The 144,179-nt window shown below is 42.7% G+C and overlaps 1 protein-coding gene and 1 pseudogene across 1 annotated transcript; one reads left to right on the top strand and one right to left on the bottom strand.

Moving 5' to 3' along the window:
• Positions 1–18,582: 18,582 nt before the first annotated feature.
• ERCC6 (ERCC excision repair 6, chromatin remodeling factor) lies at positions 18,583–97,069 on the bottom strand. The gene is made up of 21 exons (XM_016200860.2): positions 97,054–97,069; positions 95,660–96,089; positions 93,704–93,824; positions 91,312–91,426; positions 86,355–87,072; positions 67,933–68,061; positions 63,050–63,208; positions 55,193–55,328; positions 41,807–41,977; positions 41,156–41,332; positions 38,423–38,539; positions 34,794–34,889; positions 31,997–32,212; positions 31,159–31,269; positions 30,252–30,371; positions 29,442–29,536; positions 28,008–28,153; positions 27,227–27,922; positions 25,669–25,873; positions 25,004–25,079; positions 18,583–23,955 (listed from the first exon to the last, which is right to left on the bottom strand). Exons 2-21 carry the CDS (start codon positions 96,073–96,075, stop codon positions 23,539–23,541), a joined length of 4,437 nt encoding a protein of 1,478 aa, XP_016056346.2. The 5' UTR covers positions 96,076–96,089; positions 97,054–97,069; the 3' UTR covers positions 18,583–23,538.
• Positions 80,297–81,981, top strand: LOC148091494 (microtubule-associated protein RP/EB family member 1 pseudogene; annotated as a pseudogene).
• Positions 97,070–144,179: the final 47,110 nt, after the last annotated feature.

Raw genomic sequence — 144,179 nt, forward strand, 5'->3', positions numbered from 1 at the left:
ACCTAGGTTGCTTCCATATCTTGGTTATTGTAAGTAATGCTGCAGTGAACACAGGAGTGCATATATCTTTTCAAATTAGTTTTTGTTTTCTTCAGATAAGCACCCGTAAGTGGAATTGCTGGGTCTTTGTTTGTCCCTTGTTATAGTCTTTGTTTTAAAATCTATTTTATCTGATATAATTATTGCTATCTCAGATTTTTATTTGTTTCCATTTTCATGAAATATCTTTTTCCATCCTTTTACTTTCAGTCTGTATGTGTCTTTCGATCTGAAGTGAGTCTCATGTAGGCAGCATATGTAAGGGTCTTCTTTTTTTATCCATTCAGTAACACTGTACTTTTTAAATAGTCCATTTACATTTAAAATAATTATTAATAGGTATATACTTATTGCAATTTTAATTGTTTTCATGCTAGATTTATAAGTGATTGGTCTACTACCTTTACTATATGTTTGCCTTTATAGTATAGTGAGATTTTTTTCTTTCATGTATTTTCTTATTTCTGGTGTGGGCCTTTTCTTTTCCACTTAAAGAATTATCTGTAACATTTCTTGTAATGCTGGTTTAGTGGTGAGGCACTCCTTTAACTTTTGCTTGTCTGGGAATATCTTGGTGTCTCTTTAAATTCTGCATGATAACCTTGCTGGGTAGAGTATTATTGGTTTTAAGTTTTTCCCTTTCATCATGTTGAATATATCATGCCACTCCCTTCCAGCCTGCAAAGTTTCTGTTGAAAAGTCAGCTGACGGTCTTATAGGCATTCCCTTGTATGTAACTAGTTGTTTTATTCTTGCTGCTTTTAAGATTCTCTCTTTATCTTTAACTTTTAACAACTTAATTATAATGTATCTTGGTGTGAGTCTCTTTGGAGTCATCTTGTTTGGGATTCTCTGTGCTTCCTGTACTTGGATGTCTGTTTCCTTTGCCAGGTAAGCAGTTTTCAGCCATTATAGCCTCAGATAGGTTTTCTGTTCCTTTCTCTCTCTCTTTTCCTTCTGACACTCCTATGATTCAAATGTTAGTATGCTTGATGTTGTCCCAGAGGTCCCTTATGCTATCCTTATTCTTTTTAATTCTTTTTCCTTTTTAATCTTCTAGTTGGGTGATTTCCACTATCCTATCTCCCTGATTGCTGATCCACTCTTCTGCATCACCTGACCTGCTGTCAATTCCCTCCAGTGTATTTTTTGTTTCAGTTGTTATATTATTCAGTCCAGATATGTTCTTTTTTTTATAATTTTTACCTTTGTTGAAGTTCTCACTCAGTTTATCTCCTTGTCTGCAAAGTTTGACGAGTGTCTTTATGACTATTATTCTGAACTCTTTATCTAGTAGACAGCTTACTTCCATTTCATTTAGTTCTTTTTCTGGGGTTCTTTTTTGTTTGTTTGGAACATATTTTTTTTCTCTCCTCATTTTGCCTGTTTATTTTTATGTATTAGGTAGCTCGGCCATGTCTTCTGGTCTTGAAAAAGTGGTTTTACTTAGAGGTGTCCTGTGGAGAGTGGTGAAATCCCCCTTTGTCACCAGAGCCGTGTGCTTCAGAGGTATTCCCTGAGTGGACAAGTGTGACATCCTGTTGTGGTTGAACCACAGCTTCTATTGACACACTGGCAGGTGAGACTGGTCCCTGGCCCAGCTGGCTATGAGACCTGGCTGGTTAAGGGCATGCTGGTGTGAAGGGCAGAATTTCAGTGTGTCTGGCTGTGAAGCCCAGCCTTGACTGTTGCAGACACAGTGCTGTATGCTGGTGCTAACTGAGGCCGCCCGTCAGGTGTGGCAGGGCAGGAACCACTTTGGAAGAGTACCATCCTGGATGGGTCTGCAAGGATATGCCAGAGGGGGGTAAACAGTATTGATGGAGAGTGTTAGAAATGGCATCTGCCAGTGTCATACTGGCTGGGTGGAAAGAGAATAAAGAAGAGGCGGGGGGGGGAATGGCTCCCATCAGCACTTCTGATTCTGGAGAAAGTTCCAACAGATCCCTGTCCCTCCAGCACACACCCTAAAACGTATCAATGTATTACCTTCGCATATGACCCAGGTGCTTTTCAAAAAGCTGCCTCTGCATTGGGCCTTGAAAAAAGCATGACCTTGGTTTTCTACAGCCCTTCGGCTCTCCCAGATGTAAACCCTGCTAGTTTCCAGATGTTATGGGGGCTCCTCTTCCTGGTGCAGGTCCCCAAGCTGGGGTTCAGACCCCTCACTCTTGAGAGGTGGACCTTCCTGGTTGTGATATTCCTCCCACTCATGAGTAACCACAGAGGAAGTAGGGTAGGTCCTGCTTAGACTTAATCTATGCCTCCTCTTACCCATTTCAATGTGGCTTTTTCTTTATATCTATAGTAGAAAATCTGTCCTGCTAGCCTTCAGGTCATTCTCAGAGATAGCTGCTCTATATGTAGTTGTAGTTCTAGTGTCAATGAGAGGTGAACCCAGGATCTTCCTACTCCAGCATTTGAACCTGAAGCCTGGAGACTTGCTCCTGAATGTCAATTTAGCTTGTCCATGAAATGTCATTCCTTGTGGTTGGTGGATAGATTTTTTATAGTGGTGGGTTTATGGTTGATTTTCCTTTTATCATGCTTTTCAGAAAAGATGTCTAAAGAAAAAAATCAATCAATCAATGGATTAAATGTTAAAATGTTTTTTAAATAGCACATAAGACAACAAGATAAAAATCATCCATAATCTCACAACCTAAAGATAATCGTTATTAACATTTTATCATATAGCTTACCTATAGTTACATTAATTTATAGTATGCCACCACCTGGTTTCGTACTTTTTTATTCAGTTAACAATATATTGTCAGTATTTTTTCATTATCATTAGATGTTCTTCCATAGTAGTCTGAGAGGTCTTATACATTGTTAGGATGTGTGTCCAGTTGCTGTGATGGGTATCCATAACAGAGGCTTAACCAAGACAGTTTACAGGGGTCTCTTTAATGTGTTTTCTCCACCATCCCTCCTGTGTGGTCCTTATCAACATGGCCCAAGACAACTACTCACCATATGCACTGCAGCTACCAAGAAGGGTAGACAAGGAGGGGGGTTGGTGGCATCCTGCCTCAGAGGGCACAGCCCTTCCAGGATCTGGAAGTTGCATGTGTTACCTCTGTTCTCATCCTCTTGGCCAGAACTGTGGTCACACCCAGCCATTAGGGAAGCTTAGAAACAGATTAAAAGAGAATGAATCTTGAAGGACAGCTCTCGGTATCTGCCACATAGAGAATAGGAACCGTCAGTATCTGAACTGTTGTGGAGCATTTGTACTCCCATTATTGTTTTCTTAAGATAAATTTTTAGTAGACAAACTATTTGATCAAAGAATAAGCATACTTAAGATTCCTGAGAGTTGTTTGCACTTTTTCCTATTTCTGTGAAAGCCCATACCTACTTAAATATTTTTCTTTTTGGTTTCCCATTCTCCTTGAGGACCCTACAGATCTCTGTCCTACAGATCTCTGTCCTTTAACAAGGGTAGCAGCACTGGGTAGTAGACATCAATGAGCATAACTCCAAATTGAAAACCAGGTCCATATGCAAAGTCCACAGGCCTGAGTCAGTCCCCTCTATTTGGGGGTGGCAAATTGCAACCAGAGTCACAGAGATGGTCTGGGACGTCAGGTACCTTTGGTGAGGACCCACACACAGGTCAGGGGATGGAGGTCTGGATGGAAGCCCCAGTCCTCAGACAGATCCTTGGGTAAAGAGGTTGAATGAGGGCAAAAGTTACCATCAAGAAACTCAAGCCCAGCTGGGCGTGGCTCAGTGGCTGAGCATCAACCTAGGATCCAGGAGATTGGGGTTCAATTCCTGCTCAGGGCACATGCCCAGGTTGCGGGCTAGGCAGCCGATCAATGACTGTCTCATCTTTGATGTTTCTATTTCTCTCTCTCCCCTCCTTTCCTCTCTCTGAAATCAATAAAGATATGTTTAAAAAAGAAAAGAAAGAAAAGAGAGGGGAGGGGAGGGGAGGGGAGGGGAGGGGAGGGGAGGGGAGGGGAGGGGAGGGGAGGGGAGGGGAGGGGAGGGGAGGGGAGGGGAGGGGAGGGGAGGGGAGGGGAGGGGAGGAAAAAGAAAAAGAAAAAGAAAAAGAAAAAGAAAAAAAGAAAAAGAAAAAGAAAAAGAAAAAGAAAAGAAACCCAAGGCATAAGGACAGTGGGGTGAGTGCTGAATGCTGTGGAGGCAGGTCCTGGAACAAGCATGAAGTCAAAGTTTTCTTTTCCAGGGTGAGGGAGGGAGACATTCATGCACAAGGTCAATTAGGAGGGGCATCAAGACGCCAGACCACTGGCTGATTTCTCCCCAAGGCAGGGTTATTAGCAGTGGTCCTCAGGAACCCAGTTAGCTCCTCTGGGGAGGTTTTAGGGGAGGCTGCCACCAGCAGATAGAGCTCTCTGTTTACACCTCTACAGAGTGGCCATACTTCCTGGGTCACAGGTCAGTTCTGTAAACTCCATGAAAACGTAAATTCAGAATAGCAACTGGTACCTCAAATGGAGAATGGGGGGAAGGTGGAAGGGAAAACCTTAGGCAACCGCATCTCAGGAAGCAGGGAAGGGAGGGAGGAGGGATCTCTGAATTCCCAATTCTCCCAGCCCAATTTCCCCAAATTGGGCTGAGAAAAAGGTACCAACCCACTGAGCAAGTTCTGAAATGGCTGTGGCTGTCTTGAAGTCGCAGGGAGCCACCCAACCCAGAACTGCTCCCTCATCGATTTAAGCCAGAGCCAACAACTGCCACCTGGTGGCACCAACTGCAAAGGGAGTAGCTCCTTCCTTCTTCTGTAGGAAATATTGTAGATACCGCTTCATTGTTTGGGGGTTGCCAGCTCCCACCAAGGCCCTTGCAGAGTGAGGGTTCAGAATGGCTGCTGGTTACAGGATGGATGGATTCCTCCTGCAGGAGCTGTGTACCCCTTTTCTTTCAAGTGGGCACTGAGATGAAGCTGGAGATGTGCCCTGGGGCCCACAAACAGCACCAAACTCAGCATGGGCCTTCCTGAGTGCCTCTGCCTCTGGCTCCATCTGGGCTCACAGCCTGGGAGAGGATCTTATATTTTATACACATTTGTGAGGACTAGGTCTACCTTCCACGCCTGGGGCAAAAAGCAAGGGGTCAAGGCAGGGTGTCCCAACGCTGCCCTAACACTGCGTCTCACCTGGGCAATCAGAGAGGCCCTCCTGTATCTGGCCTTATCCAGCCTTGCCCTTGCTCTCTGTCTGGGCAGGCTTTGAGGCTCTGGCCCTCATTTCATATTTTCTCAGCTCAGTGTCATCTCTTTAAGAGCCTTCCAAGGCCACTACAACCCATTTCTCCGACTCCCCTGACTTTCTGCCCTTCTCTGGCTTTAACGTCTTTTCTGGCCATCAACACGCCACATGTCATATTGGCAGGTGCTCAGAGTCTCTCCCTGCAAGCATGCAAGCTCAGTGGTGCTTCCCAGGGTCTAAAACAGCACCTGGCACACAGCATTTTGCAGACTGAACACCTCAGCTGTTCTCTGGCTGGACCAGCTTTCAGCAGCCTCTGGTCCCCTCTGTGCTCTCCCCAGCCAGGACTCCACACCACCAAGAAAGTTCATTACCCCTGAGAAATGCACCTTCTTGCTACAAAGGCAACTTCTCCTTAATCATCCTGCTAATTGTCTGTCCTATAGCCCTGCTCTGCACCACCACCATTGCAAACCGCATTTCCTTACAAAGTCCAGGATAAACAAATCCAGTAGATTTTGTTTTAATTGTCACTGTTTAAAGGGCCATAATGAACGTAGGGTGAGCACACAAAGGAGATGATTTCAACCCCACTCTGGTGGAGGGCTGGCTGGTGAGTGAGACCCTCACTGTTCACGTCTCACTTGCTATGATGCCTGCTGCCTCCCTGTGCCTGCAAATCCATCACTTTATCTCTCTTTGCCTTTGGCTCCAGGCCTGCCACCCAGGTAGGATGTCTGCCCTCATGAGAGGCATCAGGAACCCAGGGACAGGGGACAGTGTAAGTTCCCATGGGTCAGGTACCTGGGTTTGTTCCCCCATGCTCAGGTGACTTTTTAAATAATTTCTGACAGTCTGACAAGCCCCACACACAAAATGGCATCTTACTTTATCTTTTCTTTTTTTTCCTTTTTTTATGGGTTGAACAGTTAACCATATACATATTGCCTATTTCTTTGGGGTTGGGGGCATCTTTTTATCCCATGCCCGCTTTCCTGTCGGGCAGTGTGCAATTACTGTTGGAGGATTTGTAAGAGCTCTGTATGCAATGAGGTTTCACTGTTCTCTTTGCCATCTGTGCTGCAAATGCCTTTCTTGGTTTATCATGTGGCAGAGGCTGGACAATCACAGGACAATCTCATTGCTCTGTGCTTTCACCTTGGTGACGGCAGGAGTTGTTTCCCCACATCCCCCGTGACAAGGCAGGGAAGCAGCACCTTTATTCCTCACTTGGAAGCTGGTTCTCTGGCTCTCTAAGGAGGAACCCTTTTCTCCAGTCCCTGGGAGGGCCCTGATCTCCCCTGGGTTACCCCATCACCCCTCCACCTTGCACTCCTGCACCCTGCTTTTCTAGCCTTAGGAAGTGGAAACACTTTCAATTTTAGCCTTGCATTTAGGATCGTGGCTCCTTTGAATCCGTTTCTGCCTAGGAGGGAGCAAGAGGAAGGAAAAACAGCTGAGACACAAGTGTGAGAATGAAGGGGAAAGGAAACGTCCAGAAAACCACACAGATGAGCCCGGAGAGCACCCTCCCTGAGGGCTTGTCTTCCCTCGCGCATATTCACAGAAAGACTTCACACCTTGGTGGCCAGTCTACAAATGGAGAGAGTGGGGGCTCTCTTCCAGATCCAGATCCCTCAGTGGGGTATTTGATAGTGGGATTTGGGGACGCCATGCTGCATACAAGGTGGGGGGACCTTGGAAATAGGCAAGGCCTCAGGTGGTTCTGCAGAGCCATATTCTGCCCCTCACAAGCTTCCCCTGCCCCTCAGAGCTGGGGTGCTGGGAGGAAGGGGCAGGTCCCTGGCACGACTTTCTGGCTCAGCCAGAAGCTGGTCTTGAGCACACAAACTCTTGGAGGGGAACAGAATGTGAATCCTGACAGCTAAGAAGGGCTTCTCCTAGCTAACGGCTCAAGTGGGGAAAAAAAGGCAGAACCTAGCAATCATGTCTACACAGGGGCCTCTCACCCAAACTGCACTCCATCAAGAAGCCTCTGCACCGAACTGCCTGCACTGTTTCTGTCAGCCAGCCAGCCCTTAAAAAGGAGTTTCTGGAATCCTGTTTCAACCAATAGGACTGAGCCTTCCCATCCGGAGCTGTGCAGCTCTGACCAATCAGAACAGCTCTATTCTGACCAATCAGAACAATGCCTTTTGGGCCAATAAAAGTGTGCGGTTCCAAGCCCTCATCTGCATGAGGATCATCCAATCAGGGACCAGGAGCAAGGACCTCTGTCTATATAACCAGCTCCCCCCTGGCTGGCAGAGGCCCTTTCAACCAAAGAGTGAGGGCTGATTCCCAGGGTGGAGCTGAAGTCCCGGAGAGGACGGCGGAGCTCCTAGCTGAAGAGGAGCTTGGCCCTGGGAGCGTCACAGCCCTGCTGTTTTGCAGCAGCCCCCATGTAGCAGTAGCTGTAGGACAATCAAGCTCTTCCTCCACAATGCTGCCTTCACACTGAGCTGCTTGCAAGAGGCAAGTGGGGGGTTTGTCCGTTTCAGCCAGGAAGTTATTTGAAGAAAGGGGGGTCTTGCTTGTGCTTGTATCTCTTCAATCAATAAAGTGTTGCTAGGCCAGAGCGGCCCAGACATGTCCAGGGGTCCTGCTGTCGGGCATGTCCACATGCAGCAGCGGCAGGCTCCACAGGTCTGCTAAGGAATCCACTCCCAGTTCACCCTGCAGACGGCCAGTTCCTGTGCAGCTGGTTTTCACTATAGGATAACACAGCATCTGACTGGACTGCAGGCTCAGGGACTGGTGGTTAGGAGCTGGGGGGCCTGTGGACCAGGGCTTCTCACTGCCAAGCTGCTCTGCAGATCAGGGGTAGGGGGTAAAAGCACAGAGCCAGGGAGGGACTGAGTGGGGCAAGACAAGGCGCTGCCAATTCTTCCTACAACCCCTTCACCTGGGCAACCAAATCACCACACCTTGCCCTGCCTCGATTTCTCCGTTAGCAAACCGGGATTAATATTTCCTTCACAGGACTGCGAGGAGCAATAAATAAAACAGGGCCGTGATCCCACCCAGCCCACCGGCTGGACGAAACCCAGCCCTGCCCACCCCATGGTGCTCCTTCCAGATTTCTGCCTGGACACAATCAGAGGTTGGTGAACCTGGTTGGCCCCAATATTTTAAAACCGGGAGTCTGAGGAGACTGCTTTAGGGGACATACAAGAGCGAGGCCGGGACTCCTGCACTGATTTGCTTTAGAACGTGATCTACAGTCAGGCCTGAGGCACATTCTGTCACGTGTGCAAACAGGTGCATTTTTTAGCTCAACTTTGTCATCTGCAGCAAGGAATGATAACGTCCCCTCCCCAGGCAGTTCTCTGGATCAGCGACCAAACTGCTACCTTCGCGAGCTCCGTGGGAGGCCTGGTGCTGGGCACCTTCTGCCCACGGTCATCCACCCTCAGTGGGAAGCCCCAGAGAGGCGGCGGGCTCTGGGCGCGCCTCCGAGCAGCCACCCAGAGCCAGGCGGACTTGGGAAGCACTAGGCCTGGGCTGGAAATGCAGCCCCTGGCTTGGGAGTCAATGTCGCAAGTCCAGGGGCTCCAAGATTTCACTATGGTGACAGCCCTGTTGCCTTTTGAGAACATGGAACTCAGTCCACCTGCTTCTCCCACGGGGGCTTAGGGGCTGATGGGGGAGAGGGCTGTGGGGCCCCTCCCAAGACTCGGGCTTCTGCCTTAATGGCCTGGGGCTGTCCTCACCTCTAGCAGGTGATGTAACCCCCCTCCACTGCTTAGAGTCCTCTTCCCTGTCATTGCCCTTTACTCTGAGGAACGACCCCCCAGACAGGCACTTCCCTGGGCTCCGGGGACCTGGGCAAATGCCTTGGCATGTGTTGGGGTGTCGGGCTGTCTACCTTGAGTCAGGCTCCCCCAGAACGCAGGGGTGGCTGTAGTTTGTGCAGCCCGTCCATGCCAGGAAATTGCCACCGTGTTTAAACTGCGCTCAGTCCAGAAGAAATGCAGCACCGGGCGGAGCCACCAGCCGCTGCTGGACCTCTCTTGCCCAGACGGGCAGCCCGGCGCTGCAGGTTTCAGATCAGCGCTTGGACGCGTGCAGTTCGTGTGCGTAACCGCGAAGGCTGGAAACCTCAGCGTGCGCTTGCTGGGCCAAAGGCTCTGTTCACCTCCATTTCAGAGGATACAGCAAAATGACCTTTCTCAGAGCCACATCAGTTTACACTTTTCTCATTTTTTATGTTTTGCACGTAACAGTTAACATGCTGGGCCGAGGTGGCTGTGTGGCCGCTGGGTGCCGGTCACCGCTGAGGCTGCAGGGGTTTGCGTGCCCCTGGCCGCCTGACCTCCCCGCAGTCGCCTTCCCTTCTTGGGTCCTCCCTCCTACGGTTTCGGTTTTGGAGGCGGGTTTCCATGTCTTGGACGGGTCCTGGGTTCTAGGTGTTGCAGACACGTCCTCCCAGCCTGTCTCTTACCTTTGCTTATAGCGTCTGCTGTGGCTCAGAGTTTTCAATTTTTGAAGGAATCACACTTATCAGCCTTGCCTTCTGTGTTTCTGTATTTTCTTTTGGGGGAGGAGTTGGTTTTGAAGGTCATTCCCATTCTAAGTGTATACCCAAAGCATTCAATTATTTCTCAAACTGTGTTTATAGGGTTTTTTAGTTCTTTAATTTGAAATGTATTTTTACATGATTATCTAACGACTGTCCACGGCATTTTATTTTTTTATTATTTTAATCCTCACTCGAGCATATTTTTCCATTGCTTTTCAGAGAGTGAAGGGGGAGAGAGATTGAAACACGGATGTGAGAGGGACACATCGATGGGCTGCCTCCCGCACAAGCCCCACGGGGCCAGGGACTGAGCCTGCAGCCCAGGCACGTGCCCTTGGCCATAGAACCTGGGGCCCTTCAGTCACAGCCCAATGCTCTAACCACTGAGCAACCGGCCAGGGCTGCACACCATATTCTAGATGTATATTTAGGTTTCCAGTACCATTTATTAAATAATTCAGCCTTTTCTTTCTGGCCCCATCGATCGTATACTACTTTCCCATGTATATATGGGCTGTTACTGATTCTATTCTGGCTCATTAATATAGTTGTCTTTTTCCTGCACCAATGACATTTATTATCATTATTACTATTATTATAGCTTCGTGCTCTGTTTTTGCGTCTGGTGGGTCTGGTCCACTCTCTCTGGTCTCTCTCTCAAAGTGCTCTTGGCTAACCTCCGGTCCTGCAGGTCTGGCCGCCTTCCCACTGTGACTCAGGCCACCGTCCCTGTGCTGGGGATTCCCCTGCCATCCCTCAGTCTGAGTGGGTCAATGGGTAATTGATAATTTGCATAATTCCACTCAATCCCCAGAAGCCTGAATTTGTGTCTTCACATCCCAAAGCCAGGCAACCCCTCCCAAGTGGGAAAGGAAGCAGAACATCTCTCCTGAAATGAAAATATTGCCAAACCCTTAATACTGAATATTTGTTATTATAGGGTCTGAGAGCAGAGAGGAAAAGGGACTTGCCCAGGTCACCCAGTGAGGGGCTCCTGACACCCACCCAGACCCCTCTGGTCCCCCTTGCTGAGAGGCGCCCCCTCCCCTCTGAGCCAGGCTCCTCCTCATTGCTTTGGAGGACCCGGGCAGAGAGCCCCTCCTCCCGGGCTCTACTCAGCGCTGTTCCTCACACCATCGGCTACTTTTGGGCAGCACTCTTTAGTAAGGAAACTCTCACTGTCCCCTCCCCCAGCCCTAGCAGCTACACAACGGGGCCCCTTCCACTCCTTCAGGCACCATCCAGTCCATTACCAACTATTGTGGTTCTCATCACAGCTCCGACTCTGATGAGGCAAGATCTGAACCTCTCTGTGCTTCAGTTACTCTGCCTGTCAAATGGGATAACAGTCATACCTATCTCATGAGATATTTTTGTTTTTTTAAAAAATATATCTTTATTGATTTCAGAGAGAGGGAGAGAGAAACATCAATGATGAGAAAGTCACCGATCAGCTGCCTCCTGCACGCCCCCCACTGGGGATCGAGCCCACAACCCAGGCATGTGCCCTGACCAGGAATTGAACCGCAATCTCCTGGATCCTAGGCTGACGTTCAACTGCTGAGCCACGCTCGGCCGGGCTCTCATGAGATGTTTTGACTATTAAATAAGCAATCTCTGGAACATGTTGAAGCAGCACCTGCCATGTGCTAAGACGTATATAACTGCCCCGTCACAGCTGACTCTCATCACCCTCCTTGTCATCATTGTCATCCTCAGCATCTCACTGCCTTCCCTTCTCATGAACTTAAATGTGCACTCTGCCCCTGCACAAGGTGGACACTCACCTCTTGTAGCCTCAGCTTCCTCATTTTGATGAGAGAAACTTCATGCCAGCCATAAGGACCAAGGGAGTGAAGGGATGTCAGTGATAAATGGAGATGGATGAATGGAGGTAAGGGGATGGGGGGTGGGGGACGGTGAAGGTGAAGGAATGGATGCCAAGTGGAGAGTGGGAAGCCCTTCCCTACCTCTGGGTAAAGACTTTTCTCATTCCTGTGATTTTCAAAGGATTTTTTGCTCCCAATCCATTTGAAAGAGTAAGAATCTTAGATGGTTCTCAGGGGGCTTGGGCGTGGAGAGGAAAGAGGACATCTCACTGATGGAAGACAAGTTCCAGATCAGCTAATTCCTGGGACTTGGCTCTAGCTCCCACTTTAGTTTCTAGGGACAGATCTGGCCATTTTCCTCCGAGGACAGAGTAGTGGTTCTCAAAGTGAGGTCCTCAGACAGATGCCTCAGTACCACCCAGGATCTTGTCAGAAATGTAGATCGTGGGCCCTAAGCCAGGCCAACTGAGTCAGGAACTGTGGGGGCGGCCGAGCACTCTGATTTAGAGAATCCTCCAGGTAATAGTGACACCTGCTCTAGTTTCAGCCACTGCTCTCTGCCTGGCACACAGATCACCCGGGATCTTGCTAAGATGCAGGTTCTGAGGCCTGAGATCCTGCATGTCTAACAAGCTCAAGGTCATGCCAGTGCTGCTGGCTGGAACCGCCTTATGACCCAGTGATTCCACCTCTGGGAATATATCTGAAGGAACCTCAAACACAGATTTGAAAAAATATATGCACCCCATGTTCACTGCCACATTATTTACAGTAGCCAAGATTTGGAAGCAGCCCAAGTGTACACCAGTATATGAATGGATGTAAAAGCTGTGGTACATTTACACAATGGAATACTGCTCAGCCATTTAAAAAAAAAAAGGAAAATCTTACTCTTTGTGCCAGCATGGATGGACCTGGAGAGCACTATGCTAAGCGAAGTAAGCCTGTCAGAGAAAGGCAAGTAACATATGATTTCACTCATATGTGGAATCTAATGAACAAAATTCAGTAGCAAGCAAAATAGACACAGACCCATAGACAGCAGGCTTACAGCTGTGGGGGTGGGGGGAGGTATTGGGGGACTAGGTGGTTAGGGAGGGATCGAGAAGAAAAAAGAAAAATTCATGGGCACGGACAACAGTGTGGGAATGGCTGGGGGGAAGTGATGGGGGGTGGAGGAGGAGGGCATGGGGGTAAAATAAATTTTTTAAAATAAGGAAAAAGAAATGAGAGAGTCGTACATGAAGACATATTTACAATCACTAGTGAGTAAAAAAATCAAATTAAGATCAGGATGAGATTTTATACTCATTTGAGCCACAGTGGAGTAGATGAAGCAGAGAATCAAATCAGATATTTGGAATATTAGATAGCATAAAACACCCAATAAGAACAGGAAAAAAAAAAAAATCTAACAAAAAGGATAGTTTGAAGAACCTCTGGGACATCAAGCATATTAATATTTGCATCATAGGAATCCCAGAAGTAGGAAAGAGCAAGGTATTGAAAAACCTATTTGAAGTAATAATGATAGAAAACTTTCCTAACCTAGTGAAGGAAATAGACATACAAGCCCAGGAAGCACAGAGTCCCAAACAAGATGAAGCCAAACATGCCCACACCACGACACACCATAATTAAAAGACCAATGGTTAAAGACAGAATCTTAAAAGCAGCAAGAGAAAAGCAGCTAGTTACCTACAAGGGAGCTCCCATAAGACTGTCAGCCAATTTGTCAACAGAAACTTTGCAGGGCAGAAGGGATCAACATGAAATATTCAGGGGTCAAAAGCAAGAACCTACAACCAAGATTGCCCAGCAAAGCTACCATTTAGAATTGAAGGACATATAAAGAGCTTCCCAGACAAGAAAAAGCTAAAGGAGTTTATTAGCACCAAGCCAGTATTACAAGAAATGTTAAAGGGACTTCTTTAAGAAAAGATAAAAAATATGAATTATCAAATGGCAACAACTACGTATCTATCAACAATTACTTTAAAGGTGAATGGATTAAATGCTTCAGTCAAAAGACATGGGGTGACTGAATGGATAAGAAAACAAGATCCTTATTTTACATATGCTGTCTACAGGAGACTTACTTCAGATTGAAGGACACACACAGACAAAGTAAAAGGATGGAAAAAGATATTTCATGAAAATGGAGACAACAACAAAAAAGCTGGGGTACCAATACTTATACCAGACAAAATGGACTTTAAAACAAGGGCTATAACAAGAGACAAAGAACAACCCAGCAATTCCATTTCTGGATATTCCAAGAAACCCAAAACACTAATTTGAAAAGACATATGTTTATTGCAGCATTATTTACAATAGCCAAGCAACCTACGTGTTCATCAATACATGAATGGATAAAGAAGTGATGCATATATATGATTCAGCCATAAAAAAGAATGAAATCTTGCCATCTGCAACAACATGGATGGGCCTAGAGGGTATTGTGCTGAGTGAAATAAGTCAGACAGAGAAAGGCAAAGGCCATAGATGCCACATGTGAAACTAAAAGAAATAAATGAACAAAGCAGAAAAAAACTTGTAGATACAGAGAACATTTTGAGTTTCCAGATGAGTGGTTGGAGGAATGAATGAAAAGGGGGAAGGGATTAATAAGTATAAATTGGCAGTTACAAAATAGCCACAGGTATATAAAGTATAGCATAGAATATATAGTTAATATTCTAATAACTATATATGGTGTTAGATGCGCACTAGATTTATCAGGGTGATCCCTTCATAAGTTATATATAAACGTCTAATCACTATGTTGTACACATGAAACTAATATTGTATGTCAACTGTAATTGAAAAATAAAAATTATTAAAGAGATGATTGTGAAGAATGTTTTTATAGTGAAAAGTATATCTGTGCAATTTAAAAAAAAGATCCACTTTGAGGGAAATCCAATGGACACAACAAAGAACAGCATGAATACCAAGAATGTCACCCGGTGTGGCTCAACAGTTGAGCATCAACCTATGATCCAGATCACAGTTGTATTCCTGGTCACGGCACATGCCTGGTTGCGGGCTCGATCCCCAGGAGGGGGCGTGCAGAAGGCAGCCCATCAATGACTCTCTCATCATTGATATTTCTCTCTCTCCCCCCGTCTCCTTTCCTCTGAAACCAATAAAGACATATATATATATTTTTTTAATGTCACCCAACACAATAATTGGATTGGAGACTCTAAAACACTTGTTTAAAATTTTAGCCATAAAAGAAAAAGGAAAAGTATTGTGAAATAAAATCAGGATGGTTGGGGGGGAGGGGGGTAAGCAGTTTAAAAATAAAGGTTATAGTTATAACACTCAAAATTTGATGGATTGCTTAAACAGATTAGAACAAAAGGGTTCTAGAAGGATGGGAGTAGAGAAAACTAGGAAGAGGCAATATTCAAAGAAATAATTCCTACAGTTTTCCGGAATCATTGGAAGACATGAATCCTTAAATTCAGAAAGCAAAAGGTCCAGGATAAAAATAAATTCACACAAATCAGAGCAAAAATGCACAACGCTAATGACAAGTTGTTATCCACGAAGACACAATTCTGAAAATTTAGACAAAATGAACAATTTTCTAGGGAAATGCTACTTACAAAAATTGACTAAAAGCATTATTGACCACCTGGAAATGTTTTTTTAGTGTACAATTCAGTAACCTTTAGTACACTCACAATGTTGTGTAACCAACAACTAACTCTATTTAGTTTCAAAGCACTTTAGTCACCACAAAGAGAACTGTGTACCTATTAAAGAGTCCCTCTGTATCCACTCCCCAGCTCCCAGCTTCAGGCAACCTACAATCTACTTCCTGTCTCTATGACTTGTGTATTCTGTATATATTGTACAAAATGGAATCACACAATATTTAGTCTGTGTCTGGCTGCTGTCACGCAGATTACTTTTGATGTTTCTCAGTTTTGTAGTGTGCATCAGTACTTAGTACCTTTTCATGGCTGGTAAATATTCCATTGTTTGGATATACTACATTATTTTTACCCACTCATCTGTCAATGGACACTTCAGTTACTCCCAACTTCGGGCTATTGTGAACAGTGCTACTATGAACATGGTTGTATAAATATCTCTTTGACATCTGCTTTCAATTCCTGTGGGTATATACCCAAAAGTGGAATTGCTGAACCATATGGTAATTCTATATTTAAAAATTTAAGGAATTGCCATACTGTTTCCCACAGTGGTGGTACCATTTTACATTCCCACCAACAGTGCATAAAAATTTCAATTTTTTTACATCTTTGCCAACACTTGTCTTCTTTTATGATAGTAGCTATCCTAATGGGTGTGAGGCGATACCTCATTGTAATTTTTATTTGCATTTCCCTAGTAATGTTAAGTATCTTTTCATGTGTTTATTGGCCCTCTGTATATCTTCTTTGGAGAAATGTCCATTCAAGTTCTTTGCCCATTTTTGAAAATTTTTTTAGTTTAAGTAGTTCTGTGTATATTCTGATTAATCCCTTAAAGGATATATAATTTACAAATATTTTCTCCCATTCTGTGGGTTGCCTTTTTACTGTTGGTAGTGAAACAGTAAGCACTTTTTAAATTTTCATGGTAAATTTGTCTATTTTTTCTTTTGTTACCTGTGACATACCTTGGTGCCATATCCAAGAATTCATTGCCAAATCCAGTATCTTGAAACGTTTGTCCTGTTCTAAGAGTTCTATTGTTCTGGGTCATGCTTCTATCCTTTTACATTTACTGAGGTTTGTTTTATGGCCTAGCACATGTTCCACGTGCACTTGAGAATGTATATTGTTGGGTGAGATGTTCTGTAGACTTGTTAGGTTTAGTTGGCTTATAGCGCTGGTCTTGTTTCATTGTTGATCTTCTACCTAGTTGCTCTATCCATTACTGAAGATGGGGTACTGAAGTCTACAACTATTAGTTATTTCTTCCTTCATTTTTGCCAGTTTTTAATTCAAGTGCTTTGGCTCTGTTATTAGGTGCATATGTTTATAATTGTTGTATGTTCTCAATGGGTTGACCCTTTTATGATAAAATGTCCCTCTTTAGTAACAATTTTTTAAATTTTGAAGTTTTTGTCTGGTATTAGCATAGCACTTCAGCTTTCCTATGGTTGCTGTTGGCATGATATATCTTTTTCCATTCTTTTTGTCTTTGAATTTAAATTGTGTCCTGCAGACAAGATTTTTTTTTAATTCAATCTGACAACCTCTGATTTCTGATTGGCTTGTTTAGTTCACTCATTACTGGTATAGCTAGGTTTCCATTTGCCCCTTGTTTCTTGTTCTGTTGTATGTGTGTCTTTTTGCTCCTCATGCCTTCCTTTCCTGTTTTCTTTTGCACTGGTTTCTAATGCAGTATTTTAATTTTATTAATGATTTCTTCACTGTTTTTTGAGTTGTTTTCTTAGTGGTTGCTCTAGGGTTTACCATATAACTCTTCATTTATCAGAATCTATTACAGATTTATACTAGTTTAACTTCTATAATGTAGAGACATTACTACTAAATAGTTCTATTGCCTTTTCCCATTTTCTGCAGCATTGTGATGATACATATTTATTACAAATCCATCATTACATTGTTATAATTATTACTTTACCACCTGGCATTATTCATTAGCCCATGACACCCTTGCTTGCTCCCATCCACCTCCTTTGTGCTGCTACTGGCAAATACGTTACATTCCTGTATATGATAATCTCAGCAATACATTATATACATATTATTTATACAACTGCTTTTTGGGTAAATTTAGAGGAGAAAAACATGCAGTTAGTGCCATTTATAATGATATTTTTACTATAAAATCTATTTTTCTATTGCTCTTTGTTGTTGTGGATTTGCATTACTATCTGAAGTCACTTGCTTTCAGCCTGAAGAACTTCCTTTAGTATTTCTGGTGAGGCAGATCCGCTAGTAACACATTTTCTCAGTTTTTGTTTATCTCAGAAAGTCTTCATTTCACCTTCATTTTTTAATACCTCTGCTGGATACAGGATTCCTGGTTGAGTTTTTTCTTCAAGCACTTTTGAGTGTTATCCTTACCTTCTCGCCTCTATTGTTTCTTCTGAGACTTTAACTGTTAATCTTGAAGTTCCCTTGTAAATGATGCATAATTTTTCATTTTCTACTTTCCAGATTTTCTTTTTGTCCTTGATTCTCAGCATATGTACTATGATGTGTCTGTGGGTCTCCCCGCATTTATCCTGTTTGTAATTCATTAAGTTTCATAGATGTTTTTCAATAAATTTGGGATGTTTTTATCCACTATTTGTCTGAGTACTTTTTCTTCTTTCTCACCCTTCTCCTTCTGGAACTCCCATTATGTGTCCTTTGATGCACTTCATGGTGCATCACATTTCTCTGAGGCTTTGAACATTTTCCTTCATTCTTTTTCTTCTATGTTCTTTGGACAGCATCTCTATCAATCTATCTGCAAGTTGGCTGAATCTCCTGCCATTTCAAATCTACCACTGAGCCTGCCTAGGAAAATTTTAATTTGTTGTTACACTTTTTAACTCCATAAACTTAGCCCCTGAACCTTGAAGCTGGAGAGGATGAGAAATGCTGGCAGCATGCCCTCCCAGAGAGATACTGTTCCCTTAATTGGAAACTGAGGGAGGGAACCCAATTTTCTTAGCTAAACATACCTGGATTACAGCATCTCTCATGACACTGAGGTGGGGAGAAATAAGTTGTGGCTCAAAAGTCATGGACTCTCGTTGTAGGTTTCTTAACTGTTTCTTTGTTTGCAGTGTTCCCTTGGGGCTATTTCTGGAAACATTACATTTTTGGGTGGTGGTGGTGGTGGTTTGTCATCTTAGAATTTTGTCTAGTTATAGTTGCTTTCTAGATAGCAAGTCCATGGGGCCCCTAACACTGCGATTCTGGAAGTGGAAATCTAAGATGTTTTAATGTTGGAAAACTTAACTGTGCACTTTATGACACTAAGAGGGAGATTTGGAGGAGAAAAATTACACAATTAAATAAACAGATGCAGGAAAAGTATTTACTACAACTCAGCACTGGATTCAGGACTGCAAAGGGCATTTCCTTAACCTGACAAAGACCATGTGCTACAAAACAACAGCAACTGTATATTAAACGGTAAAACCTTAGCAGTTTATCTTCAATGTCAGACATAAGACAAGAATGCCAACCACTGTCATTTACATTCATTATCATATTGGAAACATAGAATGTATATATATTGGAATGGAAGAAATGCAAATGTTGTTATTTGCAGCCAACATAACTGTTACATACAGGACAACTGATAGACTATTAGAATTAATAAAAGTTCAGAAAGATTGCTAGATATGACCACTACGTAAAAATCAACAGTAAAATTAGAAAATGAATTTTTAAATGTCACTACTGTAGCAACAAAAACTGTAGGATGATTAGGAATAAATGTAAAATATCAGTGAAAAATACAATGAAATTGTCTTCACAATAAATATGTATTATAAATAGAGTGATATGCCCTATTCATAGATGAGAAACTCATTATTATAATCATCCCCAAGCAATCAAAAACAACAAAATCCAAATATGACAAGGTGATCTCAAAATTTACATGAAACAAAAGTCCAAGAATTACAGCATTTTGGAAAGATGGTGGGAATCATTCTATATATATTGATAGCCAATTATAAAGCTACAGTGATTAAAATGGAGGGTTATTGGCAGTTAGATAAGTGGAGCAATTTAATAGAACAGAGCCCAGCAACATTCCCATAATTACATGGAAATTGAGTATGATGTAGAGGTGGCCTTATGAATGAGGAGGGAAAGGATGAACTATTTTTTTAAAGGTGCCAGGAAAAATAACTATCCTTATGGAGTTCATAAGGGAATATGTCAGAATGTAATCATGAGTTTAGGTTATTAAAGAGGTTGCTAAATAAGTCAACAAAACAAAACATGGAAGGACCAAATTTTACTGTACTTAAATTAAAAATTTCTGTAAAATAAACATAATAAGCAAAGTAGATACACAGATGTTCCAGTTCCTCACATTTTTATGTACAATTGAAAATTCTCACCCCAAACTAAAAATCTACAAAATACCTAGAAATAAGCTTAATATGAAATGTGCAAGATCTTTATGAAAAAAGTTATTAAAAATTTATCCAAGACTATAAAACATTTTAATCTGCCTATCATGATACTGAGAAAAAATATATTAATTATAAAGAAGTCTATTATCCACAATTTTAGTGGAATTTAATAAATTGAATCTAAAAACTCACCCAGAACCGAGTGTACAAGAAGGTAGCAAGGGAGACAGAGGGGAATTGCCCATAGCCAGCAAAACGCATACGGAGTCAAGTAACAGTGAAGAGCAAGGCTGGGAGGACAGACGGCCAGACCCACTGTCCAGAAACAGGCACCTTACCATACAAGAAACTTGGCATTTCAAGTAAGTAAAAGAAAGAACAGACTAGTCAGTAACTGCCTTTTCATTTTTGCTGGGGGTGAGGCGGCTAAACATAAGTAACCAATAGTAAAATTAGGCAAATGTGACATAAACAGGAAACATACAATAGAGGATCTGCAAATGACAACAAACAAACAAACAAAACAAACGAACATAAAATGTTTGGTTTTAAAAGTAATCAGGGAGCCCGGCCAAGCGTGGCTCGGCAGTTGAGCGTCAACCTAGGATCCAGGCAATTGGGGTTCGATTCCCAGTCAGGGCACATGCCCGGGTTGCAGGCTAGGCAGCCAATCAATGACTCTCTCATCATTGATGTTTCTGTCTCTCTCTCTCTCTCCCTCTCCTTTCCTCTCTCTGAAATCAATAAAGATATATTAAAAAATAAAAAATAAAATAAAAATAAATAAAAGTAATCAGGGAAATTCAAATTAAAGCAAGATTATTTTCAACCACAAGATTGGTTAAAAAAAAAAAAAGGAACTACTATCTACTGTTGGCAAGGGTGTTGAGTATGGTCTTCTGAATTGAAGGAAACAGTTTTATGACATCCACTAAAATTAAAAATATACCTGACTTTTAATCCAGCAATTCTATGAAGGTAGAGCTGTAATGACAGGAGTGAAAAGATGTCTTGCATGTTAAAGAAAAAGTTAATTCCCAAATAAGGGTGATATAATCCCATTTATGTCAATCATATAATAAAACAAAACTAGCTGCTGTAATAAAGACAAGCCAAAGGGCAGTGGTTTAAGCAAGTCAGGGATTTATTTCGCTCTTAATAGGTGAAAGGAATTTCTCCAGCCTAGACAGGACTGCTGTCGATACCAGGTCACTGCTTAAGCTCCCACTGGCATCTCAGCCAGCAAGAAAGGGGAATGACAGGAGTGTACACCCAACTCCTTAGTTAAGGGCCTAAGCTGGAAGTTCTACTCACATCTATTGCCTAGTCATGTGGCCACAATTAACTATAAGAGGCTGGAAAACAGCCTTTAGCTGAGCAGCCATGTGTCCAGATACAACTCAGGTACCTTATCCGTAGATGAAGGAGAAAACAGACCTCAGAGCAGCCACCTCTGCCATGTGTAAACAGCTCGGAAGACTACACACCAAATATAGTACTTATCTTGGGAACAGGAGCAAGAGTGGTGGGGAGGCAGTGTATTGCCCAAAATTTTTAAAATAGTAATTAGTATATTTGTATATTAATTTTTTAAATTCACAATTTAAAATCTTTTATTTGTAGCTTGAAACTGATATAACATGTTAAACACATTAAATTACCTATACTGTTCAAAGCTTTTAAAGTTCCAAAAATTAGATTTTAATCTAAATGAGAAAGTTACTCTATATGTTAATGCTATTATACTTAGAGTATCTTTCTCTCAGTCTCTCACCCCGGAACCATAATGGCAATGTTTGTAGACAGTCACACTGAGACACAGGCAGGGCAGTGACCTCCCAAGGTCCCAGCATACTAGTGGCCAAGCCAACTGTGGTGAAGGCCTCCTTGCTTTTACTGCATCATAACTTGACAGGAGTTCCTACTCGTTGAGGTGGCTACAACTTCTCTAACTCAGTACAGTTTAATTTTAGACAATGTCTGTCACCCAAACACTTCCCACTAATTAACTGCATCAGGACTTCAATCTGAGAATGGGACAGAACTCTCTAACAGGCTAATGATTACAAAGATAAAAATAAAACAGGGCTTCTCAGAAACAAAACAGTCATGTCCTGGAATACCTTCTGAGCCAAGTACTCAGTTTAGGATTTACTGACCTGTTTAAAAACCCCTTCTATGGCTTTTAGATAATGATGGCGAGTGAAAAAAATAACTGAATCTTCCTCCTCTAACATATAATGAATCATTCTACAAACAGAAAGAAAATTGAAGAAGCCAGAATCCCCCCAAATCAGCAGAAAATCCTTGTGGTAATCATGACTCTATGACATCACCTGCCAAAGGGGAGGGATTCTTGGTCCAAGCTATTGACAAAATCTGAGTAGAAAAGTAAAACCAAGTCCTCCAACCTAAGATGCATGCTGCCCAGCACAGGCTCTCCCTCACCCCAAGCCCAAACCCCTCTCTCGGGGTGGCAGGGAGAAGCTTACAGAAGATCTGGACACAGCCACTCACTTTCAGCAGGAGTAAAAAATTTAAAAAATTGAATGAGAGGAAGGCAAATATAATACAGAAAAACCAGAGGATAAACAGCAAGCCAGAGAACACAAACCCAAGAAACAAGCACGCTGCACTGTAATAGCTCTAGAACAAAAATTAAGGAATACAATTAATTTAAGAAAAGACTTCAGGACCTGGCCAGTGTGCCCCAGTGGTCCTGGCCCTGGTCGGGGTCCGTGCACGAAGCAACCAATCGATGTTTCTCTCTCCCCCTTTCTCTAAAATAAAAAATAAAATAAAAATAAAAGACTTTAGAGCTGAGATCTTAACAATGAGAAGGAAACAAGAAAAACAAGGCTAAGAAAACAAACAGAGGGTCAAAACACCATCACAGAACTACAGACACATAAATAACAGCCAGAAAGAGAAGCCACTGAGAATCAAACGTCTTAAACAGGAGAGTCATCACGAAGGCAGAGAGAGATGGAAACAGCAGGATAGACAGTAACACACAAGAACAGTGCTGACTATATAGAGCCAACAATGAATGAAATATACAACGTCAAGTTACCTCCCATCACGGAAGCAGAGGGCTGGGAGAGTGGTCCCTACGTGCCAACGGCGGTAGATCTGGTTGAGCTCTGGAGTCACGTTTGTGTGCATGTGTGTGCGTTGGTTGTGTTACTTGTACTTACTTTTGGTTCTGCTTGTTTTTTGTTTTTCTGTTTTTAAGATAACACATTTCATTTTCCTAAAACTGAGAGTCACTGTAGGGACTTTGCTTGGTATAAAACTGAGTACACTACAACTTTCTACAAACACGTCTCATTTATTACCAAGCTATTTCACACTTTACTAATAAAAGTACCTGCCAATTCAACAGCACCTTAAAAGAGAGACTTTAAAGGCGATTAAAATGATTCAAAAGATAAATCTGATTTTCTGGGTGGCAAATGATTAAACATTTTAAAAAGCACCAAAAGTAATGCTTTTACAAGATACTGATGAATTAATTTATTGAATAGGTCTGGCTGAACTTAAGACATGTTTTAGCCCAACAGAAAGCATTCTTGAGATTTCGGGTCCTCAACGAGCAGTAATGTGCTCCTGGACAGCAGCTTTTGGGAAAAGGATCAAATGAGCCCAAGGGCTGTTAAGCCCCTGGTTTTATAACATAATTCACAGTACCAACAAAATTAGCCCAAGTGTTTGTAGAACTTTTAAGTTCCAAAGAATCTCTTCTTTCTTAAAGTTCTAATTATGAGGTAGCTATCATTCAAAGTAAAATCAAATGCAGCCAACCTCTGTTGACAAACATGAGTACTAATCATAATAACTGGAAAATTCCATTGGAAAAAGTCAATTAAAAGTTTAGAAATTAGTTAATCAGCAGTATTCTGGCTTGAGTTTCCAAATTCCTTCACCACCAGAAGTTCTATGAAAAGTACAGAGGTTTCTCAACAGTTCTCGGAAGACACAAGACTGGGAAACTGACAACTTGGACTCAAACTCGCGCAGAATCTCCTGCGTGCTGGCTTGGCCGTCCACGCGGGCCTGGAAGGCGATGAAGTTCCTCATTTCCACCAGGAGGCCATCATGCTCTGCGCTGGGGGGTGGCGCGGAAGCCCCGCCAAGGTGCACGTTTTCACTTTCCAGCCGTTCGGGCAAAATCAGGTGGTTTCTGGCTCTCATTTTAGCCAACAGTGAGGACGAGGCAAGGGCCCCAGATGAGGACTCATCTTCCACCTGCCCACTAAAATGCTCAGAAACGCTATCTTTTCCACTCTTTTTCACGATGCCATCCTGCAGAAGTAAGAGCACTGTACTGACACATTTAACTTCTAATTTACGGTCCCACTAATTTCCCCTAAGGCTCTTCTGAGAAGACATAAAATAACAGGCACGCCGGGGCCAGGGTGGTCAATCTCATGGGGAAAGAATGAGAAACCACCTAGCACAGAGCAAAGGAGAGTCAAGCATCTAAATCCACCCACTATTACAACATTTCCCCAAAAAACAAAAATTGAAAGGACACTATGCACTTGGTAGTCACTCTGAGTGGTGAGAATGCAGGGAGAGCAGAGGGCTGGGGACAGGCTTCCCAAGCAGCTTCTAGGAAGCGGCCTCCAGGAGAAACGAGTCCTGTGGGCACTTCCTGTTCCTCCCAAAGTTGCCTTGATCTAGGCTGGCACTGGGGTAAGGGGCAAGGCTGAGTTGTGCTTCTTCACTTTTAAATCATTTTATTCTTTATTTTATTGCTCACGTGTTGCCTTAAAAACCACAAAGGTTCTCTATTCCTAACTGTGTCTGTATTATCTTAAAATAGGAGTCTGGACCTGGGAGTTTTCCAATTTTATCAGTAACATAGCCCTTACCCATGAAAGACCAGAGAGTGCTCAGTGGAGCACAGCACTCGGGAGTGAGTTACAGGACAGGAAGAGATGGTGCAGAGCTCTGGCAGCTGGTGAATTACAAGCATTCTAGGCAGTTTCTAGACCTTTATTCTAAAGGGCAGTGGTCTTTGGAATTGGTGCTGGACCTCTGAACGGGGCAGGCTGCATGGGCAGTGATTCACATGTCACCTATCTCTGTATTAACTGCCTCCTATATTAACTTTCTAAGGGCAAAATAGAGATTCTGCTCCAGATCTTGGGTTAAAGACTTTTTCTTTGAGAAAGTTAGCTGGCCCTTTTCGATTCAAATGAAAGTGCTTTATAAATCATAGCAGACAGCACAAATAGCAGGTGTCATTATGCCAGAGACTTTTTTCACATCAGAACTGGGTTAAATTTTCATGACAATTCAATCAGGTCCATCTCACACACGGAAAGCAGACAGGCTGTCATATTACCTGGCATTTCTCCTTCGGAGATGTTGAAGGATGCTGCACAGAGAAGCTGGAATTCCTTTTCTGACCAAATCTACTCCTAAATAAGGAAAAGAATAATAGTAGATAAAATGTTGTTTTTGTGACTTAAGAGATAAAAGTAACTTCTCAACAACTAAACTCTTCCTGGAAAGGTTTTTTTCTGCATGATTCTTTCATAACCATGACACCAATTCCTCTATTCTCTCCTGGGAAGTAACTGCTGTGTCTCGAGTAAGAGCCACTCAAGATCCTTGTTCAACACATGATGGAAACTTCCCTCAATCCCAGGTAGGAAAATCCTTCCAAAAGAGTATACTGAACAGCATAGCAACTGCTGATTGTTGAAAATTGGATAAGCATCTTATTAAGGTTTAACCGTGATTCTGCATCTCTTACTATTTTTAACTAAACAGATCAGTTCTCCTTTCCCTGAAAAATGGCTTTGGAAAGCAGGGACGAAAGCAAGGAAGAAGGTAAGATTACAACTGTGTTTCCCCCAAGTCACAAAAGTTGGCTGACCCAATCCCTCCCTGAGAGATTTTCTATTACTGCAGATTATCAGGATAGGTGCCATGGCTGCCCTGACTTCATTCCAAGCCTGGGTGGACTGGCCTTCTCACAAGCACAGCAGGGCAGCAAGTTCTTACTTCATTCCTGCTGGTGCCCCAGAAATCCCCCTGTGGCCGGTCCAGGTGGGAACACCAGACTCTGCCCCCAGACACCGCAGCCGAGAGAGTCGTAGTGCCTTCAGGGCGTCCTGGGCCACTCGGTTGGCCTCTGCCTCCACTAGCACATAATCGGCGCTGGCTCCATCCATGATGGCATCGTGCTTCATGACACTGTGCACACCAACTAGCAAAAACACAGGAAACGTGCTATATCAAGTTGTTACCAATCAGTTTTTCTTCTGTTTAGTCTAGCATGTTGTGGGTTTATTCATTCATAAAAAATGAACATTTTTAGCTGCTATTTACCAAGACCCAGAAACTTACATGCGATGGCTATGTATCTCCATCACACCGTATGAGGTAGAGACTGTTACTACCCGTTTTACAATAACTGAAGCATAACGCTCTGATCGCAACGTCAGCATGACCTCTTCCCACCTATCTAGAAAAATCTGAAAACCTTCTATTCATAAATTCTTCACTGAAGGGAAAAGTATAAACCAGAATTATAGAAATTCTAAAATGTAACCACCATGAAAATACTACATATCAGAAGAATTTAATGAATTTTCCACATATCACTGGAAAACTCATAGCCTTAAGTATTTATATCAATAAAAATAAAAAAATAAAAATTAAGCCAAAAAATTCACCGGAACACAACAAAAACAAAAGCACAAGGAGAAAGCAAGGAAGATAAAAGTAAAAATTAATGAGGCAGAGAATAATCATGGGTCTAATTAATAAATAAAAATCTTGGTTTACTGAAAAACAAAATCACAAAATAGACAACCACTAGCTTAACTTGATCAAGAAAAAGAAGTGGGGGGAAGATACAAAATTAGAAATGACAAGGGGGAAATGATCTAGAAACGGAAGCAAATTCAAAAGAAATATTACAAGAGTATTTTCTATATCTCTATGCAAATAAACTTGAAAACTAGACAAAACAGGTAATTTGCTAGAAAATTACCAAAGACAGTGATGTGCAGAAGTCAGAGTGTTTGCCACACTGCACAGTGACTGCCAGGCCTCAACAGGCCCACACCCCCAGCGACGACTAAGCGTGGACTGCCCGTCCCCCAGGGTCCTGAGCAATTGTTGAGTCTGCTTTCCTAATGGTTCTCCCCTGATGTCAGCCATTCAGCTTTCCTGCTTCCGAAGTGCCTGCCTCTGGACATACCCCTGCCTCTCCCCCCTATGCTGTTACTTTAATCTCCTGTGGTTGAAAAATCAGATAAATATAGCATATAGAGAAATTAATGTTCAGACAGTACAAATCCATTTAAAGCACTGCACCCTTCCCATAAGTGGTTATATCAAGTACTATTGTTTCCAAAGTTTCAAATACTTCTAGGCCTTCAAAAAAGAGAGGTGAATACGATTTTCAAAACTGTCATTAAATTTCAAATCTTAATTTTAGAAGAAAAAATACTCCCAGTGGAGCCCCCTCTGCACTAGCAGTAGGGCTGCTCCTGCTGAAAAGGCCTACGCGTGTTCTGTTCCCAGCACAATGGTAAATTCAGCAAAGGGTTACCTGACTTCTTGAAAAGCTTTTCTAAAACATAGTCATCACTGCTCTGCTGCTTGTTCCCACTCTCGTTTTCACTGTCCTGCTTCTGGTACTTTCTTTTCTTCACAAGGTGTGGAATTCGAGTTCCTTCAAACTTGGCGTCTCTGTGACACTTCGAGCCCTTAGGCTTTCGCTTTGGCCTCAGAAGCTTTTCCGGGGTCTCTTCTTCTGCCACACTGTGTTTGGTTTTTGATTTGTGCTTATAAAAATTATTTTCCATTTGTTCATTTTCCCAGAGGGGTTCCGTTTGAATCTGGCAGCTTTCTCTTTTATCAGAAAGATCTGGCTTTTCAGCGATGTCTTCCTCGCCAGATGTCCTATACGTTTTACTGACTCTTGGAGAAGTTGAACACGCCCCATCTGCACTTTGCACTGAGTCCTCCAGTCCTCCAGGAGGCTCATCTGTCTCCTCTGCAAGTCTGTCACTGTGAGCACTAGATGTCTGAGGGGCCTCTCGCAGAACGTCACCTTGATTAAAAGGTACTGCACTTACTTCAGCCCCTACAGCTGTAGCTGTCTCTTCAAAGGCTGTGCCATCACTGGCAGGTGCTTTAGAATCAGAGAGCTCTTTGCATATTGGAACGTTATGGTCTGTTCCAAAGGCCAGTTGAAGTTTTCTTTTTAAATGGCATTTGGGTGTCTGAACATCTGAGCCAGTTCCTGTAAAAGGAGAAAACACACTAGTGTTACATTTCATAATTCTGATATAATTTATTCCTTCGAGTTAAATGACTTTCTGTAATACCTGCAAAAATAGCACTTGTTTCAGTGCTCTGGGATGCATCAGGACTGGTCAGAGTAAACAGCTCATAAAGGTCATTGGACTTGAAAAACCGCCGCTGCTTCGGGTCTTTTAGCACTCTATTTGTCAGAAATTGCTTGAAGATTTGTCTGAAAGATAAAAATTACACTGGTAGGAAACAATATGTAGCTCTACCTCGGAATTCTAATTATAAAACAATGTAGGAGAGATATGATCATTGCAGCTGTATGGATGTCTAAAATCCCCAAAACTTTTAACCTTGGAAATTACAATTCAAGAAGTTCATAAAACATCAGGTGGTCTCGCATGTTTTACAGAATTTAAGTTAGAAACACTAATTTATTATTATTATTCATACCCAAGGGGTTTCTGTAACTTCCAAGATTCACCGCATTTCAAGAAACACCTTTTCACGCACATCCAAATGATGCACAGCCTGTCTAAGCTGGAAAGAGCCAGCCTCCTGGCTCCTGGACCAGGGCGCCCCTGCCTATGCAGGGCTTCCCATGATGGGGCTCAGCAAACTCTTACCTGGGCTTTGCAAAGATTTCACTGGGAGCTATCTCACCAGCTGCCACCTCCTGAGACCCACTCCATGCTAGAGCCCCATACCAATGTCACTCAAAGCAGCCCTGCCAGCGTAACTGCTTATTCCTCAGGCTAAGGCGTGTATTTCTAAGATCAGGCCTCTCAGGACTCAACTCATCTCCAGCCCTCTCAACCAGGCCCCTTAAGAACATGCACATCCCACGAGTGGCCCAGCACATGGTGGAAAGCAGCAGTCTTCCTATATGAGTTGGCATGTGGCTCAATCAAGTCTTCAGCAGGGGAGAGGGGGAAACTGGCAATATCTCCATCCCATTGTTTGAAGTTAGCCTTGCCCAAATCTCCTCCTCTTTATAGAGAGAAAGAAGGAGAAAAAAAAGAGGCGTCCTGGTCAACCTTTCTCTGTGGGGCATCTGACTCAAGGCCCATAGCACACTCACACCAATGACACCCACACTGATGACGCCCGCGTGCTATTTATAAATACAAATGTTACCATTTCAACTTTGTCACGTCTTAAAATTTTTCTGAAGATGGCACACTGTATAGTAGGTAGGAACATTTCTCTCAAATAACAATATGAAGTTTAAACATAAGTAGTCCTTGGAGTTTAGTAAGGTAGAAAAATGACCATGTTCAAAGACATTTTAAAAAACTTACAATAAGCCATTTAAAAAAAACTAAAGTAAGGCTTACTTTAGTAAGAAAGAAAAAAAACAAAAATTTTTAAAAATTATATTATCCCTCAGGTTACAGCAACTATTGCTCCAAGATGGAAAGACTTTAAAACAGAGCTTTATAAAAGCCCTGCTTGCCCTCGGCGTGTGCTTCTGCCCGCCACAGTCCAGGAGTGGGCACAGCTGCACTGACCGGTGGTAGATCTTCTCCTCAATGGTGCCCGCAGTCAGGAGCCTGTACACCGTCACCTGCTTCCTCTGGCCTATCCTCCAGGCGCGCTCCCGGGCCTGCAGCACAGAGGTAAGATCAACAGGGGCCTCCCAGTAAAGAGCACTGACTAAGGGAAAGAGAGACAGCTGGTTGCTGCCTTCCACTCCCAAAGTGAGAATTTGGGCTAATGAGGCTAAATACACCTAAGGTCTGTTATGGAAGGTCAACAGGCAAGTGAGAGAGAGACCAATCTCTCTACCTGAAACACAACACGTGTCTGTAAGGTCACACATCCTCTTTTCCAGCCCTGGTGATGGATGCCATAAGCAAACTGCTGGAACGCTTTCTGCCCATGGGGCTGGAAGGTGTCCTCCTCATGCTGAAGACCAGGCAGCAGCAAGGGGAAGCCAAAGTGCCCATGAGCACTGAGGACACTGCCAGGTGCTAGCCATTAAAACACAGCTGACCCCGCACAGTCAAATATCCAGTGTAGCTTCTGACTCCCCCAAAACTTAACTACTGATGGCATACTACTGAAGGAGGCCTTATTGATAATATAACTGTTGGTAAGCACATATTTTATATGTTATATGTATTATATACTGTACTCCTACAACAAAGTAAGCTAGAGAAAAGGAAATGTTAGGAAAAAAATAAAAAAGATAAAATACATACATTTACTGTATTTATTAAAAAAAAAACACAGATAAATGGACCAACACAGTTCAAACCTGTGTTATTCAAGGGTCAGCTATCTGTCACCAACCCAACCCTTTATAAAAATAAACAGACCTGTGTGTCGGTGCTCGGGTTCCAGTCGGGATCGTAGATAATGACTCTGTTTGCTCCTGTCAGGTTGACACCCAAGCCACCCACCCGAGTGGTTAGAAGAAACACAAATATGGATGTGTCCTAGAGGTGAGACACACAGCACTTAGTATGCACATTTAAGACCAGAATCTCTGCCCTTCCATACTCTACACATAGAAATATCCCTGATATAAGGAATGGGTTATGTCCTAAACACCTTCAGTCAGTCAAGATGCCATCTCACAACTCCTTTTTTCGAAGAAAAAAAAAAATATATGTATTTTTAGCCCAGCCGGGCATGGCTCAGTGGTTGACCATCGACCTAGGATCCAGGAGATCAAGGTTCAATTCCCAGTCAGGGCACATACCTGGGTTGTGGGCTCAATCCCTAGTCGGGGGCACGCAGGAGGCAGCTAATCAATGACGACACTCTCATCATTGATGTGTCTCTCTCTCTCTCATTGATTTCAGAGAGAGGAAGGGAGAGGGAGAGAGAGACAGAGAGAGAGAGAGATACATCAATGATAAGAGAAAGTCACTGACTGGCTGCCTCCTGCATGCCTGCTATTAGGCTGTGACCGGAATCGAACCATGACCTCCTGGTTCATAGGTTGAGGCTCAACCACTCAACCATGCTGGCTGGGCACAACTATTCTTAATATGAATATTAGTAATATGTAAAAGTTGGGCTTTCAAAAAATATATAAACATATTAATAATTTTAAACACACACCCCAATAATCCAGAAATGCACAGAGTTAAAAGCAAAAAGTCCCCCTCCACCTGCTGCCCAACCCAGATATAAGCACTACTTAGGCAGGTGTGCAAACTTCCTGTCCCTCTGCCTACAGCAGCGTTCTCTGAGGTTCCTGTTGTAGTCACTTGTTACCTCATTGTATCTTGTAATCAGTGGTTGTCTTGAAGCTATGGTTGTGGTACCATCCATTTTGAGATAGGAATACTTCCGGGCTCTAAGGAAAACTTCAAGTATGTCCAACATCTGTTTGGGAGAGGGGGTGAAGGATAAAAGTTTAAAAATCAAATACACATCCCCAGTGAGTGCTTCCACACTTGCGTAAACAGTCACACTTTCCCACTAGTCTTAAATTAAAAGGGTTTCTTGCCCAGGCTGATGTGGGTCAGTGGTTAGAGCACTGGCCTGTGCACCAAAGGGCTGCAGGTTCAATTCCCCATCAAGGGCACATAGCTGGGTTGCAGGTTCAATCCCCAGCCCCAGTTGGGGGTATGTGGGAGGCAACCAATCGATGTGTCTCTCTCACACTGATGTCTCTCTCCCTCTCTCTCTCTCCTCTTCCCTCCCTCCCTTCCACTCTGTCTAAATATCAACAGAAAAAATATCCTCCAGGGTAGGATTAACAACAAAAAACTAAAAGGGTTTCTTGCTTTGAGGTAGGGAAATTGCTATTTTTGTTATATAGTATTTTTGGCATTTCTCTCCTGTTAATTCTTATACATTTTATAAATAGCTGAGCATTTATTTGAGTTCAGGCCCAAATTCACCCAGACCCCAGAATCACATAGTAACTAAGCCTTTTTAAAAAGCCAACTTCTGGGTGCCAAATCTAGAGAAAGAGCTAAGCTCCCAGAGAGATTAACAGTAGACTTGCTTTGGGAATCATTATTTTAGATTATATCCCATATTCTGGATTAATAATTATAAGCCATAAAGAATCACCTTGCCTCGTGTACGAGAGTTGTCTACTCACCTGTCTTGACTGAGAAAACAGCAGCACTCGCTGACCCTGCTTATGCCATATCTTCAACAAGGACTCAACAACGATCATTTTCCCAGAACGCTTCCAGTATCCAAACTGATCCTCCTCTGGTTCATTATCTGAAATACCTTTGAGATTCTTGGGGCCTCCAGAAAAGAGATCAGGGTGGTTGCAAATTTTTCTTAGGGCTATCAGTCCAGAGAAAATCTATGGTATAAAAGAATTATGTGCACTCAAGACCATTTCATGTATACTCATATTCACTCAGGAAGGAAGGGAAGGAGGCTGTTTGGTACGTAACAGATTAAGAAGTAATTCTTCACTAGCTTCTTAGTGTCCTCCCTAATCACAGCATATTAGGAGCTGGAAGAAATCCACCTTCATGCATCTTCTTCTCCTGATAGGGCAAGTTCTCTAGAAAAAAATTCTATTGGACCAAATATATCTATAGGGGTAATCTTCAATTACTAGCTATTTATTTTCCCTCACTAGAAAAAAGGTATGCAGTTCACAGCATTAGAAAAACTTGATATATAAAACTGACTCAACTTTTAAATACAAATAAAAAATGTCATGCCTATCTAAATTGGCAGAAATCAGTCATGTGACTTAGCAAATGCATTTAAATATTACACTCCTAAGTGCCTTATCTAAAGTTCTATAATTTAGTATGAGTCAGAGTTTTACATTAGTATTATATCAGAAATATATTTGCATGGAAAATACATAAAAAGAAAAGATATGAAGGGTAATTCACTCAGCAGGACACTGACCAGGGTAACTGCCTGCCTTCGAAGCCTGGCAGGAAGCATCAGTCACAACTTTCAGAGGGAGAGTGACTCACATCAAGCTCACCAGCATAAAGCTCAACCATGAAAAGATAAATCATAAATTAAGCCAGGTAATCAAAGAGTATGACAGTTCTGACCAGTAAACAACAGTTAAACAAATACACTATAAAAGATCTGGACATGCCCGGCTGGCATGGCTCAGCAGTTGAGCATGTACCTACGATCCAGGTGACTGAGGTTCCATTCCCCGAACATGCCTGATTCAGGCTCGATCTCCAGCAGGGGTGTGCAGGAGGCAGCCGATCAATGACTCTCCCTTACTGGTGTTTCTCTCTCTCTCTCCCTCTCCCTTCCTCTCTCTGAAATCAATAAAGATATATATATATATATATTAAAAAAATATCTGAATAAGTCAGGAACATTGTCAAAATTCGAGTCATCCAAACTCATCTTTCTTCCCCTAGGCCTATGCTGTCCAACACAGCAGTCATAAGCCACATGTGGCCACTAGGTACAGGAAGTGTGGCATCTAAAACTGAGATGAGCCACATATGTAAAATACAGCTGACCCTTGAACAACACAGTTTGAAATGAGAAGGCCTTCTTAGATACAACTTTTTTCAGTAAATACAGTCAGCCCTCCATATCACAGGTTTAGCATCCGTGGATTCAACCAAACACTGATTGAACCAGTATTTTGATCTGAGGCTGGGAATCACACATGGAGAGGGCCAACTGTATGCACTGTTCTACACCATTTTTATTAAGGGATTTGAGCACCTTTGGATTTTGGTATCCGTGGGGGATCCTGGAACCAATCTCCCTCGGATACCAAGGGATGACTACAATTAAGTTTTTGAGGAGTCAAAGTTAAAAGCAGGTTTTTGACTGTGTGGGGTGGGGCTCTAGCACTTCAACCCCTGAGTTGTTTAAGGGTCAACTGTATCCAATTTTGATGACTTAATACAAAAAAAGAGTAAAATATCTCAATAATTACTGATTACATAGTCAAGCATTCTGGGTTTATCAGGTTAAATATGTATATTAAAAGAACTGATTTTGCCATTCTTCTTTATCTTGTTTCATGTGACTACTGGAAAACTTGAGTCACACGTGTGGTTTGCACTGCATCCTGTCCCTAACTGGACAGTGTGGATCTAGACCATCAAAGGCTTCACAACTGGGAAACACATGAAGATAAAGGGAAGTTTAGGACAGAAGAATAAATATGAATAATTTTAAAACCTCCAATAGAAGACAAAATAAGAAATTATGAGAGATGGTCAGAAGGACCGACATGATTTAACCTGGAGGAAAAGCATGCAGATGATACGGAACACAGGTAGCCACGTCCCCTGCATTCGTCTCTTTATCTGCCTCCACAGGCAAGTAGGAAGGCATGTACCTTGGAGCATACCGTGCCACTCAGCTGTACCTCCGATGAGGACAGATAAAGGACTAAGAAAGTGTACATGTCAAATAAATAAAGCACAATTTAAGATCCTGAAACACAAACCCACTGAATGGTTTACATGAAGTTTTAGACTTAAATGCTGATTATAAACCTACTACATACACTTATTGAACAGACATTTACCCACAGATTGCTGAGTCCAGCCAATAACTAAAATGTTATAATAGAAAAAATTATAATGATAATTCCTCCTCCATGAGCATACTAACCCCAGCAGGGTGAGGCTGATCCCCCCATTCTGCATGGGATCCACAGTCCCCGAAGGACTCACCATTACAGACGTGTCATCTAGAGCTGCTCTTCCACTAGACCACTGGTGTTGGGTTCAAGTACAACAGTACTCCACCCAGACAAAAAGGGAGCATGCTGGCTTTTAATCGTGTGCTCTCTTACTTCTGCAAGGGTTCCAAATGAAGTGAAGGCTGGCACTGAAATGTTTTCAAGAGAGTACAGTCCCCCTGACTGGTACTAGTTTCTGTTCTTTCTCTGCTTTAATTTCTCTAGCTTCCATCATTTAACTGACCTGCATCTCTCCATTGAGAATTCTGTAAACTTCTTTGGAATCAATGAAGTTTTGGTAGACTTTCTGTTGCTCATCTGTAAGACGACAAAATAAGACCTAAGGGGGGAAAAACAGAGGAACTATAATTTCAAAATCAACAAAATTTCCTAATCAAAACAGCACAATGTATGCAATTTTTAACAATCTCATGTGTAAAAAAACAAAATGAAGCTACATGTCAGAACTGAACAATGAGTACAGTTCCCTCCTCTCACCAGCCCCCATTTCTGTCATCTATCTACCTCTTGGTCCCCACCCCACTGTCCCCAAAGTCCCTGAAGACTGGCTCCTTGCTCACAGGAAGGTTCAGGACTAGGAGCACAGACCTGTGTCCATCCTAGCCAACAAGTGTCAGACCACTCACCTCCCACACCCTCGCCCACACTCCAAGTCAGCACACCTAGGCTGCGACCTTCACTGTACCTGCACTGCCCCTTCCCTGGAGATCTGTGCAGGTCCCGACGCTCACCAGACTCTCTGGCAGCAGCCCCTACCCCCAGCCCCACTGCAGTAGCTGCTTCATGCCCTCATGTCCTCTGACTCTGCTGCTCCACTCTCTGTCCACCACCGCCACCTCACAGCTTGACTTTATTCCTTGGCTAGTCATATTCCCAAGGAATTTCCCTTCAGCCACCCTCTGCCACCCGCTGCATCTGCCCTGCAAACTTCCAAATGGAGACCACCTGGCCCTCCTGCTCTGCTCCTCTCAGAAAGTGCTGAGCCTGTTGGAGAACGTCACCCTGAGGCCCCAGCCTACAGGGCGACCCCCTATGCACTCTGCCCAACACCTTCCACAACCCAGAATGGCTGGAACAACACTCCTCACTCTCCCCAAGCCACCCACCACCTACGCTGTCTCAACCTCTCCTTAAAAACAGTAAGAAACAAAACAACAACAAGGACTGAGGCTATTAGGCACAAGTCTCTAGCTTTCACTCCTGAAAATGTATCTCCTCCTCCACCTACTTCAGCTTATTTCCCTTTATTCTCAGAGGAAGAGGTTCCCAATGGAGTCAAGAGCGACCCTTCAGCCTCTCTACCATATCTGAAAGCCCTCTCATCTTCCTCAGGACTGAGGTACCCTTAGGCTCTCCAAACACTGAGGGGAAAGCCCCTGGTGGTTTCATGGCCAGTCACCAGCTCCGCTTCCTCACTTTCCAGTCCCTCATGAGCCCAGCACGCTCCGGAGGGCGCCTCCGCTGGTACCACTGAAACGGTCATGGGTGAGGTCACTAATAAGCTCCTAGTTGCCCAGATACACCCATCCCCAGGGTGGACTGATTCCACCTCCCCTGGCCCCCTCTGGCCTTTCTGCATGGCCTCGCGCCTCCTGCACGCTCTCCTCGGTGTTGCTGTCCCTTGGGCTGCCTGTCTCCTGGTTCTATACAGACCCCCTGGGCACGCTCACCCCGTCCTAACTTCAATACCTTCTCTGCTCACAGGTCACCTACACCCCAGCCCAGAACTCTCCTCAGAGTTTAACCCCATTTGCTGCCTACAGGCAAGTAGATATTCCACAAGCACCTCAAATGGAACCTAAATTAAACTCATCAGCAGTCTCCTCTGAGTTTGTCCTTTTAAAGCCTCTGTCCCAGCAGATCCACCCCAGCATCCGAGGGAGAAGGGGAATCAGAGGCCCCTCAGCTTCCTGCTGCTAGCCTCACCTTGCCTCGGTTCAGACCCACATCCCTTCTCCAAAGGACTCTGGGGGACTGGCTAACTCATCCCTTTGCCTCCATTTTCTTTCCTCTTCAATGCTTTCAAAAGCTACCTAAGTAATCTTTCTAAAATATGAACCTGAGTCCCTGGCCAGCGTAGCTCAGCTGTTGAGCACTGATCTAGGATCCAGGAGATGGAGGTTCGATTCCCAGTCAGGGCACATGCAGGGTTGTGGGCTGGGTCCCCGATAGGGGGAGTGCAGGGGGAGGCCTGTCAATGACTCTCATCATTAATGTTTCTCTCTCTCTCTCTCTCCTTCTCCCTCTCTCTGAAATCAATAAATACACATTTTTAAAATAAATGAATAAATAAAATATGAACCTGAGTATTTATAATTCTTAATTTTTTAAACTCACATTTCAGTCCTTTAAAAATGGCAACAGAAGAGCCTCCCCTCTCAATCACCAAGTTAATTCAACAAGTTAGTCACCAGGTAACTAGTGTCCACAGCCACACTGTTTTAGGTGTCATGCGGAACCTAAAGATGGGTAAGACAAACCCCCACCTCGAGGAGTCCAGTCTAGGAGAGGCTCTAGTGGAAAGCCTGTGAGGTCTTCTGTGTGTGTGTCTGTGGAGGTGGGAAAACCTTCAGGAAGAGGGAACCTCAGATGCAAATAGAAGGAAAAGTGGCGCGTCTTTAAAAAAATAGGAAGTAATTTGCCTTGGTAAAAATAAATTGTCGCAAATAAACTAAATAGATCTTCTTCATTGGGAGAGGAATATCAAAAGTATTTTGGTGAGAAGCCTCAGATAAACTAATCCAGCAACACTCTAATACTGAATGGAGTGGGGAGTGCCGACGGCTGGAGACCAGTCAGACCAACTGCGCTGATCTGTGAAGATGTGAGGCAGCATGAGAGAACGAACTACCACGGAGAAATCAACCACCAGAGCAACTGACTGATGTGGAATTGGAGACAGCTCAGAGGGCTGTGGCCTGAGCAACTGGCAGGAATGGGAGACCTATAGGGAAATGCTAACACGGGCTAAACCTGAAGATGAGTTCAGGGTAGGGAGGGAAGAGGCAGCAATGAAAGTAGCCTTGATGACCAATCTCTAAGATCCTTAGAGCTTCAACACTCAAAATTCACATGGCAATTATTTTTAGATGCTAAATAGAAGGTGTGGTCATCTTCTGAGACAACAGAACACTAGGATGAAATTTAAAAGGAAGATCCTTTTAAAGCCTAAGTCAGATGAGGTCACTCCTTGCTCAGTATCTTCCTGTGAATTTCCTCTAGTCTTCACCATGACCACTGGACCTGGTGACCTGGCCACCAATCTGACTTCTTCCTTTGAGCCCCCTCCTTGCCCCTGCCCTCCAGCCACACTGGCCTCCTTGAACGTACCAACACCCCCCCACTTTCCATCTATCTAGAACACTCTTCCTCCAAGATCCCCTGTAACTGCCCCTTCACCATCTTTAGGCCTCTGCTCCAATGACAGTTATCGAAGGTCTTCTCTGGCCATCCCATATAAGAGCCTGCTTTCCCAAATCCTTGCCCTTATCACCCCTTAGACCCCATACCTTGCCTCCTCTTTATCTCCACACTTACTAGCACCTGCCATCTGCTTTATTTATTTACAACTGTCTCTCCTCAAGAATGAATTGAGTTCCGTGAGAACTGCTACCTCCCAGGCAATGGCTGGCACCTAAAAAATTTGTAGCATGAATAAACTGGGGACTTGAGGAAAATAGAGAAGTTTAGAAAGAGTAGCTGTGGGGACTCATGGGTTAATAAGAGAGATCTAACCTCTGGACTAGAGAACAGTCCTGCTGAGGGCAGAGGCCACAGCAGACTCACCTGTCACATACTAGTACCTACAAATGTAGATCAGCCTGCCCCACAGTAACTCCTGGATTTACAGACCTGTTCATTTTTATCTGGTAAGGAGAGGCTCATTTTGACATCTGATTTCATTCTCCGCAGTAGGTATGGATTTATGGCATCTCGTAAGACACACGCACACTTATAAGCAGTTTTAACCTGTAGTAAGACAAAAGCAGAAACAATTACTGTATGTTTAAGGAAGGCATTTGTTCTTACTTCTCAATTCTAATGCTTAAAAAAAGTTTTCAAAAGAATGACCAATGACTATACAAAATTGGTTGGAAAATGGTTTGGAAAAATTAGTATAAGTCCAACATGATGTTCATAATATCAGTAAAAAAAACTTATTAACCAAAATGTACAAAGAGAAGAACAGCTGGTAGCTGTGCACCCTATTCCTCTCCTATGCTTTGCTTTAGCTGTTATTGCAGTTAGACCCCACAACAGAGATTCCTCCAGTTCTCAGCCACCCTCTAGGGAAAAAACTGCTTTCAAGCAAATCTTTTTATAATCTCGTATTCTCCAAAAGCTACAAAGGAACTGCTACTCTGCAAGCTGAAGATCAAAAGGCAACTGTGGGGGAAGCTGCAGCAATGCAAGCACCAGATCATCAGCAGAGATTACTGCCCTTTGGAGACTTGGGAGAGTAAGTTCAAGACAAGCCCTGTGATCCCAGAAATGAAAGGTCACTCTAGTCTGAAAGGGAGCAGATGGCTCTGTAATGGAGCACAGCCACATGAGATGGGTGTTAACTACGTAGAAAACCAAGGGCCACAGCGCAGAAGCCACTCTCTACAACTCGCTTAAAGGCAAATAAAGAATTCAATAAATTATTGAAAGTAAAAAAAAATCTACATGGGTCTTAACTAGTAAGTTTCTGTTAATGGAATAAGAAATATTCCAACCGAAGTTTAAATTTAAGAAAATCAGCTGCAAAATGAATGAGAGGTTGATCATAATAAATACAGAAAAATTCATGTTACAAAATTAACATGGTAAAAAAGAAAACATTCTAAAAGACCCTAAGAACACCTCGAGTATGTATACATGTATGTGCATATATGTGTGTTTATCTTCTATGATATTCTTGCCAAAAACGCATAACCTGAATCCAATCACAAAGAATGGAAGACAAACCCTAAGTGAGGCACATTCTATAAAATAACAGGCCTGTGGTCTTCAAAAATATCAAGGTCATCGAAAGGTATAAGAAAAGTTAGAGAAACTATCCCCGACTAAATGAGACTAAAGAGACACAGATACTACTAAACTGGAAAATGTAAACGACATACTTTAGATAACACAATTCTATCAAAGTTCAATTTCCTCCTGATTCTAATGGTTATGCTGTGGTTCTGTAAGAAAATGTCCTTGTTCTTAAATACACACTGAAGGACCTGGAGGAAAGGGCATCATCTGCAACGTGCTCTCAGATGCTTCAGGAACAGTACCTACATCTCTGTGCATAGAGAGAGTCGGGAGACAGAGGGAAGGGAAGACCAAGCAAATGTGGCAAAACGTTAGCAAGACGCTAACAACTGGTGAATCTGGGTGGAGACTATACAGTCCTTTCTATGATTCTTGCAACTTTTTGTTAAACTTGAAATTATTTCTAAATAAAAAAACACTATAAATGAAGAATAGGGATTCAGCGGAGGAAAAGAGCCCTTACAAAAATTAATTAAAAATCATTCAATCTCAAAATGTAAAAGGTATTAAAATAGTTGTTGACAATCCTCTAATTGTAAAGGTCTAAAATTCTATTTCTAATTAAGCATTTCAAACACAGCAACGGCTCTTTCATGAAAGGCTTTGTGTCGTGGCTGTCATGGCCCAGCGCAGGCCCCAGGGCTGTGCAGAAGCCCTGCCTCACCCAGGATGGAGCCTGCCCTCAGGCCTGCTTCATATCCTGATGTTCCTGCCTCTCACAGCCCCATCCTACCAGTCTCCCAGGCCTAAAATTTCAGGGGTCAGTGGCAGCAAGCTCACCACCACCTATCCCATTTCCTTTATCTTGTCAGCCTCCACATTTCATTTGTTCCGACTAAAAAATTGCCACCAGGGGCCCTGCTCTCCACCTTCTTTCTCAGGACCAACATCCAGGTCCAGTTCCAAGTCCAGGTCCTCATCACCCTCATCCCCAATGATTCCTGCAGGTCCCTCAATGCCAGCCTCCCTTCCGTAATGGCCTGAGTAACCCTCCAAGAACAGTGCTCTTCCAGTCACCTGTTCAGACAACCTCAGTGGTTCGTCCCTGCCTGAGTGCCTCTGCCTGCTTCTCAAGGCTCCCATTTCCAGAATCCACAGCTCTCCTGGTACGTCCCCCACAAGCATCCGGTCCAGTCAAGTGTGTCTCTTCACTGCCCGCGGCCACATAATGTGGCTGTTGCCTTAATCTAATGCCCTAGGTTCTTCTCAGCCTGTTTTTCGAGAATCAGGATAAGGGATACCTGTCTCATTAAATCTTCCCTAAACAATTCTCTCTGGCTTGCCCTTTTCTAAGACTTTATACTACTTTATAAGATGCACTACCCAAATTTGCAGTAAATTATATGCTGTCCAGAACTGATTCACTGTTGTTTCATAATTTCTGACTGCTCTTGAATATTTTACGATTTTTAAAAACTCATCTGGAAAAATATGAGATATCAAACAAACATAATTTTGTGATTTTTATCAGACACCAATTTATAGGCTTGGCCATTTTCCTTATTTCTGAACAACTTGGCTACAAAGTATAATATTAAAATATTGAAATACTGGAAGTGTTACCTGTACTGGGGAGGCATTTGAATATCCCCCCATGGTGATGGGGACCGAGAACTGCTCCATAAACACGGGCAGCGTGCCCAACTTTCCCGGGAAGACAAAGTCAAAGAGTGACCACAGCTCACGGAGGTTATTTTGCATGGGGGATCCAGACAAGATGATGCGATGTGGGGTACGGAACTATTTTGGGAAAGAAAATATTTTCTTATTAAATTCAGCTTTTAACAGATGATCACTAATCCTACACCAAAACACCCCACTCAATCTTCTTATTTAACACATTTACATATCATTTTGGTCACCTCCAAAACATAGAAGGCATTTTATGCAGTTTTAATTCTTCAATTATATTAGGGAAGAATTTTTTTTCTTATTGTCCAAGCTGAATACTATGGATTTTGGTTGGATTTGGTTACATTCTAACAACCAATCCTTACAAGAGACATTACGTAATATGAAGAATTAGAATTTAAAAAAACATGATTAAGAGCAAGAACAAAGAATTTTCTGCATGAAGGCAAAAAGTATACTTCAAATTCCTTATGCAAGGGCACAAGGAAAGATTCAGTAAGTGCATTACTAAAATCAGGGAGTTTATTCTCAGTTAAACACTAAGATCCACCTGAAAATCCCTCTTGTTATAAGAGGTCATACCTGTTTGCAAGCAAGGGTGATGGCAGCATTTGGATTTCGAATTTTGTGTCCTTCATCCAAGATCACGTAGTGCCAGTCATGCCTACTAATATCATCTTGCATCAGTCGAATGTAGGAGTAAGAAGTGATCAAAATTCCATGACAATGAGCAATATCTTGAATTAGTTTCTCCTAAAATGATGATAAAATGGAAAAGCCAGTTTTAAATAAGAAGTTGAATTAAATAAGCATGACTCTTAAAATGACAATCTTCCAATCATGATGCAACCTAAAGCACTTTATAAATATGTATACAAATGTAACACATACAATTGTAACTGTGCGTTATCAGCAATGGAAGGTTACTGCATGTTTCATTCATCTGTAACTAGTAAGCACTAACATATCCACTGGGGGGAGGGGCTCAAAAGAAGCCACAAAAAGTTATATAAACCCTGGCTCAACTTTCATTTTTCCAAAACATCCTTTGTGTCAATCCTTGTTAAACTTAAAACAACAAGGTAGATGAAAAGTGACTTCTTTTAATATGAAAGCAAGAAAATAAAGAGAAAAGCTAAGGAGACAAAAAAAACAAATCCAGGAGCTCTAACAATTTATAACATGAATTCCAGGAGGGTAAAGTAGAAAGGATATAAAAGTAATCTTTTTTTTTTAAATAGTAGAAAAAATTCTGAGGAGAGACTTGTATCTATAAAGCAAAATGTCTGAGAGTGTTAGGTAGAAATGCTGAAAAAAGACACAGACCTAGGCAAATGCCAACTAGATGTCTGAATTCCAAAAATAAAGGAAAATATGAGAAAATACTGTTGCTTCTAGTCAGAGCAGACGAAAAGATTTCCTTCAGAGGAAAGACAACTTGTGTTGAACACCTTTTATGCAACATTAAAAATTTCAGAAAGCAATGGGAAAATCTTTTCCATAATTCTAGGGGAAAGCAGTGACCCTGGAATTCTGCATTGATCCAAAGTAGCAGTCATGCTTGAGAGGAAAAACAAATTCCACCTTCAGATAGGTAAGGGCAGCAAATAAAGCAGCAAGAGGTGGGCTAGGTTTAGTATGCGACAGTCAGCCAGCACAGGGTTGAGGTCACTAACAGAACACAGTGAGCCCAAGACCACAGACCTCCCAGACCGGAAGGCTCTTCACTCTCTCAGAGTACTCAAGGCAACTCTGAGGGAGGACAGAGATCCTATTACTAACCCCATTTCACAGATGAGGAAACTGTGGCTAAGAGACAGTAAGTAATATATCAGGTCACAAAGCTGATAAGTGGTGGAGTCAGGATTTGAATATAGAAAGGCAGCTAAGTCTAAAGCTGGATTAACTAAATATTACGCAGCACTGCATCTTACTTAGAGAATAGGGGAAAATAAAAGTGTACTAAAAATCCCACCCTGTCCAAGAATGGTGCATAGGTGATAGATACAGTTTAATTCTCAATCACAAGAGAAAAAGGTTGAAATATACTTGTAAACCATTTATGCCCACTCAGATTCACAGTTGCTACTCCAGCATAAATACAAAAAAAGAAACAGAGTAGAGAACTAGCAAACCACTATGGGGAAAAAAATGACTAAACATGCCAGGGGTCTCCATATGACAGTGGATTACTAGCAGCTACACTTTGCACTGGGCAAGTACAGCAAAAACCCAGTCTTGTGTTTAAAAGAGAACCAAACTGGACTGGCATTAAAAGCTGAAATTATGGGGATTATCAAAGATATACCAAAGGAATACAAACAAAAACAGGGCAGGATGAGAAATATAGATATCAGAAAAAAGAATTGAACCTAAAAGAGGGGTATTTTATATTTTAAAAGAGACTCATAAAGAAGAGCCATGAACCTTTACCTACCAAAAAAGCACTATAACAAGACATGAAAGCAAAGCCCTTAATGCTACAATGACAAAGTGGCACACCCACAGCCTTCAGGGGACGTGACCACTGCCTCTCAGAGTGTGGTAGATCAAAAGAGAGAAAACATTAAAGAAAACAAAAATTTTAAAATTAACATACAAAGGATCTGAGTGTCATCGTTAGTGAGCTCCTTTTACTAGCTATCAGCAGTGCTTCTCAGCTGTGGGGGGTTCCCACTGAGAGATCTGGTAAGTCTAAACCCCAAGCTGGGCTTCCCAGCCCAGAGCACCAGAACTGAGAAAGGTGCCCACATAACTTCTGGCTGTGAAAAAAGCAGGGTTTCTGTATGCCAGGGAGAGACAGCTGGAAATGTAGGCACCCTCTTAAAGGCCAAAATGCATAAAATTTCATGTGCAACCACTCATCCTGGGCTTCGGGAGAGGGAGGGCAGAGTAGACTAGAGCAGTGTGAGGAGACTCCAGGGTTGGGGGCTCTGGGGATAGAGCCCAAAGGGCAGCCATCTGGATTCCATGCTGAGTCATTCCCATATACGGCAGAGGACATCATTCTCAGGTAGATCTGACGAAGTTTCTGCCTGTGGGGGAAGCAACTGCCCCACCCTGGTGGAAAAACACTCACCCTACCCTGTGGAGTTTACACCCAGCTGTGGTCTACAGCCTGAGGCTCATTAGGACACTGAAAGTAACAATCAGCCTACAGGCAAAGGTGGATCTCTGGATGCTTTGAGTCTTTACCTGATCTGCTTCTGGGCCTAGGGCTTGGAAAAACAGATCATGGTGAGCACCTTGGTCCTTTCCAAATGCACCCAGCCCCAGGAGAGAAAGCCACAAGCTGCGGGTTGCTGATAGCTCCAAACAGGGTACTCAGGGTCAGTCAAAAACAGCATCTGACACTGTCCTGCACCAGAGACTTACCAAAAAGTCTGGAGGCATAGCAGATCTACCTAATACATAGAAACAAACCCAAACAGGGAGCCAAATTGGGGAGACAAAAAAAAAAGAGGCCACAAATGAAAGAACAAGAGAATTCTTCAGAAGAGATAAATAAAATGGACATAAGAAATTTATCAGATACAGAGTTCAGAATAATGATTACAAGGATCTTCAACAGCATGAGAAAAGATATAGAAACTATGAAAAATGACCAGATGGAAATGAAGAATGATACAGAAGAAATAAAGAATACACTGGAAGGGATAAAAAGCAGATTAGAGGAAGCCAAGGATTGGATCAATTAATTAGAAAACAGGGTAGAAAAAAATTACTCAATCAGAGAACCAAAAAGAAAAAACAATTAAAAAACTGGAGGACAATCTAAGGGAGCTATGGGACAAAATTAAACATAAAAATATTCACATCATAGGAATGGCAGAAGGTGAAGAAAGTGAGCAAGGGTTAGAGAACGTGTTTGACAGAAACATGGCAGAAAACTTCCCTAACCTGGTGAAGGAAAAAGTCACACAAGTTCAAGAGGCACAGAGAGTACCAGGCAAGAAGAACCCAAAGAGGCCAATGACCAGGCACATCATAATTAAAATACCAAAAATTCAAGACAAAAAGAGGATCTTAAAGGCAGCAAGAGAAAAGCAATCTGTTACCTACAAAGGAGTTCCCTTAAGGCTGTCAGTTGATTTCTCATCAGACACTCTACAGGCCAAACGGGAACTGCATGAAGTAGTCAAGGTAATGAAAAGCAATGATCTGAAACCAAGACTATCCCATAAGGCTATCATTCAAAATAGATGGTGACATAAGGAGCTTCCCAGAAAAAAAATGGCTATTGGAGTTTAGCACCACTAAACCAGCATTGCAAGAAATGTTACTGTAATAATAAGAATAGAGAGAAACATAGGCATAAAGAATTAAAATGGCAACAAATAAATACCTATCAATAGTAACCTTAAATGTAAATCGATTAAATGCTCCAAACAAAAGATATGAGATAGCTGAATGGATAAGAAAACATGGCCCAAATATATGCTGTCAACAAGAGACCCTCCTCAAAACAAAAGACTCAGTGAGAATGAGAGTGAAGGGCTGGAAAAAATTTTTCCATGCAAATGGAAATGAAAAAAAAAACACCACAAAACAAAACAGGTACCAACACTCGTATCTGAAAAAACAGACTTCAAAATGAAGACCATAACAAGAGGCCAGGACGGTCACTACATAATACTAACGGGATCAATCCAACAAGAGGATATAACTCTGATAAACATATATGCACCCAATATAGGAGCACCTAAATATATTTTAAAAAGCTTCTGGTGGAGAGATTAACAGCAATACAGTCATAGTAGGGGACTTTAACACCCAACTGACTTCACTCATCCGTCTTCCAGACAAAAAATCAAGAAGGAAACAGTGACTCTTAATGGCACACTAGATCAGATGGATTTAACTGACATTTACAGAACATTTCATACCAAAGCTGCAGAATATACCTTCTTCTCAAGTAAACATGGGACATTCTCAAAGACAGACCACATGTTAGGACACAGAACAAGTCTACAAGTTCAAGAAGACTGAAATCATATCAAGCATCTTCTCAGATCACAATGGCATGAAACTAAAAATCAACTATAGTAAAAACACTCAAAAACATTCAAACACATGGAGGTTAAAAAGCATGTTATTAAACAATAAATGGGTTACCAATGAGATGAAGAAAGAAAAAACTTCTTGGAAAAAAATGAAAATGAACAAACAACAACCCAAAGTCTATAGGACACAATGAATGCAGTCCTGAGAGAGAAGTTCATAATACTATAGGCCTGCCTCAAAAAAACAAGAAAATTTTTTAATGAACTATCTAACCTTACAACTAAAGAATTAGAACGAAAACAACAAGAAGAGCCCAGAGTAAGTAGAAGGAAGGAAATAATAAAGATCAGAGAGAAAATAAATGAATAGAAACTAAAAAAAAAAGTACAAAAGATCAGTGAAACCAAGAGCTGGTTCTTTGAAAAGATATACAAGATTGATGAAAATTAAGCTAGACTCATCAAGAAACAAAGAGAGAGGACACAAATAAATAAAATCAGAAACAAAAGTGAAGTAACAACTGACACCACAAAAATATAAAGGATTATAAGAAAATACTATGAACAACTAACTGTATGCCAACCAGCTGGACAATGTGGATGAAATGGACAAATTCCTAGAAAAATACAATCTTCCAAAACTGAATCAGGAAGAATTAGAAAAGCTATACAGGCCAATAACAACTGATGGAATTGAAGCAGTAATAAAAAAACACACCCAGCAAACAAAAGCCCTGGTCTGGACGGCTTCAGGGGGTAGTTTTACGAAACATTCAAAGAAGAACTAACACCTATGTCCTCAAGCTATTCCAAAAAACCCAAGAGGAAGGAACACTTCCAAGCTCTTTTTACGAGGTCAGCATTAGCCTAATTCCAAAACCAGATAAAGACACTACAAAGAAAGAGAATTACAGGCCAATATCCCTGATGAGCACAGGCCAATATCCCTGATGAACATAGATGCTAAAATAATCAACAAAATATTAGCAAATTGGATCCAGCAATATATTAAAAAGATCATACACCATGACCAAGTGGGATTTATTCCAGGTATGTAAGGCTGGTACAACATTCGCAAATCAATAAATGTGATACATCACATAAACTGAAAGACAAAAATCACATGATCATATCAATAGATGCAGAAAAAACACTGGACAAAACCCAACACTCATTTTTGATAAAACCTCTCAGCAAAGTGGGAACAGAGGGAACATACCTTAACATACTAAAGGCCATATATGACAAACCTACAGCCAACATTATACTCAATGGGCAAAAACTAAAACCATTTCCCCTGAGAACAGGAACAAGACAGGGATGTCCACTTTCACCACTCTTATTCAACAAAATACTGGAAATCTTAGCCACGGTGATCAGTAAGAAAACATAAAAGGCATCTAAACTGGAAAGGAGGAAGTAAAACTCTCATTATTTGCAGATGACATGATATTGTACATAGAAAATCCTAAAGACTCCACCAAAAAAACTACTAGATTTAATAAATGAGTTTAGCAAGGTAGCAGGATACAAAATTAACACCCAGAAATGGATGGCATTTTTATAAACCAATAATGTACTCTCAGAAAGAAAAACTAAAAAACAATCCCATTTACCATTGCAACAAAAAATTAAGATACTTAAGAATAAACATAACCAAGGAGGTGTAAGATCTGTACTCAGAAAACTACAAGATGTTGAAAAAAGAGATAGAGGAAGATATAAACAAGTAGAAGAATATAGCATGTTCATGGATTAGAATTAACATCATTGAAATGTCCATACTATCCAAAGCAATCTACAGGTTCAATGCAACACCTATTAAAATACCAATGGTATATTTCATAGATGTAGATCACTGCAAAAATTTATATGGAACCAAAAAATACCCCAAATAGCCGTAGCAATCTTGAGAAAGAAGAAGAAAGTTGGAAGGGTCACAATACCAAATATCAAATTATGCTACAAAGCTACTGTAATCAAAACAGCCTGGTACTGGCACAACACCAGGCATAAAGATCAATGAAACAGAACAGAGAACCCAGAAATCAACTCAAGCCATTATGCTCAATTAATATTTGACAAAGGAGGCAAGAACATACAATGGAGTAAAGACAATCTCTTCAATAAATGGTGTTGTAAATATTGGACGGGTACATGCAAAAAAATGAAACTAGACCACCCACACACACCATACACAAGAATAAACTCAAAATGGATAAACAATTTAAATGTAAGACGTGAAACCATAAAAATCCTAGAAGAAACCATAGGCAGCAAAATCTTAGACATCTCTCAGAGCAATATGTTTGCCCACACATCTCCTAGGACAAGAGAAATAAAGGAGAAAATAAACAAATGGGACTACATCAAAATAAAAAGCTTCTGACAGGAAAAGTAACCATAAACAAAACTGAAAGGGAGCCCATTGTATGGGAGAACATATTTGCCGATGATACATCTGATAAGGGGTTAATATCCAAAATACATGAGGAACTCATACAGCTTAACAAAAGGAAGACGATCCAATTTAAAAATGGGCAAAGGATCTAAATAGGCATTTCTCCAAAGTGGACATACATATGGAAAACAGACATATGAAAAAATGCTCAAAGTCACTAATCACCACAGAGATGCAAGTTAAAATGACTTGAGGTATCACCTCACACCTGTCAGAATGGCTGCCATCAACAAATCAACAATGACACGTGCTGGCAAGGATGTGGAGAAAGGGGAACCCTGGTACACTGCTGGTGGGAATGCAGACTGGTGCAGCCACTATGGTAAACAAAATGGAGTTTCCTCAAAAAACTAAAAATGGAACTGCCATTTGACCCAGTAATGTCACTTCTAGGAATATATCCTAAGAATCCCAAAACACCAATCACAAAGAATATATGCACCCCTATGTTCATAGGAGTGCAATTTACAATAGCTAAGATCTGGAGACAGCCCGAGTGCCCATCAATAGATGAGTGGATAAAACAGCTGTGGGACATGTACACCATGGAATACTATGCAGCTGTAAAGAAGGATTGTGTACCTTTTGAGACAGCATGGAGGGACCGGGAGAGTATTATGCTAAGTGAAATAAGCCAGACAGAAAAAGACAAGTATCACATGATCTCACTCATATGTGGAATTTAAGAACATAATAAACTGATGAACAAAATAGATCCAGAGGCACAGAAGCATGGAACAGACTGAGGGATCTCAGAGGGAAGGTGGGGGTGAGGTAGTGGATGGGAAGAGATTAACCAAAGAACTTATATGCATATATGCAGAAACAAGATTAGAAACTCAGTATAATTTTACATTCTCCTTCCTCTCTCCTCCAACTCTGTTGATATGATCTGGGTATTAATCCATTGTTTTACATTCTATAGTTTTGCATTTAAGAATAAATTTTGAGTTGTATTTGGCTTATTAAAAAAATGATGCACCACTCTACCTCGAGCACCACAGCCCACCAGTCCCAGGACTTCTAGAAGCCGTGATGATTTCAATAGTTCCTCCACATCTAAATTTTCCATGGAGATTCTGGCTGCTAGAAGTCATGAAGCAGGTCAGGCATGAGATACATGATAGCAAGGGGCCAGAATGTTCCAGGCCCCATTTAATCCAGGCACAAAGCTGTGCACATGCACAGAGAGAAAAGGAGATAAAAACAACTGCTTGGGGCTTGAAATACAGCAGAAGTTAAATTACTTCTCATTTATAAAATTTCCACTGGGTCATGGCTGACCCCCACTGCTGGCCACACAGAATTCCCACGCTCACTTCACCGACTCCAAGGGTCGCCACCCAGAAGTCGCTCCCGGACAGCTCTTCACCAAGTTACACAAAAGAGACCCCAGCCTCTTGAATGTGTGCCCCTGGAACCATGTTCAGCTTCTTTTGTATGTTTAAGAGTTCGAGTTTATTTTTTAAATTCTGTAATGTCAGCTATGAATGCATACTGATGAATAAGGAGAAGACACTTTTATAAAGAGAGTAAGAAAAATCTGAAAATGACCCCAATGAAAAGGTAACCTTCACACACTCAATAGCCACTGAGTAAAAATACATCAAAGGCTATTTGTTTTCACCGGACTCAATCACAGAATTCTGTAACTGCTAAGACTGGAGTTTCGATAATGGTGAATTGTTGAATATTATGGACGTCTCTATCCAAATACTTAAGACAAATTATCTCGGGCGGTTTCAAATTAAAAGCTTGTAAAATATGTAACCTCTCTCCTAGTTTTTGCAATTAATAGGGTACGTCTGCAATTAGCCTGACTTACTGAACGCAGTGCTGCTGTCATTAAAAGATGTCTGTGCAAGTGCTGCTGTTATTACGGAGGCTCAGGAGACCAATCGCTCCTAGAGGGCAAACAGTGGACTAGTAGGAAACAAGAGCCATAAATCACACTGTCAGGCAGCGGGAGAGCGGAGTGGAGCACAGGCACATGAAGGCCATTCACGGCAAACACAGCATGGCAGCTTCCCAGGCAGGATTTACTGCACCTGTAATTAATTAAAATTTCCTTCAAGCTAAATCTTTAATAAACAAGGATTTGTGCTGACAATGAAGAAAAAAGGGCTCCAGCAACATAATTTTACAATATACCTCACAGAACAAGCATAACATCTATCATTTCTTGTATCAGGTGAACATACCGTCTCTAAAGTTAATAGAAATTATATCACTTTGCGTAATAATTTGTGTACATGGAATGGGTCTAAAATATTTTGGATGCTTGAGGGACCGTGTGGCCCTTTTCATTTATTATGTTTTTACTCCCTTCCAGCTTTTTAAAAAGCCAAGTGTTTTTACTGTAGTGTTTCAGAAAACAGGACTTTCTAAAAAACACACGATAATGGTTTCATAAGATGCTCATGTTTTTGTGTGGTTTGTTCTTTAATCACACCTTGTATTACCCAAAAAGAAGTTTAACATTCTATTTCACTGTTTCCACTGGGGGGCCAAATGCCAGGACATGAGAAAAGAAGGTCTATTCATGAATGACCATGAACATTTTTTATGTATTTACCTGGAATCAATCAGAAATGCCAGGGCATTTTTCCTTTCTCAGCAACTGAGATAGAAGCCTACAATATTCTTTGTTTTTAATAGTTCCCTGAGTAAATGTAAGCTTTTCATGCATAGCCCGTCTCACAGGAGATCAAACAGGGCTCATAGAGGCTAAGTGACTTGCCCAAGGTCACAAAGTGATAAAATGACAGATTCAAGATTCAAACCCTGGTCTAGTAATTACAAAATCTATGCTTTACACCTTTAAGCCATTGTAATTCTCACTCTTGAGCCTCTAAATGCCATAAATGGATCAAAATGAGATAAAACTCTGAATTATCTAAAATGCCCCACAGAATTACTATTCCCTACACAGGAGAAGGAGGTGGGGGAGACTTAAAGGGACAACAGTTTCAGAAGCAAGAAACTTCCCGTTATAAATCTTGCAACAAACTGAAAAAGAGGTCCTAATAATCGAACAAACTTTACAACAAGTGTTAAAGATGCCGCCACCACAGTGAGTTATGGCAGAAGTATAACAAAACTGTCTTCTTTTATTATCTTTTCATATATTTTCTTTCCCCAACAAAATAGTTAGCTTTTCAAGGTCAGTTAAAAACAACATATCCATTTTGGGGAGCCCTAACAGCATCAAAAACCTGGAATATCATGTTTATAATTATTTAACAAATAAATACTAATTGACAAGTTAAGATTCTCTACGTTAGAAAAAGGAATCACAAACCATGAGAAAGAGAAAATCTTTTGACTCCTATTAAACAAGGTTTCAACTGACTCCTGAAGGAGATTCAAAAGACTAGAAATGTCTTTATCAGGGTGGATCATTTGGTTGAAAATATCAACCATACATTTTTTTGCATGGAAGCTGGGTGTTCATTTGACAATTCTCAATTATGCTGTCAAAGAGAATATTAGCACAGATAACATAAGACAAAACAGTGAGGAGGTGGGAAGCTAACAGGTTGAGGAAGAACGGATGTGCCCCATTTAGAAATTGATCATTTAATATGCTGTCTAAATGCAAACATTTCAAAGTTTTATGTCATACCAGCTAAAACAAGTCATTACGAAAATAGAATCTATTTGAATGATAAACAGAACAACTCTGGCATCATTACTCTTTTAAGTATTTTAGCCCTAGCCAGTTTGGCTCAGTGGTTAGAGTGTCAGTCCATAGACTGAAGGTCCCGAGTTCAATTCCAGCCAAAGGCATGTACCTTGGTTGCAGGCTCAATCCCCAGCCCTGGTTGGGGTATGTGCAGGAGGCAACCAATCAATGTGTCTCTCTCACATGAATGTTTCTCTCTCTCTCTCTCTCTCTCCCCCCCCCGCCCCTTCCACTCTCTCTGAAAGGCAATGAAAAAAATATCCTCTGATGAGGATTTTTTTAAAAAGAAGGAAAAAGGTACTTTAAAGAGAAAGTCTCTTCTCTTCCTTATTTCCCCAGCACTGAATTCATTTAGACAGGGCAGCTGGTAGGCACAAAAAGCTCCCCGGTGGAGAAAGGAATCTTAGCCAGTAAGGATGGAAAGCAGGTCAGACAATAGATTCCAGGTTAGAAGCCAGACTGGCATTGACAAAATATTTGAAATATGATTAAGAAACATAAATTCTATTGCAATCCAACGTACCTGTAAGCCAACAGATGTGCGTGGGGTGGCAAAGATCTGTACATATAAGTGTGAAAGGACAGAGCAGAGGGATCAAATACCAGTTGGGTGCTTGAATACAGAGGCAGAGTTCTGATCTTGGAAGTGTTACTAATAAGGCTTGGGCAAGGAATTAACATCTTTTTATGTGTCATCATCACAAATAGTAAAATTATATTAGCATTGATTGTGTTTCTAAGTCGAGAGTTTGGTTTGAATGATGCAAGAGAACATCGTTTTGATCTTTGGCTTGACAACTTCCATATTTAGAGATCTGAGATATTTTGCAACAAAAAAGGAACAGTAGAGTTAAAGGTCAGAGTAAAAACACAAGCCTACTGCTTTTCTTGAAAAGTTAAGAAACTTCACGTTAAAGTCCTGAGTGAACTGTAAAGCACTGAGAAATAATCACGGCTGCATGTGTCTGTGCATGCAAAACAGCCTTGGAAGGTAGAATCACTATGATCAGAAGGGAAACGTCTATCCTTAAGGTTTGCCTTCTGAACAAGTTAAGGAAGCAAGTGTTACCAAGAAACACTGACCAATTTCAATTCTATTTCCATTAATGAGTCAATGTATTTCATTTACACGAAAGTAGTTCTTCAGGTTATAATTACAGAGGAAATGCAGGTGAGTATGGTCCAGGTGAAGGTGTGACATATACACCCTTTACCACCCCAAAGAAAAGGGTAAAGATGAACACATAAAAAATTTGCCTTTTAAAGACAAGCATCAACTAACAAACCCTTCCACAGAATTTTGCAAAACAAAACACTAGAGATGTCAATAGACAATGGAAGTCAAAAAAGGAATCAACATGTTCACAAGGGTGATGACAGGATGGTTACAACTTATTGTGACTAGAAAAACAATCTAAACTGTTATTTCCATGCTGCTAAAATATCATTTTTTTGCCCAGCTGGGCGTGGCTCAGCGGTTGAGCATCGACCTAGGATCCAGGCGATCAGGGTTCGATTCCCGGTCAGGGCACATGCCCAGGTTGCGGGCTGCAGCCAATCAATGATTCTCTCATCACTGATGTTTTTCTCTCTCTCTCTCTCTTTCCTTTCCTCTCTCTGAAGTCAATAAAGATATATTTAAATAAATAAATAAATAAATAAAAATAAAATAAAATATCATTTTTTTATATCATAGCATTATATTTTAACTCAGTTTGTTTTCCATTTATCATTTAAAATTCAAGGCAAAGTCAGTTGGTTTTAACAACAGCTAATATGTAAAGTAAGATTCTGTCTCACCAAACTTGAGCTACCAAACTATGGATATTAATGATTCACTTCTATCAAAAGTTCTGTTTATTTATAATCACAAACAAGATGAAATCTGGGAGAAAGGGGTATTGGCAAAACTACAGAAACACTGAAGTTTGGTGGCTCAGGTGTGTCTGTCTCAGCAAGACCAACATTCACCAGCTCTTTCATGGATACACAAGCACTCACTAAGAGCTCCAAAGACTCAGGAAAGAAAGAATTCGTAACAAACTGCCACTTCTTGTCAATAAAAGAAACTGCAGACCCGCAGTGAGAATGTGTAATTATTATTTAGTCAGCAAATGCTTATAGGGCACTTGGGATACAAAAATGAGGAACACAAAGTTCCTACTCTAAGGAGCTTACAGTCTACATGGTGAGACAGATGAGAATAAAAAAAGCATAAACAACATCCTTAAGCTACCCCTAGGAGCACAGATAAACCTCCTTTTAGATAATGTGGTAAAACTATGAATAAGTTAGGAAACACATTATCAAAATAGAGTGATTATAGTTACATGATGATCAAGGATTCAGAGAAAAAATACAAAACGCAACAATGCAAATTGTAAAATTCTCCAAATGGCAGGTTGTTCTTTTGTTCATTAAAAGCATGTTTTAAAAGCATATTAACAAATGCATTTGCCAACTGAAAGTTATCATGATATTTTGTACCCACCTTCCTAAAACTGTTTGAAGCTGCCACTGCCCCAATCAGCCAGTGGGCTGTCTGTGGGCCCTGACCTGTGCTCTCAGGCAGAGCCCTGTCTGTGCCCAGCGGCTTCACGGACAACAAACATGTTTCAATCCCACTAGGGCCTAGATGATAAACCTACTTCACAATTGTTTTCAAAATACAGAGTTAAATTAGCCATAACAGTTTAACTGCATGAAGAGAAACACAGAAACATACACTTGATGTACATGGATCAAAAGAAAAGCAAGGATGTAAAATGGAGGGCTCTAAGATGAAACAAACGAAAAGGTGTGAAGTGCTGTGATGTTACCTTTTTGTGGGTGTAGGAGCCTGTTTCATGCAGAACTGCCACTCTGAACGGAGGCCACCACGTGTGAAATTCCTTCACCCACTGATGCATCACTGTCGTGGGGCAGACAATGACCGTCGGACCCAACCCCTCAAACCTGCACCCAAATGTCCAAGAAGAAAATACAACCATAAGTGACAGCACATGATGATCAACTGCTAAATATAAAAAAGAAACAAACAAAACTCAACAGTTCAAAAAAAAATCCTAGCTATGGAAATTTATTGATATTTTCTATAAAGAAAAAGCTACTAAGGCTAAAACCCAGTCAGTGAAATCTCCAGGATCCCATTCATCAACCAGTGACTGTAGGTATTAAGAGAAAACACCAGCTAATCCACTGAAAGGTAACATCTAAAGTAAAAGAAAATCAAACAAAAAGTATGTAATAAAAATAGTTTTCTTTCCTCTATTCCAGATTAATGAAGGTATTATACAACGTATCTTAAACTAAGGGAACATAAGATACCTTCCATTTGTTTCACCCTATATAGTCTACCAAAAGTTTTCACCACAGAACTCCAACCAATCTCACAGCCCTGGGGAATAACAGGACAGAAATGCTCTGGTGTTTGGGGTCCAGAAGGCTGATATGTCCAAGGAAACCAGGAGATGGGGCGATGCCTAGAAGTCAGTCTCCTGAGTCTGCAGCCTGCTCTTTTACTACTTCATGCTGCTCACTTCTCCATGCAATAAACAAGTGGAGGAGCATCAAAGTGACCGTCTCTAGTGGTAAGCCCACGCCAATCGAGCGCAGGCTTCTCTGTTCTTGTGGAAAACAACTGAACAGCACTCAGCAAGAGCCTTAGTAAGTCACACGCTCACCCAGCAATCCCAGAGACATTTTTGTACCAGAATAAGCACCGTAGCATTATTTACAGTTACACTGTGGAAAAAGTAGGCCTATTTTTCTACTTATTTCCTAGTTCTACTTACACATCTACAGAAAAGAGAAGGGTTCACTAAACCACCCTGTTCTTCACTGCAGCACACGCTAGTGGTCAGGAGCACGGCCTGGGTCTGAATCCCAGCTCTGTACACACTAACTCTGTGATCTTGGGCACATTATTTAATCTCTCTGAACTTCAGTTTCTCATCTTAAAGTGGGAATAATAACAGTACTGATCATACAGAGTTATATAAAGATTAAATCAGTCAATATCTGTAAAATGCTCACAAGACCATACAGTAAATACTGTAAGTGCCTGTTAATTAAGATGGAATATCATGTAACCATTAATAGTCTTTTTGAAGAATATTTAAAGCCTAGAAAAATGTTCATAAGTCTTTTAAAGGACAAAATTATTTGTGGAATCACCCCAATCCACTTACGCATGGGTAGCTGATAGACTGGCCATGACACTATCTCAGCACGCCCTTCTCTTAGCTCCTTCCTAACAGATCCACCATTCTGGGCAGGTATCCACTCTCCCTTCCCAGACGTGTGCTTGGCGGGACTCTGACCACTGTCTGGCTCTAGTGAAGAGGGGAGAAGCAGGAGTCCTGGTTCCTCTACAGGCTGTCAGCACACACCTTCCCCTGGCAACGCTCGCCAGTCCACTGAGGGGCTGGGAAGACTGGCTCACTCGGTATAAGGAAGGACTTATAGTAGTCCCCCGTTATCTTCGGTTTCACTTTCTGTACTCTTGGTCCAAAATATTACATGGAAAATTCCAGAAATAAACAATTCATAAGTTTTAAATTGCACATTGTTCTGAGTAGCATAATGAAATCTCACAGCCCAGCTTCATCCATGCATCATCCCTTTGTCCAGTGTACACGCTGTATACACTCCCCACCATTAGCCACTTAGCAGCCACCTGGGTTATCAGATCGACTGCTGTGGTTCCGCAGTGCTGGTGTTCCAGTAACCCTTAGATGGCCTAAGGCTATGTGACAGTGCCTACACCACTCACCTCCTTTCATCTCATCTGTACCACCCCACATCATCACAAGGGAAGAAGGGTGAGAACAGTACAATAAGATACTTTGAGCCCTGGCCGGGTTGGATCGGCCTACAGACTGAAGGGTCTTAGGTTCGATTCCAGCCAAGGGCACATGCCTCGGTTGCAGGCTCGATCCCCAGCCCCGGTCAGGGAGTGTGCAGGAAGCAACCAATTGATGTTCTTTCTCACAATGATGTTTTTTTCTCTCTCTTCCTCTCCCCCTTCCACTCTCTTCAAAAGCAATGGAAAAAATATCCTTGTGAGAGGATTAAAGAAAAATTTTTAAAATATACTTTGAGTGAAAGAGACCACATTCACGTAATTTTTATTATAGTATATTATATTTATTTTATTTTATTAGTTATTATCGTTAGTTGCTTACTGTGTCTAACTTATAAGTTAAATTTTATCATAGGTGTGTATGCATAGGAAAAACAGTATACAAACGTTCGGTACCATCCCAGGTTTCAGGCATGCAGTGGGAACCTTGGAACACACCCCCTGTGGATAAGGGGACTGCCGAGCCTTCTTGTTGGTCTCTCCTGCTGAATGTGCCCAAAGAAATAGCCCAATGGCCACAGGGCAACTGGGCTACACTGCGAGGAGATCTTATGACCACAAGGAGAATTGGCCTTAGAATGTAAGTGCCTGGGTCCCTGATGACATCCCCAACCTACTGATCAGGCTGTTACAGCCCACTCCTGTAGGTCTCTAGGTATAGCACACATACTGTGAACACTGAACCCAATTTGAGACCGGGTTTTATTTGCTTAGTCAAAATATCCTGATGGGCTGTGCACCACAGGTACCTGCCTGAATCTACACCATCCTGCCCTCCTGGAACAATGGCACAGTGTCCCTTTGCCTTGCTATAAGCCTGGGTCCCACCACAGCAGCACTCTCACTATGGTCGGGTCGCTGCTTCACCATCAGTCCTGCAGGGAGTTGGGTGCTAGCAGGTACACAGGTGAATATTAAGCAAGTCAAACTAACTATGGGGATCTCTTAACACTACACTCATGCAGCTCATGCTACAAGAGGCAACAGGGAGCCAAGACTGTCCAAGGACACTGCTGACCCACACAGGCCCCTCTCCCTCATTTTGGAGCAGTCACCGACACTTTTTAAATTGTCCTTCTTCCCCTCCCCTACCTTTTTCTGCCCTACGCTGTATTGACTATCTAAAGTTCGATGCACACAGCATACACTTTCCCCATGTTATCTCATTAATTCCCAGTTTCAATTACTCCCTCTACAATGATGATGCCAAATCCAGGTCTCCAGCCGAGATCTCCTTCCTGAACTCAAGTACCGTATGCTTGGATGTCACACTGCTGGCTATATTTCCACTTACATGCCCCATGGCATCTTCCTCCCCACACCTTGCCCTCCTTCCATGTTTCCTAATCCAATGGAAAGAATTGTCACCTGTTCTCCAGGTGCCCAAACGAATCCAGGCCTCACCCTTGGTCAGCCCCTCTTATCCTCCACCAGACACAACCTATAGAGTTCACGTCTCGTCTGGCCCTAAATCCTCGCAAAGCCATCCCACCTCTCCCCTTATGCTGCTGATACTCATTTCTGACCACTATCATCTCTCACCTGGGTTACTATACTAGCATTTCAAAAAAGCAAACTGAATCCCTTTGCTTTAGAAAGCCTTTTAATGTTTGCCTGTTGTTCTTGGAACAGTTTAAACGCCTTAACCTGGCCTAGGAGACGACGAGGATCTGAGCTCTCCTCTCCTCTACAGCCTCACCCCTCACTGCCCCACCCCAACACCTGCCCTGAGGCTCAGCACTCTGATAGCCAGCACTGTCCTCAGTTCCTACAAAGACCACCCCCCTGGCCTCACGCTTTGCGTGGTCCCTTCTTACCTGGTTACCCCAGCTATTGTCTGTCTGTCCTGCAGACCTAAGCTACTTCTACAGCATCTCCGTGTCCCTGTCCCTCCAGGGGGCTAAGGACCTTCCTCGGTGCATCCACACTGAGGAGACCCTGCACTACCCCCATCATAATGCTCTGAGAGCCTCCTAAGCTCCTTGAAGGCAGAGACAGCCTTTCTTCAAATGCTCTCTGCTTAAACCACAGGAATTAATGAATATTGGGTTTATTAAATGAAAACTATTCTTAAAGATTGGAAGAAAACATTGAAATGTTAAAAGAGATAATTTCTGAGTTGGGGAATCATGGGTGATTTTTATTTTCTTGTTACAGCTCAATAAATTATACCTGAACTTAAAAAAATATAGAGTATATCACACAGCGCTTGAAATATTAAAAACAATCTTCTGCAACGCTGAAAAATACCTTGCAGTTCTAATAGAAAAACAAGCCGTAACTTAAACGAGGCTTACTCTTATACTTCAATGTGACAAAGTGTCTCCACCTGTTTCTAAAATCTTTCAACCTCCAGCTACAGTCACGGCCCCTGCCCCTCTGCTCCGCACCAAGGGCTGAGGCTACAGAAGCCAGAGGCTGCAACAGACTCTGACACCTGCAGAATTCCCCAAACTCTCTGCTTCTCACAAAGACAGGCCCTATGCAGGCTCCCTCGGGAGAGCGTGACCCTGCCCAGGCCCCTTCCAAGACAATATTCCTTTCTAAAAGGATTAAATGCACCAGCTTCTATCCTCCAAGGGGAACAAGAGTTATCAATATGTACTTAGCAGGGATTAGTAAACAACCAATCAAAACCTGTCTAAAATAGTTAAAAACAAACTCACTTTAAAATAAGCATAAATACATACATATGCTTTTTTTAGGTTCTACAGTTTTTCTCTTCCTGCAAACTGCTACAATGATGACTCACATTTTGTTAAGGCCAATATTTTATTCTGGCTGAACATCTATCTGGCATTATTACACCTTTTAATTTCTGCCTTTCTCCCTTTATTTGAAGACTATGGAGGTTTTCAGGCCTAGTGGACATCTAGGAGCATAACCACCTTGTTCCTGAACCACAGGAGGGGCAATCAAATCCATTAACAGTCACATCTACTAAAGCACCCTTTCCAACCCTCAATACTGGTGAGATGACCATTGCAAGTGACTAAATATACTAGAGTGATTAGCATCAATTACCAAACTGGCTACAATTCCTTTCATCTTTGACTATCACTGACTGTCTACTAAATTTAGGGCAAGCCGATAGTACTAGAGTCAAATATTTCAACCTGCAGGATGATAATCTGCTACTCGTAGCCTAGAACTTAACAAAAATTACAAAGTAAAATATTTACCTTTGAAAGTTTATTAACTTCTCCAGGCCACTTATTTGTACTTAGGAATTTACTAAATGATATCCAAGACTTTTAAGTATTAACTGAAGTTTTAAAGATAAATAATTTATTTCCTCTCCATCATAAAATTTGGGGGGTGTCTATCATAATATGAATGGCAAAGTGAAAAATAAGATGGTATGTGCACTATGAACCGGAAACACAGCAACCATATAGATTTTTATTAACCACATGTCATATGCTTCTCCTCCTTAAAAACAAACACAAGTACACAACACATTAAAAAAAAATCCACCAAAACTTCTTTTACATTAAGTTTCTTCTTGGTATCCTAGAGACTCACATTATTTTAATGATCATGGACCTTAAAACTGCAACACTAAGACCATCTCAAATCAGGGCCCAAAACTGTACAGCTTGGAGGTGGTCAGGGAAATGTGCACAGCCAAAGAAGTAAGGACGGCTCGCAGCACTTGACCGCTCAATTTCATCTGAACTTCATTAGACTATTCACCGGACTTCCTTTAGGACATAACACAGAGGAAAACTCTAAATTCATTCAGTTTCAGAGAAGGACATGTTATAAAACTGTTAACACAGTTTGCTCTGGCACAGAGGAGTGGGGGACCCTCAGTGCACCTCTATTCATACAGAGCCCAGTTGTTCTGATGATGTACAACCACATTCTGGGAAGCCACTCACACCAATACTATTTCAATGAAGACGATCTGGGCTACAGTCCAACATGTCACACTATTTCATTATGAAAAAGAGGATATGAGAATTGATAGTTAATTGATTACAGCTGTTCTCATTATTAGCCCTGACTTCACTCCTAGTAGGATTGTCACTACTCTGGAGAGCATGTTTTAATTTTTAGATCAAAATTATACTGCAGGGATGACTTTAGGTTTCCTAGGCTCAGATTACTAGATTCCACACAAGTTTCATAATAATAGGAAAGGAAAGGAAGAAAAGACATGGGAAATAAGAAAATCCCAGAAATCATTTAAGGAAAGAAATATAATCCTAGAAAACATCTGGGGCAGCTCAGAGCATTCTAGTTGACAACAACAACAACCCAAGTGGAGTTACAGAGCCAAGCCCACCTAAGAGCTCTTTAGAACAGAGAAAACATTTTTACAAATCTAAATTAATGGCAGTCATAGAAAAGAAAACATTAAATGAGCATCTTCAACTCTGACTTTTCCCCTGGGTTGGAATGTCTTCACTAGTTTCCAGGCAAAACGTAACAGAATTCTAATATTTGAAGAAAAACCTCTGCTTCAATGCAGCCTCCTTGTAATAACAACAAAATATTTAGTAGTTTAAAATCTCCAAATGATTTTTTCCCTTTCCCACATTTACATAAACATTTCTAAAACATTCTAAACCTTTAAATACTCACAAGAAGTGTTGCTCTGCTAAATGAGCAAGAGTGAGAGATAAAAACAAAGCACTAAACTCTGAAGGTAAAAACAGTTCTTCACTCAGGAGCCCAGGGTTGATCTGGCTCCCCACTAACACTGTCTGTGATGAACCAGGGGACAGCACGGCACAGCGACTTTCTGCAGCCGTGACCTCAGGTACCCTGAGACTATTTCAAAGGTGTCTCCAAATCATATCTAGAGAGAGCCTGAGTTTCTACCACATAACCCTCTGGTAAATATCTTGCTTTTGCTCCTAGATAAGCCTATTAAAATCTAAGAAGCTCTCAGATTAACTAGGTTCAAGATTAAATAGCCCATGTAAGTTACCTAGCATTACTTTTCCCAATACCAAACTGCATAAAGCATCTTTACAGCTTAAAGATGGAAACAGTCACTGAACTGATTTTAAGATAAAGTATTTCAGTCCTATCATACCGAACTAACAGTTTAAAATGCTTATTCTTTCAGAATACTAAAGCTTTAATAGTTTATTTAAATTCCTAACGAGAATAAAGACTAAAATCTAAACATAGTTTTCTATTATTTTAGCATTTCAGATAGTCATTTAGGCTGTGGCCTTAGAATTTACATAAAATCCTTAAAGACTTGGAAAGGGAGTAGAAAGCACAGTGAGCAGACGAGTAACTTCATTTAAAAAAATCACTGTCTATAAATGCTCTCATGCATACCAATTATTAAAGAAATTCGGGAGAATGGCTTTTCCAAAGCTCCAACTTTCCCCATGAATAGACTTTGTACTTACTGTAATGCTCACCTGGTCTCCTGCCAAAACAAATATTTTAATATAAAATTTAATAAATGGAACTAAAAGTATTATGTCTAATTTAAAATTCCATATTGTGTAAACTATTGATATTAACATAATTGAGTTTGTAAACAATCCATTTGTAGAAGCTAACCTTAGACAACTGTATTGACCCAAAATATCTAGTGGGGCTCATCTGCAAAATGAAGCCTCAATGCCTGGAATTCATTAAAAGTGTTACATGTTTAATTTCTCTTGCCCTACAGCTCCATTGTCTCGTAAAAATTTTCCTTTGATGTCCCCCACTAAAAGAATTAAAGGAATATTGTAATTGAAATGTCATCAATAATTCACAAGACCCTCCTCCACAGCAATACATCTGATAAAATATTAATTGAGCTCCACAGACTGACAGTCTGCAGAGGAGCACTTGCCTGTAATTTGAACCACGAGTTCTGATCTTGCTGTAGCTCAGACCTGCCAAGAAGGCAATTATCTGGATGGTCTTGCCCAATCCCATTTCGTCTCCCAGAATTCCTCCTGCCTGCTGGCAGTGCAATTCCCACAGCCACCTAACACCTGTCTGCTGGTACCTACAACAACAAACACCAACAAGAAAAAGAAAATGGCAAATGGTAGATAATACAGATCATAACAGAAAGTCCTCATGAATTAATCATTTCGCTAAGTTCTAGCACCAGTCAGAGAAACACGCCGGATGTGTGTTTTACATGAGTATTATAAGGTCATACATTTTTTATTACCTAGGCATAAAATCACAAATTTTTCTTTACAGAATGTTAACACATTTCTAATTAAACTGATAGATAGGGTAATTAGGGAATATTTTATTTCTTTCACAACGTGAAAAATAGCTTGGTAAATACGCATAAACTTATTACCTTTTATTCGGTATCTCTCTGGAAAGAAATCTCAAATATTTTTAGTTTTATAAGTTCCAATCATTTTTCTATTAAGAAACAGGCATGAACAGCGTCAAAAAGCAGGACAAAGACCAATTTACAGCATATACTGTTGAAAAGTCACTTGGTAATCTTATTATCTTTTTATAAGAAAAATTAAATTCTTTAAGGCCATAAACAAGTCTGAATAATAGGGGTCCTCACAAAATTAATACACAACAGATGATTCTGTCATATTACTAGCAGATGCAAAAAAAATAACAGTTTAAAAAATCAACAAAACAAAAAAGCTTTTAAGCATTTTAAAGCAGAACTTGATTCAGGGACTTTTTCATAGATACAAAAACATCAGAGCTCTTAACATTTTAAATAAGGAATACAGGTCAAAGAGAATAACACAGTTCCCTCTATAAAAAAAGATTTTAAAAAGTTAGTATTTTCCTTTCTCAATGCATGTTTAGTTAATCTATAATCTAAAAATGAAGTTTAAAAAAGGAATAGTCCAAAAAGAATTTTTGACAGTGAAAGAGAGAGTTAACATCATGGAAAAGTATAAAGACTATATGCCAAGTTAAAAAAAAAAATCTAAAACAAAAAACACCTAAGTTAAAAGACAATTAAATTGATTTTTTTCCCCAAAGAAAATACCAAGACTATGAGCCTCCCACCTTAAGAGAAAGTGACTTTGCTGTTTTACTGCCCAAATGTTTACTATGCATTTGGTATGTGGTATGTCTACCTAAAGTAGACACAGAATCATAGTCCTTGTTGAACTAGTTTTAATCTTCTCTCAGTAAATGTGTCATAATTATCTTTCCCCCAGTATTTTGCAAATCAATTCCAGAAGTTTGACTCTAGCTATTGCCATTATTGCCAATCATACAAGGAAAACTCTGAATGAGAATTTTGTTGCTTACTAAGTTTGAGAATCATGAAATACATTTTGAATATGCACCCTGGAAAAAGGATTAGAAATCAAAACATAAAAAGTGCACTATGAATAAAAGATCACGTAACTTGGGAAGGAGGACAAGTTCTACTAGCACGTGGCATGTAACCAGAGAACAATGGCAACTACTTAGGGAGCCCAGAGCCTGCTGCCAGCGAGGCACCAGGCCAGGCAATTGGGATACAGTCTCAAAATCACCCTATGGGGAGATGGTCAGCCCATTTAATAGTTAGTAAATGAAGGCACAGAGAGGTGAAGTAACTTGCCAAAAGTCACACTGCTAGGAAAAAATGAGCAAGGCAGAACTGAAATCCAGAACCTCTGATTCCAACCACTTTAGAGATAATCCTGGCCAATGGTTCTCAAGGAGGGGTTACTTTGCTCCCTGGGGGACATCTGGCACTACCTAGAGACATTTTTGGTTGTTACAAGCTGGAAAGTGCCATTGTTATCTAGTGATGGAAACCAGAAATGCTGGTCAACATCCTACAATGCAAAGGAACAGTCCCTACAACAAAGGATTATTCAGCCCAAAATATCGTTGTGCTAAAGATGAGAAATCCAGATCTAGAATAAAAGCTGACTGTGGCCTGGCTGACGTGGCTTAGTGGTTGAGCATCGACCCATGAATCAGAAGGTCACAGTCCGGTGAGGGCACACGTCCAGGTTGCAGGCTCGATCCCCAGTAGGGGGCGTGTAGGCGGCAGCTAATCAATGACTTTCTCATCATTGATGTTTTTCTCTCTCTTTCCCTGTCCCTTCCTCTCCCTAAAATCAATAAAAAAAATATTAAAAAAAAAAAAAAAAAAGCTGTTTGTGAACTGGCTACAATACTCTAATCCCAGCTTTGGAAAAAGATGTATTCAAAAAGCTCTCCAAAATACTGATGTACAGTAGTAACCCCTTCCTTATTCATGGTTTCACTTTCTGCAGTTCCAATTACTTGCAGTCAATCACAGTCCGAAAATATTAAAGAAAAAATTCCAGAAATAAACAGTTCATAAGTTTTAAATCTGCACACCATTCTGAGTAGCATGATGAAATCTCTAGCCTTCCCACTCCATCCTGCCCGGGACATAAATCACCCCTCTGGTCCAGCGTATCCACGCTGTATATGCTCCCCACCCATTACTCACTTAGCAGCTCTCTCAGTACCACATTGACTGTTGGGATATTACAGTGCTTGTGTTCAAGTTACCCTTACTTTACTTAATAATGGCCCCTAAGCACAAGAGTAGTGATGCTGGCGATTCGGACATGCCAAAGAGAAGTGAAAAGAAAAGTTTGTTAGTATCCACAGTTTTAGGCATCAATTGGAGGTCATTAGGGAAAGTTAACAACTTTTACAAACTACTGTACTATAGTAAAGACATTATTATACTCTGTTTCTCCCATGAGACTAAAACATTACAAAACAACCACAGTTAACTGGTATATTTTGGCATTGTCACACTAACCCAAGATTGCATTCACTAGTGTAGCTAAAAGTAAGGTCAAAGAGTGAAGTTTGTCATTCGATTGCTAAATTATACAGATGAATGCATTTGCTGGGCAAACTTTCAAAACAGTTTTAAAAGTTAAACATGACCTTGCAGAAAATAGCACGTAAATGGATAATTGTACCTTCTGACTCCCTTGTGTACAATACCCTGTTAATCTAATTCCACAGAGTGCAGTAAATACAGTAAAAATATATATCTAGAGTTTAAAATTAAATTGGCCTACCTAAAATTTAATCATAAAAGAAAAATGGAGACTATCAATCCTATTACTTTTTTTTCATATAACAGAAGGAAAAGAACAGAAGTTTTATAAATTTATAAAATATTTAAAATCCTGTTTTTGAGAGATGGAAGACAAAAACAAAATACTTTCCAGAAATGTGCAATGAAGATAAATTTAAAAAACAAACAAATGTGCTTACATTAACTACAATAAGGTTAACAGTCAATACACTGAATCATATACACTCTTAATAAGCAAAGTTTGGTTGTATTAGCTGTGAAGATTTTTTGCTAGAAAATTTCACATGTATAAAAAAATGCACATTTGACTTGAGTCCTCAGGGTATTTGCCAAATCACTATACAAGCAGAAGTATCTTGTCTTTGATAAATCAATTTAATCTGTAATTTGGCCATTCCTCCTGCTAGTACAATACTGATATTATCTGGCCTATTACTTAATAAGCAGTTGCTTTAGAGATGAAAAGAGTTGCCAATAAATGTCTTTATTTACCGTTCCATAGTTAATTTTCATTTGGGAAAAGCCATAAACAAAGTAGCCACTTCTCCAAGATAGATAATCTACAGAAATTACTAGAGAGGTTCAGATTTTAATTTCTTTCCAGCCCTTCTGCCCAGTTATGGCAACCCAACCAAAAAACTTCACATCTCTAGGAGTCAGCTTTCCTCTATGTTTAGTGGAATAAAATAACTCTCCCAGTCTTTTTTTCTTTCCCACACTCCAAGAAAAATTAAAACTATAAATAAAAGCTCCTTAAGAGGAAATATAAAAAGCATGCTCTTTTTAAATAGACATCTTGCAAAAGTTTAAAGCATGGCTGACAGGTAAATCTATGAAGAACATTAAACATAACCATCTTAAAGAAAGAAGTTTGCGTCCTGCACCCAACTACCAACTGATGATGAGAAACAGCAAGAAGCTATTTAATGGTTTAACTTCCTATGTGCATCTAAGAAGCCTTCCTAAAGTACCTTGTTAAGCAAGTCCCAAGAGTGATGAGACTGAAAGTGTGCCTCAGTGTTCACATTCATCACGGGAGACTGGCCGGGCCTTGCAGGCTTTCGGCGAGTGTCTACCACACAGCATCCGGTTCTCTCTAACACTGGGGCCACTTGACATATGAAACATAGTCAGTTTCACACAGCAACTTAATCCTGAAGGTGTTTGCCTGTATCTTCCTTTTTGACATTAGAACATCTACATAAAATATTCAGATGCACATTTGGTCAGCTCGAAAGTATTATACCCTTAGGTACAATATAAGGCACTCAGAAAATAATCTAAACAGTTTTTTTATTCCACACAGGAGTAAAAAAACTCCCCAATATTGATTTTAATATACAACTCTTCTTAATTAATCTGATTTGAGAAACTGGAGGTTTGGTTCCTTAAAATTACTAAGAACAAAAAAATAACTCAATGTAAATGGCTTTTAAATGTGCTGCTTTTAGTCCGCTAAGACAGGTCTATACAGATCCATCAGTTTACAAACATACCCAGTGCGCACTTTACTCAATTTATTATCATCTAATTTTAATGAACAGCATGTGGCTAAAATTTCATTTGACAGTATCTGTATTTGCAATAAATTGCTGCAAGTACCTAAGGGCCCACAGGTAACTACTGTGTAATTCCTAAAATATTAATCTGCACACAACAGCTTGATGACAGATATAAAGGGAAGAACACATGGCACATACTTAAAAAGCTTTTTGAACAGAAAACCTGGCACTTTAAAACCTTCATCAAACTCGGCATCACTTTCCTCAGAATCATCTTCAAGCTTCGGATGTTTCTCTTTGTCCTGCAGTCGCAGTTTATTCCATCTCCTACCATGAAAAGAAAAATCATATTTCCATTATTTTGATTATAAGACAATTTAAAATAGATAGTTGTAGATAATGCACAGGAAAAAAACAGGCAAATTAGAATGATCTTTTATTACCCAAAGCACCAATATTCAAAAAAGAAAAATAAATTCTCTTTTTCTTCTTTCTCAATTCAATTCTTATTTGAATTATTGTAGCTGTGCTAGAAATATTTTTGTAAGGTCCCATTTCATTATCAAAACTACTTGCTCCTCTTGTGGCATATACCCTAAGGGGAAATTTCTCTGTTAGTTTCTAAGATATATGAGCTTAATTCTACAAAAGATTCAGTGAAAATTTCAACATGACTATCTCCAAAGTGGCAGTATAACAAAAAAGATTTTATTTATAATTACTATTTCTGTGCAAAAAATATACAAGTAATAGTATAAAACAGCACAATATCTTGAACATAAGGCAAATTTTTGGTCAAAAATTTTTGGTCATAAATTACTATATATCAGGTTCACATATTGATTACTTAATGGGGGGGCATCAACAATATAAAAAGACTGATAATTATACCACTAAGGAAAAAGTGATCACTAAATAAAATCTAAGTTATAAATTTAGTAACATGATGCTTTTTAAATATCAAATAAAATGAACATTTATATTTCAGAAGGGCAATGCCATAAAAGGGTATGCATAAAAGAACAAAATGTGTAAGAACTGGGAGTCTCAGCAACACACCAAGGTTGTTGGTTAGCCAGACTAATTCTGTGTTCATATAACAATAATGGAGACTGGTGGCACAAGTTAAAAAAAAAGTCAGTAGCCTCACATTCTATTCACTTCCAAAATAAATGAATGACTTTTTCCAGTATGCAAGTGACATTTTGAATTTCACAAAGTGGTGAACATAAATTAAAGCAATGATACAGATAAATGCCTTTGCAGTAAAAAGCTCACAGGAAGGGGATGAGAGCAGCAACATACACAAGAAGGCATTTATCTACCTGCACTCGTGCAGGAGCAGCAGCGAACACGTGAGGGCAGGTAAAGGAGAAAAGGGAAGGCTAACATCGCACACACGGCCAGTGGGGCAGTGGTGGGCTTTCCATTATCGATTAGCAAACAGCATGGAGGCCAAGCCAAGTAACAAGCAACCCCATCCAGGGAGCTACTAAAATACATCCTCTGATAAATTCTTGCCTTGAGGAAAATTTCGACTCTTCAAAGTAACAAAAGGAAGGGTCAGCTGAAGTTTAACTGTAACCAATAAAGAAGAACTAGCTGGTGATCTGAAGCTGCTTCTCAGGGTACTAAGAGAACCTAAAAGCAAGCACTCTTGGCAATTTCCAGAGAACAGCAAATGGAAGAGGCAGTATATGGTCAAGTCTAAGGGAACAGTTATTGTATAAGGTTTAACACGTGATATCTCTTTATGTAAAAAATTAATGACCTTTTTGCGCTTAACTTCTAAAGGCACTCTCTTCCTCTCTTTCACTTGTATTTTCCCTTCCTTAATAATAATTTCCATGTACTTGATGAAGAGTGATGCAGGGGCTATAACAGTCTCTGCTATTCTCCTGCGTTTCACACTACCTGAAACTTAGTTCCGTGCAATGGCATACAGCAGTGGTCCTCAAATAACCATCCTCCATTGTCCCCCTTTGCTCCCAGGGTAATTTGACAATGCCTGGAGACATGTTTGGTTGTCACAACTCCTGGAGGAGGGGAGATATACTACTAGAATTCTAACGGGCTGAGGCTAGGGATGCTGCTAAGCATCCTACAACATACAGGACAGTCCTCTACAACAAAATGTTATCTGGTTTCAAATGTCAATAGTGCGAAGGCTGAAAATCCCTGGCATACAGGTATCCTTTACTAGTGGAACTTAAATGTTCAGACATTCTCTTGACATACATATATGAATTCTTGCTGCTCACTACATGAAATTCAGCAAGCAAAAAAATTCAGATGAGATATTCTTCAGTATCCAACTCTTACTATCAGAGCTCAGAACCAAACATCTGCATAACAAAGGATACCTGTATTTAGCAAATTTGTGGGAAAAATCACAAAAACTATCACAGCCACTTAAAAAATACTTCATCTGCAAATATGCAAAAACAACTCTATAAGAAAAAAGAAAAACACCAGAAGTTACTGGTTTTAGAAATTTGGCACAACAGGTCATTAAATACTTGACATATAAGAGGATCACATGTTAAGCTTCACTGACAGGTGATCACCATTTCCTTAGACTCAACCAGTGGCTATTAAATTTCCCACCGCATCACTGTATCAACAACAGGGTTTCAGCTTCCTCCTTCCTTCTCCCTCCCTCCCTCCCTCCCTCCGTTTTAAAACACAGGCATCATGTCAGCACAGAGCACACAGCACTAGGAAACCACAGAAGCCACTACAGAAATGACTGCATCCCAGTGCCTTCCGCTTCACAAAGAAAGATGAAAAGAAACATACATTTATCCAGTTTGGCTAAAGAATGGCTGAAGGCGGTGGGGAAAATCATTATTGCCTACAAATATCTGTATCACTGTGAAGACAAATCACCCCAGTAGAATCGTATACACATTATTAAAGACAGAAAATACCAATTATGAAACCACATGCCCATGTGGCCCAGACTGAGAGATTCTTGTTGCACAAAGCAGCAATTCCTCGTGTGGCTTATAGCCAAAACAGACCTGCCCCTCTCACCGGTGCCCACTGATGCAGCGCAGCACCACGCGCAGGCTGACAAGGCGGACAAGGCACGCCGTGGAGGTGGAGGACGCCAGAGCCACCTGAACCCTGAGAGAAGCAGGCGCTTTTCTCATCCTCGATGCCATCGAGGCTCTCAGGCTCTTTTCAGTGTACGAAGCCTGCTTCTCGCAGCCTGGAGGGCTAAGGGATCTGTCTGGCCAGCAGATGTCGAGGGGATTCTGTGCTCTGAACAAACTGGGTTAGCCATGCAGTAAGCACAGGCCCGAACATCAAGTCCTGGGCGCGGGCAGCTAGAGCCACATCCTGACTGCCGCTTATTCGCTCCTTAACCCACAGCAAGTAAACTGACCTCTTGAGCAGCTAAGTTTCCTCAGCTGTGAGATGGGGAAAACAGCATCAGCCACACCCCTGGGTTTGGGGGAGGGTTAAATGAGTTAACACATGTAAGCACCTATCGGCATAAGCCTATAATAAAGTAAGTGCAAAATGAATTAAAAGACTGTTATATATAACGCCATCTATCTGTGCAAACCCTCCACAACCCTGAGGCAGGAGCTATTACTACACTTGCTTACAGAGAGAAAGGAAGGCAGTATGTAGCCCAATACAAGCGCATGCGATACTGAAAAGCACCATCAAGTTTGACGGAACTCCCTGAACAAGTTTTTTGAACTAAAACTAAACTGGTTTTTCAAATGGATGCTAAGTTATTACGAATAACATGATCACCAGGAATAAAGACAGCTAGCCATCAGAGGGTGCCTGCTGGAATACCTCAACTTAAAAATTCCGTAACAGACTTGTTACAGTGAACCACCATGAAGTATGTCCATCTTTTATAGAAGAAAAAATAGACACAGATTGGCTTAAAATTAGTTGATGGTGGAAAAAATAAGATCCAGGCCCAAGTAATAAGAAATCTTAAAAATTCGAAATGGCTCCAAAAATGTCTAAATTCTGTTATTTCAATAAGTAGGCTAGATAACTGACTTAAAAGTGGAAGGAGGCAGTAAGTAGTCCAACATTTACATTTCTGGAAAAGAAATAATTTTTTCCTGTTTCCTATTCTCTCATTTTAAAAAATCCACATGTGTACTAGTCACAGCTGCAGCCACATAAAACCAAGTGGGCATGGTGCTTCTGGCAGTGTCTCTAACTCCTCACACAACTACCACAGTCAGCCTGCTGCTGACTCCACTGGCAGCCACTTAGAAGAGACCTAGTAATAAACATAAACTTCAATTCCAATCAGATGCAAGCAGAGAAAACACTCCCTGGCTCCCCTACATTCATATAGGAATGAGAACCTGGCCCAGGCCTTGGGGCCTGGGGATGATACTACAATAATCTATCAGAAGCAACTCAGACCCAGGGCCACACTGCCAGCAACAACAGCAATGCGTAACCAGTTGAACTGCACCAGGAACAATACTTCCTCCTGTTGTAACCTACTGGATGCCTTGTCAACGAAACCCTAACAATACACTGGAGAGCTAGTTGCCACCATTTAGTTAATTTACTTCCAAAAGAGAATTTCCAGCATGTCAATGATGTTCAATACACACAAGCGGAAAAACACAGCAGGGTGGCATTATGTCACACCTTGTAGCCTCTTCTTGTCTGTGCATCTGCATTCCTGCACGGTCCCCAACCTCCCTCCCTCCAACACACATCCACACACTCTATGGACCCTCTAGACCTCTGCCCAAGCACCGCCTCCAGAAAGGAAGCCTTCCTGACCAGCCAGTTAGCCATCCTGTCCTTTCGGTGCCTTCCCAGCCCAATGGAACCATAGGCACACCTGGTGTGTCTACAAGAACACTCATCAGGTATTAGCATCTTCTGAAATCTGTATCTGTCTCTCCCTAAGACTGGGAGCCACTTGAGATTACAGACTGTCTTAGTCATTTTTACATCCCTAGAGACTAGTACTAATGCCCACCTCACCAGACACTCAATAAATGCTGAATGAATGAACGAGTGAATGAGGTTCAAAACTGGGTTAGGGAAAAGGAAAACATCAGGAACTAAGAGGCACAGCTTGAAAACGGTCCAAGTGGGTCACTCAGAAATGGGTTCAAGAAACTGCCAGTTCCATCTCATTTACCGACTCCCTCCCACTGCATTTCCTACTCCTGGCTGTATCCACTGGATGAACATGGGTAAGGTCCACTACAAAAAATCAGCCATGGCAAACAGCAACTGCAAAGACAAATTCTTAATTTAGAATTTTGTAACCAAAAAATGTTATATTGAATATAAAAAATATGTAAGACATTTTCAAGTCCTGAGTTGTTTTTTGGGTTTCCCAGTGGATTCACTTTGCAGCTGGGTTCTTTCTGCACACAGGGTGATGGGAAAAATCAGAAGCCCCAAGTTAGGATTCAAGTTTCCCTAGGACAGGTGGAAAAGGGGGCAAAAGATTAAACTTTTTAAGAAAAAAAATCTGTCTTCTGATAGAGGAAAAAAGATATTTAACTAGCCCTAAAGTATATTTACATTAGCAGAAAGGAAAGAATGTTTTTGATGTTCTCACCTTCGTCTTTTTCTTTAATCCACACATATACTAGTCACAGCTGCAAGCAAATAAAATGAGTGGGCATATTATTCACTGGAGGGGGCGGGTTCTAACTCCTACAGCCCCTCCGTCTCCAGTGGTGGCCACTAGAGAACCCAGTAAAAAGCAGATTTAAGACATCCAGTGAGAACAGGATGTAGACAGAGAGCTGCATTATAGATCTGTAACAGGTAAGGAGAGGTCTGAACTTTAGAAACATCATTTAACAATTGCTGCATTTGTCTCCCTGACCACAAAATGAGCAAATATTAGGTTCTTATAGAACTAAATGAGATTATATATGTATTATACCCTTTGGAAATGGTTTGGTGGGTTTTTTTACACAACATACATGTCAGATGCTTTTATAATTATTGTTAGATCATGCACAAAAAAGGTAAAATCGAGAAATTTTAGTTAACTGTAGGTTAAATGTGAGTAAACAGTAAACATCAAAACGTATACAGCAATCTTGGGCAGGCAGGAGGTAAGTGCAGCCCCCAGTCTAAAGGCCACCGTGCTACCCCATCCCTACTGCCAGCCAAGGTCGCGATCATTATAGTCCACCCTGGGCATGACCTCCTGCACAGCTAGGACAGCAAGAGTATGGAAATCAAGCCTTACATGGCAGAACAGAAGGATCTGGGACACTGGCCTTAGAACAGAGGGATATGTGAGGAACCAAAGTAATCTTGACCTAACCACAATTAGAACCAATGAAGTTTGAAGAATACTCCCTGGGCAGATGTCTAGCGCCCCCTAGTGTGTTTAAAAGAGATATAATTTTTTATTTTTCCCCTAACTACTAAAAACATACTTATATTTGTGTATCACTAAGTGGAGTCTTAATCATATTAATAAAAAGGTATGAAAGGTAAGAAAAGCCTAACATCAACAATACTAAGTTTATATATAACAGCTAATGATCTGGCTAAGCATATTAATACCAATTGTGAAACTGCCTTTTACCTCAGAAAGAAATCACTTTTTCATATATATCAGTATTTATTATGATTTGCATGGACCCCCTTACTGGCTTGATGGGATCTTTGTAGTAAATGTTTTACCTAGTGGGCATGTAAATGACACAAACTGCTAGTATTTATTGAGTGCCTGACACATGCCAAATATCTTGGGTATATTACTGTTTGTAATCCTTGCTCATAATGCCTTGACGAAGGTACTGCTATGATCCTATTTTATGGATGGGGAGACGCACAATCTCAGAGCTACGAGGTGAGGCTCAGGCATCCTGATTTCATGGCCTGCGATTTCTAACCTCTATGCCAAATAACACTTCTTAGGTAATGTGGGCTAGCTCTGGTCAAGTTGTTTTTTGAAATTATATGTATACACATACATACAAAATATATATATACATATATACACATATATCTTGTGTGTGTGTGTGTGTGTGTGTGTGTATATGAGAGAGAGAGAAACATCCATTTGTTGTTCACTTACTTATGCAGTCATTGGTTGATTATTGTAGTGCCCTGACTGGGGATCAAACCCGAAACCCTGGTGTGTTGGGATGATGCTCTAACCAACTGAACTACCCGGCCAGGGATACGTATATATGTATTTTTAACTTACAAATACTAAGCAATAACAATGGCTTATAATTACTGATGCTTGCTGTGTGCTGGGCACTATTTTAAGTAGTTTTCATGTACTAACTCATTCAACCCCTACCATCCTTTGAGGCAGATACTATCATTGATGTCTTTTTCACAGTTAAAGAAAGGTGGGCAGGAAGAGGTATAGTAGCCTGCCCCAGGTCACCAATGTGAAGATTCAAACCCAGATCATCGGGCTCCAGAGTCTGCACTCCTAATTCTTACATAACCTTGCCTCTCAAAAAGTATTTCTCAAAATCCCTAAAACCACCTCTTTTCTCCTAGTACCAGTCAAAGAGTCAATAATCACTTCTTTAATTGCTATACAATGAAAACAACTATACATGAGCAAACCAAATTCTAAAACTTCAATTCAAACTTGTCTCAAAAAATGTCAATGCTAAAGTTTAAGGAGGGGAAAGACGGCCTTCGTTGTTGTACATGATTTCTTGCCCTCTTTCCAAGGAGCAGTAAAATCAGCGTAGTTCTTGACTGCAGATAATATGGGGTGAACAAGTACGTAAGATACATTTAATACCACACAAACCAATATACTCAGCTGCCTATACCAACCCACAAAAAACACAAAATATACCTATTAACAGGAATTGTCAAATTACTAGTAACCTGACGTCATATATTAATAAAATGAACATGCCCTCTCTAAAACTTCAAGGAAGTCACATACTGAGCTGCTTGAAATTCAAATTTTACCTTACTGCTCTGTCTTCGCTCTTACATTTGCAAGGCCACCAAGCCCAGAGCAGTTCAGATCTACACTGACTGTGAGGAAGTCGCGCATCATACAGTTAAATCATTCTTAATACAGGGTGAAATTTCAATCTGAGGATCATTCTCCACTTATTGCAATATCCATGAAAGAAATTCTACAACAGAAGCACAATAAGTACAATTTGATTTTTAAAAATATATTCAAGGCACCAAGCTGGGTATTTAATATAGTTTGCATTTCTGCAGTGCACTAGGTTTTCTATTTCAGACAGCTAAGAATCCCTTACAGATTAGTCTAATTTGCTAAATTGAGATACTCGGTGTTTTACTTTTCTTATCTGCCTTTTTATGGTCTTTCTGGGTGGACTTAATTGGCACATCTAAGCAGATGAAATAGCCTCAGTTAGGAGTCCAGATCTCACAGAGTAAATTAAGACTGATGCAGACAATTATGCACTGAAGCTGAGAATAAGAGGTGTGTGCAGAGCACAAAGCAAAATTAGTCTTCATTTGTGTCTTAGCTTCGTCATTTAAAAGAAGTCAAGACACGCTCTAAGAAAATTCCTTAAGGCAGTAACTTCTGCTTCTCTTCAAAACACAGACTCTTAGAAGAAAACAAAAAAAGGACATAGTTTTATTTCTTGAGAAAGAAATTAAGTCCCAGCAACTGATTATATTTAGGTTTCTGGATCAAGTCTAGATTAAACTGTTCCTAAACTCAGATTTTGAGAACTCAAATAATTTTTTTTTAATTGGGATAAAATTAACAAGTAATTGACATATATAGCATTGTATTAGTTTCCAGCACACAACATAATGATTTGATATTTGTATATATTGCAAAGTAACCACCATAATCCATCACCATACATAGTTACAAATTGTGTTTCTTGAGATGAGACCATTTAAGATTTACTCTCTTAGCAACTTTCAAATATGTAATACAATGTTATTCACTATAGTCACCATACTGGTTTGTGTTTTTTAAAAAGAGGTACAAGCAAATCAAGCTCCACACGGTAATTTGGCCTTTGTCTAAGCTGAATTGTCATCCAAAGTAAACCAAGATCCAACTGAAGGACAACCAGGGGACAATCCCAGTACCAAGGAAGGCATCTCCATGAAGACAATAAAATGGAGACAGGGCACCTGGGAGAGTGGTTCTAGGGGAACAGCCTTCGGCAGCATTCAGGTGAGCAGCGGGAAAGCATGCAGTCTTCCTCGAGTGACAGAGAAAGCAAACGCTGAGGCCAGGCTCTTCTGAGTACACCCCACCTGACCAAGCTGACAGTTCACTTCCCCTGACCCACACCACCTTCAGACCCCAAATTACTTCAGCTTTTTGGGCTCAGGTTCCTATCTCCTAGGGGATGGTGAGGATCAAACCAATGAACCCACATAACATGAGGCACTGCAAAGTGGTAAATGTTCAATAATGTTAGCTATCGTTGTTCTCACACAACCTCCTCTCACCACAATGATGTCACCTTTGCTCAGGCTACTGAAGCCTCCCAATTTCCAAATCCAAAAGACTTTTTTTCAACAGATATCCTACTTAGCTTGACCCCTCTCAGCAACTGAAAATGCTAGGTCTTTCTTCCCCTTCTAGGATTATGTGTGTATACAGCCAAACCCTCTGAACCAGAATGCAGCTCACCCCTGGTCACAAAAGCCCTAGTGCTCAAGGGGGAGGACAATGAAGGTATTGTTTTCCCAAAACATTAAGCCTTGCAGAGTATTAGGAGATTTTCTGTAAGATTTACATAATTAATGGAGTCATCAGTCCTATTTAGCTCAAAGTTACTTAGTAAAATAAAGTAAAAAATAAGGCAAAAGAAAAAAAATCTTTAAGGTCAAAAAGGTCAGTCACATGAACAGACATCATGGCTATGGATTCATGTTACACCAGATCTTGAGGCAATGGGTTCAATTTCTGGTCTGGGTATATGCCTGGACTGTGGATTCGGTCCTCAGTTGGGGCGTGTATGAGAGGCAGCCGATCAATGTTTCTCTGGCACTGATGTTTCTCTATGTCTCTCTCCCTCTCTTACTCTCTCCCTTCCTCTCTCTCTAAAATCAGAACATATCCTCGGGTGAGAATAAAAAATCCCATCTGCACCCACACCACACTCAAGTCTAGACTTCCTAGCAATCTCCCCAAATCTCCATCCACTCTGCTTTTTTGGTTTGGTTATAGTCAGGGAGGTTGCCGCAGCTGTGTGCTGGTTCTTGGCCCCACCTTGTGGTCACATTTAGATATTACACATTCCACATAATTCCACAAGTGGAAGAAAACTGATATTTACACAAACCTGTCCTGGTTCCCAACCCCAGTTTTCTCTCTTAACAGTGAGATCATGGACAAGCTGGTCAACTTGAAAGGGACAAGAGAAAGTGTCTGTACTGACTACAATTACAACAACTGAAAGATATGCATACATCGAATCTAAGACTGCAATAAAATGTACAAAAACAACAAAAAAGAGGTGTAGGCTGTCAAAATGGCTGTCATCAATAAATCAACAAGTGCTGACGAGGGTGTGGAGAAAAGAGAACCTTCCTGCACTGTTGGTGGGCATGCAGATTGGTGCAGCCACTATGGAAAACTGTGGAGTTTCCTCAAAAAATTAAAACACTAATTCAAAAAAATATATGCACCCCTATGTTCATTGCAGCGTTATTTACGGTAGCTAAGACATGGAAACAGCCTGAGTGCCCATCAACAGAACAGTGGATAAAAAAGCTGTGGGACATTTACACAATGGAATACTCGTCGACCATAAATAAGAAGGAAATCATACCTTTTGTGACAGCATGGATGGAACTAGAGGGTATTATGCTTGGTGAAGTAAGTCAGAGAAAGACAAGTACCATATGATTTCCTTATATGTCGAATCTAAAGAACAAAATAAACAAACAAAACAGAAACAGACTCATAGATACAGAGAACAGACTGATGGTTGCCAGAGGGGAGGGTGATGGGTTTTAAAAAAAGGTGAGGGGATTAAGAAGTACAAATTGGCAGCTACAGAATAGCTGCACCACCTATGAAGAGTCTGTTTCTAAGCTCTACTGTTTCAGTGACTGGAGGGGGTGCAGGGAAAGGGAGTGGTGGTGGAGATTTACTCCAGCAGCAACACCAAGCTGACTTTGGGCTAGAGGAAAACATTACATTCTCAAACCCCAACATCCATTCCAACCGCCTCAAAGGTTTCCTAAATGGGAACATTAAGTGCCTATGACAATGAAGAATGCCCCCAGCCTCACCTCAGAATTCATGGGAACTTGGTCATAGTGCAAGTACAGGACCCGGGCTCCTCCTACCCCTGACCTGCTGCCTCAGGTGTTCAGGCTAAGCCCTGGAGATGCTCCTCAAGTGATTCTGCAGCACATGCCCCAATAGGAACCAGATGACTATTATGTATAGCACCTAATTGCATGAACTGCCCCAAAGTTCCTCTCCAAACCCACTCCTATGTAAACAAAATTTGCAGGGTACATGTAAGAGGATTTTAGACAAAACTGATGTACAAACAGAATCTGCGAAAAGCTACAGCCTCAGAAAGGAAAATATATAAATCGATTTACATACATCAATACTGGTTCCCAAACTTGACAGGGCATTAGAAGCACCTGGGAAGGCTTTTTAAAATTATTGCTGGTAGCTCCACACTAGACTTCTTGAATCCACACCTCCAACAGTGGGACTCCCAGGAGATTCTGCAGAGTCAGCCTGTGGACTAGGAGCCTTTGCTTCAGTCTATGCTCATTGCCTAGGAAACATGGGCTGTTGGTCAGCAAGTGAAACAATAAGGCCGGCAAATGGAAACAGAAGAGCTTCAGGGTATGGGTTTAAGTCAAATTATAAACACTAACTCTAGTCATGCTGGCAGAAGACAAATCTATTTGGAAGTGCACCCTCTCACTGAAGACGTAGCATGACCTATACCCCAAGTCTGACCCAAGCAGTGTTGACTGCTGCTGGAGAAAGAGGCAAGAGTTGGTGGCATTTGTTGTTTGTGTTGTATCTCAACATTGGCATATAGCTGCAATGAATGCTACTGCTTGCCTCCACTGTCCCCCTGCCAAGGTAGACATCACTAATGGACTCTGGCACTCTTTTCCAGGGCACCCACACATGGTCTCAGTATGACTCTGAAAAGACTACCACTGCCCGAGACGGGAGCTAGCTGCTGAGGTGAGGGCTTCTGCTCTCCCTGCCCTGAAGGAGACAGCTTAGAAACCAGGCCTCTGGGGATGATGGCCACCACACCACTATCTAAGGCAATCCAAACAAGACATCCAGTGAAATAATGTGCCTCCAAGCAAAGCAAGCATTTTCTTTTCCAATGATGCACCTGAAGTTTTGGGCAAACGTGGCAAGTGTTTCACCTGCATTCTAAGGTCCATATCAATGTATCTGAACTAGAAATCAGCCATCAGACAAGGCCCACAAAGCCTTCCCCAAGTACCCAGTCTGAATCCATTATTTTCCTCACACTGGTTAGGCCCTGTCTGTGTCCAGGTTCTCTAAAATACTGCAGGTTCTCTGCCAGAAACCTCAGCAGCCACTCCTAGAATGCAGACATGCATTCGTGCACTGAGAGCAAAGATGAAGCTGTGGCAGTGGACCTACCTCAACTGGGAACTGAGTCAACAGCAGAGGTGAGAGGCCCACTGAGCTTTGCTCACCTTGAGGAGAAAGTACACATATGGAGTCTGGTCTTGTAGGCCACCCTGGGCTGCCCTGGCTTTACGAACAGGACTAGATAAGTGACATGTAAGTGCACATCAGGGACGCATATCACTCAAACACTGAAAATGCGTTAATTCTACTAAGTCTTTATTCGGCTCCTGAAGCTCCCAGACCCAAGCTTTCCAAAGCAGCAATAAATTTTAAGAGCCAAACCTCACTTCTAAAAGCCATACCCTCATGGAAACTTTGGTACCACAAAATTAAAATTAAATAATAATGGATGTTTTTTAAGAACTGACAGAATATTTACTTCTAAGAAATGGCTCATCCATCCTGGTACATTATCAGAGATACAAAAATCAGGGAATACCCCCGAGGAGACAGCTTCTAAAAGCAATTTAGCAAAGCGAAGGAAGCAGGATAAAAGTGTGGGAAAGGCAAAAGACACAGGCAGCTTAAGAAATGGTTAAAAGGGCAAAGACTGATTTGAGGTCTTGGGTTAAATCAAAAAGTAGGATCATAAGTGCTATGATCCAGTCCCAGAAAGGGTTAAGCTATAGAGAAGGCTTGGTAGGAAATTCCCACTAAGCGTCAGCTGAAAGATGCCTAGTTAGGACTAACCTAGAGCTAATGAAAGACCTATGGCAGAAGTTGAAAGCATAAAGGCGATGAGATGTCTAGGAGTCACCCACTTTTACTTTTAAGAATTTAAAAGAGCATTATAATTAACATGGCTATAATACAGACTTAAGTTCAAAAAATGTGCCTAGACATTAGTATGTAATGGGGGTGGGGGTGCAAGTGAGGTCATCGAGCAGGGTCAGGTGGTTTGAACAAGACCAAGACGAACTACAACCAGGCACGGGCAGTGGACGAGGCTCTGCCAATCGAAGACGGCAGTGAACATAAACTCAGCGTCAGTCAGGAGCAATAACCTAAGTCAACGTGACTGCTGGCCTGGATCAATGCGTCAGTCTCTGCAGCTGAATCTGACAAAGATCAAACAGTTGTGCTCAGGGGCTGCTGCTGTCCATTTATGGACATGCTGTTCCCTGGCTCCACTGCCTTAAAGAAAGGGAAATTCCAAGCTACGTTAGGATATGAACACATCCAGAACTTCAAAATACAAGCAGGTTTTAAGAGGATGGGTGTTGACAAAATAATTCCTGTGGACAAATTAGTAAAAGGAGTTTCAGGACAATTCTGAATTCATTCAGTGGTTTAAGAAGTTTTTTGATACGAAGTATGATGAAAAAACTATGACCCTACAGCTGTCAGACAAGGTCAAGAAACTGCAGTGGCTCCCCCTTGTTGCCCCAGCTCTAGCAGTGCAGCCACACAGAAGCCCACTGCGAAACAGCGACCGCACCGCCTAGGCTGGCTGGGGCGAAGGATCCAGCGTGGGCAGCAGGGGGGAGGAAGCAGCCGAGCTGATGCCGGTCAGCGCACTGAGACTTACTGCCCAAGACTTGAGCAAAGAGCTGTTCAAACTCTGGGAAGCTAAGGAACGGTGGCTTGACCTGCCAGAACGAGGGCGAAACCACCCTGTACCACAGAGGACGGTGGACACTCTCTGTGCCACAGGCGACGGGGGCCCATAGGAGGAACAAGAAGAATGTTAACAGCATGGACCAGCAGAGCAACATCTGAACTCATTCCAAACCACGCACTTAACTGTAAAACACTTTTAGTATTCTGAGGAATCACTGATTTCATAAGAAAAAGTACCTCTTCTTAAAGTGCACTTTGCAGAAGTTTCATTCCTTTTCTAGTAAGTTTGGAGCTTTCACCTTGTAGCAGAGCAGTATTAACCCTCGGTGGTGCACCTAGGGAACAAAGAGGCTGACCATGGGCCCACCATACGGCTGCTGGTGACGCCTCGCTAGAAAAAGTGTTCTTAAGTGATATGCTGAGGTGCAGACCTCAGTAGAGAAATGTAAAGGCTGATTTGAATTTTAAGCTAATGTAAAATCTTGCAGAGAATGTTTTAATAAATAAATGCCTTAAGAGTATTTGTTTTGAAATGTGCTTCCATATTTCAAAACATAAAAGGTTAACCTGACAGGAGATTTTGTGTTTGACACTGTATCTGGGAAGAAAGCACCAGACCTTGGGAGCTGCTGTCAACAGGACTTGCAGGGCTGCTTGAATCTTCATAGTCCTAACCTTGGCCCAGAAGGAAAGTTCAAAAGGTTGCTCAGGAAAGCTATTGGGTGTCCTTGACCAACTGCATCTCTGCTAAGAAGCAAGAGGCATTGTTGCCTGAATAAAGGGTGTTTCAGCCCTGAGATGTTTTAGATGAACAGCTTGATTTTCACTGAGCATTTCTCTGATGATTTTTCCAATTATCCCTGAAATTTCTATTTATTGTGCTTTGTTTTTTCACTCTGGGACCTGAATAAGGGTTGCATCCCATTTTACTGTCTTTTAAGTTTACATTTAGCCCTAGCCAGTGTTGCTCAGTGGTTACAGACTTGGCCCATGCAATAAGGATTATGGGTTCTATTCCGTTCAAGGCCATGTACCTGGGTTGCAGGTTTGTTCCCCGGCCCCAGTTGAGGCACGTGCAGGAGGCAACCAATACGTCTCTCTCACATCAAAGTCTCTCTCTCTCCCACACTCCCTCCCTCCCTTCCACTCTCTCTAAAAATCAATGGAAAAAAAATATCCTTCAGTGAGGATTAACAACAAAAAATTTAACATGCTTCTCTTTTCTGCTCCCCTGCCCACAGGGGATTCCTCTTTGGTTCCTTAAAGTTTGCTGCTTAGAGTGGAAGTTCAACAGGCAGGTGATCAAGTTCTTCCTGCACCTCTGACAAAGGGAGTGAAGAGTGAAGACCATCGCCGCCTTGGGATCTGCAACGCTGGGTGTTTTGGCACCTGCTTCCACAGCCCTCCATTTTTACCAGAATACTTCGCCAGTGCACTAATCTCTTTGGAGATAAAATTCTTTAGTGTGTTACTAAATGTTAATTTTCTTTTGCAAAAATACAGCACCATGTCTGAATTATTAAAATATTCCATTCCTTAACACTCCCTCATTTGCTTTGCCCATAGCCTATTCAGTTTGTGATAGGCAGTTAAGACAGATATGAGCAGAGCAAGGACAATAGGCTAGGTTGTAATGTCACCAGGGCAGACAGCCCCAGACACCTAGCAATGGATACTTAGCATCGGGCAGAACAGGGAGAGCAAGTATTGGAAATTAGTATTGTTAATCAGGACCTCGCCCTAAGGCACTCTTTCCTTCCCTAGATTGTCTCTGGTCATGTGGGTCAGAAGGAGCCATAGCCCACACCCCAGAGCAGCTCTTTGAGCCAAGCTCAAAACTTTCAGATATACTTTTGCTTTGCTTGCTGAATAAAGCATCTCTCATGAGTTTGAGTCTTGGCTCTGAATTCTTTTCCTAGCCAGAACTCAAGTACCAAAGTCTACTTTCACAGTCGTTTACAAGTTCATTTGGGAGAATTCTGAAATATGTGTGTCACCCACTACTGAGATTGTTCAGCCCCTGGTGCATTTGTATTGATTTGTTTCTGGTGGTAGCTTGTCCTAAAATGTATGTAGAAAGCAGGTATTTCACAATAAACGGTTGTGTAGTGCAAACCCTGTGTGGAATTCAGAAGAAAGTCCAGTGATTAACAATGCCAAAAGTGCAAGTAATTAGCCACTGTTCAAATAACAGTGGTGCTATTTCTCTTTTGTGGCCTTTGACTTTTGTTGTCCTAAAATTCCATTTTATTGGGAACCCAGTTTCTACCTGGTCTTGAATGACAGGGTCTTTTCCTTTGTTAAGCAGTTTCTAATTAAATTCTGTATTAAAAAAAAAAAAAGTTCCTAGCCTGGGTACATATTCCTAAATTCTAAGCATTAAGAAAACCTCATTTTCTATGTTGTAAACTACATGGAGCTTTATTCAGATCACCCATCATTAAACCAGGGCTAAGCTAAGAAACCCTAGCCTTTTTCCACTCAAGGGAATGCCATTACAATTTCAACCTGTCCATAAAGATCAACAACTAGAAGTAACAAAATACAGAGTGACTGGCAGTTCTAAAATGTTCTCAATATGCTTTCTCAAGCCTGAGCATTTTATTTTAACATCCCCCAATCCAAAGAGTACCAGAGGAGATTAGTACAAACATTTCAATTTGGATATCTGCAGTTTAACAGCCTTAATAACTATAGCTACAAAGTTTTTAAGAGCTATAGTATTTTGGTGGCAATTAGAGTTATTGATATTTTTGAAATTCAGTTGAGGTTTTACTGTAACTTTAGCAAAAAAATTGACTTATGATACGGCTTTAGAAAAAAACTGGTTTACAATCGAAACATTATGAAGAAAAAACTTAGAATTTAAACTAAACCCATATTTAAACTTCAATCAAAACAAATTGTTCTTGATCAAAATACTGATATAATTAAAATATACTTAATATTGACCCAATTTAATGGGAAGAATATATTGTTCCGTTTAATCAATATACTGAGATTAACTTTTATTAATTCTCCACAATAGTTAAAAAAAAGACTGTTCAACAGTATTGGGCAATATCCCCCCCAAAATTTCAGATATTAAATATGCAAAATAACTCTTAAAGTTGCAATGAGAAATAACAAATTTAAGCGACTCCTCCTCAACTATGTATTACTACTACAGTGTGGGTGTAACAGCTCTAGACAACTGGATTTAGGTCATAGGTCCTCAAATTATTTGTGAAAAGAACTATGTTGCATAGCCTTTTAAAAGGTTAGGGAATGTAGATGGCAGTCTGGATGTGGGCCACCAGCAGTTCTAAGTAACATAATTAAAAATATCTGGTCAATCTTCCTTCAAAAAATATCATAAACAACCTGTTGAGGATTAGGAAACAAGCCATCCTGGGAGCAAATATTTAAAAAGCAATCTATTAAAGGGATTGCTCCATTCTGTGAGTTTCTTGGTGCTCTCAGTAAGCTACAGTGTGAGCCTGGTGAGACTGGAGACACGGCAGTGTTGTGCTCAGAGACACGGTGGAGAAACTTGCAGCATACACTGTTAGCTCAGAGAAAGTGTGTGGCAACACGGAATCCTGACGTTACAAGGAATACGTTCACCTTCCCTCTTATCTTGTAACTTACTTGCATCATATACTAACAAAGTCATGAAAATAAAAGCCAAAGTCAGTCTTTAGCATTAAAAAAAAGAACAGTGAACAGGAAAGGTATGCTGTGTATACGAAGTACATTTCTGGCATGACAGTGGTTTATAATTCTGTAAATAAATAACTACTTTTTCAAGATAAGGAGGGAGGGTTTAAGAAACCAAGCTTATTCTTTCACATGTTAAAGCTTAAATTTCAGCTCTTATTTGAAGTAAAGTCCTCTTAAATTACTTCCCTGCTTCAAAAGAAAAAACAAACCATCCAGCAAACCCCACATAAGTCAACCTTTTCCTTCTCCTGACCCTTGTCTCTGGGCAACCACTCCTGATGCAAAGCAGGGATGGGGAAAGTCCGGCCTACAAAATCATCTGGTCTGGCCTGCTAAAGCAACCACAGGCAGGACTCAAAATTCAATAATCTAGCAGCTTTTTCATAACTAATTTTTAAGTTGATAATTTTGTATGGGCTTCGAATGATGTTATAAATATCCAAATGGCCCTTGAAAGAAAAACGGTTCCCCACCCAGGCACACAGCTCGTGCTTCAGACCTCCGCATTTCTTCTTGCCCAAGCCCTTCTCCTAGGCTTTTATTCTTAGACTTGCCCCCAAATCTGAGTGAAGACCCAGAAGCAGAAGCATTTGGGTCAGCTCCCAATGAGGACTCAGGGGCTCTGATAGTTTGAGCAGGCTAAGGCTGCAGGAAGTCCAACCTTTGGATAACGGGGGTCTAATATATTATATGCGATCTAGACCTCTTATTTATTAATAAACCTGCTGCCTAAGATAAAGCAAGCAGTACAACCTGTTTATAATCATCTCCGCAGACTGACCTTAGCCGCTGTTTATAATAATCTTCATCTCCGTCATCTCGGCATCTCACTACTTTCCGACTTCCTCCTCCTTCAGCAGCTTCAGCTTCTTCCCCAAAACTTGGGGAAAAGTCATCACCAATCTCCTGCACTGTGACTTTCTTCTGCCCTTTTCGGCGCCTGGGCACAGGCCCCAGTTCAGAGTCGGTGCCTTCTGCAGACAGGTCCAGCCCCGCCGCCTCCCGCTCCTCCTCCTCAGTGGGTAAGTACTCGGACTCTTCACCCTCAGAGTCCCCCTCTGCCTTTGGCCTCACTTCAGACTCCAAGCGTTTCTTGCCCCTCGGCAATCCCACTTTCCCCTGGAACTGGAGAGCCCTCTTCTGGAGTTTCCTGATGTGCTTTTTCAAGCGCTTGTCTGTTTTTGAGAGAACTCTGCTTCTCTTGTTTGGTTTGTTTTCACTGAGTGTTGGGCTTAGCTCAGACGTGACCAAGGCTGGAGTCTTCCTAGCTGCCCTTTTATTACAAGCTTGCTTCTTCCTTTCAAAAGACAGTTTTGCTTGATCTGCCAAATACTTTTCAAAGCCTGATGCTTCATTGAGCATTAGCTTCCTAGGCTTTTTCTCCTGTTTCTGAGGGATCCGGGTACCAAAAGGTGTCATCTGGCCAGTGCGGATGAGCTCTTCCCAAGCAGCCTCCTGACCAGGCATGAGCATGCTGCCGAGGCAGGACGGCCCCGCTTCTGAAAGAGGGACAACAATGCATCGGGCACGAGCGTAAAACTTTCCAAGAGTACAAGGGATAGATTCACCTACTCAATAAATAATAGGTGCCTACAAATAACTCATATTAAAAAAACATATCATTAATGTACTAAAGCATATTATCTATGAATAGAGTAAAATTTATTATAGCATTCATCATTCCACCTTCAGTATACTCCTGTTCAAAGAGGTGATTTCTCAGTAACTTTTTCCAAAATATGGCATTACAAATATACTCTCATGCATCCAAAGACAGACCTAGTCATATGTAACATAAAGACAGACAAATTTAGCTATGTTTCCTTATTAAAGAGTAACCCAGGAGGAAGCAATCTCCCAAGTTTCCATGTCATTGCCAATACCAGCCTTCAGGTGGACTTAAATTCAAGAGTCAGTAAAACTGAAGACAGACATCTAAAGAATCAGCATGCACCTAAATAGGTAAAACATAACTGTTAGATCTGCACTGCCCAATATGAGAGTCACCATGTGGCTATTTAAGTTGAAAATTCAGTTCCTCGGTTGCACCTGCCATATTTCAAGTGCTCAATAGCACAGTAACACAGACAGGCACGTCCATCACTGGAGAGCACTGTGCTAGGTGTGAGAAGTTAACTGGCTGAAGGGATAGACTAAAATTGGCAGCTGTGCCATAATAATAGAGAGTAACCTAGAAATCATCCTTCTCTCATTTGTTGAAATTAATAATCTCTGGCAAGATTACTTTAGCTATTGCCAAAATACCAAAAGAAGTAAGGCTTAACAGGAAGAAATTCATATTCTAAACTCTACATTTCTTGTAGGCCAATAATACCACCACCAGTTTCTCACTGAACTTGAACTTAAAAAAATTTACAAAGTGCACAAATCCTAAGTGTACAGCTCAATGAATTTTCAGAAAAAGCATACCCATACACCAGTATCCAGATCAAGAAACAGAAATCACTAGCACCCCAGATGTGCCCTTCTTGGCACCTCCAAGCCTCTATCCACCCCCTCAAGATAAAGACCTGACTATCAACAGTAAAGACAAGTTGTACCTGACTTGGAACCTTATGGAAATGGAAATGTTCATACTATTGTCTGGCTTCTTTTCCTCATTACACTTGTAGGATTCACACTTGCTGAACACAGTTGCAGTTTGTTGATTCTCACTGCTGTTAGTATTCAATTATATAATTATACTACAATCTTCCCATTCCATAATTAATGAACATTTGGGTAGTTTCCAGTTTGGGCTGCTAGGAATAATGCTGCTCTGAATATTCTGGTACACATCCTATGGTAATATATGTTTACAGTTTTGGGGGCACGTTAAGCTTTAACAGGCACTGCCAAACAGTTTTCCAAAACGGTCCTATCAATTTTAAGTTTCTCCAACGTTTGAGTTTCAATTGGTCCACATTCCTGCCATTCTGTTTTACCTATTGTTAGGCATGTGGCTGTATACTTTATGGTATAATTTTTATTTCCCTGATGATTAATGAACTATGGCACCTTTTCATAGATGTACTGATATTTTAGATAGCCTCTTTTGAAGAAAATGTTCAAGTCTTGAGCCCATTTTTCTTAAAGGTAGTCTGCCTTTTTTAAAAAGATTTCTAGTCCTCCATGCATTCTGGATTCAAGTCTTCTGACTGATTCATGTATTGGCAATATCTTCTCCCACTCTGCTGCTTTTCATTCTCTTAATGCTATCTTTTGACATACAGAAGTTCTTAGTTATAATACAGTTCATTTATCAGAACTTCCCCATTTTTGTGTCTCACTAAGTCTTTGCCTCAAGGTCATAAAAACTGTTTCCCTGTATTATACTGTAAAAGCTTTGTTTTACCAATCACATTTAGATCTACAAGCCATTTAGAATTTATTTTTGTATATGTGGATTAACTCAGCACACTTACTGAAAACATGACTATTCTCCACAGAACTGCATTACCACATCTGTCATAAATCAAGTGACTATAAATGGGTGGGTCTGTTCTGTGCCATTGGTCTGTTTCTCTGTCCTTGTGCCACTACTGCAGTGACTTAATTACTATAGCTGGATAAAAAGGTGTTGATATTTTGTTCTTCTTTAAGATTGCCTTAACTAATTCTTGGCCAATGAATTTTTATATAAATTTTAGAGTCAGTTTGTTAATGCCTTATCCTACACTTTCCACTCTACAACCTCTTCCTCAAAAGCCCTGGGAAATTTATATTGGCGTTGCACTGAAACTATAGATGGACAGAACTGACATTACAATATCACATCTTTGATCCATTACCATGGTGTGTCTCCCCATTTATTTAAGTCTTCTTTTTCAATTACATTTTCTAGTTTTTAATGTAGAAAGCATTGCAAGAAACTATATTTTTTGTTAAGATTTATTTCTAGGTATTTGATTTTTATAATTGGCATCTTTATTAAATTTTATTTATTGTTTTTGCTGGAATATAAAAATATGACTGATTTTTATATATCAGTCCTATATTCAATGATATTGCTAAATTCCCATATTAATTCCAATAGATTGTCCACTGATTCTTTTGGATTTTCTATATAAACAATCATGTGTTGTATGATTAATGATAATTTTTTTCTTCATTTCAATCCTTACGCTTTTTCTTTTTTTCCATTACTACACTGTCCAGTATAATGTTTTAACAGAAAAAGAAGCAGTGAGTACTTCATCTCATCCAGATAAGAGCAAAGCCTACTTCCAGGAAAGGATTCATCATCAGATAGTCCTCACAACTGCCTCTGAAATGGATCACTATGTGGAGAACAGGGGAAAGAAACCTCAGGGAAGCATGTGAGCAGAAAATGAAGCTCTACCATACTTATGCCTATCTCCTAAGTTCAAAACAGGCTTGGAAAGGTTCAGGAACACAGTCAAGGTCTATGCCTAGGCAATGCAGAGCTGGGTCACACAAAGCCTGGGCTCCTATACACTGTTTTACTGCCTCTCCAAATCGGGCACAGGGCACCAAGGACCAAGAAAGGGCAGAGGAGGGAGAACAATAAGAGAGACCAGGAGTCTGAAGTGCTGGCTGGGCCCCCAATGGAGAGATATAATAGGAACCAAGAGCTCACAAAAAAGGCAAGGCCATAGGTCTACAAATTTGTAAGATACTAGAACCAAAGTGCCCACAAAAGCCATGGGGAGTGGATGAGATTATTTGGGTAAAGATCCAACAAGAGGGCTCAGTAAAAAATCCTGAGAACAATTAACGTTTAAGATAAGGCCAGAAAAGCTAGCCAAAAATAACTAAATGGGAACGGTCAGAGGGCAGAAAGGAAAATCAGGAGAAAGCAACCCCGGGAGCCCCAAGAGTATCAGTTGCTGATACAGGCCAGTGGAGCAGGGTGAAAAGAGGCTTTTGGATTTGGGGAAGTACCTATTAATCCTGGGCAACGTTTTACCAAAGAAGCAATAGGAGGTGAAAGATAGTAGCAAGTTTTAGGCAGCCAGACAAGAACAAAAATTTGTTCCCAATGAGAAATATGGCACCCAAGCAGCATGAGCTTTAAAAGTACATCTCTCAAATATTTTTTCTATTGCCTCAATTAATTCTTCATAATTCTCTTGTCTTATTGAATGAAGTTCTGGAGCTAACAGAAAATATTTACTTGAAGAGCTTAAATGGTAAGAAGCCTTAATCTTAATTTCAAGTAGTAAATGAATGAACAGCTACCAATAATTTCTAAACACATAATTCACACACACTGACTTATAGGGGTATTTCGTTTCAGAGCTTATGCATTTTCTCAAAAGGTTTCCCAAAAGACGCCCATCCAAGGCAGTGATATAAACAAAATCATGGCCATGAAGGTATCTTTTCTTAAACAACAGAACGGATGTTTGAAAAACCTGTCAAATATGTCTCAAAAAGATATGCGAAAGCATTTCTAAGAAATGCTGATTGATGACGCTGGGCTTCCAAAATGTAACTGATTCAAGATGTTAGTTGTCTTTATAAACTTAACTATACAAGAATGTTAAGATTTCTAATTTATTAAACATAATACTAAATGTGGACCAGCAACCAACAGTAGACTGAGTTAAAATTTTACTTTCACTCTCTAACTTTGGTTCTGCAGGTGTAGAGAATAAAGTTTTCCTAAATCAGTTTTGACACTAAGGCAAAGAAATATATTTTCAGAAAACCTAGGCCAGGACTCACTACCAGCCTCAAGCATCAATTCCAGAACGGAGTCAGTATCCCAGTACCTTCACCTGTGTCCTCCTCTGGATTGGCATCATCTATTTCAGCTTTTACCTCCACTCCTCCCAAGAGGGCCTGTAGACGCTTCTGTTTTGCTGTGATCTTCTTTAGCTGTTGTTCCTTAAATGGTAAATAGTGAACACAGAAAACACCAATGCAGTGATTGATTGTTAAGTACAAAAGATAGCATTATAAAATTTAAAAATTTTAATCAAGAGCAAAATAAAACTAAAACAGAAAATCCATGTATTACTATTACTATAGAGAACCTTATTTGAGCAACTGCCATTTTTCAAGCAGGAAGTAGGCCTCGAAGCATTTCCATCAGGCAGGCATCCCTGTCCCCACCCGCTCTCCCGACACAACTTTCTAAGTGCCGAGTACTGATATCCACATGTACTGACTCTCTGCTGATTTGAGAGGTGGCATTGCTCTATACTTGGTTCCCCCATTACAACTGGGTAAACCACTACCCTTCTCGGTGTTTCAGACCTTAATAGCCAATGGGCTATGAGGTCAATAGGCTGTAAGGATAAGAAACATAAACATGAATGTCCAAAAGTTGAAAAAGTGAGCACCCTTTAATAACCCACCATATTTATGATTGTCCTTTACAGTATTCTACCCAATAACAAAACTTGAAAAGGAAAATATATTTTGCCATACCCTTTTTACCCCACTCACCCTGTTCCTCTTTGTCTTGTCACCCTCTACATCACCAAAGTTCAGATATGAGAACATTCCTGTGGCTCCCCAATTAACTAGGCTGGTGGTACCTGGTTCTTCTCAAGGTCAAGAATATTTAAATACCAAATATGAATGTGGGGCAAGGGGAAATCCTAAAGATAAAGGCCATGTTAGAATGACTTGTAATTTTTCTCTTGCAGTTGTTCTCAGCAAAATCTTATTTAAAACAGCCTTTCTCTCTGAATAGTCTACCTCTAATCATGAAAGAGCCACTAAAGAAAAACAGGAATAGCCTGGCTGGGTGTGGCTCAGCGGTTAAGCATCGACCTAGGATCCAGGCGATCAGGGTTCGATTCCCAGTCAGGGCACATGCCCGGGTTGCAGGCTGCAGCCAATCAATGACTCTTATCATCGATGTTTCTATCTCTCTCTCCCCCTCTTCTTTCCTCTCTCTGAAATCAATAAAGATATATTTTTAAAAAGAAAAACAGGAATATATAACTGAGTTGGACTACCTAAACAGCCTAAAATTTGACCCTCTCTTCCTCTTGAAACTCCAGTCCACCAGGAGTCCAAGGTCAGAGAGGGCCTCTGCACATTAATGCACATGCTCTCACAAGAGGCCAGACGCTCCCTTTCTGATTTGAGAAGGCCAATAGCTGCCTCAAGCCAAGCTATGACTTTTGGGCTGCTATTCTGTAGGCGAGAGAAGGTGGGGTAGTGAAGACAATGGACTGGTGAGTGGAAAGCAAAAGGAGGAACTGAGTCTATACACCCCCCACTAGCAGAGTTTCAATAAAAGATGCACAGGCTCTACTCACTGCAATGAATCAACTGCAAGCACAAGGATATCCATTGGCTATTTCGGATGGCAGAAATAAAATGATCAAAACTGGTCACTCCTATCTTCTGCAATGCATTTCCATAAAGTGTATATAAATCCTAAAAAGTGTTTCGAATCTCATGAAAACAATGTCATAAGTAACAGTCCCCATCCTTAAGCCCTACAACTCTAAATGCAAGCGCAGTGGGGCTGGGTGACGGCTGTAACACCTGAGGCCAGCCTCTCAGAATGGTGAGCATATGTGAGGATGATGGCTACAGTGCACGCAGGAGCGAAGCAGGGGAAAAAAGAAAGTCCACACAAGACAAGGAGACGGTGCAGAGGCCGCACACCAAACAGGAGCCCAAGCTGGGTGACAGAAAGTGGTGAGGTAAGGGGGCCTGTGAAAGCACATGAGTGAGGAGGCATGCAAAGCCACAAAAAAAAGCTTCCTCAAATATGTCTGTATGTATGTGTGAGTATGTCTGTGTGTAGTTTTCTTTTCTTTTTTTTTTAAATATATCTTTATTGATTTCAGAGAGAGGAAGGGAGAGGGGGAGAGAGAGATAGAAACATCAATGATGAGAGAGTCATCATTGACGGGCTTCCTCCTGCATGCCCCCGACTGGGAATCAAACTGCGATCTCCTGGATCCCAGGTAGATGCTCAACCGCTGAGCCACGCCCAGCCGGGCTGTCTGCATGTATTTTTAAAAATACTCTTTAACAGAGGATATTAAAGGGAAACAGCTGAAAAATTAAATATACAAAATAACTCAAAATTTCCTATTACAAATATTTGCTTCACATCTTGTAAGTACTCTTCAGAATACTTTCTAAACATTAAATGAGTCCAAATGATGACTTTTATGTGTTATTTGAAATCACCTTATTATGTTTTTGCCGGTTTACAGAATCTAGTTTCCTTTTGATGTCTCTGTTGGTAGCAGCTTGAGGGCTAAGTTGTTCAATAATTTTATTGATTTGCCTTAGGGATGTCGTACATGACCTGAAAAATAAAATAAAATGTCTATTTTCCACCCTGGTAACATTTTTAATAGTATAATATAAAGAAAGAAATACTAAAAACATGTCCCTTTTACTTCCTATTAACTAAGATAAAAGAAACTAAACCAGAATGCATATTCTTGTTGGCGACAAATAGAACTTGAAGGGTTGTTAGAAGTTTAAGATGACTGCTAGTGTTTTATCTGGCTTATTTAAATCAGCTCACTCCACTTTGTAATTTATTCTACAAGCATTTCAAGTGCCTATTTTATTCAAGAGACTGTGCTAAAGCAATGTGCAATATATTGTCCTTTTATGTGAAAAGATGCATACATGGTTTCTTTAAGACTATTTTTTATAGCAGTCTTAGGTTCACAGCAAAATTGAGAGGAAGGTGCAGAGATTTCCCATATGCTCCCTACCTCAAGCATGCACAGCCTTTCCCATTGTCAACCACCCAACGTGGGTTTTAAAAGCCCATTATAAAAGTCTTCCGAAGTTTGGAAAAGTACTATAAATGCTTAAACATCTTCTTGTATAAGTCAGACATCTGTGGCAATATTTTTCTGTCATATGACCAGAAGACATATTTGCTGTAGTATTACCCTTTGTAGAGTGAAGGGAAAAAATCCATTTTTAATACATTGCTCCTAAAATAGACACCATAGAATTATAGCTCCCAATTTTCAAAACACAAATTCAATCTTGACACTTGCGTAATTTGCTGTTGTATTCTTTCAGGATTTTACATAAAAGATGTTATCAACGCAAGTTACTGGGAGGCTGAACACCACATGTCACTATCCATCTAGTGTTAACCTGCCTTGTGACTCTGCTGCACTCTGCTCTGTCACCTCTTTAAGCAGTGGACACAATTCTAAAGACAAATGTAAAAGGTGTGTTCATTACAAAGAGCTGAGGTGCTCATGCCCAAAGGTCATACAGCAACTATTTGAGAACACCTGCAACTCAAGAGGCCAAAAGTGCATACAAGGAAACTTAATAGAAAGCATGTCCTTTAAGTGCCAACAGCTACCTGTACTACAGCCTTCCCCAGTGGGTAACCAGCAACTCCATGTTCCTCCTTTCTCTCCACCACCCCCAACCACCCTCATCTAAGATTGCACAGTCCCTCCACTCAGTCCTCCCCTTCTCTTTCTTGCTTGTCTGACACTGCCTAGAATACTGACCAAGGGAGAGAAGACCAGCAATGGAGAGTGAACTCAATCCTGCACCCCCTCCTGTAGCCCAGGTCCAGAGTCTCTCCCTTCTCTACCAATGTGTTAGGCTCCACAGAACCCAAATGAAATCACCATGGGACTTCATCTTCCCTTACAGTCAAAAGTAGGACAGAAGAAAGAAAAAGCAGAGAGATGTTTCTCATTATTTCTAGAAATGAAAAATGTGAAAAATTACCAAAAGACTGACACTTGGTTTAGGGACAGGAAACTGGAAAGAAACTACAGGACAGAGAGAAATGTGAGGGGCAGGTGTGTTCCTGGTTTCTCAAGCAGGACACCTAGGAACTGTAAGTACACTTCTTCTGAGAACCATTTTGTGCACATGCTTGTGAGTTCTGGGTCACTTCTCTCCACGACATTATGCATAAACAGGCTGAGCTGGGCTGAGACTTTAAATACCATGTGCAATGCTGCTCTGGAGGGAAAGGGCTGAGGCTCACACACAAGGCTGATGCTGCCCTTACTGACCCTATCCTCCATACAGGAAGTTCTACAGATCTTCTAGTATTTCTGGACTGCTACAGCTATTACCTGAATTTCTCCATCATACGTAAACACAAACTCTGCAATTAGAGAAAAGGTGGTCCACACTCACGTGAGGTCATCCAGGACCGACTGATACTCCTTCTCTGCATCAGTGAGCTGGGCAGCATGGCTGGCCTCCTGGATGGCACTGTCCACCTGCTGAAGCACACCTTGCTCCAGCACATCCTGGTCATAGACATCCAAGCCCAACCCCTGCAGTTCAAGGGCCTGCGCACTCTGCTCCACTGCCTGGATCTGATGTCTGTCGATGTGCAGCAGGGCAGGCCTTCTCCTCCAAACTTCCCACGGACACCCCTCGGTAGAGGTGGATGGCCCATCAGCAAGGGAACAAGAGGGGAGGCTTTCCTCCATCTCTGCATCACCATCATTTTCTTGCTTGACTATCATTTCTTCATTATCACTGACACAACTCTGTAAACAGTCTTGCTGAGTTTGACTTGAATGGGAAATTCTCTCATTTGGCATCCTCTACAGACTATCTGAAAGGAAAAAAATTTTTTCAATAAACTTTTGGTTATATAGAACAGATAGTTACGTAGTTTCTTAAATATTTTATGAAGCAGACTGATTTCTCAAAAGATCAAGTAATCATCCTCCAATTACACAAATTCAAGTTTCCAAGTATGACTTTTCTAAAAATCGATATATTTTCTTGAGTTCTGATAATAAATAAGAAAAACTGACAAGAAGAAAAAAATGCAGTGTCATCGACAAAGGACATTTGGGTAGCCAGCTAAAAAAGCTGGCAACCAAAATCCTAAGTGACACCTACAGTCTTCTCCAAATCAACTGAAGTCATCTGACTGGTACTTTCCACGTCAGCATCTTCCCTGCACTATGGCATAAACAACTTACATTATCGTGGCATGATCAACCGTGATGTATATATTTACATTTAGTGGTGTAAGGAGAGAGATTCTATATGAATCTGACACTAGAAACTTTGAGATTGAACATTTATTTACAGCAATAAACAGAAACTCTGAACAAGAGATAATCAGAGCACCACTGAAACCAGAATCTGAGAAAAATTTAAATATTCTCAAAAAATAACTCCATTCCAATGTATATCATAATTTCAGGTTGGCAAAAACATAAAGCCAGATAATATCCAGTATAGACAAGGAAAATATACCCTCACACAATGCTGGTGAGAATATAAATTAGTAAAGTTCCTTTGGAAGGCAATTTAGCAATATCTATTAAGATTTAAAATGCACATGACTGGGTATTCCAGAGAAATACATATGTACAAGCATCCTTATTGTAGCATGTTTTAATAGTTTAATGTAGGCATTAAGCATATTCAGTGGTACTGATGTAAGTCTTGTAAAGTGAAAAAAAGCAACATAGTATAAACACACTTATGGTGAAAAAATGCGTATTTGCATTTGTGAGTATGCAATGCACCCCAAATGAACTAGAGATACACACTAAACTTACAACAGTGGGGAGGGAAAGCAGAAGGGGCAGGGAGGAATGAAGAGGAATTTTCACATTTCCAAGCAGTCAGGAACTCCTTCAATAAAAATATGTTCAGAATATTGCCTGTATAACTCTAATCAATAGATAAAGCAACACAATGACCAAGAGACAGCCTTGCTTTTAATTTAACTGTGAATTAATTAAGGTGTCTTTTAGCTCTGAAACTTATTTGTATGAAATGACGACAAGTTCCCCAATGAGCTCCACTCATTCCTCATTAGATAAAAAGATCCCAGAGGCCAAGCACTGGGATACATTGATGGCAGGAACTTAGCATCATCCTGCCCTGAGTGGCTCAGTCTCTAGTGAAGAGTGTCAAAAACAACACAGTGGGGCATATCCGTGGGAGAGACATGAACAAGAGGCCACATGGACAGAGGAAGAAACGATGCATTGGGTATGGAGTTCAAAAAACATGTACACACCCTAGCCAGTTTGGCTCAGTGGTTAGGGCGTCAGCCTGCGGACTGAAGGGTCCCAGGTTTGATTCTGGCCAAGGGCACATACCTTGGTTGCAGATTCAATCCCCAGCCTGCCGGGGTGTATGCGAGAGGCAACCAGTCGATGTGTCTCTCTCACATTGGTGTTTCTCTTGCTCTCTCCCTTGCACTCTCTCTGGAAAGCAATGGAAAAAATATCCTCAGGTGAGGATTAAAAAAAAACCGCCTGGCCGGGCGTGGCTCAGCGGTTGAGCGTTGACCTAGGGTCCAGGCGATCCGGGTTCGATTCCCAGTCAGGGCACATGCCCGGGTTGCGGGCTCAATCAATGACTCTCTCATCATTGATGTTTCTATCTCTCTCTCTCTCCCTCTCCTTTCCTCTCTCTGAAATCAATAAAAATATACTTTAAAAAAAAAACAAAACACACAAAAAAAAACCATGTACAAGATTTGAACACCTGGCCCAGGGTCAGATACACAGGAGCTCAATATATGTTGACAAGAAGTCAGGCTCAGAGAGTAGTCTTAAATAACAAGAAGTCTGGTCTGGACAACTGACTCACTAGTGAATTCAGTCACAGAAATGAAATCTCTGAAAGAAAGCAGACGGAAACAAGGAGATGGGCTGGCGGGGAGCTTATAAACAGCATGTAGTCAGAATGCAACCTGGGCTCAAGACAAAGAAACACTGATGCAGCACCAGAGCAAACGGCCAGGGATCTCTAGGCTATGACAGGTACCAGAGATCCTTTAGAGGTTAAAAGTGAACAAGAGTAAGAAAGTTCCTCGTTTTTTTGGCCTTCTGATTATTTTCAGGAGAAAGAATTAGCTTAGTGCTCCATCATTAACTAGTCTCCACTTTCAACAGAGAAGGCAGGATGCTGGTCAGATCCTCAATACTAGCTGGAATTTAACAATTGTTTTCATTTTTCTTATTTGTATGTATGCAAGGTTTTCTTTTTCAGTTAAAAAGGACATTAATTCAACCAAATATATTAAGTAATAATATTGCAGAATAATACATTAAGTAATAACAGTATAGAATAAAGACAAGGTTAAAATAATGATATTCAAAGAAAACTTCTAATAGAAAAAAGAGGGAAGATTAAGTGGAAAATGATACGGCAAGTTCATGTAAGAAAACTAGAAAGAGTCCAGTGGATCTGGAAAGTAGCAGGTCACTGGTTATCTTAGTTAAAAAAAAAGTTTCAGTGGAGCAATGGTGACAAAAACCTGAGTACAGAGTTAAGAAATGAGTAGCCACAAGTGGGTAGCCTACCCCCTAAGTAGCTTGCCTATGGAAGGGAGAGGGCTGGAATGATAAAGTGATGATGAGTGGGAGAGGAAAGCTAGGTCAAGAAAAACTATAAATGTAATAGCTGGGAAGGAGTAGGGAGATAACCTACACAGAACACTGCACAAGAGACAGAAGCAGGAAAAGATAAAGTATAAATGTAAACAGAAGGCCCAATACATCGTTCTCTAATTCTCGCAGAAAGATGACTTCTGATGTACTTAAATTTGTAGGTACAGAGGAGAGAAGCCGAAAATATCCTATCAGGTAGAAGTCTGGGCATTTCATGAGTTAGGGGACAAACTTGGGAGTGGGCTGGAGAAGAATAGGAGTCTGTAATAAATGTTCTATAGAAGAGAAAAGCTGATCAAGAGCACGCATTGGTGACAGGTGTAGAGAGCCTACCTGAATTGGACACCCCTAACCCTAAGATTGTCAGCAGTCCCCAAGGCTGTAAAATTTCTTTCTTCTGCAATTAATCCCAGGGGAAATGTCACTGTTGGGGGTTTTCAGAGCAGAAATAGCAGAAGGACAAATGGGAGTGGGGGTAAAGATGCTAAGGAGAATGGCTAAAGTTACTTACCTTGAGGTCCAAAAGCTAAGTAGATTAAAAACAAAACAAACAAAAAAACAAGCCAGAAGGGACTAGAGGAGGGAGGGCAGAGGGCAAAGAAAGCAGGGAGACGGAGGGAGGGAGAATGGAAGAATGAAAGGAAGACATCAAGAAGCCACTTTGAGAGAGTCTGTGCACCAAAGAACATGTTTTATGGAATAAGAGCTGAAAACCAGAAGATTCTCATTAGAAGGTAAAGAGATTCAGAAGTGAAATCAATCATCCATTCAACAAATATTTACTGAGAGTCAATTATACCAGGCAATGTGCTAGGTTAAGTAGTTTCTGTCCCCATAGCTTAGTTTCTAGGGGAAGACTCATATTTTAAGAATTACACATACATATATAATATACATATTTGTATAGTATATATACATATATGTATATGTAATAGACAGCATACACACACAAATGTCATTATGGTAACTGCTGTAAGAGGAAAGTACAAAATTCTTTATGATAAAATAACACAGGAACCTAACTGACACTGTGGAGGTAGGTATGAGGTCAGGGAGGCCCCTCCGATACAGTGATATTTAAGCCAGTAGCTAAGAATGAACAGGAGTTAATCGGGCCAAAAGTGGACTGAACGTTTTTGCAAAGAAACAGCCTGTGTAATTTCTAAGGCTGGTAAGAAGAGCTGGTGCATTCGGGAAAATGGAAGAAGTGAGCACTGAGAGAGCTTCCTTTACATTCACTGTGCAAATGCAGCGCGAGGCTGAACTCGCCTGGAGAACAGCGCCCTCCCTTCCTCCCCTAGAGCCCGGGGCTTCCGCGGGGCGACGCGGGCTCTGGTTTGGAGGTTCGGCTGCGCGGGCGCGCGCGCGCACACACGCGCGCGCACGCGCACACGCACACGCAGCTGAGGGACCGGGTGAGCGAGGAGGGCGGCGAGGCCGCGATCACACGCGGCGGGTTACAGCGCGCTTGGATTTCACTCCAAGTGCAGCGGTGCGACTTTGCAGAGCTGTAAACACTGTGACGACAGCGTGGCCCAGAAGATGCTCGTGGGCCGCTGCACCGCTAATGGACCGCAGGAAACAGGGCAGCAAGCAGAGGCGGGAGACGCACGGCGAGCAGGCCGGCGCGGCAGGGTGCCGGCGGCGCCGCGGCCGCTACGCGGGAGGTCTCGCTACAGCATTTTCACGATGGCTGCTCAGCCCGCCTTCGGGGCGCCGACTCGACCAGCGCCCGCAGCGCCTGACCCGCACTCAGCCCGACTCCCCCTCAAGTCGCAGTCCACGGTGGGCCTCGCTGAGCCTGCGCGGGCCCCACACGCAGCCCAGAAGCTGACGCTCGGTCGCTGGCCGCGGCCGGCCCGGGACCCGTCAGAGTTCGGGGGTCCGCGGCCCGGCGACCGCGCGCCGCAGCGTCACTTCCGACCGCAGGTGGGCGGGAGCCACCCGCGCCGCCGGGCTCCCTGACAGGGACCCGAGACCCGGGGCCGCGGAGCGGCCGCGGCTGCTGGGAAGGCGGGCAAAAGGCCCCGTCACTACCCGCCCGACGTTCAACGCGGGCGCCACCACTCACCCAGGGCCACCGGGTCGCCGGCAGGGAGACGCGGACGCCGCCGCCACAGCCCGCAGCGAGGACGTCGACTGGGGGCGGCACGCGCATGCGCCCGGGGCCCGCCGTAAGCACCGCCCCCAACGGTGACGAGCGGGCCGGCGTGGGCGGGGCCGGCGGCGGCGGGCGGGAGGCGGCGAGGCCGCGGGGTTGCAGGGCCGTGGTGCCGCCCGCCTGCCTCTGCGGGGCGGCGCGTGGAGGCGGTGTAAGGATTAAAGGACGAGTTGAGAGAGAGGTTTGCGTAGGCCGCGCGACGGACAAGCTCCCAGCCCGAGCCCCGGAGCGGGCGCAGGCTTGGGAGAGGAGCGCGGGCCGTGCCTCCCGTGGTTTACCCGGCACGGCTGTGAGCCCCGAAAACCTGGGAGCGGACTTACCTCTGTGCGGGCTCGCCTCGGCCGCACCCCCCACACACACACACACACCCCCGCGCGGACGGGGCGTGCTCATGGGGCCTACGTGGACGTCTTGATTGCCTTAGTGAGTCGATCATTTAATACCTGCCCTTAGGTCTAAGAGACAGGGAGCATTTTGAGCCAGGTGAGAATTTTAGCTTGGCGCATCCGAAGAAACGAAACGCCAGCCCCCGGGCTCAGAACTAGCAGGCGGGAGGCGGCCGGGGCGGGGGCGGGCGCGGAGCCGGCCGGGAGGCGGCCGGGGCGGGGGCGGGCACGGAGCCGGGGGCGGGTCCCCTGGGAGAGCCGGGCCTGGAAGAGCTCGGCCCGGGCTGGACAGCGCCTCGCTCGCCTGGAGGCCGGAGTCGGACAGAGGCAGGGGGCTGGGAAGCGGGCTCGGCGGTGCCCCGAAATGACCGCGTCTCCCGTGCGCGGCGCTGGGCACATAGCCTCCTGTCGCCCACATGACCGTGTGACCTGGTTCTGAGAGGGAGTAGAGAATCCCGTTGGCCTCGTGAGTAAAGTATGGGGAATAGAAAGGCATTTGGTAAGATAGTTTTCAAGCTTGAATCTGAAAGAATTCCCCCCAAATATATAGAGGTGCCAGCGTTGTAAGAACGAGGCTCCCTGTTTACTGTGTGCTGCCTTGGACAATTCCTGCCGCCCGTCGGAATCTGGCCGCGGGGCGGGCGGCGCCTCGGACTGGGTGGCTGCGGAGCACGCGCGGCCTCTGCAGCTCCGGTGGCACCGTCCCCTAGGGCGAGCTGGGGGCCAGGGGTTGTTCCAGCTGTTACGGGCTAGATAGCATCCCCCCAAATTCCACTGAAATTCTAACCCCCAGTAACCCTGAATGTGACCGTATTTGGAGATAGGGTCTTTAAAGAACTTTAAATTAAAATAGTATCGTTAGGGTGGACCTTAATCCTGTATCACTAGTGTCCTACTAAGAAAAAGATAGAAGGACACAGATGCCCCCAGAGGGAAGACCATGTGAAAGCACAGGGAGAAGACAGCGGTCTGCAAGCCAAGGAGAGGCCTCAGGAGAAAACAACCCTGCCAACACCTTGATCTCAGATTTCCAGCCTTCAGAGCTGCAAAAAAATAACTTTTATTGTTTAAGCCCTTCAGTCTTTGATTGTGGCAGTTCCAGCAAAGTAATCGCCGTCTCTGGGCCTGAAGAGGTGATGGGAAGACACAAGTTCAGAAGAGAACAGCTGAGGAGAGAACCAGAGAAATGCACCAACCAGTGGTCACTCAGCAGGAGGGAGCTGGGGAAGTAAATACCCTGACCTTACTATCCCCCAGTATTTAATCTGCTGGTGCCTCCCACTGGTCAAAACCAGCTGAAGCCAGAAGGCAAAGAAGCCTGTTGATGCCCGTGTAGATTAGCCTCTTAGGGCACCGGGCAGGATAGAGAGATGCGGAGCATCAAACAGAAACTGTACATCATACCCCACACAATTTCAATCATCCTTTTAGTGCCCCTTTCATTTAGATAAGGCATAATGCTACAGAGTCACTATTAATTCAGTAAAGCTTTTTAGATGGATTTGTATTTAATTAAAGGATCTGCATACTTTCTCTAAGACAAGTTTCCCCTGACCTCTCAAGCCTCAGAGCAGTAATAAGGTCACATTAGCAGCAATAACTCAGATTTTGATGATTCCTGTACCCACCTGAATACTCAGGACCCCTCTTTTCACTCGTGTCCTTATTAAAGACCCTGGAGAGATCCCTTGCCATCATGTGAGGACACAGTGAAAAGATGCATCTATGAACCGGGAAGGGGGCTCTCACCAAACACTGAATCTGCCAGCATCTTGATCTTGGACTTCCCAGCCTCCAGACTGAGAAATAAATTTCTGTTGTTTATAAGCCACCCAATCTATGGTATTTTGTTATCAGCCTGAACGGACTAAGACAATATAAGAAATGGTGGAATTTGTAGTAACTTATTTGTAATACTCATTTACAAACTTAGATTTCTGGATGTCAACCAAGACGCCTCCTTTCCTCCCTACATCTACTCAGTCCCCAAGTTCCGTTGTTTCTGCCCCTACCATTTACATACCTATCCCATGTTCTCCAACACCTCTGTTCGGTTGCCTTGGTTGTTGCAACCAGCCTCCTAGCTCCACTCCTTTCCCTACCCATGCATTTTCATGCAGTTGCCAGAGGGAACTGCTCAGGTCATGTCTCTCTCCTCTGCCTCAGACGCAGCCCTGCTGTATCCAGCCATTTTATTATCCTGCCCAATCTGATTTTTCTTCATCATTTCTGTCCTCTCCCTGGATGCCAATGCCCAAGATTTAAGAAACTACTTACTATTCTCCTATTTATGGTTTGCTGCAGTCAGTCCCTACTGTGTGCTTCTCTTCCCAAATGTCTTAGTCATCTGGGGCATAACAAAAACCATACACTAGGTGGCTTCAACAGCAGGTACTTATTTTCTCACCGCTCTGGGGGCTGGGAAGTCCAAGAGTAAGGGACCAGCTTATTCAGTTGTGGTGAGGACTCTCTTCCTGGCTTGCAGATAGTCACCTTCTCGCTGTATTTTCACATGGTGGAGATTAAGACCTACCCCACTAGTAAGGCCTTATTTACTTTAAGTACTTCCTACAGACCCTGTCTCCAACACCATCACATTGGGGATTAGAGCTTCAACATGAATTTGGCAAGGTGGAGGCAGTTGTGGGGGATGAGGACACAATTCAGTCCACAGTCAACTCTGCCTTCGGTGACCTCACACTGGTAGCTTGAAATTGACCAGGTAGAAGTATTTACACTATAGGAATGGACAGAGGCTATGAACATAGGCTTTTGGTAGAAGGGAGACAGTTTATCTTTTCCCAGCATTCCTGTTATTCTTAGGCCTACCTATGTGACTTTGCGCATGGGTCTCTTGGCTTGGAATTCTATCACCCATTCCAAACTCAGCCCAAACTTTTTTTTCCGAAGTTTTCCTTGACCTTCTAAACAGAATTAGGCCCTTTTATCTCCCCCATACCCCTAAACCACTATTTCCAATATCTCCAGATTAGCACTTCTGCTTCGGATTTTAATGTATTTTACTTAACAAGCACTTATAGAACCCTTACTGTGAGCTGGGTTTTGTCCTGGAGAATTTCACTATGATCAGAATTGTCCTTGCCCCTTTACTTTAGTGTGAAGTATAAGAACCCTCCCGCCCCCGGTTACAAAGCAAAAGGGCTAAGTTGACTTTCACTTTTCAGAACTTCAGGGTAACGACAACGTGCCGATTTGGTTCTCCATTCCCCATAAACATGGAAAACTAATTTTAAAAACTGTAGAACTATATTGGAAGTTCATTGAATATTGTGCAAAATTGATAGGCTTAAAATTGAGGTAAAAGCATATTAGAATTATGTTGGCAACCACTAGAAAAAGTAATGCTAAATATATGTTGAATAAATGAACAAATAATTTTAGAAGCAATGAACATATAAAACCATATAATTCCATTGAAATGTGTGTGTGCATGCATGTGTGCATGTATGTATGTGCCTGTGTGTGTGTGAGTTGTGGAGTACAGGGTGTGGGTGAGGAACTGTCTTCTCACTTTTGGGTCACACCTCTACCATGGTGCTCTGTGCCTTTATCTCTCTTAATCTCATTGTTTCATATATTCTGTCCAACTTTGTCTTTGCCCTGACTTTTTCTCAAATCCCTCCCCAAGTAATTTTGGGCATTACTTTAGCCTGTCTTTTAGGGGCATTTTGGTACTCTCCAGCAAGTAGCTTGCTCTCCAAAACTGATTTTAAAAAGAAGAGAACAGATATGTATAAGCAAAACTCTGCTCAAAATTTGGAGAAGGTATGGGTTAATCTCTGTGCCCTGATTTGAGCAGGCTCCACTATTTCAGTGTAGTTTTACAATTAATGACCAGCATTGTAACTAACATCTGCAGTCACACGTTAAGGAGATTTTAAAGGGAATTGTGATGATTCTGAACCTATGAGGAGAAAAGTTATTGTTGATCTATTTTTCATATCAATGGAAACTGAGAATATTAAAGTAAAGAAGTTGACAATAGTAAGAATAACCTGAGGACATGGATATACCTGAGGATGGCTTATTCCAGATAAAATTCATGGAAAGAAAGAATCTGTGATCTTAGTATGTTGTACACTGTGAGGCAATTTTCACTTGTTGGTTCATTATCAGCGCAGCTCCCTTTGCACAGTTGACTTTCAGAAAATACTGTTCCAACAAATGGCCACGAGAAGAAGCAGTGCACCAACTATGTAATGGCTTTTGGGTAATTTAATTTCAATAATGCATTTTATTGAGGAGCTACTATGAGTCAGGTGCTCTGTTGGATGTGGGGGACACAGAGGAGAGCAAGGCAGACAAGGTCCCTGCTCTTGTGGGACTTACATCCTAGCAGAGGGGAAAAACAATAAATGCATTAAACAAATAAAAATATGAAATAGTAAAAGCTATTAAGAAAAATAAAATTGGATAACATGTTAGAGAGTGACTGGGATGCCTCTTTAATAGGTGTGAAGTAGTAGCTGAAATAGGAGACATTTTGGCTACAATCTGAGTGACAGGCAGAAGAGGATTCTCAACAGAAAACAGTAAGGCAAAGAGGGTAAGGCAAGCACAAACTTTGCAAATTTGGGTCACTGTGGTTGAAGCCACTGTAGGCAAGGGCCATTTATCTAGAATCTTAAGCCAGGTATGAAATTTAGATTTGATTCCAAGTGCAAATCAAATCCATTGGATGATTTTAAGTACAGAAATGACTTGGTAAATTTGCATTTAAAATATTATTTGAGCATAAGGATAGTTATACAGATCACGGAAACAGAATTGAGATTCCAGAAATAAACCCATATATCCATGATTAATTGGTATTCAACACGAGTGCCAAGACCATTCAATGGGGAAAGAATAGTCTCTTCAACAAATGGTGCTGAGAAGCTTGATATTTACATATAAAAGTATGATGCTGGAATCTACCTCACACCATATACAAACATGATTCAAAGACATAAATGTTAGAGCAAAAACTATACAACTCTTAGAAGAAAACTTTGGAATAAATCTTCATGACCTTGCATTTGTCAATGGATTCTTACATGTGACACCAAAAGCTCAGCAACGAAAGAAAAAATAGATCAATTGCACTTCATCAAAATACAAACTTTCTGCATCAAAGAACACTATCTAGAAAGTGAATATACCACCCAAAGTATGAGAAAAAATATTTGCAAATAATATATTTGATAAGGAACTAGTATCCAGAATAAAAAACTTTCAATTCAACAAGAACAACAACCAATTAAAAAGTAGGCAAGGGACTTGAAGAAGAAAAGTTTCTCAAAAATTATATTAAAATAGCCAACAAGCACATACGTAAAAAAATGCTCAACATAATTAGTCCTTAGGGAAATGCAAATCAGAACCATAGTGGATACCACTTTGCACCCACTAGGATGACTGTGATTTTTTTTTTTAAAGAAAAATAAGTGTTGGCAAAGATGTGGAAAAATCAGAACCCTCATACATTGCTAGTAGTAATGTAAAATGCTGCAGCTACTTGGAAAATAGTTTGTCAATTCCTCAAAAATTAAACATAGTTACCATATGGCCAAGCAGTTTTACTCCTAGGCATATAATCAAGAGAATTGGAAATACAGATCTACACAAAAAATGTACAAAAAGATTCATGGGTGGAAAATCACATACTGTATTATTCCATTTATATGAAATGTCCAGAATAGGCAAATGCAAAGAGACAGAAAGTAGGTAAGTAATTGCCAAGAGATGGGGGAAAGGGGAATCTGAGAGTGGCCGCTAAAAGTCACATCTCACCCGGCCGGGCGTGGCTCAGCGTTTGAGCATCGATCTAGGATCCAGGAGATCTCGGTTCGATTCTGGGTCAGGGCACATGCCGGGGTTGCAGGCTCCATCCCCGGTGGGGGACATGCAGGAGGCAGCCGATCAATGACTCATCATTGATGTTTCTATCTCTCTCCCTCTTCCTTCCTCTCTCTGAAATCAATAAAGACATATTAAAAAAAAAAAGTCACATCTCCAGTACCAACGTTCGTCGCTCTCAGGAACAACACCTGCTTCAGTCAGTCTGCACTGCAGCTTGTCACTTTCATGTGATTCCACAGGCAGACACAAGCATCTTCCTATTCATTTTGCTCCTGCCCAAGCATTTACATGTTGAAATGAAATACTATTTTGTTGTGAATTACCTCTCCTTTATTTTATTCAGCTAGGGCATTATACTGATTTTTTAAAAATGGATGCATATGTGTAGAGGGCGTTTAGAAATGTTTGTTGCAGAAGTGAGTGCATTGGATTAGATGAGTTTGGGGACTGTTGTTCATGCCAACTCCTGACTATAAAAATTGCTGAGAGTGTTTTGGAAAAGGTGCTCTCTCGCTGCTCCTCCTATTTTCTGTCCTCGCCTTCTTGTCAGCTCTGATTCAAGTTCTGGGGGACTTCCAGAAGCCATGTCTGGGCCCCTGCAGCTGTTCTTGCCTCACTTCCACACAGGTCATTGGCCTGGGCAATTGTCCCGGGTCTAAACCCTCCACCCAGCTGGCTGCCCTGCCCAGTTCTTTCTTTAGCTCTCTGCCCCTACACATCCCACACCCATTCCCGCTCCTGTAACTGTTGAGGAAACCCAAGAGGTTTCCTTACTTTCCTACTCACTATTATGTCCAGGGGTTAGGGTGATGAGGGTAGGGTTCCTTGGCCTGGGCTAGATACTGGGGCAGTGTGTAGGCAGAATTGCAAGGTGATTCCCTGACTCCCCACCCCTGCTGGACATGTCCTGCATAGTTCCCTGGTTTTATGATGGATTTTACCCCATGACCAGGTTATGTTCGGCTCAGTTGACATTAATTAAGATAGGGAGATTTGCTACATGAGCCTGACCTAATTATCCAAACCCTTTAAAAGCTGAGCATTTTCTCTGGCTGGTGGCAGAAGAGGGAGGCAGAGCTTCCCAATGTGTCACTGCTGCATTGAGGTTGGGTGGGGCCATGAGACAAGGAATGCAGGCAGCCTCTAGGAGCTGAGAGATGTCTCAGCTGACTTTCAGCAATGAAATGGGACTACGGTTCTACAAGGAACTGAAGTCTGTCAAGAATAAAAGTGTACTTGGAAGCAGATATTTCCCCTAGAGCATCCAGGTGAGAAGCCAGTCCTGCTGAACCCTGGATTTTAGCCAGTGATACTCTGAACAGAGTCACACTCTTCCAGTCATGCCAAACCAGTCTTCTGATCTACACAGCTGGGAGCTAATAAATGAGTGCTGTTTTAACTTGCTAGAGAATTTGTTGTGCAGCAATAGAAAATTAATACATACACTATTTTCCTGAGGACCACAGGGTGAGGTGTTTAGAGTGATCTGATGAGTAGTACCCGTGAAGAATTGAAACCCAGACCTGACAGAGATGGAAGACTGCAGCACAGGGGCAGATGGAAGGTCTGAGCAGGGGTAGGAGTCAGCCTGGTGTCTTCAGCATTGACAAGGTGACTAGTTCCCTTTAAAATGTTTTTTGCCCAGCCGGGCATGGCTCAGCAGTTGAGCGTCAACCTAGGATCCAAGTGATCAGGGTTCGATTCCCGGTCAGGGCACATGCCCAGGTTGCGGGCTCGATCAATGACTCTCTCGTCGTTGATGTTTCTCTCTCTCTCTCTCTCTCCCTCCCCTTTCCTCTCTCTGAAATCAATAAAGATATATTTAAGATAAATAAATACATAAATTTTTTTTTTCTCTATGCACATAAACATAGCAAAAACTTTTTATAGGAAATTCAAGCGCCACCAAAAAGTAGTAAGAAAAAAACAGAAATCCCAACACTGAGAGACAACCACTGTCAACCTTGGTTACATCCTTCATGTATCTATGCAATGTGGAGGTAAATAATTTGACATAATAATTACAACTAATTTTGAGGACTTGCCATGGGTCAGTACTGTGGTAAATGCTTTACACATAGTAATTTATTTAATTCTCACAACATTCATACATACTGATAAGTGCTTATATTCTTATGAGATAAGTACAGATCTTATTCCCATTTTACAGTGGATTCACTGAAGCCCAGAGAAACTGAACAACTTTCCCGTGGTCATCCTGCTGTAAGTACCAGAGTCTGGATTAGAACACAGGCCCTTGGACTCCAAAATCTGCGCTCTTAACTGCTACCTCTCTACTGCCTCCTGTAAACAGGATTTCACAGTAAATGCAATTTTACAAAGTGTTTTCTCAGTATATGTAATGAGCAGTATCCCAGGTTGGGTTCCTCAGGAAGCAGGTCATAAGCCAGAGATTTGTGTGCAGGAGATTTATAGGGAGTGAGGAAAGCAAGATTGGGTGGAGGGAAGGAGTGGGCCATAGTATAGTTTCAACACAGACCTTCCCTCATCCCACAGGGAGCTTTAGAGCTGGGATAGCTTCCAGAATGAGGCCTCGAGGATCTAACTTTTGCCTTTCCCCCCAGGATGCAATACAACTTCGATTTTCTACCTTGTCTGGAAATGGAAGGGAGCAGTTTCAGAAACTCCTACTTGGCCTTCCCTATTGCACTAGCTCTTACCCCATAGGCCAAGGGACGACTTTGGAAATCCTATCAACTAAAAAATATGTGGCTTCTCATTGTACATTTGGGGACTGGGAAAATCACCCTGCCTGCATCTGTGAGTCCTTACACAAAATTGCCCTCAGCTAGAGAGAGCTAGCTACCGTGTCCAAAATCACCTGCCCTCTAATGACTGGTCGATGGAGGGGTACAAAGAACAGCCTTCATGCCCCAATTCAAAACATCTATGAAGGGCCCACCCAGCTTGGAAAGGATTGGCTTCTGCCTTTCTTGCAAAAGCATTACAGTTGAACTTCTTCCTTCCACCCAGTTCTGCTTCCCTCACTTCCACGTTGTGCTGCTACCAAGAGCTCTTCCAATAAACTTCCTCTGTCTGAAAAAGTTTCCCGGGGATCATGACCTAAAATAGTTGGAGTCAGGAGTGGTTCAAGGAAGCAGACTCTAAAATGGGATTTCAGGGTTGCATTGTTGGTGGCAGCGTTAGACCTCAGTTCTTGAGTTCGGCAAAGAAAGAATTCAGAGCCAGGAACTCTAACACAAGAAGTTTATTTAGAAGAACCGAGCAATCTGCTCAGAGAGCTGCCTTGGCCCTTTGGAAGGAAAATCACAGAGGTAAAAGAAGTGAGTCAGCTGGGCTGCGTGGACTCAAGAACAAATTACAGAGACAAAAGAAGGGCCCTTGGAGCTTAGGAGAAGGAAAGCAAAGGTATGTGCCTGAAAGAAGGGTGGGAGAAAGGCGAAGGGGTGCTCCAGAGAGAGAGTGCACACCTAGTCCTTCATAAGCATTTTTGTTTTGTTTTGTTTCAAAATACATTTTTATAGATTTCAGAGAGAGGAAGGGAGAAGGAGAGAGAAGGTAGAAACATCAATGATGAGAGAGAGTCATTGATGGGCTGCCTCCTGCATGCCCCCCACCAGGGATCGAGCCTGCAATCCGGGCACGTGCCCTGACCGGGAATCGAACCGTGATCTCTTGGATCATAGGCCAATGGTCAACAGCTGAGCCACACTGGCTGGTCTCATCATAAGCATTTTTATCTGTTTTCTAAAGGTAGGAATTTTAGGAGAGGTCTCGGGGAGGATCTCAATAGAATATTCATCAGCTTTCAGAGGTCCTTTCAGGGGTTCATGGTCTTTACTGATTGGTCAGCGCTAGGGGAAGGGTCATTAGTTATTGCATCTGGCCCTGATGTCGCTTTGTCTGGTTTTGCTGCTTTTCTGGGTCTGGAGCTGAAACACAACTGAGGCCTAGACGTTATCTTCAGTTAGACTAAAACTCTGTCTCTGTGGTCAACAGACCCAAGGCTTGTTCCTAAGATTATTTGATGCTGATCAGAACCTTATTTTCCCAGGGGTTTAATGCTTAAGGGAGTGGTCTGCAAGGGAAAAGGCAGGTGAGTTGGGGTGCTTGATGGAGGCCAGTTTGAATCAGCTATCTGTCTTAGTTTCCCCATCCCACTTGCTAAGGAATTTTCCTAACTTCTTGCTATCTTGCCTCAGTATCACCCACTGGGTGACAATGAGAACCCCATAATTGAGATAGATGGAGTAGATAGCCCCCCGCATGCTGAAGCAGTGCAATTTTAAAAACGTACACCAGTCATGCACTGGAATGAGAGAGCAATAGAAGAATATTACAGGTATAATGTCTCAGGCTTCTGAGAAGCTCAAGAGACGTAATGATTGTAAAGACAAAATTGGTTGGCTCTTACTGACTGCTTTTGATGCCCAATGAAAGAGAGAACGTAAAGCCGAGGTGATTAATCATCAACTAAAGGCATAGTGTGAAAGTCAGAGCATTCTTGGTAACATAGAGATTCTCTTCTCTTACAGAAAGAGCTGAGATCAAGCCAAGATTAACTATAAAGGTAGTGAAACTCCAAGGAAGATTAATTCTCAACCCCAGCAAGGTCAGAGCCAGGGTTAAGAAGGTGGAACCCTGGGACAAGATGAAGACATCTGGTTGAAGCATTTGGGAACTTGAGAACTCCATGTCCTCCTGAACTTTTGAGTCTTCGGAAGTAGTCTCTCCTTCTTATTAAAAGCAAGGACACACCCTCTTCTCCTGCTCAAAGAAGAGGGTGTCTGTTTTTCAAGAGCATGCACACCTCCTCAGGATCTACCCCCACCCCTTCTACAAATCGCCAGACCTATAGCTAGGGTCACATTACAACATAACTGAGCCAGAAGAGTGCTAATCTGACTGAGGGAGGAAAGGGACTTTAAGACTTAGCCAACATTTACCAACAAGAGCTAGGATAAAGTCACCACGATCCTGGCCTATAGAGAGATGCAGAGATAAGACAGCAGAACATGGAATTCCCAGTAACAACAGAGGTGGGCAGTCAGCCAGGGTTTTTCTCTATCTACACATTTAAAAGAAAGCCAAGAGAGATGAATGGAATTCCAAGGACAGCCTCTCCAATAAAACTCAAAGTCTGTCTCTGTCAGCTCAGGCCTCCCTAACAAATACCATTGACTGGGTGGCTTAGCAAAACAGAAATTTATCTCTCGCAGTTCTGGAGGTTGGGAAACCCAAGGTCAGGTGCCAGCATGGCAGATTTCATTCTGAGGCCTCTTCTCTTGGCTTGTTCATGGCTGCAGTTTCACTGGGCTCACATGACCTCTCCTTTGTGCACATGTGGGCAGAGAGAGGGAGCAAGCTCTCTGCATCTCTTCACATAACACCATTAATCCCATCATGAGAGCCCCGCCTTCATGACCTCATCTGATAGTAATCACCTCCCAAAGGACGCATCTCTAAATATCCTCACTTTGGGGGTTAAGGGTTCAACATATGTATTGGGCAAAGATACACTCAGATCATAACATAATGCTTTGCCCCACTTTTGGACTGCAGCCAATTTGGTAATCTGAAGCCCATTGACTGGAGGAGAGGCTGGGTTCCAGCAGGATGGACCCTGCAGCCCTAGGATGATTTCCCAGCCCTAGGGGAGCATTTCCTTGGGTGCTCTATCTTATCCCCAGAAGTAGTGACTGTTCCTCATATTTGCTATTCTTGTGTTCTTTAAAGTGATCTTTATTTTTTACTACCCAATCCCTTATTACTCCATTGCCCTGTTAGAGTTAATACTTCTTTATATTAAACTCTCTGTATTCGACTTAATATGTGATTTCTCTTTCTTGATTAAACCCTGACTGATAGAGTTGGTACCAGGAATGATTTTATCTTCCACCCTATGATATATGTCATATTTGTTTATACCTTACTAAGACACCTGAAAAACTTGTGACTTCATGCTCACCAGATCTGATCAGCATATTATTGTCAATGCAGTGGATCACTGTAGTGTTTTCTCAAATGTCATGATGACCAAAATCTCTGTGGACAATAACATGGTAGAAAGTAGGAGACTGGCATAGCTCCGAGGCAAGGGTGCAAAGGCATACTGCTTACTGTGCAAGGTAGAAGCAAATAAATTCTGGGGATCGCTATTAATTTTAATGGAGAAAAAAATACTAGCTAGGTCAATAGCTACATACCAAGTGTCAGCAACCGTGTTTATTATTTTTAGTAAAGTTATCTGGGACAGCAGCCGAAATTGGAGTCACCATTTGATTAAGTTTACAATAGTCCACTGTCATTCTCCAAGATCCTTCTGACTTTTGCAAAGATGAAATTAGTGAATTGTATGGGGATGTGATAGTCAGCATCACCCCTCTTCCTTTCAAGCCTTTTATGGTAACCGTAATCTCTGCGATTCTCCCGGGGATGCAGCGCTGCTTCTGGTTCACGCTCCTGGAGAAAGGGGAAGTTCGCCCTTAGCCATTCCTATAATGATGATCCTCACCTCGTAGGTCACAGAGGACATATGGGTATCTCACCAATTGCTAAGTATGTCTAATTCAATTATACATTCAAAAACTTGAAAGATAACCCTAGAGTTGATCCATGGACCAAGAGGGCCTACTGTAAGTCAAGACTTTGGCTAAAATTCCACCTATCACCTGACCACCATCAACTCCCACACTGATTGGTGGACCACTGTAGCTTTTGGGGGTCCCCAGAGTCGGTATCTGGTAATCTTGGAGAGCTCTGGCAATTTCCTTTTCCCAAATGCACAGTTACTCTAAACAGCTATAGATGTCTTTGGAGAAGGCTTGGAATACTATTTACAGTGTTTATTTGTGGAAATGACACAGGGTTTTTCTCAAGGGACTTCTTCATTCAAGGGGCTCTGAGAGTGTGAACCAACTTAGATGTAAAAAAGGCTTGAAAATCCATGACTCAAGTCAGATTTTAGTATCAGAGAATTTTTATATAGATCAAGCAATACTGTAGTAGACTGTTCATGTATTCCATTCTTGAGAACACTATAACTAATTGGCCACAGCCGAAGACCTCTGTGGGTAAAGGCGTTCTGTCTGCCTGAGCATCCATCCCTGCTGTCCTTTACAGTAGATGTGTCTCAGGCAGTCCAGTGCTGCCTCTTGGCCCCTACTATTCTGAAATCTCATCCTTACTGCAGCCAGAGAGCCCGTCTCAATGTCAGCATCGCCTACAATCATAGCTGACTCCAAAAGAAAAAAGCAACCACAGAGTTGTTCAAGGTGCAGGTGTTCTGATCACTCACATATTTCTCAACGCCTGAGTGAAGGGAGTGTTTCCTGGGCCTTCTCCAGGAACATGGGTGGAGGTAGATGTACAGATTGTATGTGATAAATCCTTATCTGTCTAGGCTTCAAATTCCATTCTCTGTATCATGCCAGGGCAGCTCTAGCAACTCAGCCTCATTAAATGTAAGCCAGCACTGAGTCCAAGTTTCAGTGAACCAAGCTGTTAGAATCACCTCCAGCTGCATGAGCTAACACATTAAATAAAGATATATATACAAATGTATATACTTGTATCTTACACACACAAACATATTCGTAGCAAAATAAAGAAGGAAATGCACATAATAATTACAGTCCTCATACTAAGAGACACCGAAAGGGGTCTTCTACATTCCAGATGTGCTCTTCCTCACCTCCACTGTGGTAGGAGTCCAAGTTCCCTTTGGTAGTCAAGGTCAGTCACCCCAGCCAACACCATAACTACGTATTTGCCTGTTGGCTCAGAGACACGAGGTGCCCAAAGTGGCCAGATGACAACCGTAACTTCCAGTTCAATGGAATCATCATTGTGTCTCCTGGTGGAGGCATTCCTTCCTCTGGAACCAAGACTTCTAGACAGCCGAACGTAAAAGTCTCAGGAACAGGAAGGAAAAAGTTGCCGTCTTGTGCCGTGAAGTGAGTTCCCCGGTCGGAGGCAAGGCTGTGAGGGATAACGGATGGTGAACAGAAGGCACCCTGCAAAACCACGGGTGGGAGTTTTACCAGAAACATCGCACGCCGGGAAAGCAAACCCGTGTCAGATGGTTTATCCCCATGAGGACAAAATGCTGCCCCTTCCGTGACGGGGCAGTAATCCTACCTGATCAACCTGCCGCCAGGTACCTGGCCGATCACCCCAGGAAATGGTACCATATTGGGGCTCAGTGTTGGTCGCGGCTGCTGGCGGATTGGGCCCTTGGTGGTGGCACAGCCAGGGCAGCCTAGCTGGGTGGGAGCTCAGTCGCTGATCCCACACAAACTCCATGCCTGCCACATGGCCAGTTGTTCAGGGGCCCACTGGGCACTGACAGGGTGGCTGAGAAAGAGGCTGAGTGGTACCCGCAGAATGGGCCATCCGCCAACCTGTTTATTAAAGTTCTCCTCTGCCCAGATCACCCTTTGGTGAGTGTTTACCTAGGGCACAAGTATATTCACATTTTTGCCCATTCAGAGAGTTCTCTCTGTATACCTCTTCCCCAAATTTCTTGGTCACTTGTTATTCAAACATGTTCCTCTGAGTCCCAGACAATGCAGTCAAACCATTAGCTACAGCTCACGAATCGGCGTGTAACCACGTCTGGCAAATTCTCCTTCCAAGCAAAGTAAACAGCCAGGGGCAGTCCTCAAAATCCTGCCCACTAGAATGATTTCCCTTCGTGACTTTTCTCCAGGAATGTCCCGGAAAGGAGCCGTATGGTTGCAGCTGTCCACTTTTGGGTGGTGCCTACATATCCTGCAAAGCACCTGTAAACCGGGCCTCGGTCTTTTCCTCTGTCAACAGAGCGTAGGGGACTCCCCATGAGGCCATCAGTGCGGGCTGGGAGAGGGCACAGCGGCAGGAGTGGGGACCGTGGGCATCTGGGCCACTTCTCCATGTAACTTATTGTACCTTCAGGGCTGCTCCGGCCCGTCGTGTATATACCCTCCCAGTCCGTGTTGGGGTGTTGCCGTGCACACCCGATGTCATGGCTCAGTGAGTCAGATAATGCCCAGTTCATGACGGGCAGCTCGGGTCAGTGGAAACTTGGCGCCGTGGTTAAGTGTTGCATCTGAGACCCAGTAGCAGGCCAAGAGCTGCGTCTCAGGAGAGTGGCTGGCTGTGGAAGACGGCAGGGCCTTGCTGCAGAGCCCTCAGGGCTGCCCTGCCATTCACGGGCAACGCTGCTGGTCTCTAACCCGCATGCCCATCTGCCACTGACGCTTCAGCTGTCTGCAAGGCTAACGCAGCTTAAGAAACATACAGCAGCTAAGTATGGCACTTGCTTTTTCACCTGAGCAGCAGCTTCTCCCCCGCTCCGTAAATAATACTTGTTAAATACAGCAGGAGGCTTTCCCAGCGTGAGCATGCGCGTGAGGCCCTGGGGGGCCTGCCAGACACTCCTGTTAGCTCGGCACAGCGTCCTCACGGGTGGTCCGAGGCGACCTGCACCAGCACCGAGGGTGTACTTGTTACAGACTCTGGGCCCCCTCAGACCCCCAGAACCGGATCATCAGGGGTGAGCCAGGAATGAAACTGCCTCCTCACCTCCCTGGGGACCTTGCACATGTTGAGAGGAGCCTCTGGGACGTCCAGATCAGGGGCGGCGTTTCTGACCACCCCACTCCCCACCCCCGGCCTGGGGCAGCCCCTCTCCTCCTTCACTCCCGGCCTCAGTGCCGCCCCAGGTTTGGCATTCCCTGCCTTACCTCCGCCTCCTGGATATTTCTCTAACAACGGTTTGGCCTGTCTTACACACCAGAATAACAGTTGTGGAGCCCAGTGGTAACTTTTTTCACAAAGTTACACTGTCTCACATTCCCCACTCCAGAAAGGTGGTGTTTTGTTTGTAGCTCGCTGATCTCGCCCGGCCAGCACAGAAGTGATACAGGTAGGGAGCCGGAAGCAAAGGTACAGAAATCCACGAAGGCCGCAGGAAGAATCCCAGCTTAACAAAACAACATTCAAGAAAACCACGCGCAGCACTCTCAAACAAGTAATGCCTGAGCATCGCGGCTTTAACATAAGAAAGTTAAAATCCTTACTGGGGAGGAGGGTTGGGAGTCACAGCCAGTGTGGTGTGTGTTGTTTCCTGACTGATAAAAGAATTGAGGCCCTTGGTCCAGGGGAGAAAATGCCCGGCTCAGCAAGATTCTAAAGTGGAAGCAATTTGGAAATGGTTTGGAGATCAATTCCCTGACCAAAAGGTCTGAACAAACCCAATCCAGAGCTTTTTACACAAATGATTAGAAATGAAAGCAAAAATTTTGTCAAAACAAAGGTGTGTGTGCAACATATTGGCCCCTTGGTGTCATTTGATGGAAATTAATGTGGAGGGCCAAAGAGACGGAGTCTGCAAGATGCAATGCTCCAGAGACCTGCCGGCTATTTTGTTCCTAGTGTAGCAGAAATAAATGCTCCCAGCAAACCTTCAGGGAGAAATAAGACATGTGCATAAGTAAGATTAATCAGTAAAGCTGGCGTCAACCTAATGAGTCATCTTTGACATCACAAAACTTGAAAAACATGAGGTTGTGGCCTCTCAGGTCTGTGCACTCTCAGCAGAAGCAAATGGGCTGCCCAGGGGCACAACTGGGGGCAGCTGCTGGGCACATTAGGCCCAGAGGAGGGAAAATTATAGGAAAACGGCTGCTTTGGGGCTTATTGACCCATGTGGGTCTGCTTCGGTGAGGAGACTTCATGTGGGGTGCTGGGGTGGGGGAAATGAAGGTTTGGGGCCCATGCTCCTTCTCCCTTAGGGAGCCCCCTTCCTTCTATTCAAATGAAGCTCCCAGGGAGGCTGTTTCCATCCAAACAAACCATCCACCTGTATTCCCTGGATGCAGCCCATTTCAGGGAGACTGGGAAAGGAGGGGCCCAGAGTACGCCCAGGACATGGCCTGCATGAGGCAAGACCTCATGAAGGCTCCGGGCCTGGCAGAAGAGTGTTTGGCATGGCCTTGTGTCCAAAGAGCTGCCAATTCTCCACTCCCATTTGTCACCAGACCCTGTGGCCAGCCTCATCCAGCATCAGCCCCTGCTTTCTTCGGTGCACCTGCACCTGCACCTGCACCTGCACCTGCTCACACACAGCCTTCACTTCCCGCCAATCTGAAGACTCTTCATGTTCCTCCCCTCCCAGCCTGGATTATCCCCAGACTCAACCAAGGCCAGGCCAGGTGGCAGGGTACTGTCCTCACAAAATCATAGTCCCTTCTAGGAGGTGGTCCACTTTATTCAGTGCCTCAGACCTGGGTCTCCAGCCCTGCCACCTTTGCCAGCCGATGCCACATGTCTCCCTGGGGGAACTATGGTTACAGGGCAAGCCAGACCACGGCCTCCCCAGTACTTCCTGGCTTTGAAAGCTTTCTTTAAACACCCAAAAACCTGAAACCTACCTTTCCTTTGCTGACTGATTCCACCTAGATAGTGGGCAGCTTACCCAAGAGCCCTCGAGAGCTCCTCCATGGCCAGAGCCCCCTGAAAGAACAGCCAGGCCCTCCTCTGTGCACAGCCAGGATCTGTGGGAGCAGTGTCCTTCCTCAGAGCCCACACCAGGTCACTCCCGCTGCACCAGCCACACCCGGAGTCTCCATGTCACAGCACACCCCGCTGCGTGCAGCGGCCTGCCTGGCTTGTTCCACTCGGGGACAGCATCCTGGGCGCACAGAACCCTCCCCCAAGCGGCTGATCCAGAAGTCTTCAGCCAGGGCCTCTGACCTGGACCTCTTTCCTGGGCCATGTGCTCTGGTCCGTGAACACAACTAGAGGAGAGGTTTCTGGGACTCTTCCTCAGGACAGCCACTGAGTGTCTGGAAGAGCATGAGCTCTGAGCGATGTGGCAGCACACCAGCCCCGTGTCCGGCTCAGTCACTGATGTGCACCCTGACTAGAGGGTTTCTATCTCAGAGCCTCGGTTTCCTCATCTTTCTCTAAGTTGTGGTAAAAAATGGGCCACATGCTAACCTGACAAGTTCAAGGAAGGCCTGCATGGCGGCCTTGCAAACTCAGAGACCTAAAGTAACCACAAAAGATGGTCTGAAATTAAAACTTTTTAACCAAAGGCAGTTTATGGCAGGTCATGTCCTAAGCCGGCATCTTCCCTGACAAAGGTCAGTCTTTGTTTTAAGTGAGCCTGTCTATTACCTTTTGCATCTAGGATAACAGACCTTTGGAATGTCAGGGTGACTTCCCTTTTTCTGGACCCCTCAGGGCACAAACAATGCATGAGGCAGAGACTACAAATCCTCTCATTGTTATTTTTATCACGTTAATTGTTGACTATTAACTATCCTGTACCCACCTATGTAAAAGATGTATCCTTGTACTTTTTTAAAACCAATCCCAGAGGTTTCCGCACTTTGCTTTCTCCCTCCTCCCTAATCTATCACCAGTGGATTTCATGTGACCCACTTATATCTCCTCTTTTGATTGTAACGGATAAAATAAGATGCAAAACTGCCGCTCTCCGGAGCATTGCCTCAGTCCTTTGAGGTTTTGCTTCCCGGCAATTGTTTGGCTCAAATAAACTTACAAAAATTCTTCACAGGTTTGAATGTTTCTCACGTTGACAAAGTCAATGAGTAACTATTCTACTCTGTGCCTGAACTAGTCACTGAGGACACAGCAGCAAGCAACAAAGATACAATCTCCACTCTCCTGGAGCTTAGGTTTTAGGAGAGAGAAAAAAGAGTAAACGAGTAAATAAATGCATCAATGTCACCCCGAGGGAATGTCATGCAGGAAGTGCACACAGCACAGGGGCTGCTGCTGGACAGCTGGGAGGGACTGGATGGAGTGGCCAGGAAAGGCCTCTCTGAAGGGATGATCTTTGAGATGAGACCTGATAACCAAGAAGGAGCCAGGTGTGGGAAGGTCGGAGTGAGGGGAGAGAAAGGAAAGCTTGCTGAGGTCACAGTGAATTCCAGGTATTCGAGGGGCAGCAGGGCAGCCAGTGGAGAAAGCGAGGGGGATTGGGGGTGATATGGGTCCTAGAGGTGGGTGGGGGCTGGGTCATTTAAGACCTTGTGAGGTATAGGGTACTCCTGGCTTAAATTTTATTCTAGTTGTAATAGAAAACCTCTGGATGGTGAAAGATAAGGTCAATGGTGTGTGGGCAGGCTAAATAGCCATCCCAAATGGTGGATAAAGAAATATTGAATTTATTTAAAGAAAGGGGATGGGGGTGGGGGATATCCAAAGGGAAGGGCTACACTGCACTGAGTCAATGGGTATTGGATCCATGATGGCAGCAAAAATATACTTGGGACTGTGAAACAATTAAGAACATAGAAGAGTCAACAGGAGAGCGTAGGCGGGGCTGCTCTGACTCACTGATGGGTCAGAGAGAGAAGGGGCCTTGGAGACAGGTTCAGGAGGTAAGCCCAGGACAAGCTGCCACTGCTCATTGCTCCCCTGGTTGCAAGTCTCGTGGGGTCCACTTAGAGGGAAGAAGGGGGATGAAGATGGCATGCTCCCCTGGTGGGGAGTGCACACTGGGCCCTTTGTCCTGAGCGTATTTACCTTTTTCTTGCAGGCAGGAATGTTAGGGGAGATCTCAGGGGAGGGTCTCAATAGAATATTAGTTTTCCAGGTGCGCTCTTTAGAGGTCGTGGTCTCCACTGATTGGCCAGTGCCAGGCAATGCAATACAGGGATGCCCAAGAGATGGGAAAAAATTTGAGATGAAATCTACTATTGCTTCAGTTCACCACGTTGGAGCATTTCTCAGAGTACAGAGCACTGTACTGCGGTACACGGAGGAGAAATCTAAACAGAACAGGCCCAGCAGACTCCCTGATGTTAGAACATGGAGCTGATAGTTTGGGACAACCACAACAGCTACAGTTCAGAAGGTAGAGTACCTGAGAGAAGAGAGAACTATGGAGATTTACAGGGAGTTTCCCTTGAGTATTTAGCAGAATATGGACCAACATGTTTGTGTTAGAAAATTACCTAGGTCTGGGAAAAGAGCCATCCTAAACTATTAGAGGAAACAATGCCCAGAACTCTCACAGTGACTGGAATAGTGCCTGGTCCTACCAGGCAGACTGGGCAACCTCATAATCAACAATAGACGTTCTCAGGAAATTATTTCCTCTATAATGCAAAGTAATTAACCTGAAACTGGACATTGCTCCAGACCCACCAAACAACAAATATGTCAAAATTTAAAGGAACAAACTGTCTCCAAGTAAATTAACAGTATCCCAGGACAAAGCTCAAGAAGATTTATAATAATAAAAAATATTTCACACTCAAAAATGTAAACTCACAATTCAATCAAAGATTACCAAACATTCAAAGAGGCAGGAAAATATGATCCATAATGAGGACAAAAAAAGTTGTTAAAAAATGACCCTTGTTAAATTCCCGAGATTAAAACTACAATGTATAAAATGAAAAATACCCTGAATGGGATTAATGGCAGAATAGACATTGCAGAAGAAAGGGTTAGTGAACTTGTAAACACTGTGATTAAAACTATACAAAATTAAACACAGAGAAAAAATGTTTTAAAAACAAAAAGAGCATCAGTGAGTTGGAGGACAACTTTAAGCACCATAGTATGTGTGCGATTGGAGTCCCTGAAAGGGAAATATAGTCCTCTCTTCTTGTCCATGGGGTTTGCTTCCAGGACTCCCACCAGTGCAAATACCAGAATCCACAGATGCTCAAGTCCCCTCTATAAAATGGCATAGTATTTATAGATAACCTACACACATAACCCCATATACTTCAATCATCTCTAGATTACTTATAATACTTAATATCATGTAAATGCTATGTAAATAGTTGTTATACCTTATTGTTTATGGAATAATGACAAGAAAAAAGTCTGTATCTGTTCGATACATTGTAGGTCTAATGACATAGTAGATGTTAGCAGCAATGTAACATTTTTCTCTGGAATATTTTTGGTCCATGGATGCAGAGCCAACTATGCTTGAAAAATAATGGTTGAAAATTTCCAAACTTGATGAAAATAATGAACCCACATATCCATGAAGCTTAACAAACCCTAAGCAAAGAAATATGAAGGAAACTAACACCGAGGCATATCATAATCAAAACCAGTGGGGAAGAGAAAATCTTGAAAGCAGTCAGAGGTAAAAGACATGTTATGTACAGAAGAATAAGGCTAAGGATAACTAAGAATTTCTCTTGGAAACAATGTAAGCAGGAACTGCATCTTTAAAGTTTTGATAGGAAAAAAAAATCAATCTAGATTTCTATACCCAACAAAAACGATGGTGAAATAAAGACTTTTTCTGACATATAAAAGCTGAAATAATTCATCATGAGCAGACCACCTGCAATACAAGAAATTTTAAAGAATATTCTTTAAACCAAAGTAAAATAATACCAGATAGAAATCTGGATCTATACAAACAAAGAATACCAGAAATGGTAAGTGTCCAAGCTATTTAAATTAATTAAAGGATAACATGTTTTAAACAAAAATGATGACGATATATCATAATATTTATAACACAAGTAAAAGTAAACTGTATGGCAAAAATAACATAAATGCTAGGAGAAAGAATAAGTATGCTATTATAAGGTTCTTATACTATATGTCAGGGTTTCTCAACCATACCACTATTGACATTTTCAATTAGGTACTTTTTTATTGGGGGGGGGACGGGGACTGTTCTGTGCATTGTAGGATTCCTAGCAGCATCCCTGTCCTCTACCCACTGGAGGGTCCTAGTCTCTACACATTGCCCACTGTTCTCTAGAAGACAAAATTGTCTCCAGTTGAAAACCACTGCTGTATGAAAGGGTTTCATGTCACTTGAGGGTAGCCTGTGGTAAGTTAAAGATATATATACTATAAACCCTAGAGTAAGTACTTAAATTACAAAACAGAGAACTAATAGGCCAAGAAAGAAGATAAAATTAAATATGAGAAAACATTCAGTTCAAAGAAGGCATGAGAATAGTTAAAAGGGAATAAAGAACAGACGGGATACATAGAAACAAACAATAAAATGATTGACTTGAACTTAACCATATTAAAAAATCCTATTAAATGTGGTTTAAACATTCAATTAAAAGGTAGAGACTGTCAGACTGGATTAAAAAGCAATACCAAAACTACATCTTGCCTTAAAGAAATGTACTTTAAATATAAAGACAGAAATAGATGCAGCATCAAGATGGAAAAAAACATATACCATACTAACACTGGTCAAAAGAAAGCTGCAGTGGCTACATCAATATCAGACAAAGAAGATTACATAGCAAAAAATAATATCAGGGATGAAGAAGTTCATTTCATAAGCTAAAGGGGTCAACTTCTCAAGATGTAACAATTATAAACATTTATGACCCTGATAAGATAGCTTCAAATATATGAAATAACACTGATAGAACTGAAAGATCCATATTATACTCAGAACTTTAAATATGCCTTCAATAATGAAAGAACAAGAAGACAGAAAATCAGCAGATACAGTCGACTTGAGTGTTCTCAACCCACCTGGCCTGCCTGGGTTTACAGGACGCTCCACGGAGCCGAGTACTCACTCTGCTCGAGTGCACGTGGAACAGTTACCAAGATATTCCAGCCTATAAAGTAACTTGCTCTACATTCAAAAAGACCCCAGTCAAAGTATACTCTCTGGCCACAGTGGAATTAAGTTAGGAATCAGTAACAGCAAGGTATCTAGAAAATCCCCAAATATTTTGAAATTAAATAACATACTTCTATATAATCCATGGGTCAAAGAAGAAATCCAAAGGAAAACTAGAAAGTATGTTGAACTGAATGAAAAGGAAAACACATATAACAGTGCAGGGGAGGGGGCGATTACAGCACTGAAAACCTGTGTTAGAAAAAAGAAAGATGTCAAATCCATTACCACAGTTTGCATCTTAAGAAATTAAAAAAGGAAGGTCAAACTTAAATACAGAGAACAAAAGAAAATTATAAATCCCAATAAAGAAATCAATACAATTGGGGAAAATGAGAGAGAAAATTCATGAAACCAAAAGCTGGTTTTCTGAGAAAATCAACAAAACTTAATAAACTAATGAGGGGGAAAAAGACCCAAACTGCCAATATCGGAAATCAGAGGGGTGATAGCACCACAGATCCTACAGATTTTAAAAGGATACTAGGGAATGTTATGAACTATTTCATGCCAATAAATTCACAACTTGGGTGAAACAGACACGTTCTGAGTAAACCTTTGCCGCGTTTCTGCTGCCCCTTACCCTCTCTGACTTCTAAATATTGGAGTGCTCAAGAGCCCAGCGTTTGACAGTCTTTTCCTCTCAGTCCACTTTCATTTTCCATGTGATCCCAATGATCTTATATCCCTAAGCACCATCTACATGCTGATTTTTTCCAGCTGTTTTTCATTCAGCTTCCTACTCAGAGCTCCACTACGATATCCCACAGACATTTCAAATTTGAATATCCAGAATGAACATGCTGATTTCCTCCTACTCACACAGAAATTAGTCGCTTTTGAAGGGAGGGGGGCACTATTTCCTGATCTCAATAAATGCAACCACCGCTTCTCCAAAGTCTAAGGCTAAAACCCAAGGAGTTCAATTCCAATCCAACACCAAATCCTCTCTATATATTTAGCTATATTAATTATTTCATATAAATGGGACCATAAAATGTGTGAACTTTTGTGTCGCATAACTCTTTCAAGGTTTGTCCACATTCTAGCATGTATCGGTTCTTCATTCCTTTTTATGGCTGAATGATATTCCATTGCAGGGAATTTTGTTTCATCCATCGATGAGCAGTTGGGTTGTCTCCATCTTTTGGTTATTGTGACTAGTGCTGCTGTGAACATTTGTGCACAAATATTTGAGTACCTCTTTTCAATTCTCTTCTGTCTATACCTAAGCATGGAGTTTCTTGGTCATATGGTAATTCTGTAATTAACTTTCGGAGGAGCCACCAAACTGTTTACCATGGTGGCTTTTATTTCTAGAACTTTCAGTTCTGGTCCATTAGTCTATATGTCTACACTTGCAGTATTACCATACTCTTCTCTATTATTGTTGCTTTGTAGTAAGTTTTAAAATCAGAAAGTTTAAGTTTTCAAAACTTTTTCTGCTTTTTAAAAATTATTTTGACTATTTAAGTCCCCTTTAATTGCATATGCATGGAGGATAGGGTTTTTTCATTTCTGCACAAAAGCCATTGTAATTTTGATAGAAATTGCATGGAATCTGTAGATGACTTTAGGTAGTGTTGCCTTCTCAACAACGGTAAGTCTTCCATTCCTTTCAACATTGGATATACTGCCATTTATTTAGGTCTTAAATTTCTTTCCAAAATATCTTGTAGTTTTCAGTGTACAAGTCTTGCACCTCCTTGTTTAAATTTATTCCTAAGAATTTTTATGCTATTGCAAATGGAATTTATTTCTTAATTTCCTTTTTATGTTTTTCATTACCGGGGTTTAAAAGCACAACTGATTTTCCAGTGTCCATCCGATACCCTGCAACTTCGCTGCAGTTGTGTATTAGCTCTGGTAGGCTTTTATAAAATTGATTCTTTGGGATGTTCTACATATAAGATCATGTCACCTATGAATAGATACACTTTTAGTTCTTCCTTCCCAATGCGAATGCCTTTTATTTCTTTTTCTTGTCTACTCGTTTAGCTGGAAATTCCAGGGCAATGTTGAAAAGCAGTGGTAAAAGCGGGTATGCTTGTATTGTTCCCGATCTCAAGGGGAAAGTTTCAGTTTTTCACTACTGAGTATAATGTAGGCTGTAGATTTTGTCTAAATACTCTTTATTATTTTGAAAAACTTCCCTTCTATTCTTAGTTTTCTTAATGTTTTATCATAAAAGGGTTCAGGTTTTACGAAATGCTTTTTCTGCATCAAACTGAGATAATAGTGTGGATTTATTTCCTTCATTCTCTTAATGTCATGTGTTACGTTGATTGATTTTCTTATGTTAAACCATCCTTATATTCCTGAATAAATTCTATGTGGTCATAATGTATACTTTTAAAATGCTGCTTGTTTTGTTTGCTGTATTTGGTTCAGAATTTTTGCATTTATATTCATAGGATATTACAGGCCTGTTGGTTTCTTTTCGTGTTTTGTCTCCGTGTGGCTTTGGTATTAGGGTAAAAATGGCCTTGTTGAATGAATTAGAAGGTGCCTCTTCCTCTTCCATTTTTTTTTTTTTTTTTTTTTGCAAGATTTTGAGAAGGATTGATGTTCATTTTCTTTCAATGTTTGATAGAATTCACCAGTGAGGCCATCTGGCCCTGGGCTTTGTCTTTTGTTGTGGGGAGGTTTTAGATTGCTGATTTAATCTCTCTTTCTTTTTTTTTTTGTTACAGGTCTTTTGAGTTATATAGGTTATTGCTATAAAGACTTCTTAAGTAGTTTTGGCATATTGTATGTTTCTAGGGATGTTTCCCTTTGATCTAGGTCATTGGTTTGTTGTTGTACAGTTGTTCATAGCATCCTCTTACAATACTTTTACTCCTGTAATGGTAACAATGTACCCACTTTAATTTCTGACCTTAGTTATCCCCATCTCCTTTTTGTCTGTTAGTCTAGCTAAATGTTTGCCAATCCTGTTGTTCTTTTTAAGTCCGGCTTTTTGTTTTGGTAGTTCTCGCTATTGTTTTTCTAGTCTTTTTCATTTATCTCTGCTCTGTCTTTATTATTTCCTTATTTCTGCTCACTTTGGGTTTGGTTTGCTCTGATGTTTCTAATCTGTTAGGCTGTACAGTTAGGTTGTTGACCTGAGATCTTTCACCTTTTTAATGTAAGTGCTCAGCACTATAATTTCCCTCTGAGCACTGGTTTTGCTGCGTCTCATACGTTTTGGTATGTTGTGCTTGTTTTCATTCATTTACACATATTTTATAATTTCCCTGTGATTTTTGAAATCTGTTGATATTTATGAATGTGTTGTTTAGTTTAAACATATATGTGAATTTTCCAGTTTTCCTTCTGCTGTTGATTTCTAGCTTTATTCCATTGTGTCAGAGAATATACTTTGTATGATTTCAAACACTTAAAATATTTTGAGAGTTGCATTGTGACCTAACATATGGTCTATCCTGGAAAATGTTCCATGTGCATTTGAGAAGAGTGTGTATTCTGCTGCTGTTAGAGAGAGTAATACATATGTAAAATCTGTTAGGGTCTAGTTGACTTACAGTATTGTTTAAGTGCTCTAGTTCCTTATTGATGTTTGATCCATTACTGAAAGTAGGTATTCAGAGTCTCCAATTATTATTGTAGAATTGTCTATTTTTCCCTTCAATTCTGTCAATGTTTGCTCCCTTTATTTTGGGGCTCTCTTTATTGGTGTGCATATGTTTATACTTATTGTATCTTCTTGATGAATTGACTGTTTTATCCATAAATATATAGTAACTTTTTCTGTCTCTTGCAACAACTTCTGACTTAAAGGCTATTTTTTTTTTCTGACATTAGAATAGCCATCTCAACTCTCTTAGTTACTATTTACATGGCATGTCTTTTGCCATTCTTCCACTTTTACCCTATTCATGTCTTTGGATCTAAAGTTAGTTTTACTATAGGCAATTTATATTTGGGTCAATCCATTCTGCCAATCCCTGCCTTGACTGAAGAGTTTAAGCAATTTACATTTAGAGTAATTACTGATAAGAAAGGACTTACTCTTGCCATTTTGCTATTTTTTTCTGTGTCTTATATCTTTTTTGTTCCTTATTGCCTCCATTTCTGTCTTTTTAAAATTTGTTTATTGTAGTGTACCTCTTAGATTCTCTTATTTTCTTACTGCATATTTTTATAAATATTTTCTTAATGGTTATAATACGGAGTACTATTAAGATCCTAAGCTTATAACAATATACTTTGAACTGATACCAAATTAGCTTCAGTAGGATACAAAAACTTTGCTCCTATACAGCTCCACCCACCCCTTTTATGTCGTCAGGATTCTGCCTTAGCCTTCGCTTCCTTCGTGCCACTCCCTTCTGGCCTGAAGTGTTTCTGTTGAGAAATCTTCTGTCAGCCTTATGGGGGTTCCCTTCTGGGTCACTGCTTGTCTCTCCCTTGCAGCCCTTAATATTCTCTCTTTGTCCTTAACATTTGCCATTTAAATTATGATGTGTCTTGGAGTGGGTCTCTTTGGGTCCCTCTTGTTTGGAACCCTCTGTGCTTCCTGAGCTTGTGTGGCTTTCTCCCTCGCCCACATAGAGAAATTTTCTGTCATTATTTCTTCCACCAGTTTCTCTATCCTTTGCTGACTTTCCTACCCCTCTGGTACCCCTATGATGCGAATATTGTTCTGTTTTATGTTGTCCCAAAGTTCCCTTAAACTATCATACTTTTTAAGTGTTTTTTCTTTTTGCTGTTCTGATTGAGTGGTTTTTTCTACCTTATCTTCAAAGTCACTTATTCTATCCTCTGTTTCATTGAGCCTGCTTTTAATTCTTTCTACACCATTAATATATTGATAGGAATTGTATTGAATCTATAGATTGTTTTAGGTAGTATGGGCATTTTAATGATGTTAATTCTTCCTATTCATGAACATGGTAAATGCTTCCATTTATTTGTATCTTCTTCCATTTCTTTCTTCAGTGTCTTATAATTTTCCTAGTACAAGTCTTTTACCTCCTCTGTTAAATTTATTCATTGCCACTTTATTTTTTGATACAACTGTAAATGGGATTGTTTTCTTAGTTTCCCTTTCTGATAGTTTGTACTGGCATATAAAAATGCAACTAATTTCTGTATATTAATTTTGTCTCCTGCTACTTTGCCGAATTCATTTATCAGGTCCAGTAATTTTTTTGTGGAATCTTTAGAGTTCTCTACATTCACTTTCATGTAATCTGAAAATATTTATAATTTTACTACTTCCTTTCCAATTTAGATGCCTTTTATTTATTCTTGTTTTTTTATTGCTGTAGCTAGGACTTTCAGGACCATGTTGAATATGAGTGGTGAAAGCAGACATCTCTGTCTTGTTCCTGATCTTAAGGAAAATGCTTTTAGTTTTTCCCTGCTTAGTATGATGTTGGCTGTGGGTTTCCATATATGACCTTTATTATGTCAAGGTATGTTTTCTCTATTCCCACTCTGCTGAGTTTTTATCATAAATGGCTGCTGGATTTTTTCAAATTCTTTTCCCACATCTATTGATATGATCATAAAATTTTAATCTTTTATTTTATGTGGTGTATCACATTAATTGACCTGTGGATATTGTACCAACCTTGCATCCCCAGAGTAAATCCTACTTGATCATTGAATATGATCTTTTTAATGTATTGCTGGATTCAGCTTGCTTATATTTTGTTGGGGATTTTAACATCTATGTTCAGCAGAGATATTGGCCTATACTTTTCTTTCTTTGTAGTGTATTTATTTGGTTTTTAAATTAGGATAATGTTGTCCTCCCTCCTAAAATGAGCTTGGGAGTCTTCCCTCCTCTTGAATTTTTTTGAATAGTTTAAGAATAGGTTTTAATTCTTTGAATATTTAGTAAAATTCACCTATAAAGCCATCTAGTAAAGGACTTTTGTTTGCTGAGAGTTTGGGAGTTACTGCTATGATTTCATTAGCTATAATCAGATTTCTGTTTCTTCTTGATTAAGTTTTAGATGATTGTATTTATTTAGAGATTTATTCATTTCTTCCAAATTGTCCAATTTTGGGGCATATAGTTGTTTTAATATTTTCTTACAATTCTTTCTATTTCTCTGGTGTCAGTTGTTACTTCTCCCCTTTTATTTTTGATTTTATTTATTTTGGGTCCTCTCTCTTTTTTTCTTGATAAGTCTGGTTAAAGGTTTATCAATATTGTTTATCTTTTCAAAGAACCTGCTCCTGGTTTCATTGATCTTTTATATTGTTGTTTGTTTGTTTGTTTTTTAGGCTGTATTTCATTTATTTTTGTTCTGATCTTTATTATTTCCTTAATTCTACTCACTTTCGGCTTTGTTTGTTTTTCTTATTCCAGTTCCTCTAGGTGTAAGTTTAGTTTATTTTAGAATTTTCTTATTTCTTGGACTAGGCCTGTATTGGTATGAATTTTCTTCTTAGGACTGCTTTCACTGTTTCCCATTGATTTGGGGTCATTGTGTTTTCATGTTCATTTGTCTTAAGGTATCTTTTGATTTCTTGCTTGATATCATTGTTAACCATTCATTGTTTAATAACATGTTATTTATACTCCCTGTGTTTGTGTGTTTTCCAGTTTTCTTCTTTTAACTGATTTCTAGTTTCATACCATTGTGATCATAGGAGATGCTTGGTATGATTTCAATCTTCTTAAATTTATTGAGGCTTATTTTGTAGCCTAACATGTGGTCTCACCTAGAAAATTTTCCATGTACACTTGGAAACAATGTATATTCTGCTGTTTGGGGGTGAAATGTTCTAAAAATATCAATTAAATTTGTCTAGATTTAATTGTCCTTAAAGACTATTGTTCCCTTGTTGATTTTCAGTATGGATGACCCATCTATTGATATAAATGCGGTATTAAAATTCCCTACTATGGGCACCCAGATTTTTAAATCTCTTCTAGTGATTTCAATTGAAGTCAAGTTTGAGAGCCACTTACTTAAAGGATGATGGAAGAAAAAGATGAAAGGAAACTAGATCTCTGAATGACCACATGGAGCAGAGCCTCCTGCTGACTGTAACATTTCTTTGGATCCTTGGTGTGAGAGAGAAAATTCTCTGTTCTTTAAACTACATAATTGTTGGTTGTCCTGTTAGAGTAATTTTAGCCTAACTAATACAGGACTACATAAGAACATGAGCCAGAGTTAGTGGTTCACTCTGCTCTGCCCAGTATTACCTAATTGGTCACCTTAGATATATTGCCCCACTCCAGCTTAATCTTGGGATCCAAACTCTAGTGCAAGTCTAACTGATTCACCTCAGCCACTATGGAAGGCCTTCTAACTAAGGGACCAACAGAAACACTGGAAGAAAAGGTATTGTACAAGTGTAAATGAGTGGAAAGCAAGGGAAACTTAAAGGGAGCAGAAGAGCCTAAGAGACTGGAGTTCCTGGTCAGAGAGTGAGAGGAGGAGGTTATACTTCCAGGAGTGGAATAGCACCAGCCGGCACAAGCTCATGGCAACAGCTGTGGGTTTGAGCGCCACCAGGTGGTGTAGGTGAGAGCCTTGGGATCTAGGGAGTCGAGGTGCCAGGAGGCTGTTGGAGGATAATACTGTTCCCTGGCTATTCCTGCCTCGCCTTGCCCAGAGCTTTCCCATTATGTGCTCATAGCCCTACAGAAGAAGGGGAGATTGTAGCAGGACAGAAAGAAGCTAGGACTATCCCTGGGCAAATAGAATGGGAAACTGAGACAAGAAAATTAAACCAGGCCAAATAGTTTGGGCAGCTTGTAGCCAGCTTGTGAATTACAGACTTTATCTTCCCTAACCAAGGACACTTGAGAGCAAATGGTTTATACTCTCCTCCCTAAGCAGAGAATACATAGTTTAAATCACTCTGGCCTGGGGAAATAGAGAACAAAGACCCAATTAATGCCATTTGTACCAGCTAACCCCAAGGACAGATGAAGTTGGGGGAACAAATAACAAAAACACCATTAAAGCCAGACAGACCTTAGATAAAAGTAAAACAGACCAAAGAATTATCCAAGACTCCCTTATTCACTCATTTAAATGCATCAGCATATTAAAATGCACCTGGAAAGCTGATGAATATTCTGCTGAAACCCTCCCTTAAGACTCTTGCCTGCAGGAAAAAAAAAAAAAAACAATAAAAAGCCCTCAGGACAAAGACTTAGTGCGGCTCTCTCTAGACCATGCTCAAGCCCCTTCCCAGGTATGAACTTTTTATTTCTTCCTAATTTCTAAGGGTCCCCATGAAACTTGCAGCCAGGGGAGTGGTGGGCAACGGCAGTTTGACATGGGCTCACCCCCCGATCCTGTCTCCAAGCCCCCTTTTTCTCTGATTTCCAGTAAGCTAAAGCAGCCCCGCTTTGGCTGACTTCTCTCACTGTGACCTTCACTTCCCAGTGAGCTAAAGCAGCCCCACCTTGGGTCACTTCTTTCCTATAACGTTTCTAGGGACCAAAGCAGAGCCCCGCCTAGGCTCTCCCCTGATGTTTCCTCTATCCTAATGTCTTCCTTTGTTTCACTGTCCCCAGGGTTAATAAACATACTCTCAAACCCATCTGGACTCGTGTTGCAAAATCTCTTCTACACGAAGTCAAGGACCCACACAGCACAGCCGGCCTGAGGCAGACCTGCTCTGGCAGACCCCTGTCTGTTAACAAGACCACAAGCAGATTATAATAAAAAGGGACCATTCCCCGACTTTGAGTTTCAAAAGCTAAGAGGCTCTTTGATGACATAAGCAATAAATTTGGGAGAAAAACATGATGCATAAGAGTAAGGATTTCCCCCCATCCTTACACTGTCAGGAATCAGGGTTTGGAGGGAACAATAATCCTGCATGTGGCCCTCAGGCATCAGAATCCAGGGACGTCTGTGGGGTGTGTGAGCAGAGGCAAGCTATCCATGCCTCCTGGCACAGACCTGGGAGAAGCAGCTGTGGTTCCTAGAGGGAGGGGCTGAGTTGGATGTCTAAGCAGGGGGGAATGTGGGCAGCCTTCAACCCTCTGGGTGGGGGTAGGGATGGAGTACAGAGGTGGGAAACCAACCCCTTAACAGCCCAGCAGCAGTAGGGAGAGGAAATACACCCCAGAGTGGAGACTCCTCCTTGGTCCTCAGATGGACCTAAGGGCAAATCAGAGGTAACCAGGCCAGAGGGGAGGGCAATGACTTCCCAGGAGGAGGAACAGCCCATGTGAGAGGGAGCCAGCTGCTCAGGCACCCACAAGGAGTTGGGCAGGGCTGGAGTGGTTGATTCCTGGCCAAGATCATCACAGGAGACAGAAAGGCAACTGGGCCCTAAGAGGCCACACAACAGGGATGAAGGATGCTCTTCTCCTCACCCTCATGACCTTCATAAATGACACTAAGGGCCAGAATCTCTCTCTTCACCAAATTTTAGCCTCAGCCATAGGAAGGGAGCAGAATCTGTGTTGGCTAAGATTAGGATTCCCTCACTGCCTGAGTGGGGGCCGCAGAATCAGGAGCACTCATATTTCTTGTATGCCTGACCTGCCGACTGCGATCCTACCCCTGCAGCAGAGTGCAGGCTGGTGGGGGGGCAGCGGGCAGAGGGTGGAGGCAGGGTGTGCACTGGAGGGAAAGACAGGGACAGGGTGGGTGTCACCACGTCTTCCCAACTCCACAACCAGTGGCCTGGCTCTTCTGGAGTCATGTGCTTCTCAAACCCCCCTGGAGCCTGCTGGGTGGGGTGCGGTGGGCAGGGAGGCATCCTAGAACTGGCAGGCTGGCAGTTGGTCTCTGCTCTGAGCTGCAAAAGGAGATTCAACTGCTACCAAGATCCCCTTTGCTCCTTTCCTTCATTTTCTTTTACTCTAATGACCCAATAACAAATCAGTGGGTCAACTCAGTGAAATAACCCGAAGTGACCGCTCCTGGCTGGTCCATTCATTCATTCGCAGAGGCCGGAGTCACTGAGAGGTGCGCCTTGAAAGGTGAGTATAATATCATGGACAAGAGAGGGTGACGTGAGCGAGTTCATCACCAAGACACACGAGGAAAGGCTGTTGGGTCTGGAACCTGGAAAGCAGAGGAACAGGTGGGCACAGAGGGTGACGGATGGGGGATGGGTCGATGGAAGGGTGAAGGGACTATGGCTGTTTCAAGCAGGGTAAAGAAGACTCAGGGAACCCAAAGGGAGTAAAATAAAACAAGAAGCAAACTGAAACCCGCAGTACAGTTGGCCGGGCCCCGGCTAGCCCTTGTCTCACGCTGCTCCCTCAGCTCGGATGCTGCCTTCTGGGGGACGGGCCCAGCCAGCTCACTGCGAGCCCAGCCCAGAGGCTGGAGGCTCGGCCGCCCTTCCAGCCCCTCACCCCCGGGACAGGCCCCCAGCCCTGCCGGCCCCTGTGGTGTCTGCCCTCCACAGTCCTGAAGCGGCCCAGGCAAAGCAAGACACTCGACTCTGCTTTTTAACTCCAGCAACACTCTGACGAAATTGCCTGGGTGGGGGAGGAATTTGTTAAAAATATCAATACAAAATACAATAGGTAAAACTGCACATATAAAAATTTTAATTGACTGTAGAAATGGATGAATTAATAATGACAACAATGACTCCTAAAGAAAACACACAGAGGCAGACGTTCTAGGGGCAAAATGTGATGACTTTTAAAGCCCAAAGGATAAATCAAATCTTCATTGAGAAATTTACAAGAAAAATAATTTATCCCAGTAAAGGTGCTTTCAGTGAAATTAAAATTAAAATCAAGAGCCAGATGGAACTGACACATCAGAGGACAGCATGTCATTCTGCAGAGTGACCAGACAGTGGCAGCAAAGACCAGTAATGGACTGTCCAGGCCAGTGGTCCTCAAAGCGTAGTCTGGACCAGCAGCCTGCCCTGGGAAGATGCAAGACAATTCCAGGCAAGGGCAAAGGAAGCCCTGCTGGGAACTTGTTAGAAATCCAAATCCAAACCCACTGAATCCTCGGCTGCTGCTGGGGCCCTTACTATGCGTTTTAACAAACCCTTCAGGGGGTGCTGCTGCCCAATAGGAACCCTCAGGCAAGCCCCGGTCAGTTTCCTCCCAAGGGAGCGGCTCTACTGTAGGCGTTGATTACGGTTCCTTGTTTCTGCAAACAGCTCCTGCCTCGCCACTAAGCTGCATTTCTGAAGGAAATGAAACAGCTGGCTCTCTGTCAGGCTGGGCTCTCTGCTTTAAACCTGTCTCCAGGTCTGACCAGAGATGGGGGATCAGTGTCCTGTGTCTGCAAGAACAGCTCCCAAGCTGGCCACCTTGTCCCCACTGTCCTGGTCTGGGCTCTGTGGCTGCCCTGTCTCAGGCCTGACCCTCCTTTCCTGCCTCAGTGCTTCTCACACTGATTCTGTGAAGGTGGCATTTTTCCTGCTTTCCTGGGTCTCCTCTTAGAAAGGAACCCCATGGTCAACCCAGGGAGCAGGCTCTGCAGTCCTGAGCTCTTACCTCTCCCCAGCCCTGGCGCTAGAGGTGAGACTATAATACACCATGGAGCTCTCTTTCCATAGTTCCTCAACTGGTAAGTTAGAGAAAATCCAGACCTGCCCCCAGTTCTGCCTTGGCTTCTCCTATGAATGTCTGGGCTGCACCCACATTCACACTCCACTAGGTACCCCTCCAGCAGTGAATGGAGGCAGGTGATTAGATAAAGATGTTATTGCCACAGAGCCCTGGGACAAGGTCTGGGCACAGCCTCCAGAGCATGGGCTCTGGAAGAGGACAGAACTGTTCCAGGCAAAGATACGCCACTTGCTGCAGGGTTTGCACAAATCACAAGCCTTGCCACGTCCCAATTTCCATCCCTGTAAGATGGAGCTAAAACTTCCTTTCTCACAGGTTTGCTAAACTACCAAGCATGCCAGTGTCTGGCCCGGTGCGTCGTACCTAGAAGGCTCTTGTACATGGAGATAATTTTCCTTCCCTCTGAAAGCAGTGAGCCTGTGCCTGGCAGCTTGTGAGCCGAGATCTGGCCCACTTGTCAGACACTGTAGAGCAGAGGTTACAAGTTCAGATGCCTCCAGGAGATGCAGGGATGCAGGAGACTAACAGAAATGAGTGCAGGAGCTGGATGGGACTGTGAGGAGCTGCTCACCACACTTTCTGTCCAAATGGAAGCTGCTACTCAGCCCAGTGAGCTCGCGCCAGGTGGAAAAGCGGGTCCTGGTTCATCAGACTTTGTCGTTTTTCAGTAGAAATTGAGATGCGTACATGAAGCTCAGGCTCCATCCTGCCTCCTGAGGACTCCAACCGATGGGACGCATGCCCTAGGTTACTCACGGCTGTGACAAATTGAAACCATTACCTGTGGAGCCTTCCAGCAGGCCACAGAAGGAGCAAGGAACCTGGCCTCCGGTCAGTAGGCCTGGATTTGCCTCTTGGCTCTGGCACTCACTAACAGGTCTTGCACGCCACGGTTACCAACACAAGCCTCTTCTGCCTCTGTAGAACTGGCCTAGTAACCACACCCACGTTGCTGTCTTCGTGGGGGTTAAGAAAAACTGTGAAAAGGCTTTGAGACTGGACATGAGGTATTCCTGCTAATCAGTGACACAAACCCCATTTGATAAAGACCGCTGGGGACTCGCCATTACGGCCCAACAAAATCAGGCTTGTGAACCTGCCGCAGCAAGGGAGACTGCACACCGGGCAGCTGTCGCCTCCTGCAGAGGGGTGACAAGGCTGCTGAAGGACTTGGGGGAAGAGCAGAATGTAGGAAGGAAGTCAGATGAAGGAGTGTTTGACGCAGTCAAGACAGAGCGAGGCTGTATGGAAGGGAGTCTGTGCTGAGATGGACCCAGGGTCCCGTTTCCTTAGAAGCTGCAAGGTAAGGTGGCGTGGGATGCTGGGTGTGAAAACCCTTCACCCCGAGCTCTGTACCTGGTTGGAGATGGGACGGTTCTCCAAGGCCCCGTGAGCCCCTGGCTCGGGTTCTGTGATGACCAGGAGGTCTTGTTTCTGGCCACCTTTGATTTTAGAGAGCCCGTCTCTCGGTACCATACCCTGATTGTTCTTACAGATGTGCTGTATTAACAATAGCAGGTGCCCCTCCAGTGCCGCGCAGGCTGCGAGCCTGCTGCTGGGCCCGAAAGCCTGCCCCGAGCCCCGGCTCTGCCATTTCCTAGCTCTGTGACCTTTGCTCACTTAATTTCTCAGAATCTGTTTGGGAACAAGTACAGACCCACAATCCTGAGTCAGCAATCTCAAAATCTAAAAAGCAACAAAAGCCAAAAGATTTTTTGTATCTCATGAGACTGTAAAATCTGTCTTGACCTAATTCATTTGGTGGCAAAACCTGTCTGAACTGCCATGCGTCTATTTATGGTGTCCATTAATTCTGCAAAGTGTAAATGTTGACATGTTTCTCTGCACGACATACTGACATTGTTGATTATGGGCATCTCCCCCAGATCCTGCTGGGGGTTATAAAAGATACAGTATATGTACCACCTTATTTTCCTAAACTGTGAAAGATTTTCAATTCCCAGAACCCTAAGGCCCCAGGGTTTCAGGCAAGGATTTGCGGACCTCTGGAAGCTCGCTCTGGAGGTGCCTGGGGGTGTAAACGTGGAGCCTCGGGAAAGTTGCTCCCCACAGAGCACCTGGGAAGTGCGCAGAGACACCGACCTGCAGGTTGTGGCTGCCGGCTGTTAGTACCCTTCCTCCTTCCCCGGGATTCTGGGCGCCTTGCCCCCTCCCCAACCCTCCATGCCTCCTCTGGGCATCGCCAGCTTTGAGGGGAAAGCCCCTCTTCCTAGGACAGACTTATGACCAGATGTGGCCCTCCCTTCCTCCAGGACACCCTCAGACCCCTTCCTCCATCTCCCATCCGAGCCCTCAGCCTGGCCTCCCAAGCTCAGGAGCAAGGCGAAGCCAACTCTTAGCCTGGCAGCTTTCTCCTTTCCTTCCCGGATCTCCACGCCCAGTACTGAGGCCGCGGGACTGGTTAGACGGGTGGGGCGGCCTCTGCGGGATTTCATGAGTCAGCATGTCTCCTGGAGCTCGGTGGCAGCACCTGCTGGCCCAGTACCATGGAGCCTGATGCATGAGTTACTCGGAATGCGGAGGCCCGGAGGCTTTGGGCAGCTCCCAGTTGTCTCCGGGGATTTCCGCGGACAGTGGCTCCCCCATGTTCCCACTTCCCACACACCCTCCACCTCTGGGCTTTCCTGCATCCTGACTTTCTCCATCTCTTCTCCACCCTCCCTCTGGGTTAATTCAACAGCCCCTCAAGGGCCTTGGTGTGCCAGCCCTGCCACCTCCAGGATCCCCTCCCTGGACACCTCAGGACCCCCGTCAAAGGGACCATGTATTCAGCTTTCGTTGCATGTCACGCAGTCACCCAAACTGCAGCTGAGACAAGAATGGCCCAGAGGTCTTCCCTGCATTAACACGCTGCTGGGGCGGGGTGAGGGGGTGGGGAGTGAGATCCCCCCCCAGCCCTCCCTGAGTGCAGCAGAGGGTCAGACACCGGGAGGCACCCCATTCCTCCCCATCTTCTCAGCAGCGCCCTCAGCCCCTCTGTCCACTCCAGCCCAGCAGCCAGGGCTGGCTTGCCCCTTCAACTCTGCACCCCGACTTTGTTCCCCTTTTCTGGTGCCCTCCAAGGACATCTAATCCAGGGAGGGGAGATAGACAGTAAACTTATCTATGAACTATGCATATGGGGACACACACACTGGAAAAATATTAAGCAATTAGCCAAGGGGAATGAGAAGTGCTGGGTGCAATTTTAACAACGAGGCCTGGGAAGGCTTTATCACAAGAGCTGAGAGGGACACGACAGAATGAGGCCTGCGGGGAGGCTACTGTCCTGGCAGAGGGGAGAGCGTGTACAAAGGACCCAGTGGGTGGAGCAGGCGTGCCAGGACCTGCCCAGGGACAGTGAGGGCGGGGTGTGACACTGACTCTAATCATCGAAGGGCAGTCATTAAACCAGATGGCACTGCTCCCCTATTAGCTTGTTGGTTTTTTAAGGTAATAAGCCTGGGTGCTGTGGGGATGGTGGGGAGGGACAAGCGCCTTCACAGTCAGCGGGAGCAGAATCTGACGCCGTGCTTTGGAAAGCCCCTGGCTCTGCGCATTGAGAGATGGGAAATGATCCTGCCCCTTGGACCAGTCTTTCTACACCTGGGACTTTAGCCTTAAGAAAACTCCAAACATGGGATCACGGTTCCCTTCAATTCCCCATGGAAAGCTAGTTGGCTCCCCAGGGCCTGGCACACTGCCCCTCCCATCCCAGGGCTCTGCACTCACTCCAGTGCCCCACCCCACACCCGGCTTCCCACCTGGAGCCCTTGCCACATGTGACCTCAGACTCCTGGCCCCCTGGACAGCTCAGTGGGGCTCCCTCCCTTGCTCAGGAGAAAGCCCTTGTGCTCTGCCTTTCAAGAAAAATAGCTGGGACTGATCCTGTACCAGGGGCCTCTCTCCATCCCTCCTGCTGGGGTCTGAAGTTGGGCCAGCCTCTCACTCCCAGGAATACAGGGTGTTACCTCGTGATCCTCCATGGGGTGCAGCCTGGGCTCCTCCTGGGCCCCCTGGGAGTGCTCAGGGTCCCACCCCTCACTAGGCATGGCTGAGAAGGGCTACTCAGGGATTCTTGGCCCTGATGTTCCCCCTCCTTCCAGCTACTAGGGGATGGACAGGCTTTCTGAGCCCATCAACCATGCAGACTAAACACTCCACAGGGAGGCTGAATTTGCTCTCTGGGGTCAGGCAGAAAAGATGTTCCAGGTGATACAATTTGCTACCAAATCACATCCAAGAGGTTCAGGTGAGAAAATGGCAACTGCCCACCTGCCACTTGTTCATTTACAAACCCAGAGATGGTCCACTTGACGCCAGCCTGGCCAGGCACGAGCCCCCACAGATGGTCAGACAGCCCTGGGGCCTCACAGCCCACAGAGACGGATACATTCCTACAAGGGACATAGGCATGTATCATCAAGTATTAGTTTGAAACTAGCTTTAAATGAAGTTTAATTACCTGGGAAAACAAAGCTTAGTGTTCTTCACACTCAAAGCTGATCATGTTTTCAGCTGAGTCAAAGTGCCCTCCCTCTGACCTTCCCACAGCTCCCGCCCCAGCACTGGTCCCCACACCCCTGGGCAGAGAGGGTGACCACACCTGCACTCGTGTCTCCAGGTAAGGGGTCTCTGCATCCCCACCTGTGTCACCATCCAGAGCTGCAGGACTATTCAGGGGGTACGCTGCCCAGCTCAGATGGCCTGGAGTTGGGCCTCTGTACAGTTGGATTCAGGTGGCCAGTACTGCCAGAGTTAGGGTCAGCCAGGTGTCCTGGGTCACCTGCCCAGGCCCCAAGGGACCAAATCTTTCTATCAAGATGTAGGCTTTTTCTCCAGAACCTCCCACATCACCAGGAGCTTGAGGGTCAGAACCCCACCTTGCTGGCCCAGACTTTCCCCCCAAGACCTCTTCTCAGGGCTTCATCTTGCTACACACCCCTGGTGCAGACCCTGGGTTCTTCAGATGTGTTTTAACATCGCTTTAGTTCAACAAGAAAGGGTCGGAAATCCAGCACTTGCCTTCCTGAGAACACTCCACAGAGAGCCAAGCACAGCGCTGGGTGCTGGGGACACGTGGTGACAGATCCAGGAGGGTCATAGCTCAGGTGTGTGCAGGACTGACCACGGTGGGAATGCAGTCACAGGTGGGACTAGGGGTGTCATTGTCCCACTCATCCCTCAGCCTTCCCTATAGGCCTACTCTGCCTGGTCCAGCCTCATCCCCTGAGACAGATGGCAGGTGAGGAGATGACCCCTCACTTCAGCACTAGCTAACTGCCCCCATCCCTGGGGTGAGGGACAGGGACAGCACTCTGGCCAGCATCACCAACAGCTGCAGCCAGACCTCCCCAAAGTGTGTAGGGAGCTGGGAGCCCGCCCTGCAGTGGCCTCAGCATGGCCTCCTGTCCCACCGAGTCACCCAGCCCCCCAGTCCTGACCTACTGTCAAAGCCACATTAGTGGGTTGGGTGTGGGAGCGCGGGCTCTGGGCCGCTCGCCACATGTGAACCCCAGCTCTGCGGCTTGCTAGCTGCGTTACCAGAGTATACTTCGTGTCTCTGTGTCTCTGCCTCATGGATATAAATGCCAAGGATAACAAATCAGCATGATAAGGTGGTGTGAGCAATAAGTAAGCTTTTCAAGCTGCAGGTGACCAACCATTTGTTAGTTATAAAATCAAGTCAGTGGGTTGTGACCAGCATTGAACATAAATATGGTGGAAACAGGAGTATGCCTTGCTCCGCGGGGGCTGCTACACACATCTGTATGTGCATGTGAAACAAACCGTTCCCAGGTGCTTTTCCACCTGTGAGGCCCCACTGTGGGCCTGGAAGATGTTAGATGAATTGAATACAGGCTCAGATGGGGAGAAGACATTCAAGCCCAAGGATCCCTGCGGGCAGTCAGGGGAGAGGCCTGTGCACGTGGGCCGGGCTGTATCCGGGTAAGCAATCCATTCTGCTGGCAAAGAGAACACGGACCACAGAGGGACTGGGCACGACAGGACCCTGGTATCCTGGACAGCTGAGCACTGTGGCAGGGGGTGCTGGCAGAGACAGCCTGGGACTTGACCCTGGGCAGTGGGAATTTAAAGCATAGGATGACTGATTTAGCAAATACCTATTGAAAGCCTACTATGGGGAAGATATGTTTTAAGAAGTTGACTGTGAGAGCAGTGTAGGGGGTCAAGAGCTGGTGGCAACAGTGGAGGCAGGGGTTCTACCAAGTGGCCACGACAATAGTGCTAACAAGGGAGAGAGTAAGGACGGAGGTCAGAATGTCTGGAGAAGGGGTTGGGTGGGCTCCACACCCAGGGGAGGTCTGCAGCCATGGTCCGGCACACAGCTCTGGGGAAAGAGCAGGCTTTGAAGGCCACAGAGGAATCCCCAGGCCCCCAAAACACGAATGCCATATGGCCAAGTGGATATACCGATGGTGTGAACCAGACACATGGGTGACCTTGGCACGGTACTCAGCCCCCTGCACAGCCGATTTACAAAATGGGGCCCGGAGGAGGCCTTGGCTCATAGGACTGCTCTGAGACTGAAAGCTGATAGTGGTAAGCACCTCCTTCCGGGCCTGGCATGGGGCCGGGGCTCACACTAGGACTGCTTTCTTACCTTCATCTCACAGATATACCTGAAGAAGGCGCTAGTGGGCAGCCTGGGAAAGGACCAATTTCTGGCCACAGAAACACAAGTTGGGGAAGCTGGGCTGACTTTGCAGTGCCCTGTGCCCAGCAGGCCCATGTTCACAGCGCGGGCTTGTCCACAGGGAGTTGGAGCCAAGGACCCACAAGTGTAGTGCACGGGCCCTTTCAACAAATGGGGCCTCCCTCTTGCATCTCCACCACCCATAACTGGGGCCCCTCTGAGAGGGGGCCTATTTTCAGAGGCCTCAGACAGATGATTGTGAACATTACCCAGCACAGAGGGTTTCCACAGTTCTTGGTGAAGATGGTCACTACGTCCCCACTCACTATCTCCCTTGGATTGCACTGAGCCCTCTGTGTGCAGAGGAGTGGTGGTGCTGGGGACGTACCAATGCCATCGAGCACGCTGCAGCCCTGTGCAACAGGCACCTGCAGGGCACACCCGCTGAGGGCCGTCCTCTGCCCTCCCTCCGAGCTGGTCTCTGAGACTTCCCTGCCCAGAACTTACACTTTTCAAGCCTGAAAATGGAAGCAGCTCTGACTGGTCAGTGCTCGCTTTCCCGACCAAGACAAGCCTCCCAAACCAGGAAAGATGCCTGGCAGCTGTCATCTGTCCTCTTGGGTTGCCAACAGAGCCAACCCTGACTGTAAAATGCAGTTTCCCTTAAGAATCTCTGCCCACTCTGCGAGCCAGCCGGGGAGCTTTCCACTGAGGCTGCAGTGTCAACGTGCCTCAGAGCAAATCTGCGTTCTGGCTCTCCCCAGGGTGCAGCTGGGACCTTTGTCAGGAACACTTTAGTTTCCCTCTAAGTGTCCCTCTGTCCGTTCCTGGCTCAACAGGATTTTGGCACAATGAGGAAGCCTTATTCTTTCCAAAAGTGACAAACAGATTTGTTCTTCTGTCGCAGTCTCCTACTAGGCATGTTGCGTCCCAGACACTGAGCACAACCCGGCCACCTCAGACCCTGTCCGCAAGGGCACATACTCTGGTAGAGGAAAGAGGCAAGTGAACTCCTCCTCGTAATACACTGTGACAAGTACAGTGATAGACGCATGGTCTTGGCGCAAAGGAGAGAGATCAGTTTTATTTGGGGAGAGAGTGAGACAAAGAGGCATGATTTGATTACAAAAGATAGTAGGAGCCATCTAGGCAGACGGGGGGGCGGGTATAGTTAACAACCACGTCAACTTACTTCAAAATGAATCTCATCCCTTCAATACCAACCCTGTGAGACTGCCAATGCACCCACTTTATAGATGTGTAAGTAAGGACTGGAGAAATTAAGTGACTTGCACAAGGTCAGAGTTAGAAGACTTGCAAAGAAGGAACATTTCTGTGCACTTTTTAAAATGACAGAACCTCGATCCAGAGCATTGAAGTAAATTTGCTGAAGGTTGGACAGGTAGAAGGTGATGGAATCAGGAATTCAATCCAGGTATTGCATTGAGACTATGGAGGTAGATGGATTATAGACGCCCTTTTATATCAAGCTAAAGAATTTGGATGCTGCCCGGCCGGGCGTGGCTCAGCGGTTGAGCGTCGACCTAGGATCCAGGAGATCGCGGTTCGATTCCCGGTCAGGGCACAGGCCCGGGTTGCGGGCTCGATCCCCAGTCAGGGGGGTGCAGGAGGCAGCTGATCAATGACTCTCTCATCATTGATGTTTCTCTCTCTCTCTCTCCCTTTCCCTGTTTCTCTCAGAAATCAATAAAGATATAGTTAAAAAAAGAATTTGGATGCCCTTCCCTTGGTGCTAAAGAGGTTCTGAAGGGTTTCACTTGGTGTGGCAACTTCACAGTACCTGTAATTTATCCTGCCTGACAAGTACAAACTACAGATTCTAATAATGAAAAAGTGACAACAATTTTTAGCTAGACATGTCCAGGGAAAAATATTTTATGGAATGGTGTTTTCTTATTTAATGATGGTATTCTATCGAATGAGAATTCCTACAACTTAGGAAGAAAAAGACAAACAACCAAATAGAAAAATGTTGAGAGATAGTAACAGGCAACTTACCAAAAAACCAACACAAAATCAAATGGCAAAAAAACATATAAAAAGATACTCGGCCAATTAAAACAACAACC

This window comes from Miniopterus natalensis, chromosome 14 (assembly GCF_054644295.1).
Source record: "Miniopterus natalensis isolate mMinNat1 chromosome 14, mMinNat1.hap1, whole genome shotgun sequence".
Lineage (NCBI taxonomy): Eukaryota > Metazoa > Chordata > Mammalia > Chiroptera > Miniopteridae > Miniopterus > Miniopterus natalensis.

Excerpts from the sequence above, each read along its gene's own strand:
- ERCC6 (XM_016200860.2), bottom strand. The coding sequence starts at position 96,075 with ATGCCAAATGAGAGAATTTCCCATTCAAGTCAAACTCAGCAAGACTGT. Across the intron at positions 31,270-31,996 it reads TGTTTTCTCAGTCAAGACAG|ATGTTGGACATACTTGAAGT; the intron begins GTGAGTAGACAA and ends TCTCCCAAACAG. Across the intron at positions 23,956-25,003 it reads CTCCGAAGGAGAAATGCCAG|GATGGCATCGTGAAAAAGAG; the intron begins GTAATATGACAG and ends TTACTTCTGCAG.